The sequence below is a fragment of the Lepisosteus platostomus genome, chromosome 4, assembly GCF_059453375.1.
Source record: "Lepisosteus platostomus isolate fLepPlt1 chromosome 4, fLepPlt1.hap1, whole genome shotgun sequence".
NCBI lineage: Eukaryota > Metazoa > Chordata > Actinopteri > Semionotiformes > Lepisosteidae > Lepisosteus > Lepisosteus platostomus.
The window spans coordinates 61,429,395-61,573,573 of record NC_142614.1 but is presented as its reverse complement, the minus strand read 5'-3'; the positions used below and the strand labels follow the sequence as shown (position 1 = coordinate 61,573,573).

Sequence of the window (144,179 nt, the reverse complement as noted above, 5' to 3'; positions counted from 1 at the left end):
AACTATTCAAATTATTTGTGTGATAGAAGATTAGAGGTAAAATAGGAAGATTTGAGAATTCTTATTTTAATATTTTAGTTTGTCCACATTAATTAGTGAGAATGAATCTGTCTGCTTCTTCCTTTTTGCTCTGCGAAGCCAGCAACTTTCTTGCCTTGTCCCCTTGTTCTGCACATCGCTGCTTAGTTCAGAGTAATGCCAATTCAGCTGCTTGTGCATTAATAGAGTTATACTCTAATTTCATGGACTCTTAATTCCCAGAGTTTTTTTATGCTTATGCCTGCACAATGTTATTTTTCCGACTTTTTAATCTCCAGTTTCATCCTTTCTAATTGTTTAACAATATGATTATTTTTGGAAGAAAAGAATCCTATTTGATTTCCCCTAAGAAATGCATCTAGAGAATTCAAAACAATAGCAGGACACACTTCCTTATCTTGGTCTTTGCTTCCAGGAAAATGTGTAATTGGTAATTGAAAAATATTCTAAAATCTTTATCTCATAACATTAATGTGTTAAATATCCATTTCCTTGAAGATTAGCTAGAGGGGTCTTAAGTTCTAACAAAAAAACAATGGGGTGTAACCTGATACTATTTTAGGCAAATATTCACATTAAAGACATCATGCCAAAATACCGTATGACTTAAATATGAATTATGATATTGTGAGTAAACTCTAACCACTGGGTGAGTGATTCTCCAGAGTGTTTGTCAGATATGAGATTTATAAGAGTGGGATACAAGGAATTGTATTTATTGATCCTACTTTTTCTTATTTTTCTCTTAACAAAATTGTACATTATCCAATGTTCTTTTACCTAAAACAATTACCAAAAAATACAAATTTCTCCCCCATCCCTTATACTGAGCCATTTCAGAAATCTTTACTAAAACCAATTCTTTCATTCTCGGAAACTATTGAATAGATTGTCACAAAAATTCACCAATAGATACAAAAAAGTACAAAACGAATACAAAAGTACAAACATGTACACTATATCTTGCACTATTCGGAAACCACTGAGTTATCATGCCCTTAAAATGTAGTTGGAAGAAAAATCCAGAACTGGGTAACTGTAATAGTGAGTAGGGCAAACAATGAGGCACTACGACTAGTATTATACTTTGGTGTCCCACAGTAATTTTACATAGGCTTTCAAAAAAATGTTGACAATAGATATTTTTGTAAATAATGTTTTAAATTTAAAATGTATAGATTACACATATTATACACATATAAAGTAATTCCCCTTATGGGATTAATAAAGTATCTATCATATAAATTCTAGCACTCTGCATTCCATTACAGTGTGATTAACTACATGTACTCTATAAAACATAAATACTTGATTTTAATCTATACTAATTTAGTCATTGATAGCTTTTATGAATATAGTGTTTGACCCTAAGTATTAAGTAATATGTGATTATTAAAGATGTATTACATTATATTCATATTGATTAATGTATTATTTACATAGTGCATTCATAATCTTCAGGTGTAATAGACTTTACTGTTTAGGGACATCATAATTATGCCATGCATGTTCTCTTCTAGCACTAGAAATGCTTATTAATCAAAACTAATTAAAGATGAAGACTTACATTTGTATATTTTTTGGATTCTGTATTTAAATCTGAAGAAACTTCAGTGACTAACAGGATATGACTTCTTAATTGTCCTTGTCAGGTTTACTAGCTGACAGTCATGACACTTGCTGAGCAGAGCTGACATACCAAAAGCTGGATTATTTAAATAAGTATTGAATGTGCTCTGCAAACCATTTCTTCATGGGGTGTAAATCTTCTCATAATTAATCCTAAAGCTAGAAAGTCAGGCTGGAGACATTGTTTATTCTGGCATGTTGTCTGTATTTTTATTTATTGGGTTTTACTTTAGCAACAATCCTGGGTTAATGATATCCAAGTAGGTCACAATCTTAATACGTTTTGGAGTGTAACAGAAGCAAAAAATGTATGAACTTATATATTACAGTGATGTGAATATTACATACACTTAATGCTTGTACATCATGAGCTTTTATCATCAATACATTTTGAAGATGCTGACCTACTGTATTAAAATGTAAATTGAATACAATGTCAGCAAGTAAGAGACATTGTATGTGTTGTATGTGTTTAGATATATACACATATAGATATACAATTAAGCACTGCCACTCAGATTCTGAAATGGTTAATCAATAATTTATTAAAATGAGTTTCTAATTATAATGACACTCATCCCAACAATTTGATTTTAAGATGGTTTAGTGAAGTAAAACTTCACTAGGTATTGTCCAATTCTTGTCCTGGAGAGCTGTGCAGGTGTAGTTTTTATTCCAGCCGAGCTCATAATGAGATAAACCAGCTGGTTACTGGCATAAATGGACTAATTTAACAACTTCTCCAGGCTTTTCAGGCACTGCAGTTTTAAAGAGACCCTCCAGGGCCAAGATTGGGCACACTGCTTTAGTTTGGAATGCTTAAGCCTACACCTTTATAAACATACAGTATGTCAAGTGGTGTAGGGTTAGAATAATACATAATACATAATAGGACACTATACAGTACGTAAAGAATTCAATTTTATAGATCAAATATAAATATACCTTTTTCGTGTAAAATTCACTGCATATCCACATTTTAATAAGATAATCATATTTAATAAATATAGATGGTATATGTTGTATTTAGATTTACTCTCTCACACAGATGAAAAAATGGATTTTAGCTGGTACTGAAGCTGTTTTTTTGTAATGCAAAAATAAAGCAGCCTTCAAAGCACTCTATTTTTGAAGATATCCTACTGATTCCTCTGCCAAACAAAAAGGATAAAGTGATTTTTAGGTGGCATTGCAGGTGGGGCTTCCAACTTTAATGAGCCTCTGATTTGTGATGCACTTGCAATCAAAATATGGTGGAAGAAATAAAAAAATATTGAGGAGTTGCAGAAATGTTATGAATTCCCTCATGGATCAGTGAAGGACTAAAGTCTCAGTACGATGGGATTTGGTTCAGCAAATTGTGGAACAAACTCTCAAGAGATAAACTTGGTTTATGCTATTCTTTACATTGTTTTTCCCAAGAAATACATTGCAAGACATATGCATCTTGTTATTATCATGAACTTTGGCCATAATCCAAAATAATGTATATAAACATAAATCAAAACAATCATCATCAAATTAATATGCATTAATAATAATCAAGCTTTGTTAAATTTATGAGGATCTGCATAACCTGATTTCACATAAGAAAAGTAATGCATTCATAATACTCATGTCCAGCAGCATGTTATTATTTAAATGTATTATTATGATGTCACATCCAGCAACACAAAATGGTGCTCGTTCAGTTGCAGTTCTGCAACTTTCATGTTACAGCATGCTCCATGAAACATGCCTGATAACTATGTGAATAATATTCAAAGAACAGAGGAAGCTATCATTTTTCCACCTCACTGCAGACATTTATGATGAGTTTCAAGGAAGGAGGAAGTCATTCAGCCTATCTAGCTGACAAGAAAAACATTCAGTCCGTCTAGCTTGTTTGGTAGTTATTAGCTGATCAAGAATCTCATCCAGCCATTTCTTAAAAGAATCCAGGATATTTGTTTTGACAACACAGCTGGGTTCCATAAACCCACAAACCTTTGCGTTAAGAATAGTTCCACATAATTTCCAATTGTCTCCCTTAGTTTGTGATTTACTTTGAATCCTGAAGAAGCCCACAGAGGTGACTTGAAGTACCTTCAAGGATTTTGAATACTTCCCTCACAGTTTTCTGCTTTGAACACTAAAGGAGCTTGTAAATCTGCCATATGCTTCAAGAATATTTTTTACAATTTTGGTACTATTCCCTGCTGATTCCACACCTATTCTATCCCATTTTACTTCTCATAAGTTCTGTCACATTCCATTATAGTTGTCTTAAAATAATAAACCTACATCCCATCCAGAGTGCATCCTGCCTTGCACCTGTTGCTTGCTGGGATAGGTTTCATCTTGCCCACAACCTTCATTGGATAAAGCAGATCAGAAAAAAGGATGGATATTTTGTACATCTGCAGTTTCGAAATATACTTCAAAGTATATCATGTTATTATTATAATTCCTTAAAGGCTCTCTGACCTGTGCTTTCCTTAATCTATCTTCATTGAAAAGATTAGATCATTCCAGACTCCCTCTCTAGTTGGTGTGATAAGCTGAGTAAGGAAGCAATTGTTAGCAATTGTTAATTTGTCTACCAATTCAGTTTCAGCTGTTGCCATCCAGTTCATGACAGGAAAATTAAAATCACCTATTATATAAGACTGCATTATAGTGTATATGGATTGGGCAGTCTGTAGCTTACTATATATATTTCTGTAGGTACAGTACGTTGTATTGATTCCAGTTCCATCATGATCACATACTAATTAAGTAGCTTGTAGGCACAAGCATTTATTTACCTGATCCTCTTATATTTTTTCCCTTGAGTTGTCTTTTTGGATCTATTCCCTGTGTATCTGATCAGCACATTTTATTCAGACCATCCAATCTTCCATTACAGTTGAACTGTTTCTGATTTTTTTATATAATAGTTCCTAACCCCAAACCTAGGCATCTGGGGTATGACTGGTATCCATCTCATTTAGATGTAATTTATTGTGTCTGTACAGATGTGTCATTAGATTGGTTTTCTGAAGTAGAGCAAGTTGAATTCCTCTTCAGCACACCATGTCCTCGGCTATGTGTTGCATTTTAGAGTCCCTGTTTTGAAGAACTGTACAGGTAGGATTCTGGAGAAAAACAGTTTTAATCATGGTCTTTAGTTTGTTACCTTTCCTGTTTCCTTTTGTAAATTAAATATGATTCTCTTGGAAAAAGGTGCTGTTTATACCAACATCATTTTTCCTAACAAGAACAGCATATTCAAGGTTCTCACATGCATTTGCTAGGAAACTGTCTACTGTTTTAATTAGCTTCAGGGGAACAAGATCAGGGAAGCAGCTTAGTGATAATGACCCAAGGTAATTTATATGTAGTCTTCCTGAAAATAAAGTCTCCAATAACCACTACATCTCCTTTTTAGTTTTTGGTTACACTGTCAATATTTAAAGCGGATCTGACCGGTGTGTGAGTTTCAAAATTGTTTTGTTGGTCTCCTAGAAGGTGCTACTTTGATTTCCAAAATATCCTGTATGAAAGTGTCCCATTTGTGCCTTGCTTACATTTTTCCCAGTGCAGTTCTTTTTAAAAAAGACTTATTTGTACTCTTAGTAATGCAAAGCCTGTTTTCAGAAAATGTTTAGATACACATATGAAAACTACATATCATTTGCAATAAAACAAAATTGTATTATGATTTAGTAATATATCAATAAAGGGATTGCAATAAAACAACAATACTTATGCAGACAAACCCAGTTGATTGAATTTTACATATCCTACGTGTGGCAAGACATGAGTTTTCTACAATACTAGATGCAGAAGCCAGCTATGATTTATAGCATATATCTCCCGCTAAGCATTATTTAGCATTATATAATGTTATTTATTGGTCAAGTGAGCATATATGCTCTATTTATGAAGCATAGCTCAATCAAATCAGTATACTGTAAGTTTTTATATGACATTGAAGAACAATGTGACCGTTTGAGCCCAAGAAAGGGTAAAAGTTGGAATTTTTAGAGTTTGTAAAGATTTTACATTACTTCATGAAAATTAAAACTAAAGCTTCCTACTAGCATTGGATCCCAAGAAAAAGTGCTTCATTTTTTCATCCTAAAGTCCCTGGACTAGGCTGCTACTGTAAATGACTGACTACCCAATCATGCAAATTGGATTTTCCAGACTCGTGTCTGCAGGTTGGGTAATTGTGACAATTTTGGAGCTTTGGTAGATGTTCAATGAAAACTCCATTCAATTGATGTGTATGCCTGTATCACATATGGAAAATGATTCTTTCTGAAGAATGGACAATGGCTAAAGTGTATTTTTCTTAAAAAATATTCTGTAAAGACGAAACCTAATTTTACTCTTTCCTTTGCTTCAGAATCAATTAAAGTGAAGAGGTGAGCATCCCCCAATGTATGTCAAGTAGGGCTTCTTGGGCACTAATCCATAGCACACAAGTACCTTATGTTTTTTCCAGCTAAGATCTCAATTTCATAATTGGTAGAGTAATTATTACAGTAATTATCTAATTTCTGCTGTTAAATATTTAAGATTTGATGATGTTAATGGCTTGTAACGTATAGTTAAACTGAATTCTTAATTTGAAACCAATTAAAAAGATCTAATTAATCAAATGATTATTCGATTAAGGTAGCAATGAGTTCATTGAGAGTTCAATTAAAACTGATTTGGGAGAGACTTAAATGTGCGATCTCCAACCATAGTCTGGGAGATCCTCAATCTTTCAGGTTTTATAAGCATGTTAACCAGTTAGTCATTTCACTCGGCCAGTAACTGGTTTAGTTAAATAGCTGGAATAAAAGCCAGGGGACCTTTCACCTCCGCTCCAGGGTTCTTTAAATGCATTGTTGTAGAATGCAAAACATAGAACATAGCCAGCCTTCATTTTCCATCTTAATTACAGTTATTTGATTGACACATAATCGTCCCTTCAGCAGGGCCAATTAAGTAGTTGAAAGTTAATTAAGCAATTAAATCAATAGAATTGGAATCAGATCCTCTACCGGTATTGTCTTTAATGAAGGTTACCTATCACCTTACGACAATAAGCATCCTTGCCTACTGCCATGTGAGAAAACTGTATCATTTTTTATTTCAAGGTCAGGTACTCTGTAATTTTAAAAATTCATGGCATTTGAGCTATGAAACATTTTGTTGATCATGTTGTGTTAAATAGCAGATATACTGTGATATTATTGTAATTGAATCAAACTATAGTCTTAGTTTTAAAGGCATCTTGCATTGTATAAGCAATTTAAAAACTACTTGTACTTTTAAAAGTCTACACTGGAGATAAACTCATCCATTTGAATTAAAATGTCAGTTCCATTGAATCACAACTAATGCTGAGTAGTTAGCATCCTGCATAATAAGCCCAGAATCTATGATTGCAGAATTATTTCATTGTGCTGTATGCCTGTGATGTATTCCTTTTTTTTTAAACAGAACTAATTGTGATCTTCTCAAGACTGAAAAATGAAAATCTATCCATTTTCTACCTACTTTATCCAACAGAGGGTTGCAGGGGAGCCAGATCCAGTCCCTCGTGGGGCATAGACAGACATGAACAAGAACACTCACACCAGCGACCACTTAACCCACCCGTATGGCTTTGGACTGTGGAAAGAAACCAGAGCACCCAGAGGAAACCCTCTTGAACATGGGGAGAACATACGAACTCCACACAGATAGCAATCCAGGTCCTAATTAAACCTCAGCGTTGTTAGAGAGCAATGCTAACCACTGTACCACCATGCCTCCCTATAGTATTTTTTATATTATTATTAGAAATTTGGAACCCAATTTGGAATTAGTTTTGTATTTACAGTATATCTTAGCTTATAGTGATGACCCTTATACTCTCACAGGGAGAATGAGGAAGCACAGACAAGCTCCTCAAGTCATGCATATTCTAACCATGGTACGGGCTCTGGGCAGTACAGCTTAGGGTCAGCTGGAAGAGAGTCGCATTCCTCCTAATGTCACCACCAACCTACCAGTACCTAGGGAAATGGATGAATCACTCATGTTGCTGGAAACTGAGAGCCCTGACCAATTAATCTCAACCTTATCTCTGGCAGTGCTGGACCAATTGGGCACAAATGCTTGGAGAATCCGGTCACAGATGTCCATTGGCGTGACCCAGATTTGAACTTGAGGTCAAATCAGGATCACAGATCTCAGCCTGCGCTTAAAGCAAGTGCTGTTACAAGCCAATTGAGCCACTTGGGAGCCCATCAAAATTATTATTATTTAAATACTCCAAATGTTCTTTAAGTGGAAGTCCTATTGATTTTGTGGTACTGATAAAACAGCCGTAAATCATTTTCCTTTCAGCACTTTTGATCTGTTACTGAAAGATATTGCTCACAACAAGAGAGTGAAATAATAAGAGACAATAATGTGAAGAGGGAGGATGGTGCAAGCGGAGTATGTGTGTGAGTGTGTGCATTGATCGTGGTTTGTGTGAATCATCAATGTATGAGAACATTCCAGAAAAAAAAGGAATTTCCTGAGGTAACTGTCCTTGACCCGGCTCTTTAATCGAGTGAAATTTCATCACTTTATCTAATATCATGCTTCATGCTTCAGGCTCCCAGCAATTCTATTTTAGTGTGGTCTAATGGGCAGCTGACACATCCAATCAGCACCAGACTGTATAATATGTGCTGACATGCTGTGTGGTGAGCACCCCATTGAGAGCTGTGTATTTGTGCCTGACAAGGGAAAAAAATTTCTACCACTGGAGTCTCTAAAAAATTTTTCCAATCTCAGTTTTCAGGCCCTTTGCGGGCCACACATTCCAAAAGGCATCAGTATAATCACACGGGATCCAGTTACTTTTTCTGAGAGGCTAATGTGCAGTCCTGGTCTTAAGGTGTAAGGCTGTGAAGGCAATAGATATGACTGTTTGAAACATAATGCCTCATGAGTGCATTATCGAACATGTCATACAGACTACATCAGAGCATGTTTAGAGTTCAGCCGTAAATTTTGTTTCAGTGTTATGAGGCACCATATTTGCTGAAAGGTAAAAATAGTAGCCCTCCAGTTGTAAATTATATACTGTAGAACACTATCAGGCCATTTTGTTCTTCAATGTATATTAATTTTTATGACAGTCATTTGTTTTATGTGTTGCAGCACACGTTTACTGAATGATCTTAACTTGTCATGATATGAATTTATCCAGGTGCACGGTCATTTACAAACAGTAAAATGTAACAGAATGCCAATGGCTTATTTCAAGCTGGAGCACATAAAGGTCAACGGTCACCAGTCTGTTAATGAAGTCAAGAGGAAATATAAGAATAGTGGTTAGAGGAAACCTATTAGAAGGATGTATTTAAACTTTGCTGACACACTGTGCCATTCCGTCATGTAGGAGATAAATCATGCCTAAACACATTTTTTTGGTCTACAGTAATATTATTCATATAACATGTTTCCTATTCTCCTAAAGATTTGCTCCACCTGACAAAGTGGAAACACTCATAATGATGTGCACACTGTACCATATATATATATGTATGTATGAATTACATTCTATAATAAATCTGGTTAAATTATAGAATTGCCAGCACTTCCATTAATGTACAAAAATATTCCTTCATTAAATATAGATTAGTCAACCTGTCTCTTAGTCCAGAAAATTACCAAAGAAATGAAGCAATCTTTAGAATTTACCAGTACATGGCAGCTAGCATTAATGGAGGTGAAACGTGAAGGTGAATTTAATGTGTGGTGAGTGAGTAAAGGTTCGATAGATATATACATTTACTGTTTCACAGGTTAGCATTGGTCAAAGACAGTTTTAGTGCAGTGGTGTTAACACATGAGCCTAACAGAAAGAAAATAAAAGAGAAGGTATCAAAACAGATCATCAACATTGTAGTGTTCTGCTTCTGAATGTGTTACTTCTCATACGCAAGTTAACCCTAACTCTCTTAGTCTCTATTTCTTATTTGATAATTACATTTTATATTTTTACAGCAAAAATACAGGAGACATCACATAGTGGTTCAAAGAACAACAGCCTGACCATAAATGCTAAGATTGTAGATGGAGCTAATTCAGAGATTAGTAATATGAGCATTTTACTTACTACTAGAATACTTACAGTATGTACTACAGAAAACTATAGTATGTGTAAATTTAAAGCTAAAAATTAGCCCCATCTTTAACACCAGCTATGCTGTTAAATAGGATACCCTGCCTGATCTGAAGAAACTATGGGATGAGATCAATTACTGTAGCTAATAACTACCAGCTAACAAATGGCACAGAACCCTTCCAAACATCTGTGAAAAATCAAATGTTCTTATTATTTGATTATCTGAATTTTATTGTTATTCTTTTTCTTTCAACACTAATAAATGTGATAGTTAAGGGTGAGTAATTCAGAACAACAGTTTGAAGTTTATGTTTCTTTTACATTGTCTGCATAAGACCTAGAAAGAAATCATGCTTTATTAGTGTAAAGAGGTGTAAGTTGTCCTTATCAGCCAAAGCTTTTAAAAAGTATTTCTGTAATTGTTCAGTGGGTAGACTTTGTTGAGAATAGGTGTTATGGACACCGCTACACAGTAAATTTGGTAACTGTGATTAGCAGATGGCTAAGCCATTGCCTTTCTCAGATTACCAAGAACTGCTAAAGAGACTCAAAGCTCACATCACCCTCTAGCCAACTGACAGTGGAAACACTACCCTGTTTGCTAAAGCCTAGGTTCTCCTGTAACACCTGGCAGGGTTAAGACAGTTTGACCTATATAAAGCTTACACAGATGTTGGTTTTTCTTTCTAATACTGTTTATGAACATTTCATTGCCTAATTTGTTTTAACTTTTACTACTTTACCCATATACACATACAGTAGCTATCGTGCTACATTATACTGCTTAGGTGTTTGGACATGCAATTCATTTAAAAAAAGTTTGTGAGAATCTCAATGTCCTTGAATACTGTCAGAAAAAAAGTTTGTTTCAGTTCATAATTTAGACCTCAAAGTCAGAAAAAGCTAAATTACGTAGATCTACTAATGGGATGATTTCCTGTCGCTTTCATCTTGATTCTAGTGAGAGATTTGAAAGAGGCATTAGTAGAAAAAAGATTATGCGGTTTTTATTAACCCCTACTGTAGCAGAGATTCTGCATTCATAAATTAATGAAAAATATAGATGATTTGTATTTCCTACAGTTATGCATTCAAAATCCTGAGGAAAGTGGTATACATTATGGAAAAAACTCACACAAGATATCATTGAAATTCAGGCTCATTAAACTGCAATAATAAGAAAGAAATCCTGTCTGGAACATGTTGGATAAACCTCTGCTTTATACAGTATAAACTAAGAGGTATTAAGAGAGCACAAAATTAGAGTCGGAACAAATAGCATTTCTCACATTTTGTAATGCCTTTCAGTATAGTTTAGAAAACATAATTTCTTACAAAATGCCAAATTTTATTTCACAGCATCACAATGTGATCAATAAACCATGCATATCAGAAAGCTTTAAAGTATAACAAGTGCAAACTAGACCAGGGTCAGGTCGTGGAACCTATTTTAAAGAAAAAGACGTGTGTTCTAGAAAAACTAAATCAATGGCTTCTAAAAACAAAAGAAAAGAAAGAATTCATATAACATATTAAGGGTTCTACAATTGTATTGTATAAAACTAAAGGGAATTCTGTAAATTAGAAATTTAGTATTACATAATTGCTTTAGATTTCTTAGTGCACAGGCGTAGACCATACGCTACATAGTACTTGATGGATTTATTCATAGTACAAAGTTAATGTGTTGCAATGTTGAAACAATACTGCATTTATTTCCTTGGAGGGTGGATCTTAAATGTATGTTTTTGCACTGCATTTCTGTTTAATAGGACCTTTTTGGGAGATATGTATAAAGACAGCTGACTAGTAGCAGTTATATTTTATGCTTTTGAAGCAGACATACTGTATTCCCTTACAGCAAAATGATTCAGGAATACACTCAATTAATAAAACAGGTTTATTAAAACACTTGCATTTAGTTAATTCAGTTCTGGTTCTATTCCAAAAGGAGAAATAATTACCTCTTAATGTTGTTGGTGTATATATTCTATATAATATACAAGAACACGGACTAATTCTAGCATTATGATCTTTAAGGAAATCTATATGATATGTATTTGATTTAGTTGCAGTTACAATTTTGTTATATATTATTGTTGTTCTCTGTAGTATCTCAACAGATGCATGTTTTCTTCTAAAAATTTAAGCAGCTCTATTAGTCTCTTCACCACAACACTAACATAAACCTGCCTCCTATTTATGAAGTAAAATTAGTCACTCTTATGTTCAGCCTTTAAAAGGGGGAAAATACAGGCACACAAGCATAATAAAGAGCTCAAATTTATAGCCATGTATCAACTGGATAACTTATAACAGCCAATAGTTTTCCAAAGCTGAAAGTGTTTGAATGGGTTGACACAGAGGCTCATGGTAAATACACCAGGTCCAGCAGAAACAAACCCTGTGCAAACAAATCAAGCAGTGTAGAAATCCTTTGCTGAAGATGATAGGCCAAGTCCTTCACACTGACACCGAGCGTGAGCCAAGTTTTCATGTACTTTGATGGCTGACCTCCAGCTTCTGACATATTCATTATATTCCAGTGTGCTGAGCGCAGATTGCATTGAAGTGATGACAGCTACAAGACAGCCAACGAGGAATAAGGACATTCTGGCAACAGGTGGCCTTTCACTTGTACTGCAAAAGTTAATCTAGTTTATCATCAAAGTATATTACATTCAAGGGAATGTCATGATTCGAGAGTTCAGGCGACAGATCACATAGAGGAAGCATTCTCCCGTGGAATGTGACATTTTTTGACCAAAGCTTTCAAGCTGCTGCCATTGTTTATGTTTGATATTTTAACAGCATACAGTTCCTTTGTTTTTGAAGGGAAGGACTGAAATGTCACTTTCACTTGTCGCATGCTAAAACGTAACAAAATGGTGAAACTAAGGTGCAGAAAACTAACAATTTAAGAATGCAATATCATCAAATTGTCTTAGGAAATTAATAAAAAAATTGGATACTTTCAATCATATTATGAATAAATTTGTATGTTATGCCATTTTTCATCTAAAGCAAAGCAAAAGCACAACAAATGAAAGAGTTTTAGTTTGCATTTCTGTTACTTTTTCCATTTTTAAGCTTTTATTTGCAATAATTTGATGTAGCAAGCCTAAAATAAAAATTCCAAATGGTTCCTTTTTGGCATGGCATGGCAGTGCAAATAGAAATTATATAATATTTTTACATGCCAGAGGCCTTACATTTCCAGCATGCCTGGTTGTTTCTTTTCTTTTTGTCTGTGTTTAAAAAATAACACCTGTAGGATATTGTTAATATAGGCTATTAAAAAATAGAACATTCTCAGATCTCAAATGACTCCCTTGTGAGTCAGACTAATCTACTTTTTTGCACCAATGGCAATTTTCAGTTTTGTTTTAATTAAGATTAATATGTAAGCATTATTGACAGCCAAGAGGTATAATAAGAAAATGTTATGCTGTAATTGGTTTTACAATTGATTGCATGTAAACTGAAAAAAATCTTTATTAGGTGGGTTTGATGAGCTGGAAGGGACTTTGGAAGTACTCATTGAAGAGAAGCATTCATTGTCTGCCTACAGTATGTACTGTATGTACAAAGTATAATGCATGACTGCTCGATCATTGTTTATGCTAAATATACTGTATAAGAAAAAAACTTGGAAGTGAAAATGTAGAGTATTTGCTTTCTTGGTTATGAACATCAAAAGTTACTGTATTCGCAATACTACTATAACTACTTCTACAACTACATCTAGTTCTGCTACTACTCACCTCTTCATCTGACCTGCTACAGTATGTGCTGGCATCCCTTCCAGACTGTATGCCTCAGGCCTGTTGCTTGCAGGGGTAGGCTTCACTTCCCCCCAAACTGTGTATTGGATAAAGCAATTAGAGAATGGATGGATCAATTTATTGTGTTGTCTTACTTTTTAATAATCATATCCACAGACACTATGGGAGTCTACTGGGAATAAATTTAGATGCAATATTTCTTTCTTTAGTAGGGAGTGTATCAGCTGAGTATTGCGAGAACCATTTTGCTGTGGCATTTCGCAGCATTGGTAATGATATTTCTAGGCAGTCAACTGAATACTAGGCATAAATTGTGCCAAGTCAGTCTGTAATCTGACACGTGAAGATGACCTTTCCAGACCTCATTTGAAATGTTGTATCTGTTGGTACCGACTGAGGTGGTTTGTCCCTCACTGTCAATGTCCCCTCCCTTAAACTGTACCAACTTAAGACACAGCACACGGGGAAACAAACATGCAAAAGGCCTCAAGTATGAAAAATGTGGTGCAAAAACTAACTTTGCTACTTTGGTCTGTTGAATCGTTTACATTACTTCATGAAGCAGAAGCATGTGAGTGAAACCTTTATAGGTTCTAGTGCAAAATGGGTGTTGCGCTTATTATAATTGTGACAAGTGTTGTTTATTGCCACATGTGTTTCTTAATTCAGTAAATGCTGCTAGTTGCAGCAAAACCAAAAAGTAATTAAAATGTATTGAAAAAGGTTTGCTCAAATGAGAGGTTATCTACTCATGTCACTCCTGTTTGATGTCTGAGTCACACATACTTTATGCAAGAGATAAAAAGTGAAAAGAAAATAATATGACCTTACATTTAATCTTGGAGGATAGTGGATCCAGTATTACTGAGATCAGGCCATGTTTCTTGAATTGTAATATCAAGGATTTTGACATTTAATATTAGCCGAAAAAACCTGAGGTTATATTAGAATTATATATTTTTTATTTTTAATAAAGAAAGTTGATAATGTAAAACAGCAAAAGATTTATTTTACAGATACTTCGTGTGACAGAATTAGGTTATGCCTGTACACTAATATATGAAAAGGCAGCAGAAATTTAACTGTTGGAATAAGAATAGTATTGAATTTGAAGAACTCTCAGAGGCAACATAATTTTGTTGAGATTAAATTAAATTCATTTTAAAATTAATATTATATATTAGTACCTTTAATGAACAGGATTTATTTTTGCAAAATCATGAAACGAACATACTGTAATGTTATTTCCAAGGGACCTGACAAAAATGTAATGCACCCCTATGAGATTCAGAAGCTATTTCTATTTTTATGAATTGTAAAGGGGCAACATGGTATTATTGCTGCCTAACAGCTCTGGGTTCAGGGTTCAATTCCTGGAGTGCTATTTGCATGGAGTTTATTCTTCTCCCTGTAATATCTTTAAATATTCACATGGATTTTCTCCAGGTCCTCCAGTGGAAATGACCAGCATCTGTGTATTTGCCCTGTGATGGACTTACTAAACCTATGAAAAACCTGAATCAGAAAAAGTGGTTAGAAAATGGTTGGATGAAGATGAAAGTGTATTTCACACATCTTAAAAAGAACAGAAAATCTAGATTTTAAAATGTAAGATATTTTGAAAGTACATTTAAAGATTCCTGGAAAACATTTAAGAAATCTGAAAATATTTAAGGATATTTACAAAAAAAAATAAAGATGTTTTTGATAAAATATATCAAAATGTTTAAACCTCTTTATACTGTAGATGTATTAAAATATACTAAGATCTCACTTGATTTTTTACAAGTGCTTTGCTTTTTCATTTTTGTTTTATGAAACAAAAATTGTTGAGATATTGGCTTAAATTATTTTGCTCTTCAATTATTGTGTTTTTTTTATTAAATGTAAGGTTATCTTGTTTTCTTTATTTTGTAAAGACTTGTGTTCAGTTCATTCAAATCAATGTCAAAACATAACCTTGCTTTTGTATACGCAAAATGTACAATGTAGAATGTAGAAAGACATTGACTATTCTTTTATTTAAATCCCTCTTGACCCCTGTTTGCTAGATGCATTGTGAAAGTATTTCTAGACATATTTACTTTATTCCTCCTAAGCCTCCTGCACCATTTTGATCAAAGTACGATATTTGAATCTGGTGGTACTGCTGTTGCTTATGAAAATAATCAAAGCAATGGTTCAGACAGGCAACTCACTTTGACCCATTAGATTCAAGATAATGTAATTCAAGATACACTTCAAAGCATAAACATGAAATACATTCAGGTTTACCTTAATGCCTATGAAAGGAATCATTCAAGTTTGATAAACTAGCTAATTCTTTGATACTCAACATTCAATAACAAGAAAAAATATTTAAATTTTAGCTCAGTCTAACAACATTTTTACAAACTTTCTTGAGTTTCCCAGTCTCACCTTAAGAGAAATGAAATGTAAACTTGAGAACATTCATGCTGTTTCTATGAATAATTTAAAAAATCTCCTTTTACTATATCCAGATGATGCCTTATCATCTTGGTGCACTACAGAAACATTCTTAATTTATTTAGTCTTATTGTATTATAAACCACATGCTTTGTTGGCCACGTTATTACCCCAGTACAATGAAATTACACATATCTTACAATGACTTTACTAACCATGCTGTATGTGATATATATACTGTAAATAATCCCTTATTTCTTAGTTATATGGAACATATGGGAAAGCAATATAATTTATAATATACTGAACTAACAGGGAAGAGATCATTTCCCAATGTGAGATGGACACATTTAAAAAAATACAGTTTTTACATTCAACAGTAAGGTAGAACAAGAATTTCTCAGTTTCTCTCTCTCTGCACATTAACAAACAAGAAGCCATATCGAAGGCATAAAAAGCAACATCCCATAGTGGCAATAAATGTGAAAGAAATCTCTGCAACCACTCAAAGGAAATGTCTTCCAACAGCAGCCATAATTTTTCAGGTTAAGTGAAGTTCACGACTCCGACTGGGAAAATAAACCAGTGAACAAGAAAGCTGCCAGCGTCTAAAAGGAAACCTTCTTAATGCCACTGCATCACCCAGTTCCAGTAAATTACATATGTACACTTATCACTGAGGCAACGTTATACAAGTGCTCAAATGCATATAAATCAACTTTACTATACAGGTGTCGTGGGGCCTCAAAGCCTGCTGGGGGATTATGGCAGCATTACACACTTACAAATGTTCATGTGTCAATAGCAATGAATTATTAAAACCTTTTTGGCTTTTCTGGTCCAAGACATAAAGTAAATTATAAAGGACTGGAACTGTGCTGTAATTAGTGATCAATTAGAACTGACAACAGTTTGAAAAAACAATTTCGGGAAAGCTTGCAAAGGCAGTCACGTCACCTCAAATTTATCACATCTACTGTATACAGTATGTACTGTATGCTATGATGTTGTTTCGGCGGAATGTGAATTTCTGTGTACCAAGATATAATCTAAAACCGGGACTGAGCCAAGAAGCATCATCTTCTTTAACCATACTGTGATTATGATTATGTGTATGTGTACGATGATTAAAAATGACATATCTGTTTAGCTAGTGAAATTAGAAGGGAATTTAATTTCTGCATATGGCAATGCAGGTTTATTGCAGCATGATGTTTCATGGGTCATTTGAAAACTTATGCATTTGAAAAGCTTTATGCTGAAAAAAATAATTTCTTGTTTGTCTTCCCCAGTAACACATGAGTCTTACTAAAATTGAGAGTGGGAGCACCAGGGGTCTCCAAGTAAATCCACACACAAATCATTAGCTGGAAACAAGGCATCCTCCAGGATTCAAGGAGAGTCCTGATAAGGGAGAAATGGGTCAAGTACTTTGATGTCAAAACGAAGTACAGAAGAAGACGTGATAGAGACCTTGTACGTGTAGATACAACATTTTAAGTACTGTTTTAAATTAACCTATTGTGCCACCTTCAAAGTTTCTTCTTGAAAAAGTCACTTTTTTTTGTCTTTTCTTTTCCCATATGACACCAAAAGTGATCTGGAGTTTTACATGAATAAACAGACGGAGGTATAGAAAATAAATTTCTGCACTTAAGCAACTGTCTCGATTTATTATGCACAGAGGATGCAATTCTGTCAACTGTACTTACATTGTAAAAGTTAATAGAATGACACAGATTGTACATCCTTCTGTTGCCTGTGACAAATGAGTAGTAAAACAAGCATTGCAATTGTTCAATATAGAAAAGCATGCGAATCTGTCAGAGAGAATGAGCCACAACAAAGTCTGCAGAGAATAGTGGGAATACAGGAAAATAGGACATGTGGAAAATGTGGAAATGCCAAAGAGACACATTCTCAAATCCGAGCGGATTCACTAGGCTTCTGAAATCCCTAAAACAATCTGTGAAAAATAATTTTACAGGATCCAATGGTTTATACATGTACATATACTGAGGGACATTAAAACACAATTAATGGGTATAGGAATCAATAAGATTTGTATATTAACCTTTCAATACATATACATAGCTGATGAGTATACTATACAGAAGCTTCATATTAATTTGTGTATTTATGCAGAAATGTTGCTGTGAAAAGTTTTTCATATTTTAGATATTTTGAAATGAAATATTTATTTCATTTCATGTATTTATTTATAGGTGAACAAGTATTTTATTTAACAACATTTCTTAGCCTTTAAGGTTGTCAAGATAGACAATCAAAAAACTGAGGAACTGGATTAGAATATGTCGTTTTACTCCAGATAACCAAGTCCTAGAAAAAGGAACACAAAGAGGACAGGGGCTGTGGTCTATGTTTATTGACTGCCTGTAAAGTACTGTAACATTAAAACATGTATGGGTCACCGATGGCAAGGAACGGCTGTACCTTGATATTTCCTGGCCATGGTGATTTTACCATGGAAAGTCTGACCAACCTACATGTCTCTCATAATCTTTTGGGGGAGCTGTCTAGTGTTGCTGCAAATAATAACCGTATATTTTGTGGTTGAGGATCATGCTGTTGAATATAACCTACAAGAGCTTAGCTTAGACCATGTTGGGTCATCAAGAAAATATTTTTTCAATGTCTAAACCCAATATTCATGAAGGATATAACTATATAACTCTGATTGTGTGAGGGTGAACATAGCTGCACTGGGAAATTATTTTTAGCTGTACAGTATGTTTCTGCCAGATTAGAAGGAGGACTAGTCTCAAGATGTTGTCCACTTACTGTATAACTGGTTAAGTGAGACAGCCGCTTAAAATACGTTCTGCAAAAAGTATGAATTATTATTCTTCCTCCACCAAATGATCTAATTTTACAATTTAATTGTATACAAATACCACTACCTGGTTTCAATAGATACAGGAAAAAAGGCATCAACAACTAGCAATAGCAATAGCTTTGGATGATTGAAAGTGATTGCAAAGGTGTTAGAGACGAACATTCCATTCTAATACAATGAAACATATGGGAAATAGCTACTGGGTGGACACTAAGATTGTGTGCAATGGTCAAGGCACTGAATTAAGGCAGATTATTGCTTGTGCTTCATAGCGACCTGGAAAGATTCAAAATGAAATAATATGGCATTAACAGAAGCACATGCACAGTCTCAGACCTCACACATCTTCCAACATCACATGTTTACACCATGATTCTTCTTCCCATATTTGCACTGCATTAACTGCAACAGAAAGAAAAAGATAATCCTCTACTGTCACTACCTCAACCATACTGTACATCTCCAATTTGGTCTTGACACTAGGGAATATTGCAAAGTGAATCACACTTCATCAAAGAGACATTTCATACTGAACAGTAAATTTACTGTAACACAGACCTGAAAAAAAATTTGCACTAGTTTGCCTGTACAGAAAGAGTCAAATACTGTATAAAAGGCAGAATCATCCAAAGACACTGAGTACTTGTTTACTTATTGTAAAGTGCTTTGACCCAAGTTCACCATAAAACATACTTAAAATAAAAAGTGATTGACTGATTACACACATCTGTTTATTTTGTAAATAGCTCTACTGCTTGGGCAAAAAAGCCTGTGGTTTGTAAACTGGAGTGGATTATTGGCAAACTGCCATATTATATACATGACTAATTTTCAATTAAGAGCGCGGCTCATGAAATGAGTTAGTTGGAAGTTAAGTTATATGAGCAGCTCAGACTTTTAAATAAATAAGATGTGTAATGGCAGATTAAGCCTAATGGAGTAGGCACTTTGGAGCTGGCTAATTAGACTGTGGTTTACATATTAAAATGGAGCAAACAATGCTAATTGGAGCATCATGCTGTTAATGGAATGGAAAGGTATAATTTGGAATAGTAATCTTGATAATTTCATCAAGCTGTCAATGAGCAAAAAAAGTGGAAATATCTGCATTTTAAGAAAGGAACCGCAATTCACTTGGGATTATCTTTGAGAAGTCTTATTTTTTGATTCAACTAAATTTACTCGTAAGCTTTAAATTAACTTGCTATGCATTATTTTGATGAGAGAATTATTTTGATGTACAGTATATTCACAGACTCCCCAATATAAATAACATTTTTGCAAGTATGTTATGGATTAAAAGATTTGATCATTTTAAACGTCCTGTTTTTTTATTTTTGGTGTTATGGATCTGGAGTTGCTCATTTTAAAAAGCAGACTATCAAGGTAAAATGTAAAAGAAGAATGTACTAATGTGTATGAATGAATGGGTTTACTTTGGTTTTGTTATCATAAGGTGCCACATGTCTGGCTGAAACACACTCAGTATAATGAAATTAATAATAACCTTAAATACATCTCAAGGTACTCTGCAATAAAACAGTCAAACAAAAGAGAGAGGTGTACACAAATTGAAATGCAGATCAGAATCTATAGTGTAAAAATGAGTTTTAAAGCATAATTTGAAATTGCCAGTTTACTTGCAAATTTTGATGTGGAGATAATTCCAGAGCAGTTAAGCAACAGAACAACCATCACAGTCTCCAAGTGTTCAGAGCATTGCACTGGGATCTTAAAGGCCAGAGGATGAAAAATGCAAACAATGTCTTGATGTACAGAAGGTTAACAGTTCACTGATGTGGTCAGGAGCCAAACAGTTCAAGGTCTTACAACATGAGCAGCAGCATTTTGAGTCTTATTCTGGAAGCCACAGGACGTCAGTGCAAGGAAGCTAAGACTGATTCATGTACGCTCATGAGTGTTACTAAGGGTTCACATCTCAACAAATGAGTTCTCAACATGCTGCAACTTAAGAGGTTTGAAAATACCAGCAAACATTGTATTAAAATAATCTAACATACAGTACAGTATATGCAATGTTAGAGAATAAAAAAACATTCACACTGAATATGAACATTAAACACAAGGTCAAATGTAAAAAGTTAGTTGCATCCATTTTTAATATCCTTATAAGCATTGTGACAAAGAGGATAGTTCTCGATTAACATCAAGTGTCATCAGCATAGATATGGCATAGCTAAGCAGAATCTGACCCAAAGGCAACATATAAATGCTTAAAAGAAAAGGACAAAGAGAACCGAACCGAACCTTGCAGGACACCAGATGTGACCAGCTTTGTTGGGACAGAACAACAACTAATTTGAAGAAATTCATTTCTGTCAGAATATTTAAATGCTAAAAAGCAGTTCCAGTAATAGCATAACCCTCCATAACCTATACAGAAAGATTATATAAACAACTGTGCTAAAGGATTTGTCAGATAGTGTCCAAGGCCCAGAAGGACAAGATTGGATAAAAACCAGATTCAGGAGTCATCAGAAGACCATTACCAGCCCTAACAAGCTGCTTTTGTATTATCCATTGATCTGAACCCAGACTAAAAAGGCTCATACAGTTTATCTGCAGATATGTGAGCTTGTAACTAAAGTGCAACATCTTGTTCCAGAACCTTTTCCAAAGCAGTTTTCTCTTTGTTGTTTTAAGTAAAGAGAAATGTTTAAATGAGATTAGCAGGGTCTGTAACAATAAAAAAGTTTAAAAATTAATATCATCCATTTGATTTCAAGGCTTTGACAGAGACTTTTCTTATTCCTTTAAACAAAAGTAGAGAGCTAAATGGCCAACAGTAGCTTTTAAATACTGCTCTTCTCTGAAATATTTTTCATTTTACTGTACGTCTACATACAGTATTTTCTCACATTGAGTAAACTGGTAGCTGATACGTTAAAAAATCCTTTGTTTTCCAGTGCATGCAGCCCACAGCAAGGTAGCAAGTTTCTGTTAAAGATTTTTTTTTACAGTTTCTGACAGATGAAAGCCACCATTAGGTTTAAGAGCCTACAAAAGAACTGTTAACAGCTACAATTATTTGCTGAACTTGAATTTTAATGGAGCTGAAAAAAATGCCATCTTTTATGAGTAATAAAACTGTGGCTAATGCAGAAACTGGTCTTGAATAATAAGACATAATTTGAGCTTTGCATAATTCATTTTTATATAGTTTAATCTATGCTTATCATTAGGCTCTGCATACATGCTGATTCCATATTAAATCGCAAGCTAGACAGCTCTTTCAAAGCACTTCTGTGCAATCATAATGGATTGCACATACTTAATAGAGATTCCTGACCATTCACAACTCCAGCCTTTACCTTCATAGTTATGTATACACTCATACTCAACAAGTTACAGAAGAAGTCTACAGACTTAATAAATGTGATGTCATTTTCACCTGGTCGCATATTTAAATCTGTAACTAAGATCATGTTTAAATTCTTCTAAAGAGGTCAACATTAAGTATTCAGACAACTGTCAATAACAGGTTTTCACACATTAAAGGGTGATGTATTCTGTAATGCTATATTGTTATTTCTTGTGATTATGATGCTTTACTATAAATTGTGATTATTTTATTTGGGTCATCTGGGCAAAAAATGTCTCTGCTGAATAAACACAATAATGATTGCAGGTATAACTTTATATATATATTTTAGAGTCATCTTTCATTTGCTAAGATATATAAAACATTGATATGATATTGATATGCATTCACATTTTGTAATTTCATATTTTTCATCTCACTCTGGAACTTGAAAGTATAATAAGCTTTTTTTAAATTAACAAGTGTTTCTATGAATTTCTTTTTTAAATGAATACATACAAAACTAGGAATTCTTTCAGCTTTCAAAATTTGGGGTAGAAACACAGTGAATGATAAAAGTACAAATTCTTTACTCTGTTACTGTGCCATCTTAAAGTGATCCAAATCAAATGATAGTTACAAATATGATACTCCCTAGTCTGAGGATAGAGACAAAGTCATTTTTGCATAGGACTTTCCTTCTTTAAAAGTCCATATTTAGTATAAAAATATTATAGCCTTACATTGGTGCTCCTTTATGCCACAATAGATTTATTGTTTTGTTGTAATCTGACTAACCAACAACCTCTAAAAACCTATAATACAGTTTTCTTGTAACTCAGACAGAAAATCATTTACTGGAGCTTGAACTCATGATTGCTTTTGACATTTTTTAGCTGAGTTTGAAATGCACTTCAAACACCAGAAGGTAAAAAAGAATCCCATGGGTCATGTTCCATTCCTCCTGGTTCGAGAAATAGACATGCAGGTGTATTATTTAAGAGGTTGTCAACATAGGCTGCTGAAGATCATTCCTCCCAGCTTAATCTAATATTTACAATGTATAGTTCTTATCAACACTGCTAGACTGCTTTTAACCCCCTCCCATCTTTGATGTTGTAAACAAACTTTCAGATACAGTACCCTACACATACTGTATACTGAGACTGCTACTATTGAGAAAACTACTATTTTTATTTGACAGTCTAAGTTTGTATTTGGGATTAACATAAATAAGTACAATCTTTTTTATTTTTGGGTCATTCCATGCATGCATTTGATCATATTATAACAAACATTATTTATGTTAAACCCAGTGACAATAAGTATTGGGATATATTTAGTGGAAAAGCCAGTATTTGGTTGCTTAACCCTTTGAGGCACTAACTGAAGTCCCATTGAGCTCACTAAATTCTTTTTTGCTGCAGTGCCTATGCTTTAGGTGTTCTGACAGCACTTTTTTCTTTTCTTCAGCATGTAAAATGCATGCTCATTGAATTAAAATCTTTGGATTGATTTGGCCAGTTGAAGATTTTCTACTTTTTTTTCCTCCCCTTGGGTGTAACTGCCATATATATTTGGGCCATGTTGCCTTGTCTTTTACAGCCAAATAAGTATAAAAGTATTTTTTTCTGCATAAGCAGACATAATGTTTAAGGAAAAAAACAGAAATAGTTTTGTTGCTGCCATCTTTAGTTACATTATCATCAACAAATTACAAATTAGGGGCGTGGTGGCCTTGTGCCTGTGGCTGGAAGGTTGCCAGTTCGTATCCCATAGCTGGCAGAGGAATCTTATTCTGTTGGGCCCCTGAGCAAGGTCCTTAACCCCAACTACTCCAGGGGCACTGTATCAATGGCCGACCCTGCGCTCTGACCCCAAGCTTCTCTCCCTGTCTGTGTGACTCATGGAGAGCAAGTTGGGGTATGTGAAAAGACAAATTCCTAATGCAAGAAATTGTATATGGCCAATATAATGATCTTATCTTACGTGAGCCAGTTCCATTAGACAAGATTCACAAGCTTAACAGATGAGGTATTCTTAGGAGAATCTGCATTCATTATCTCTACCTTTGCATAACTTTGGTAAAGGTTTATCTCAGCCTCATCTACTCACAAACTTTTGTTCCAAAATTCTTTGGGCTTAAATTTATAACTCTTAAGCAAATTTGAATCCTTTCTGATCTTGGTGCTGATGAGAGGATTACATTTTATGGTGTTACGTTTGTAACTCTGCTGATCCAGGCTGAATTTAATTTAAATGTGGTGATTTAATTGACATTTGACAGCAGTCAGAATTTCACAGTCACCTGTACAATCTTACTCAAGAAAAGAAAAACCACCATGAACTCTTCATACAAACACCTATGCATCAGAGGAAAATGGCATTCAGGACATCCTGCCACAACACTCATTTTCTATCAGTGTATGTCAGTGTTAGCTCATAATCATGCTTTCAATGTTCTTCAAGTTAGAGCATCAATGTTGCACTAAATGTTGATGCTGTTAAATGTTACCATACAGTAGCTTCAGGAAAGATAATGGAACAGTAAAGGCCAGGAATTAGAAAAGCAACAAAAGACTATTGAAAGAGACAGCATTTAATGTATCTCTCTTTATATATACTATACTGTATACTGTATATAGACGGATGTTACCTCTGCAAAAACCAATGGAACAGGAGTTTTTCTAAAGGGGGACAACAGAAGCAGCACACACTCTGAGATGGGAGGAGATGGTCCAGCACTCTAACACCTACACCCCTGAATCAAACTTGAGAGAATCAAAGACAGATAAGTTCAGCATGACACTGGTCAAATATTTTACTTTGAAGGAGAATTATGGATTCATGACTTGCCCATTATTTATGTGCAGATTCGTCAGTGATTACTGATAAATGATTCCCTTTAAGAACGTACTGTAACAAACTGGATTAACATCAGTTTTCCCAAGGCAAATGGTCTGATCTTTCACTTCTTATGCATCAGTCTGGTGCTCAAACTGGCATCATTTGATTCTGGAGCACATAAAGAAAAATGCAGTCTCACATTCCGAATGTGTTTTTAGATGTATTTTTTTTTATTCAGCAGTGCCCATAGCTGTACTGTAGTAATGCACACCTAATCAAATGGAAGACCAATAATTTTAAAAAATGTGAACAAACTAATACTCTGGTGGATCAGAACATGCAGTTCTGTTGTTAGCAATACTGCACATTATACCTTTGTTTGCTAAACCAGGCAGCAGAGAAAACTGCCAAAGGGTGTCATAAGTTTGAGTCTTTCTTTGCTATAATTTGAATCGGCAGCTGGAATCCCTAGAATTTTTTGTCCTTCTGAATAGTGAGTGATGGCCATTAATGATGGTGAAAGTGTTAAAAGTATTTTTAGGAAAAACTGCTAGAAGAAGCACTTTTAAGACTTTTTATAACTCATATGTATGTTTTTTAAGAATAATAAAGATCCTGAAGTACGATTTCATGAACTATAAAATGTAGGGTCAAAGGGCCAGTTCTTTAGATGTGCTGTTCTTACGATGGGTGTGAGAATACTGTATTCAAAGGTCATAAATCAGAGAATTTTAAACATCTTGAAAAGCAGACCCCTCATAATAATGTGATTTTGATACACAAATGTTTGGTACTTATCTAGTCCATAACAGAGCCTATGTTATACTATACTATGGAACAAGTAATAGGTTTATTCCATTATGAAAAAAAGAAAGAAAACACAACGTTTTGGCCGTGGAGCCCTCACAGCTGAAGAAGGCTCCACGGCCAAAAAGTTGTGTTTTCTTTCTTCTTTTTTGCAGCATGGATAAAACCCATTACTTGTTCCGTTGCAGCCTACGCATGTTGATGCAGCTACTGTACCTACCTGAACTATAATGTACTACTATTATAGATTATGAATTAGGTATTGCTTTTGAAGCGAATGTCATTTTTTCATACAATGTACTGTAGATGGTTGTAGGAGCCTAATATTATTTAGTTTGTTATTCTGCAAAAAAACATGATGCTTTTTATATAAATATATATAATATATAAAATATATAAAAACATGACGCTTCTGGTGATTAGAGAAATATTACTCAGCTTACAGTGCTTATGGGAATATTTGTACTGTCTGTAAACTGCATTTTGGTCTTATTTTGGATGAATTTAGAGTCATCCAGAAAAAGAAAACATTAGTTGGATTTTAGTATTTTTTAATCTATTTATAATATAAAAATACCATGTCATTAAAAAGACGTCCAGCAAACTTTTAACCAAACTACAGTTATATATATATATATCTTGCCACTTTCTTTCTCATAATATTTTGATAACTCTTATTTAAATTAAATAAGAAAATCCATCTGCAAAAGATGGGTGAGATTCTTACTATTGCACAAAAGTTAATTTAGTAATGTCTGAAATGAAATATCTTCTGACTCATACAGTACACAAGTTTTTAATTCAATCAGCCTAGTTCAATCACTAAGGATGTTTCTTTGCTGAGTGAAACAAAGTAAAAACAGAATATCATAAAATAAAAAAGGTAAAGGAAAGTACCTGAACTCAAAACACCCATGGTAACTCCACAGAGATTTTTAATAAATTGAGACACAGACTAGAAAAAACAGACAAAATGCATGTTGTATTAAAGAAACAATCTAACACCTAGCAACAGGTAGTTTCTCTTATTTTGTAAGCTTACAAGTTTCATTTCTTCGTTTATAAAATATTATTCTGACCAACTATTCAATACCAAAGCAGAATCAGGAGAACCTACTGAATAATTGTTTAATCATTACATACAGTAGAAAACCATTAATGAACAGAAAAAATGATGTGTAAAAAGGTCTTCAGGTAACAGTGAAATTGGTTAAAGTAGTTTTTTGAAGAGGATGATCATACATTGACAGGCATATGCAGAATCTTTAGCAAGACATATGTATTTGTTTTTTTTCTGCTGAGGTTACATCTTTGACTTAAATATGTAAAATGTAACAAAAGTTCCTCTGTACAGTTGCTAAATCCAGTATATATGCACATCTGATGACCTTTAGTTGGGTATTTTTTTAGTGCATTAGGTAGTTAATAAATATAATATTTAAAATGAATGCTGTTTTTCTTTTGCCCTACAAATGCAAAACCCTTTTTAGTTTTAGACTCTAATCTCACAAAATATTCCCTGACTCTAAAATGGCATTAGGAAGAATGATGTTCATGATATTCCATATTGTTTCAAGGAGGAATGTTATTTAAGAAAGATGGGAGGGAAAGAATAAGGCAAGATTATAAAGAAAATGCAAATGTATTTCCTACAGTATATTGGCTGGACCAAATCACAGAGCTTCACCAATACATTACATTTTGCAGCCCAAGCTTGAATGGCACTAATACTTACGTTTCACTTTCAACAAATTTAACCATCGTTTAAAGCCATTAATGCTGAGCAATTATTTCATTGTTTGATAACAGAAATGCTTGAATCATCAAGCATTAATTTCAAACTAAATGGCTTAATCTGTTGTGTTGAAGAAAAAAAATCAATTCAAAATCAAATATTTTCTGCCAGGGATCTGACAATCCATATGTGTGAAAATCCTACTGTCCTTCTAATTAATGGGACACCTTCTTATAAGTTTAATAATATTAGATCTTTTTTTTTATTTTATACCTGCCTAATTTGGAAAGTTGATTTATTCTTTATGTCTCAATTCACTCAGCACAGCTACGCAGCAGGGGACAGTGAGGATGGGCAGACATGCTCCTCTGACCCACCCAACCATCAGGAACATTCATCTTCTGACTTACTGCAAGCTCCACAGCGGAGACGTGGCACATCTTGCACTGAGGTCACTGCAAGCCTGCAGGCATCTGGCAGGCTGCAAGAGCTGCCATTTCAACAAGAGCCAAGAGAGTCCTGGCCAGCTAATCCTACCCCTGCACCAGGTCCCACTCCCAACTAGCTATTTGAGGAGTGTTGGTCACAGTCTGTTAAGGCTCAGATTCTCGACATATGGACTATGGAACTCATACAGGGAAGGCCCCAGCTCTCAGTTCAGGATATACAATAGCACTCGGGTTTCCCCCAGAATAAAACCAAAAATATTAAATCATGCTTTAATAAATAAACAGAAAATGGAACATCTCAAGTACTGAACTTTTAGGAATTCACTTCTTTTTGACATAAGGCATCTAACAAACTGACAAAATAGCAACATAAAACAATAATTGCTCAGCAATTATTGGCACTGTGTGGCCAATACAGCTACATTATGCCACTCATCCAACAGAAAGAGTTCTTCTGATAGGTTCTTCAGTAAGCTATTTAAATAAGATGTTTGTATGCATCTTTAATAACTTCTATTTGAATCATTTTTATATATTTTAAGTGCATCTTTCTCATCCATTTGCTTTCCCTCAAGTATTCTGTCCCAATTTGCAATCCCATTTTATTCTCCACAATATAAATGGTAAATGTGTTGTTAGCACCTTCCTAAGACTTAACTCCCTTACCTTGTATTGGCACTCAAAGTCTGAGACACAATAGGTTGGTATGATTTTCACTTCTTAGCTGAAAGCTGTTTTGATTTCTTGTATATAGGCATATTTGCCCTAGTGGGATGAAAACCATTGCACATATCATAAAACAAAGTATTCACCATATGAGCTAGAGTCATAAATTATAAATGTTTTTTATTCACATAAGGACCAACAAAGAACTTGCAAAATTTTCATTCATGTATAGAGCTGAATGCTAAATACTGCAATATGTTAAGTATTTACTATTATCATTAAACCATACAACAGCGTCGATCACTGCACCGGCTGGTGCTGTAATATTATTTACCTGTTTCTGCCGATTTAAAAAGTGAAGCTAGAGTCACAAACCAAAAATATTTAATCCATACAACCTCCGAAAATGAACTGCAGTGCTGTTTGTGTCACTGCACATTACTGAAGAAAAACTAAACAAAAAGAACAGTTGATGTTGCATCAGAACTATATACATTGCAACTTTTAGTATCAAAATCCTTCAAATTTGCAGTATTCTCTCAAACTTTTCAGACACAAAACACTAAGAACTTGGAATAAATTTGTCTACCACTTCTGGAACTCAAGTAGACAAGTCTATTGTAAACTGGATATTGTGGCTCTATATTCTAATATCAAATGGAGTACACCTAAACCAATACAATATATTACCTATATTAATGGTTTGATCTATAGCAGCAAAGGCACTGTACATCAGCAGATCCACAGACTTGGTTCTTTTAAGCATTCAATGCACGTAGTGTCCAGAAAAAAATATTTACAAATAAAATGGCAAAGAATATTCTGTTTTTTTGGAAAGGATTCCAAAGCAAGGTTCGTAGCACATTAGCCAACAATCCATGACTGCAGGGCGCTAATGATGATTTTGTTAGTATTCACTGGCTTCTGTAATTTGTGGTCGGAGATCAATTCTGGGTGTGGGAAGGCTGTCTGGGTTCCACGGGCATGAGTGTAATTCACAAAGCAAATCGATCGGCATTCCCTTCCTTCTGCTTACACTGTATTGTCCATGGTCTTTAATAACTGGAATGTAATCCAAATGGGCATTGCTGTGTAAATATTTGGCTTCTGCAAGAGAACAGCATTTCCTGCCAATGTCTGGAGATAATACCATCCTTCTGCAAAACTGAAAAGACAGGAATAAAGAGAGGTTAACAGCCAGTTATGCATTTTAATCCAAAAAAGGTGTAAGTAAAAGAAGCATTCCGTTAAGCATCTTATTGAGCTAGTATTTACTTAAACCTTGTATTGTCTAAACTGTACAGCCCATCATTTATTTCTTACATTAACTGAAATATTTCTAAAACAAACATGTTGCATTTCTGCTTCATGTTGTGGATGAATCATATCTCTCAAAATGACAGGGTGGCGAGCTTATAAAATACCCTTCCAATACAAGATAACTGATCTCTATTTCTTAACAAAATGACTGCTGTCACTGTAATGGTTTAACCTTCATTTGTTGATTAAATGTACTACATTCTAAAGAGAAATATAATACATTCACATATCTTGACCTGTTATATAGAATCATTAATTTAATTGAATGCAAACATTCAGAAAGACAGACACACAATGACTTTATATAAGAAAATGTTGACATTAACACTTTGTAAAGACTGTCATATATATGCAGAAATAAAATGTGATAATAAACAACATTAAACACCTCACACTGTTGAGGAGTTTTACTGAACTACATTATATCATTTCCGAAATGAAGTATTGTAAAATGTGTACAATTTGGTAATCACACCTACAAAACAAACAAATTAACTACTATATTTCATTGCAGTGATTCTCAATCTATGGTCTGCTTGTTGTCCAATCAGCACACAACTGAGGCCCATCTGACACCATGTTAAAATAATTCAAAAGACTGCTGCATGGTTTGTTGAGTAATGCATTTGAGCACTTGAGTATAGTTGTCATGTTGCATCAATGTCCTGTCAGCAGCTGGGCAGGGCAGATGAGAGAAAATGGATCGCTTTGTTGTTTGTGGGGAGAAATAACATTCAGGACCCCTCAGAAGCCAATGAAAGAAAAAAGGAATCATAGAGGATATAAGCACCACACCCTGGCAGTAGAAAGGAGGAATGAACAAGATGACTGGAGAAAAATGTGTGCAAATTTAGAAAGAAACAGGAGGCCATTTTGGCAATAAACCAAATCATTCATAAGTTCTTGCATGGAACAAGATACCCCTCATGCTGCTGAAACTGATACACTGGCTTCTTCCAAGAAGTGGCTAGATGAGAATCTTGGATCAATTAGCTACTAAAAAACTAAATTAGTTAGGTGGGCCAAATGGTCTGCTCTTGTTTGTAAAGGATCTTATGTTTGTTTTGCTTATTATGTTATACAGCTCAGACCAAAAAACTGAGTCCAAAACACACAATGCAAAAAGACATCTAAAGTCAAAACAAATAACCATTTTTAACTGAAATCCAAGAAAAATCTGAAATCCCTGAATACAGAAAGTTTAAAATTAGTCTGCTTGAGAGACAACTAAGAATGAGCAGAAAGTGAGACCTTACAGAATTTCCCAGATGATTCCCAAATTTACAACCCCCCATGGCAACTACTATCTCTTTAGTGATTTGAGAAACAAAAACAAAATCATAAAATCATTTTTTAAAATATTCAGTTAAGCAGTAATATTTTATGTCTGTGAATACTTTCAGCATTTGTCGAATCAACAGACATAGAAGACATAGTACATGGATTCATGGATTATAATCGATAATACATGGATTCAAAGCAATGATACTATTGCTGTTTGCCAAACGTGATGAAATGAGGGTTCTGCTAAATTTAGTTGTTTCTTTTACAATTGTTGGAGGTCTGAGTATGACTGCTAAACATCAAGGACTAGTTGTCCAAATGATAGATCAGACAAATTTGTTAGTATATCATTACAACGTGCCTAAAAGGCTCCGCACAATTTGTTAGAAGATGGCAGCATGAACTAAATAATGGACAAAGTTATTGAATTACTGTAACTAAAGAAACTTATTTGAAGGCTGACCTTAACTTCCATCATCTTATATTGTACATGTGAAAGTACAATTATGCTCAGGTAAGGGTCTTCAACAATTTGTCACATTACCTCCAGAAATTGTAGAAAGTTCTCTTTCTACAACTAAAGATTAATATCTTGTACAACAAGACAAAAGTTTCAAGATCTGACATTAATAGGGACTTTTTAACAGTAAGTGTTTTGTTTTGTCAACTTAAAATGTTCTTGTTAAACATTTGCCAGTATCCACATGGAAGGTACTGTATCAATTTGATCACAATGCTGTCAGATAACAATTAACCTTATTTTTTCCTGCCTACAGGTTAATAGCTACATTTGTTACATTTATGGTACACATAGAACAGGGAGTATTACACACAACCCAGAGAGGTAAAGAGTATATTGTGTTCTAATTGTATGTCATCTGGAAAGATGTGTGGATAGATAGCCAAGATGAGATAGAAAGACACAGTAAGAGTGAGAAAGACATGTTCCCTTTCCAGGTAACTGGAAGAGCTTCTCACATCTTCCAAGGAAAAAATATGGTTAATGAATTTTGTTTTCTTCACAGTCAGACTCTGAAAATGTAGCAGAATCCAAACTTCCAACCATATCTAAGCATTAATAATAATAAACAGTAATAGCAATATTAAATTAGGAACATACCTTTTAGTTGGTACCTTAATCAGCTGTATCCAATTCCATTAAACACTGGTTAGAAAATCTCCTTAAAAATAAATAACTGAATCTACTGTACAGAATGAATGTGTGTTCAGGTCGTGGAGAATAAGCCTGGTTGGCATAATCAGTCCATTCCACTTTGAAGATTTGGTATCACAAGTGTGTGCTGTACATCCGCAGTATCGTAGTAAAGTAAGTCAGGGCTCATGTAGTGGATTCTTTTTTATACAAATTTTTGCTTCAGAAAGTCCAGTCTTAAAGAACAAATATAACAAAGTGCTTCAGCAGGAGTCCTCTTTGTATTCACATCCTCTGTTTAATAAATAACTTCATAAACTGTGGCCTTCTTGTCCCCAGAGCCTGTGACAATATATTTATCATCCACAGAGATGTCACAGCTAAGTACTGAGGAGGACTCCTTAGACTAAAAAAAAAAGGAGAAAAATATTAGAAACAAGGCATATTGTAAAATGAAAGAAAACACAGTGCAAAAAAAATAATTAATGTCTTTCATATGCGAGTGATTCATCTTTTCTTTCTTCAAAGGGAATAAGCAGAAACAGATGTTTTCAAACAGTAACTCTATCCCCCAATAGCAAACTTGTTTGTAGACTGCCAGAAATAAATGATTTAATAGATTATTTTCTCAGTGGTTGCTGGCAATTGCTCCCCTTAAAAAGTTAGTATGTTCAAAATATTATCTGTAATTCTTGGCAGGTCTAAAAGCCTTAAGTGGTTTCAAATGCATGAGAAATCATAAAAGTCTTTATTTTTCTTGGAACGGCACATCTACCCAGGCCAGCTCTGTGGAATCAGGGCGCTAACAAATTCACAACGTTTACAGCTTCACTACACGTGGTTAACATTACTACATTTTTATTATTATATTTATTACATATCCATACAGAGATGCTGTATTTGGATTATCAAAGTTTGCTTTGTAGATATTAAAAGTCCTAGCTACTAAACAGGCAAAGTAATGAAAAATAAGGCAATTCCACAGACAGTATTTATTTTTTGCCAGTGACAGTAGATATGACCTCAATTTTAACACTAGAAATGTATCAACAAATGTGCTGTAACTGAGCATAAGCCCCTTTGCAGGACTCCTAAAACTTCTTGGAGATTCTATTTAATTTTGGCAAAAAAAAATGTCCTTTGCTCAGGTTAGTGTCTTTTACTAAATCTACTTTGTTAATCATTTCTATTGGTGGGTCTTTATCCCTTTTTTTGCCAGGGGACAGCTTTTTAAGAACCTTTTTTTTAAAATAAGGACCCACAGTTCAAATAAAAAATCCTGTGGTCTGGAATTATTCGAAATGATGCTACAATTAGAAACAGCTGAACTCAAGTGTAACAGGTGAACTGCTTATCCCTGACGAAAATGGGGAGCACAAATGCACGTTATCACTTTGTAGATAAAAAAAAATTACAAATCATTAAGTATCGCTTCTTTCACAAATATGATGTTCCTTAATTTTAAAACATTGAGAATTGGTAAAGAAAATACAAAACAATTAACAAAACACTGCACATCATTAAACATTGATTAGAAATTATGCATAATATAAAAATACAATGTTCATTTTTTTAAGAAGTCATCAGACTATCACTGGAAGCTTATTTTCACATTTGTAGCCCACTGTTGTCCTGCACACGTGTGCATAATTCTAAGCCTTGGTCCAAATTTATTTCAACATAAAAATGTTATTATTCATAAGGGAGCTGTTTGACTAATTATGAATAGCCTAAATTGAATTTCATCAGGTCTCAGAAAGCATGCTGAATTTAGTTGAACCTGCAAAGTAGTCCTAATTGATGATAAAATATAACCAGATAAGTAATTTAATCTGTATGAAATTCTTCATCACATTGCTCTGTAAAAATACAAGAAAGTATCTGGCTTTTAAAACTCATAAATTGCAATGCACTTCCAACACCACTCATTAAACGTGTGTTTCTGTTTTAAAAAAAACATTAAGCTCAATAAGATAATATGGTTTGCTTATTGCAAGTAATAAAGACAACATTACCACAGGGAAAGAACTGGAAGAATTATTTGTGTGCATCAAAGTCTTCCCTTTGTTGCTTTTCATGACACCAAGTAAACATCACACCATATTCAAAGTCAGCATGATAGTTTTCTTTTTCTTTCAAAGATTTATGATGTCATCTCTGCCACACCATGTTTCACCAAATGCAATCTACAATCTGTGTGGCCTTAGTAACCTCAATGTGTTTCAACTCACTGACAGCTCACTGCAGTTGATAAAGCTATGCCAAACCTACACCTGTTGTTTCTACATGAGACTAGACATTTTGCCATTTAAAAAAAAGGCAATAATAATCATTTTAGATCTTCACAACAACATAATTGAAACTGCCTTTTGTTTCTATTACAAAGTCATCAACACTGTGTGTTGATGTTATTTTTACCCATATTAATTTTGTATCGCCAAGGTTTCCTTTGACCCTTCCAAAAACATAAACGTTGGTGCCAAGACATTACCTGCCCAAGACGCCTGTATTAGTACCTTGTTATTTCACAGTCCACAGTGACACTGACTCAAAGCCATGCAGCAATTTGACAAGATGTGCTCCAAAGCAGCTTTCCTGACTCACAGTGCCCAACTGTCATTATCGCTTCACCCCCACTGCTGCAAATTAGCTGGTGCCAGCAAGAGATCATAAACAGAATGCAGACGAAATTGCTTTCTCTGCAGCCCTATTTTCCAGACATCTTGCCAGAGAAGGTGTCACCATAAGCCCTGCCCACTAGCTGAAAATCAAAATTATGGAAATAACAGCAATGCTAACATTCACGTAACATTCACAAATCACACTATAGTCTCATTAATTTCTTATCTGTGCTTCAGGTGTACTTACTTGGAATATACTTGCTCCATATGGTGTCCGCCAGGCATTCAAAAGGTTGTCTTTACCAGTGCTCACAAACCACTTGCCTAAAAAGCAGTGGGATAAGAAAAGAATTAAACTCTTGCTCACACAGAATGTGCGTAGGAATTACGCATCGAAAGACTAAAAAATACAAGAAAGTCAAGCAGAAATGTTTCTGTTCTTAACCAATAATAATGTCTCTAAAGCTATACGAAAAGATTAATTTGAAAAATATGCATTAATATGAGGGTTCAATAAAGGGGGTACCAATGCAAAGCAAAATTTGAAACTGAGTGGAACTTAAATGATCATGAACATGAGAATCTGTTACCTTTATAGAGGCAAAGGTTTTAAGGTATTATTCAGTTGACTAATAAAACATGAAGGTCAAACCTGGGCAGCCTATAGTATATTAGTCACAAGCAATCCAACTGGAATGCATTTAAATACTCTAATATAAGACTCCACTGGACTATAACTACGTCTGACATTAGCCATTTAACACTGTGCTGCGATTCGTCTCAGGACAGAATACCCATGGATATTAAAGCAAAAAGCCCCAGACACAACCACCTCAGAAAAAAAAAAACAGAAAAAATGTTAACATATGCTCTAGAACACTCTTGCTGTAGACCTTCTAAAAATTTAAACCAGCTCTAAGATTATTGAAAACCTTATCTCTTTTGGAAAAGTGGAGAGAATAAGCTGTAACTTGCTGAAGCCCATTCTTAGTTCAGCAGCTGTCCTTCAAGAACTTGGCTGCCTTTGATCAAGGGAAATCAGCAATGCTTACATTCTCCTGGTAAATCCCAGAATGGCATTTATCCTCAAACAGTAAAGAGAAAACAGAAACCTCCACATCCTCACCACACTAATTTACTGATGATAAAGTAATCCAATCAGCTGCACAACACTGAAGCGCTGTCAGAGGTTCATTAACACCTAAACTTTCATTATCTCAAAGCCTTGCTTTGTAATTCTGGACTCTCCTCCTACCCAACTCTCCTTCTTTATACGCTATTTAATTTAGTGAGGATGCAGTTGCTTAAACAGTTCATTGATGAAGCTACAGTTAAAAGGCCTAAACAAAGAATAGTATATAATGATATGCTGAATAATAACTGTCAGTTATTTTCTCTACATACAATATGATCCTGATACATACAGTATACTGTTGCACAAAAAAACAAACTATTAGGTCTAATGGATTTAATTAAACTTGACATGATGGCGTTTCCAGCATGAAACATAACATACTGTTAAACTAAAAACATTGCAAATCTTGGATCAGCTATCACCCAGACTGTGATAGACTCTGGACAGACTGCTGTAGAAAGTTCCACCGCTCTGGAACTACTGGAACCAGGTGTAAGAGGTTGGCAGGTGGCAGTTGTTTCTTGTTGCCGATACTGAAGTGCTGGTCCCACAGATGATCTACTGGACAGGTCAGCAAAAAAAGCTGGCCACAGCAAGACCTCAACAGTTTTCATGAAGTTGTGCCATTGTAATCCAAGCACTCTGTGCTCTTGCAGTGTTCTACTGTAATCGACACTTCCAGATTGACTTTCAGGAATGGCTGCTGACTCTTAAGATTCGACCAATGTATCGCCGAGCAGTAAGCTTGCGCCCTCACTTTATCTGCCATACAGGCATTGTTGTGATAAAGGAGATGCACCAATTCCACTGTCCCACCGGTTAGCTTGAGCTATGTAAGAGTCACCATAATCAGTACGAAACCTCCAGCCACGTTTCATCTTCTGTCAGGGCTTTCAAGGGCAAAACAGCATTCAATAGTGAATAACTGTTGGCTCACAGGAGGCAGCAATTTCATCTCTCAGCTGTCAACATGTTACCCCTGAATGGCCTCTGAGCATGAAGTTCATTTTGATGCAGATGGTGCTGATACATGGGTTATTTCTCCCCGAAATATTTCACATTGGAGCTACTGCAGTCTCAAAATGATAACAGATGAATCAGATGGACCAGGGCCAAAGTGGCTGCTCTGTCTTGCTGGATACGGTCTGTCCCTTACAGAGCTCAATTTCTAGTTCATTTGGAATAGATGTCAATGGTTGAAGAAGAACATATCATTCTCCGGGCAACTTTGCTCACACATTGCCTTCAATCATGCCAATAACCAAGTGTTCTTCCTTACCCAAGCTGGGCATGTTTGCATGTTTTGCCATTTTATGAATTCAATAAAACCATGTCTTTCAGAATGGCTTTAAATGCAGATTTTAATCAATTTTATACTATTCTTAATATTTGGCAATTTTCTTGTCACCTTCTACTACTAAGCACCTGGAAGTGTTCATGACTTGAGCTCCGTATATTATGGTTCCTTGGAATAACTACCTCATCAGTGAACCTTTCTACTCAAATTTGAACATACAAATTATATTCCTATTAGGCGGCTGATATTAAATTTAATTCTGCTGTGTTTTCACTGCGCAGCAGTATAAATAAAAAATATATAAACCTTTAATATTCCACAGAAAAAATATTAAACTTAATTAAAAATGCACATAAGCAGCTAAAAATAGATCCTGCCAGATACACACTTGTATTACAAACTATCTGCAAACCGTTCGAAATGTGAAGTATGTGTAATTACCACAGTGAGCAAATTTGAGTGACAGAACGCAGCTCTCGTGGAGATGCAGCTGGTACTTGTCTGGCTTGGTGACATGCAACACCTCAACATTGCTGTTCTCCATTCCCACAGCAAGCCACTCGCCAGTGGGGCAGTACCCCAAAGAGAAGATCTGCAAAACAGAAAATAATAATGGGACTCTCCAGAGGACCTTCATGTTTCAGTGCACATCTAATAAAGCCAGTTATAGGAAATGTATTGTTAAACAAGTAGATTGCTGTGTCAGCATGCGTAGGCTGCAAAGGAACAAGTAAAGGTTTATTCCATGCTGAAAAGAGGAGAAAGGAAACACAATGCTTCGTCTGTGGAGCCTTCTTTGGGTGTGAAGAAGGTGTCACACTCGGAGAAGGCTCTACAGCCGAAACGTTGTGTTTCTTTTCTGCTCTTTTCAGCATGGAATAAACCTTAATTTGTTTATTGTTAAACAAGTAAGAGTTGTACCATAAAAAGAAGAGGCACACAACTCTTGTGTATACTATGTGCAATCAGTAGTTCACACTATAGCAGATATCCATTTATGAAATATTTAAGATGCCATTAATTATTTACACAGCTCAAAGGGACAAGATTAAACAATTTATATTAAACTATTTTATCAAATTGTGTCACAAATAATGCTACCAAGTATTTTCTTCTGAATTTCTGATCTCCTTTAAAAATTTGTGGAATATACCGGTTTTCTACATTAATGCTGAACATGAAAGTGATAAATGTTGAAACAGATTACACTGCAACCAAGAAATGGAAATAGATTCAATTTAGTGAAAATCTCATTTTGGTTTTTTTTAAATCACCCAAATCTTATCTTTGCATTTACAATACCTTAGCTGATTTATCCTCATCACAGTTAATAAGAAGCAAGTGTAACAATGCATCCAGTGTTAAAACGTCATTATATTTCTATTAGTCACCTCTGAAAACATTGTACTCATCTGTGCATCAAATGTGGATGAAAAATTAACATGTTGCCAGTTTTAAATGACAGCTGAACTGTACTATAGAAAAAAAGAGCTACATAACACCATTCCACACTAAGACATTTTTCAGCTGTTAGCAGAATACTCCAACATCTTGAACAGATATCAACTAAATTCCTAAAGGAGAGAAGAAAATTCAAGGGAATCTAAAGCCTAAGGAAAAATTAAAGTTTTCCATCTAATATACTATAAGGCATTACAAATCCAACAAATAAACACTGGAACAAACAGCATTTATTATGTTTTGTAATGTGTCTCAGTAAATATAGACATGGATGAGTGAAAAACTGAAATGGTCTATATGCTGTTATACCATGTCTGTCAGGATTGATTTACTCTCCTGTTTAGTTGTGTTTTTCCCTTCATACATAACAGTTCATAACAGATAACTCTAAATTCCTGTCAATAAGTGATTTGAAATTGAAACACAAAAGGATACATTTGTAAAATAACATCTTCTTCCAATGCCTGTAATATATCATGGTTCAGTTACACTCATTCCCAACCTAGGATTTGCATCCGGAAGTGTACCTGTGAAGTGAAATCATGCTGCTGTAGCTGTCTGCCCTCTCTCAGGTCCCAGGACCTTACTGTGTTGTCCAGGCCTCCCGTCCACAGCTTGGTGCCGTCATTGGAAATATCAATACAGCTGGCTCCATCCGTATGGCCCTGGAATTGCCTGATAATTCCAACACAAAAACAAAAATACAGAAAAACACCTTGTCTTTCTACACAGAAAGTAAATGTGCATTTCCTAATGGTAGAATTGGACTTTGCAGAGTAAACAGGGAAAAGATTTAACAAATAAAATATCTTTGTGGTTTATGATTCTTTTGAATCCCTTTTATTAGGGGGGCATTATCTTCCAGCTTACCTATTACCCACTGCCCCTCCCCGAGAGCCTCATCTCTCAGCCACCCAACCACAGGCGGGCCCAGAAATCCCCATCAGCACTACTAAAGTGCAAGATCAACAAGACTGTGATGGCATCCAGCACACCAGTATCAGACAGCCCTTGGTGTAAGAAGTACAATATTTTTATCTTGAAAAATTGATTCAGATACAGAAGAGCTGTGGAATCACAATGATATAAAGACACCAGTATACTTAAGGTCCTCAGAAATTCCTTCCCACAGGAAGCTATGTAAAATCAGAACATGTACAATCCCCAGACTACTCAAAATATTCTTTTGATGGATAGTTGAACAATGCACCATCACAATTAGAGACCACTCCCGTCTTTCAAACTCAACAGAATCCAGAACATAAAAGAAATGAACTGCAAAACTATCTATCCTCTTCTTTGTCGTCCACTGTCCATCCACTACATGGATCTGGGTAATGTCCCATACTAGTACTCCAGCTCTCCCTTTTGCCCCCATCACAAAAAGAATGAGAAGAAAATATTAAATAATTATGTAATTATTAACGATATACCCACTTACAACTGCAAAACAATATTGAAAGAAAGCTAATGAGTCCAAGCAAATCAAAATCAGATTGCTCTTTATTGGGAACCAGATCAGTGTAACTCCCACCCCCCCACTGTAAATCAGGAAATTCTCCAGAATCTGTTGGGAAAAGAAACTAAGACAATGCAAATTCACTTCTATTTATGACCACCACTTACAAATGGCTGTTCTGTATTGTGGGGCAGCTTGAAAATCAGCTAGTGGGATTTTAAAAGATCTCTAGGTAGAACCTCCATAAATGTAATGAGGTCTGTCAGCCTCAACAGGAGACTGCAGGGACAAAGGACAGACCAGCTTGGGAGCTTCTTCTGGATGTCCTGGTAAGTACTGTATTATCTCCCTCCAAGCCTTAGGCAGACTGACCACTTAAATGTTGCAGCGACAAGATCTGTCCTCAAAGTGATTTATTTTGTTCTGAAAGACATGTTTTTTACCCTGTCAAACGTCTACTTTTAACCTATCACAGCAGTAAGCTTTTCCGATCACTTTAAACTGGACAGTGAAGGAGTGCCTAAGAGAATGGAGGACTATGCTGCTCTCAAGCACTGGCTCATTGATTGGCTTATATCACATAGTGTAGTATCGCTTTGGGCAAAAAGAGCTCACTTGATCCAGAACCACCAGCTCCAAAATGGATTTGTTTTACACACTGGATATCTAATGTAGTATGAAGCCACCCCTTTCCTGCTAGTTGTCATTCAGAGGTAAATAAAGGGAGAGGATTCTACAGGAGATTCAGACAAAACTGAGCTATGGTTCAATTGGTGAAATATGTAACAGATGGAAAAAATAGGAAACGCTGAATTGTCAACACCACTTTGGGCATTCATGTGCAATCAAGGTCACTGGCTACTGCTGCCAACCCTGTCATGATGGCTAAGTCAACAGAGCCGGGAGAAGAGGTCAGCCAACTGCAGATATGGCCAGTCTTCAGATGAGCAGGCTAACAGTGTGGCTTCCAAAAAATTGTGCACTGTCGCATCAGCAGAATTTCTCACAGAAACTTGATGCAGTTAAGCATATTGAATTCTGCAGACCTCCACCATACAACAGGAGGAAAGCAAATGCAAATTAAGCTTACAATGGAAAGTATGCTTAGAGCAGAAAAGAAAACAACTAAAAAGGGCAACTTGCATAGTTTAATGATAGGGGGACCTTGTTCATCCAACAAAGAATTACTTTGCCTTCAAAATTCTCTGAAGCTGCAGTGTGTTGGAGGAATAGAAAATTAGTTTGTTTATATGGCAAAATCATTGAGACATTCCAAGAAAAAAGCATATGATTACAAAAGGGTTTCTCTGCAAACAGAAAAAAAATGAAAAGGCTATGATCAACAAATTCAGCTCTAAATGTAATAAGATCAAGCATGCTGCTGAGTTGGTGATCAAGAAAAGAAACTGCCTAGTCCCGTGGTTTTGTGTTTCGCACATGCAGTCACCAGAGGAAAAGACTGATGAACTGATGAACTGTGTACAGGCAGGTAAGGATGGCATCTGATCCACATACTGGTATCAGCATTTTTCGATTAATGCTAAATTAGCCAATGCAGAGCAGCCTCTAAGACGGAAGATAAACCATCCCTGGATATTCCATGTAAAGAAAAAAATAAAATAAAATACCGACACTGTCCATTCACTCCCCTCACGTCCAGCAAACCCCATCTCCAATATGGTCAACTTTCAGTTTAAGGCAGGAGGCCTCACCTGACCAGAGTCTGGTTGTGCAGGTCCCACACTGCGATGTTGCCATCACTGCAGCAGGAGAAGCAGACCTTCGAGTCGGGACTGATGGCCAGTGCGTAGCAGGCGGGAGCCGAGGACGTCAGCTCGGCCTTAATGCGCGGGGTAGGAGCTGCCAGATCCCAGATGGATAATGTACTGGCCTCCCCACCAACAATCAGGGTGCGTCCATCAGGGAGTAATCTGCAGGAACGGATGTAGTTATCTCTGTTCTGTGGAGACAGGACCCATCAACAGATTACTCACGAGGAAAGAAAAACAATATTAACATGAGTGCAGGAATCCATAAAAGTACTGTTTTCCCTCCTTGTCTTAATGAGGCATTTACATTTATGACAATGATAGAGTGGATTAATGCCAGCAAGGAAAAAAAAAGACACTCACACAACATAAGGGAAATGTTTAAACATTATCTACTTACTCAGCACAGTAAGACATTCAATCTTAATTATCATCACAAAGCATAGACCCAAACAAAATTCTAATACAGTCACAGTGGATATAAACATTCTATTTTTTATTCACAAAAGCATTTGATTGAATGTAAAAATGTACAAGATATGATTTTAAAACTGAATTTAGTGGCAATAAAAGAAATAGGGTTTTCTCATAATCATAATCTGATGCTTTTGTTGTGTTCCCAGACAACTGTGAAAAGCAATCCCTTAAGAGTTATTCTAGTTACAGTCAAATTTTACTCGACAGCATATGAAAGGAGCCTCCCGTTTTTTCGTTATTGTTTTCATGTTGGCTTTGTCTAACAAATCTTTCCTGCGGCCTGAGGTGTGCATGCTATTACAAATTAAGGTGCCAGACGAGACATTTTATTGATTTTATTAAGAGCGGGTTCTATCCATCTCTCCATCTGGCAATGGGGATGGATGGGCTAGCAGAGCTGACCCCAGGACACCATATTGACTTACTGCCAAGACATCTGCCACTAGGCTGCAACTCCATGCCAAAAACAACGCTGAACCTAGACCCTGGCTCAAGTTGGTAATTCACACCATGCTGAGAGTTTTAATTTTACTGGAGATCTGAAAACATGTCATCAGAAGTCCTTAATAACAGTAAGAACCATGCTGCTGCAGGTAGCATTGGTGCAACAGTAGGTGGCGGTCTTCGCTTTGGACCAGACAATTTCAACAAGGTCCTGTCTACTTGGTCATTAAAGATCTCGTGGTACTCAAATACAAAACAATAGGGGATGTTAACCTTGGTGTCCAGGCTATATTCCACTCAAGCCTTGCACAGTCTGGTCTACCTAAAACTCCCCTTTAATTCAACTTGAGACGCAGTTTCCTGTATCTTCCTTTATCCGACGTGTCCCAAAGTGAAATCACTGAAATGGTGCTGCTCTTTCCTAGGAAAGTAAATGGGTTCTCCTCTACATGTAAAGCGGTGCTTAATTTGGAAATCCTGAGGAAGTCTCAGTCTTCAATGGGAATGGTAGAGAGCAGATATATGAGGGGCAACAGAAATACTGGCAATGGTAACGGATGTACATAATTATTAATAACAATGTTACTCATTTTAAGTACATTTTCAAGCCATTACTGTCAATAACTAACTAGGTTAACCTTAAAAAAACTTTTAAATTAGTCATTTCAAATGTCATAATCATTTGCTAGAAGACCTGCTCTTATTTTTTAAAACATTTCTCTGTCAAGTCTGTAGGATTTCAAAACCCGACTGCGTGACCTCCCACTAGCATATACTATATACAGCCCATGGGTAATCATGTTTGCAAAAGTATATCTGGGATAAAATTCTATTCCTTCTTTATGTTCATAAAACCATGATATAAACACATTTTTGTTTAAAAAAAGGCATGAGCAGGTGTGACACAATCAAGGCAGTTTTTTTTTTACATTCAAATGTGTAGTCTCATGTAGTACTAGCCAGATGTTAGCAACACACTACTTTTCCGAAATAATTTTCTCATTTCTGAGGCGATGTAGTGTTGAATGTTTGAGTGTGCACTACTGGAATGCAAAATCCATCCCGTATGAATTCCCACTTAATTCCTGACAATCTATGCTGGCGGGTTGTGCAGTAAAACATGAGGCTCCATGTCCTGTTCTGCTGTGTTGTTTTATTTGCTTAATTTCAAGTCTTTTATTGAGGTATTCAGACACACTGCGCAGTGCACAAATATATATTTTTTGCAGAAACGTAATGGTCAAGTCAAAGAGTGACTGTCTTTATAATTATTTTAAAATTGTAAACATTGTCATTTCTTTCATGTCACAAGACCAAGTTCTGTAGTGGTGCTGTCCTGAATCCTCAAAACTCTCAAGCTGAGAGGCCTGGGGCTGAGCTCCAACACAAAATTAAGCACAGAGTTAAACAATCTGTGATTCTTTGGGATGAAAAGAGCTATATAAAGTCAATTAATTATTTATATTACACAATAAAATTACATATGGCCCTTACTGTACAAATAGTAGTGTTAAGAATCTAATACTTTTTTAAATGCATTTAATAATCAGTCAGATTCAGGGTTTATAATAGGTAGCTGAAACATAATCACATCCCTATTAAAAGTCTATTAGCCATTCTAATTCATAGTTGACCCAGCCAAAAACATAACTTTTAGTAACTTACCCATGACATTAACTATTAGTTTAGCTTATCCTAACACAGCAATCAAGAAGAAAGCCTTTTCCTTTAAATTATATTACTTTTAATTGGATGTTTTTCAGCTGAAATGCAGTTACAGATTTAAAATTGACAGTGCTAAAAGGTGAGATCAAAACACACAGTCTTATGCAAGGATATAAAATCATATTTAACCTAAATACTAAAAAACACCATATACTGTTGTATTTAACAACTAAACTCATTGATTACCTAGTAATGTTATGTACAAACAGTTGGTAGGGTAAACTAACACTTCTGTATGTTTCAAATAGGAGTTAGAACCTTCAGAGTTACTTATGATTCTAAATTTATATTAAGTGAGACAGGACGTGGCATCTTATTCTTATGGAAATAAACATGTAAACATGTAACAAGAAACCTGCATAAACACATCCTCTATGTCCTAAACATACTTTAAGACAGCGTGTGATAAATGCAGATATATAATGTATCATGTGTAAGAAATACCACAGGACTGCATGCTATTTTTTTTACAAAAGAGACCTTCGGAATATATAGCAGTTAAGTGTAACCACACCTATGTATTATGGGCACAAGGAAAGACACTGTCTGAAATTTAAATGGTGTCTAGCTATGTAATTCACAGTTTGTTTTTGTTCTGGGTTCTCCTAACAGCCTACCAGGGAATTCAGACTTTTGCTCCCCATGAAGTTAAGGTTGGCCACACCTTATTCCTTTTTGGGGTGTGGTTTTGTTCTTAAGAGTGCCTAAATTAAAGTTTAGGATTAAAAGGCTGGAGCCATGAGTGGGAGTTTTGGGTGGGAGCATGCTGATTTTATCCTCCTTATTAGCTGCAGCTTTCCAGCTAGCTTGTGTGGGACCACCATTATGCCAGTGTCTCCCTTGATAATCCTGTGTTCTAGATTTAGCTACCTCCATGTGCCAGTTCAGTGGTTGCAATAAAGATAGTTACTAAACACCAGCTGAGATGTTACTCTTTCATTGCAAAGGAATGAAGCAATATGGTTAAAAAGCTAGAAATGTATTGGTGTTGTCCATTAGGGTTGCAGAACAAGAAAACAATTTTGGTTATTGCTCTCTCTATTTAATTCAGCTTCAATTAATTAAAAGCATTGTCATTTGTTGTCACGACTAATGTATTAAAACAGACCATTCCATGGCTCCAGTTTCAGTACTACAGTAATACATTCTTTTAACAAATATTAATTATTTACTTTATAATACTTCTTTTTTTTAGAAAAAGAAAATCCAAAATGACTGTCTCGTCTGCAATCCAAACTGCAGATCTGTCTGTTAAAACACCAAGGGATAAAGATGGATTTTTAAGAACTCTTATTAAAAGAATTCTTGTATAAAAAATAGTTACATTCAAATAAGTCAGCAAAATGATGTTCAAGTATGTATATACAGAAATGTATTGTACAGTTTTATTTTTAAAATCATCACAAAACATCCTCTACTCTAACTAGATCTTACAACTGTTACAAATTTACAATATCTGAGACCCCCTTACATTTCAAACACGTTCAAGTTTGCAAGAAGTCTTAATTATGTTCTATTAACTAAGCAAATCCACAAAAGTGACTGAATTTCTCTTAAATTAACACATTTTCATCCCCATCATTTATGCTAAAGCAATAATCTGTTTTATTATAATTTATAATTCTTAATGTTATGATGATACACTGGTATGAAAAATTAACACACACAACGCATCCTGCATTTCTTATTAAAAAGCACTTCTTGAACCATCCTTTCCTTTTACACTGCTGAAAAGGAAGAAATCATCCCACTTTCTGCCGCTTCATCCCTGTGCTTTCAGGTTCTGCTCCCTCTCAACCACTGTTCACATCTGTTAGCCTCGACTGTGCTTTGTGGTTCTGGCTTTCCGCTTTTCATCTTGCATCAGCTGACTGCCTGTGACCTGCCTGCTGCATATTCCTTTCACAACGTAGGCAGGGCTTTTGAAGCAAGTGAGACAGCGTGCACGACAAAAGAGGAAGGGCCTGGTCTAATTTAAGCTGGCATCTCGCCACGTCACTGTAGCACTCAGCAAGTACTCACCAGGCAGTCCAGCTGAGACACTGGGCTCTTGTTGCCAGGGTGACTGATGTCCCAGACCTTCACACAGCCCTTGCCGCCGGTGTACACGTGTCTGGTGGGGTTGCTGATGGTAACGGCGCACACCACCTCTCCGTGACTCAGGGTGTTGATCTGTCGGGCATGCCGCGGGATCCCTGGGCCAATCAGAGCGTCGGGAGGGAAGGGGACGGGCTGCATCTGGCCATCGGCACTCACATGAAATGAATAAGCTCTGTGGGTAGTGGAGAGTGGAGATTAAATCACAGGGCATGCAAAGGCAAACCTGCAGCAAAAGCAACTTTCCATTCATTTTATTGGAAGGATCCCGTCATTCTCCAACTTCAAAATGAATCAGTTCACAAATACTGGCAGATCCTTTCTGAAGAATAATGTGTTAAAATAAACTATATCAAATGGAGAAATGTCAAGGACTATTGAAACCAAAAATACAAAGATATTAAAGATGGTCTTTTCAGAAGTGACCACATATGGAGAAATAATCTAAAAGATATAATTAATAAATGGATGTATGAGATTTTTAAAATAAATTCAATTGGTAATAAGGTAATTGTATTCACCACCTTGCTTTAACTATCAAAGACAAAGAACGATGAAATACAAAAATGTAACAAGCTGACAATGCATTAACACTTCACAATAGTTTTTTTACAAACAATTACACAGTTTACTACAGTAGATACACTTGCCCCTGGAATCTGAATTTATCAGAATTCAAAAAGGACGACCGTAAAAACTCAATTGCAGACAGATACACTGAATGTACTTCATATAGGTATTTCATTTTTGGAGATCTGTGATTTTTCACTTCCTTAGGCAAGTATTTTTATTATTCCCAAATGCAGACTAAAAGAATTAAAGATCCAGTAAATGCTTCTTAACTCCTGCAAGCTTGCACTGAGCGCTGGTGGTAACAGAGTGAAAAACAATTCTGGTGTGCCTCAAATGCTCAACATTTAATGGCTTCTGGCTTTAGTAAAGAAAAGAATGCCTTTGCATATTCTGGACATGGAATACGAGCTGACAGCACTTGAACTTATCACATAAAGCATGTGTTTCTCCATCAGCTTGTCAGTCACTGTTGTGATTATTCTCACTGGACCAGGCTCAAGCCAAGACTACATTTTTATGAAACCAGTGCAATGATTTTGGTTACATCAATTCACTTCTAAGCAGGCTTTTATTCACATTACAGATCAGCCACAAATTATAGTACAATATTCAGTTTGTTGTAAACTAGTATTTTACTGATCCTTCCCCTTCCAAGATTTTTCACACTGTTTAAAGTTTCCCTTAGCAAAATGGAAAGGGAAATTCTATTGGAATGTATGTCAATTGCTGTAAAGAAACATCTTAGAACATGAGAGTCATAGCAGAGGGCCTTACAACTTTCTGCACTGTAGCATAAGTCTTACACAAAGATTGACTTGAGATAATCCAAATTAAAAATGTTGAGAAAGGCTTTTATTTATATATATCCTACTACATAACTGAAGAGAATGTGCAGAAAATCAATTTTGCTCAGTACCATAGCCGTCTACATCAGTCTCTATTCACACATGGAAACCCTTCAACTGACACTTAGATTTTCAAAATGAATAAACTATAAAACAAGATACTTACGGCTTTCCTCCAGGGATTCCTGACAAATTTGGAGGGATCCCAGGAACACGCATGTGATGATGTGGATCAAAGCCAACCTGCAGTGAGTAGAACCAATGTCCAATTTCTGGTTTCAAAAATACTATCTTAAGTTAAAGCACACTGGAAAAAGTGCACTCTCATGATCGAAACTTCACATTCCTTTGTATTTTACATATAATTTAATGAAGATAAAAGCAGCTTTAATAAATAACAGAAAAAATAAATTAAAAAAAGAACTGTTTTATATCGAACAATGGCTAATGGATTGTTACATTTCGGCACAATCATTTCTGAAACAAACTTTTGAGTTGGAAACTGCCATCATATTAGTTTATGACAGAGAAATAAGCAGGTTACTTTTGACAGGAATGGAGATTACACTCAACATATAAAGAAATCTGTTTATAGTGGCTATTTTGATTACTGGCAACATCTTGCATTTATTATTTATTATGTAATGTATGTCCACACTTGTTTATAAGTGTACAGTAAATTGGTGACCAAAAGAGCACACAAAGCCAATTTCACATTATATGACTTATCCCAAATTATTTTAACTTTGGTTGTTTGTTCTGGATATAAAACTACAAATGCGGTCATGGTGAAATCTTTAAATATATGTATTTTCTACAAGTATTAGGGAATGTACAGAAAGATAATTGCTGCTTATTATTTTCAGATTATTTGTTGTTAAGTGTTTCTTTGCTATCTAAAGGATTAATGTTGCTTATAAAAACTGAAGTATCAAGAGAAATATTAATCAGTTGTAAGCACAGGGATGGGCAGTCCAGGCCCTGTAGGCTGCTGTGTCTGCAGGTTTTCATTCCAACTCAGCTTTTAACAGCCTAAAAAGGATTCTTAAGCTTAACACTGTTCAGTTTAAAGGGACCCAGGTAACAATTTCTCCCAGCTCTTCAGGTGCTGCTGCTTTGAAAAGAAAACCTGAAGCTTTTGGCCCTCCAAAACCAGCGATGTCTATCCCTGGTAGCAGCACAAAAAAGCCTGTACCAATCAGTTGTAGATACAGATACAGTTCATTTCTAATTAAAGAATTCGACTGTGTTTTGCATTCTACTTGGATTTAAAGCACTATAGCCATTAGAAACACACAAAACAACCAGTATGTTTTCTGTACGGTTTATGAATACCCCTCCATTTTCTAACTTTTTCATCCAATTCAGGGTTGTGGGGGAGCTGAAGCCTATCCCAGCAAGCATAGGGCACAAGGCAGGATAAATCTTGTAGGAGACACCAGTCCATCACTGGGGACACACACAGGCTCAAACACACTCACACCAGGGCCAGTTTTCCCAGATGTCAATTAACCTACCAGTACACCTTAGAACTGTGGTAAGAAAGCAGAGTATCTGGCACAAACCTGTGGAAAACATACAAACTCCACACAGATAGCACTCAAGGATTTGAGCCTAGGGCTGTATTCCAAGAAACCCAGTTTAGTATGAATGAAATTCTCCATTATCTATTACTGAAAAATGAAAAAAAAGAGTAACATGCATTATACATATGGCCAAAATGAGCAACGCAATCTAATTCTCCCACATTTTTCAACTCGATTTGTCAGCTTTCCTCCAGCTCCCATAGATCTGGGTTCCTGGACACTTACCACCTGTGACCGGCCGTAGGCGGCTGCTGCAGCTGCAGCAGCTGCAGCTGCGCTCATCTGAGGAGAAATGTTGTGTAGGCCAGCATAGGCAGTCCCTGGGCTGGTCAGCTCCCCGTTCATGCCAGCATGGGGCACAATGCCAAAGGGAGCAGGGTAAGGGCAGGGCACTGCCATGGGTGCCCTGAGACCAGGAGCTGGAAAGGGAATGTGGGGAAAAAAAATAAGAACTAGAACATTTACTCTCCCCCTCCACACACACCCAAACAGCATAGTTCACTGTGTTTCAGATGTTTTAGCACATACATTAAGCAATGGACTGTCAGTTTCCATGTGCTCTCCTAAATGCTTTCCTAGGGTAGAGGTTTTGGATTTTAGAAGTTGCCACATCACTGGAAACTGTAGCTATAGTGTGGTCAAGGCAGAAGGTTTTCCTAAAAAAAAGAACAGATAAACGATTCTCCTGGATGATACAAAAATAGCCCTCATCTTTCAAAGCCCAACCTTTTCCACATTAGTTTCACAGGTATGCAGAACAGGCTGATGTTGCAAAAGTCAAGACAAAACTTAACTTCTGAGTTTAAAAAACTGTCTACAAAACACCTGAACCTTCTCAAGACCTTAAGCTCTTGAATGTCTAACTTATGAACTCTTCTTTTGCCAAATATAACTCCATGCTGCTTTCTAGAATAAGGTTCTGAACACAGAAATATATTGCTAGGATACAAGAAAGGTTATTTAATAAGAACAAAAAGACCAAAAGATTTCTCTTCTTTCATAATGAATTTAAACTTCAGAAATGTAAGGTAAGTGAACTGATGTTCTATTTCATTTTAGTTCTGCAATGTTTTAAGCTTCTTATTTTTTTAATATATTTTCTGCAGCCAAGTTTTAAAATATGTATTTCCTTCAAATCATAGTAATAACTAACTGCATGTTAAGTAAGATCTTATCATCTTGTATATTCTTTTTTTACATAAAACATTCCTTCTTTTTTACATTAGGTCAGTCAAAATGTCAGTTAATCAAAAGTGAATGAAGCGCTAGAATGTAAAAAGAAACCCAGAACAATTTTAGAAAGCTAAGATGAAGATCCTTAAAAATTTAAGTCTCCTGCTCTTATGATACTTGGTCCCAGATGAATTACAGCTGAATCAATGCTTTGTTGGAATGTATTACCCTGTATTAAAGAAAGGCTGAAAGGCCAAGTAATTTACATACATTTAAAGATGCAAACTACAAAGTTTTCTAATCAAAGACAGACTAATCAAAGAATGGTTCATTTTTACATGAAGTGGAGGTAAACAGTACTCAGGCATTAGTATTGTGTGTAGTGGAAGGCAATACTGATCTTCTTTTGTGTACATTAAAGCAGTAAGAAGGATTCTCAAAATCATTACAGGAGTTGAAGTAATGATCTGGGACACAACTGAAATTAACTATTCTGCCATCCTGGATGGGAAATCTGCCATCATTGGCACATAAAATGTATTATCACAGGATTGATCATTGGGGGATACAGACCAACAGCTACTTGGGAAAGAGACAACTCTTTTGATCATCTTAAAGCTTGACTATGTGCAAATAGTGAGAAAGTATGGATGGTTAAATTCAAGAAAATGGAGGAATTGTGTTCATCACAACTACTGCCTTCAAAACTATTTATTGAGAAGAGGCTTTCTACTTCAGATGACAGTTTTCTAATGCCTTGTGGAAATGCAGCAGACATTCTCTACTGCCAACAGGCAGTTAATTTGCACAGCTAAGCTGCTCCATTATTCAAGCTTGCAAAGCAAGAGAGCAGCCATACAATACCCGACGCTTTCTTGTTTTAATTAAATAGCACTGAATTCATCTAAGTACAACTTTAGCAAGCTGAGCTTTCTGTAATGCTAGACAGGTTTGCCAGGAAAGCTGGTACGCGTAACACCCCAGACAGTGGGAGAATGCTGCCAGTAGCTTTGTAACCCTCTGCAGCTTAGCAAACACTGAGCTGCTTTTTTTTACCTAATGGGTCAACTCCTGGTGGTTTGCCAGGTACAGCCCTCAATCCTGGGGTGGAATTGCTGCCTGGAGTTGGAGCATCTGAGCGTGGAGTTGGTGTGCTTGACTTCGATACTGGAGTGGTAGATTTCTCATTCTAAAAAGGCAAAATAACCATATAAAATCCCAATATAACAGCCTTGATTTGGACATTTGATAAAGTGGAATTTTTCTATGTTAATCTAAACTCACATTAATAGCACTGTGATCACTGATGTGTTTTTTGCATTTTGTGTATAGGTACAGTGTACATTTCTATTAATTTATTTCTGTTATATGCTCTTCTCACGCTATTAACTACAGCTATAATGATGCCTCCCCCCAGCCAGCACTTTGATTTGTACTTAATCACCTCTTGTTCTTAAATCGGTTTCCTAACAGGACATCCTTTAAGATTTTCTGGATATAAATGAGTGTATTATGAGCTTATCTAGAAATAATGCTATCCACTTCACAATACGTCTTGATGAGTCAAAAGCTGTACAATAGCAGTACATTACTTTAAAACAACAGCAATGTAAAAAAACAATTAACTTAAAGTACCTCTGAAAAAAAGTGACTTAACAGAGAACATTTAAAGACAGCAGATATGTAACAAACCAGCTGGAATAAGTCATAAGGGTGTACCACATAATACTTAGTCTAATGTTGCTGAACTTACAAGATTAAGCTCTTTGGATTTTGAAGAGGGTGTACTACTGGATGAAGCAATAGAGGCTGGGCTGATGGGCGCATCTTTCTTGATCAGCCGGGTCTTATCCAGTCCGTTCTCCCTAGGCGAATGTGCTGGGCTTCCTCTTGGAGAAGCAGGATCCTGAATCAAACAAGAAAGGGCATATTGCACAGAAGGGAAACACCATTTTCTGTGCTCATGAAAAAAACTCTTCCTGCTGCATTTCTAATTTCTATAGAGGATTTCATTAGATATTCACCATTTAATGCTGTGTTCATTCTCAAAACCTCACAGATTTTCACAGATTATAATGCAATGTACAAACAGTAGTTTGACCTTTTTTCTGCTCTGTACTTTAAAAAAGGAATGGGTCTTAAAAGTAATAATTATTAGCATACCTCATTGGAAACATCAACAACCAAATTGTCATCACTCTTTTCTCCATCACTGTCCTAAAGTCAAGAAGAGAAAAAAAACAACATTCAGTCCAGCACTGCTCAGACCATATATGCAATGTCTTTTTCCCTCCCTCATGTCATTTTGCTACACATCCAAACAAGGAAGTGAAAACATGACATACTGATCTAAGACTCCTGTCTGGTTTCCATTCCCCCTTCAGAAATCAAAATTCATCTACCGTGACACTCACATATCGGGTTGCCAAGTCTTTGTCATCTGTTTTCTGTTTCTTGCTATCCGAGGAGTAATCTGTCGAGTTCCTGTGTTTCTCTGTGGCTCTGAAACTGGCTGAAGGTGACACTGAAGAGCTCTGAAAATGAAAATAACTGTAATTTAACTTTAACCCACATACACACCATGACAAACGTACTGTACAATGGTGAACAAAACCCTCAATTCTTGTTGGTTTAATAATTTCAGAGTGCAGTGGAGATCATCTGACAAAAAACATGGAAAATCAAACAAGTACATTTTGAACTTTCAGAATTCAGACATGGAAGAATAATTTGACTACAACTAACAAAAGAACATGAGGCTGAAATGTCACTCCTCATTAACAATTGATCATGCAGGTCGTAATGGTAGGAGTATTTTCATTACCAGCTATGGATTAAAAAAAGTACAAAAAAGTAAAAAAAAAGAAGTGGATTGCTGCCATTACAAGCAACAATACCAAGATAGTTATAATCTCTTCAGACAACTGTTTTCTTTTTATTATAATTAATTTATTGCTCCCTTTAAAAAATGGCTTTGTTGTAAACACTTGATTTTCATGTACTGTATGTTACTGTTTACAGTGTTTTTTTCATCCTCACATAACTAGCTGCCAATCTTATAAGCACAAAACAAGTGGAAAACAAAAAAATATGATTCTTCTACAATGACAAGTTGCAAGAATCTGTGGCAAAGCAGACAAAAGGAAGATTTCTTGAGCACAGGCCTATGGTTGTAGACACTCCGGTCTGGTTGACCCCATGCAGTCTTCTCTGATGAGTTCAAGTGACAGTGAGTGGCTTGGCCTCAGCACCCAGCGATGCTGTGATTTAGCTCCCTAATAAAGCTACACTCCTCACTTTCCTGTGAGCCAGATAAAGAAGTTAATTACTGTGGAAGCTGACAGTGTTTAATTGGGCCATGTGCCAACAGACACTGCCTCCAGCCGAGCAGCATTTCAGGTAGGGGGCCATCAGAGTATCTCTATGAATCGAAAAATGCTTTGAAATCCTTACAGGAAAACACAGCTAGGAAGCCAGTTATGATTAATGACAACACAATAGTTATTTTAATTATTTAGGTTTTGTTTTAATACATGGCCAAGTGTACACATACTCCATGCACATTTAGGAACATAAATGCTCTCTGGTACAGTTCCAAGGTTGCACAAAGCTACTGAATGCTACCTTACTAGACATCCAGACCTATTGGCAATTCAACAGCAAGTCTGCCTTGAAGGATAACAATCAGGGTTACATTCCCTGTGAGTGACCAACCCCTTTTTCACTCTGGTGCAAATATTTTTCACCCAAAGAAATATAATAGAAATGCATTTGATGTGTTTTCTGCAAGCAAGGAATTGTCAAAGTCCACATATATTTGAAACGTAACCATATTTCATGTAGTTAAAAAGCCTCACATGTGTCTCTTTGAGGCATATTCAGAATAATCTGCTATTTGCAATATGTGCTTTTCATCCATAAAATAAAACTTTTTTGCATCATATCTCAACAAATGGTGAAGCAATGATTTGGGGTATATTAGAATAATATGCTAATTCAGCACTTCCATACTCAGGAGGTTCTGAAGTAAATTGCTGAGTGTGAGTGATGGTTTTATTCAATTTACTTTAATAAAAATAATTATATTTGTACTTTTTAGTGTTTATTAGTCCAAGCTAGCTATGGTAAGTATAAAAACAGATCTAGCACTGGTTAGTAACGTACATATCAAATAAAAATTAAAAATACTAATATTACGTCATTAAGATGTATATCATAGTAAAATAATAGCTTATTATTTAAAAAAAAAACTAGATATTTTAATCTTTTTTTATAGCTCTTTCATGTAATATAGACACTATGCACAGTTTGCAACCTATTTTGGCTAAGCCAAAGTTACCAGGGTCTAACCGAGAAATCTTTATGAAAAAGGACTGGCATATCCCATAACATGCTGTAAAAACACAGAAAATAAGTCTCTCTTGTTAAGCTGATAGTTAACATAAGGGGAAAAGTGGATGAGGGGAAAAAAATCCAAAAGGAAAACAGCAAGGGATGAAAAATTACAGTTCCTTAGAAAGAAGTGCACGGGAAAATACTGCAAGCATTTTTTTTACTAACAGCTGAAATGCTGCCAAGCAAAACCAAAAATCAGGACATTCAAATCACTCACAATATATGTACCCATTAACCTTCAACAAAGTAATAAGCCCATAAATTAAACCCTCATGTAAGTCTTTCATTAACATGAATCTAAATTAATTTAATTACATAATGACAGACTCAGGTGCTGCTTGACTACTGTTTTTCTGGAGCTCTGCCAGAAACAAAGAATATAATACTGCATATACTACCCATATTTCCTTCCCTGTTTACAGCTTTTTTAAGATAAGTGAAGAACTAGGTTCTACATAAAGGATCCAGTGTGATGGGCCTCTTGACCATGTCACTGAAAGGCCTAGAAATTGCACTGGGAATAGAAATACTAAATGGTAAGATGAAAGACAACCTTGAGGAAGTCATGACAAAAGAGAACCCAAGTTGCAAACAGTCTTCAGTTATAAATAGTATTTTCCAGCAATGAAAAAGGTTCATGGCTTAACGGCTCATAGAAATATCATACAATATGAATAGCAGATGACGTGGGCATGAAAATACACAGACATATTGCAACATTAAAATATGCAATATTCCAATATACAGAAACACTCAAACATTTAGAAGAAATTCTTTAATATTAAGAAGACATCCACTTTAAAGCATCAAAAAGTATCATTTGTACAAAAACTTGCACCATACACCATACAGTTGTCTGATTTTTTTCTGCCATAAAGTAACTGTGCAGGTATATCAGGGTTAAATACAATCTTCTTTGGACAAACCAGAAGTACTTTTTCTTCAATTAGAAAAGCAAAACCCTGCTTTTACCTGCAAGCTCAGTGCACCAACACATATGTATGCATAAGGTATCGACAGCAGCAACCTCAATTTTAAGAAATTTATAACTCATGAATAATAAATCATTTGAGCTGCATTTGCAAAAATGCCTATAGCTTTTGTATAAATAAATGTCATCTATCACAAAGAACTCAGTGCTGAGAAACTATAGTAAATTCTAACCACAAATCCTAGGAAGGAGGTTCATTTGAAGGAATATCACTCCTGTTCTATGGGCTGAATTATTGTAGTTAGGATCCCTAGATGCAAGAAGAGTAAGGAAAGGAGTAGTTACAAAGACTTTTAAAATTCCAAGAATTTAACATTTTTTGTAAAAATATATACAGGAATTTCATAAATTGTAGGTCATCTGAGGAAAGAAAACATTGGAAATCTCTGGAAAACACCAGTCCTAATTTTCAGTCTGGAGCTTAGATTATTAGGCCTGGCTATTATCCATCTGGAATTAGAATTTTTTAAAAACAAGCTAAGAATATAAAATTGTTTTAAATAAAAAAAGGTTTGTGTTAATTGTCCCACTCCTACTTTTCATTATAAAGGGCACTTCACAAAGTATTTCCAGTTTAAATATAACAAAACTGTTTTAGATAAATATTTTGGTGGTTTAAATAAAATCTTTGCCTGCATTCTTGTGAATTACTGCAATAAGTCTGGGCTACACTAAAGACAGTGGACACTCAAAAAATGAGCTAATGAATCATTAATGCTCCTGCTTCACTAAAAACCATAACTCTTAAAAAGCATCATTACTGGGACAACCTACAAAACAAGAGCACTAAATCCAGTTTAACTCAATCCGATGTAACATATATATATATGTAATGAAACGGTAGGCATATCTTTATGAAGTGCATTTAACATCTTCAATTAGGTTATATCACATCCAAAATTAATACTTATTCTGGTGAAGGTACAGGCCCTTCTGCCACAGGCATTCTTATATCACTGTAAAGGACAGAACGACTAAGTATTTAAAAAAACAACTAAACTTTGGCTCAGGGATCTGGAAAAGCTTTTGAGATTCAATCAGAAACCTTTATTTCTAGGTGTTTAATAGTGCTTTTCCTGCCATGGTTAAAATGCAGCCACTGTAATTCAAGAGTAGTGGCAAAGACCTCCAATCAGAAAGCGTGCTAGACTTCCAGAAATCAAACTGCTGCAGCAGCAGCTGTGGTAATACTTCAGTAGCTACAGGCTGCAAAATGGTTAGCTCTGGGAGACAGCTGATCCCAAGGGAAATGGCTCCTTAGATAATAATGCCACACAGAACAAAACGGTCCACACATCGAGCTCCTATCACGTAGGCGCCATTTTTTCCCTCCAAATGTAGGTCGCAAACACCATGGGAACATTTTTCTTGTGCTATCTGCGACCTGCCTCTTTCTTGCAGACAGCGATTGAAAGCAATTACTGGGTTTCGCTCAGCCTGAGCACCCCCAGAGAAGGGCCCGAATCTGATTTATTCTTAATAGCCATGGACCATTGTTGTATAAGTGTGGTATCGACTACATTCAGCATCAAGTGGCTAGCTTCAGCGCCATGCTTACATCTACCTTATCCACTGTTGTTCACAAACACTAAGGTATAGATTGAATTGAATTCCTAAATCATGAATTGGGATTATTGGAATTTTCTGGTAAAGGAAATGTGAGCTGCAATACATCATAAATTGACAAAAACTCAAAGGAAACAGAGTTAGAGCTACATAGGTTATAAAATTCCCTTTTTATTATCTGCTGAGATATATATACTTTAGGACTATCTGCAAGCTTTCAGATAACACTACAACCATCTATCTAAGTTAATTCATAAAGTGAGTGTTCTGTGATGGAGGGGATGTGGGTGTCAAAAATGGGTCACCTTTGATAAGCTGTATCTCATGAATGGGATCTCACCCAGACCTAACATTTACACTGTAACCATTTCCCCCACAGGCAAACATACATAGAAATGTTTATCAAAATAAATGGAGGTGAGGTAAAACTGATTGATTTCACATGGAACGACCTTAGGCTATAACTTGACAAATTTCCTCACAGATACAACTGTAATGAGAAGCTTGAATTCCTTTACTGTGGAATTTTGTTTTTGAGGTGGTTGTGCTGTACTCTAGAGACAGTTAGGAAGTTTAGTTCTAAATTAAATCACACCAGTTACTGTATAGAAGTACAGTAACCCTCAACAAGACAGTCTGCTTGTCCTTCAATATCCCAAAATGCTATTTCAATTTTTTTATACAGTCAACTAAATTACATACAACAAATCCATCAATATAGCACTGCATGACAAAGGACTTCAATGTTAGAAAGTCTTTGTAGGCTGCACTTAATATAAAGCTACCAATTATATTTCTTGATTTTTAGAGTGTTTATGTTTACTGGACATAACCTCACATTTGTGTCTCATTTTACAGAGCTGCCATATTATAAAGGAGTTATTTATAATATTATCTTATTAATTTAAGACATATTAAGTGCTTTAAACCCTCATTGAAGGTACTTAACATTATCATCATTCAACAGCAGAACCTGTAATAACATACTCAAGGCATACAACAGTGTCCTCCTTAATTAACAGCCTAATTAATGGCCCATAGGTCACCATTCACATCTAACACTTAAGGTAGTTGTTTTAACGTGTATATGAATGCTCCAATAAATGAAAGAAGGCCCTAAGTCAACGTTGGTAGTCCACTGCACTAGAGGATTTATATTTGTTATACTTCACAGATGTTTCACTATTAACAGATCTTTGAAAATTTGTCAGTACAAGGTGACTTTGCAAATCAGAAATAAATTCAATCACAAAGTTGTAAAAGATGAATATCCATTTGATTTTATAGGAAGCTTTATGTTCTTCCCAATGACACACAGTTCTCTTTGTTAGGCGGTCTATTATTAAAAACAGCAGGCAATCGCTGTTTAAGCGAATGCCATGCAACTGTGATGCCATTCAAGCATCACGAAAAGTCAAGCATTCTAAAATGTCAGGTTTTTAAAAGATTCTCCATCACTAGGTACCCCAAGAATACAGAGCAAAATAAAAGTGATATTCTGAAGAGTTAATGCCCCCTATATGTACAACTGAGCAATCCCAACCTTGAGATGAAAGACAGTTTTGTTTTCTCTTCTGTTTTTGAATAATGTGGATGAAACAATGCCTTAAGAGAAATGTGGTGTTTTGATTGTTCCTCATGTTGTCTTTACTCACTGGGCACAGCACACCCTTACATTCTTGTAAAGAACAGAAATTATGTAAATCTATGATTCTTGTTTTTAGCACATTCTTACCGAAAACAAGTATGGTATGCCATACATTCTGTAGAATAAATGACCGCAATTGTGGAACTGAAGATTAGAAAGTGAACAAAATTTAGCATCGTGTGTGCCTGAGTAAAAAAAAAAGCACTTAAATCTTCTGACAAAGCTGATATATTCCTTCAGCAGTATAAACAACAATCTGGGAAGAATTGCTCAATTCTCAGGCATTTGCCGTCTTTGTGCTGTTGCTCAGCTCCCTTCTCTCTCTAACACAAGCCACTTACTCACAATGGCAATTCAATCAAATCAATACATTGCATTGGATAAGTGCGCATTATTACATTACCAGTAGCTCTGTATGATCTCTTATGCTAAGCAGGTGGCAACCACCTTTTAAAAAAACACTATTACTACTAACCATTAATCACTTTTAACAAAACAGAATAAATCCATCTATTTAAAGTGCTACAATAAGTGTGTATGTAGCCTTGAATATGTCTGAGTAATAAAAACAATGTCATACATGTTTAAAGCACTTTTCATCACAAAGGATCCCCAAGTGCTTTACACACAGAAGGGGACCCACTTCACTAAACACTGAAGTGCAGCACCCACCCATTACATGCCAGCAGTCCAACTACACAACAGATCAGGAGAGCGTGTGAGAAATTGATTTACCAATTGAATTAAGGGGGAACTTGAGGAGGGCCAGATTGTACAAGCACGGAGTGGAAATGAGCCAGGAATGACCATGCAGTCAGCACCTCAGGGCATCTCATCCACAGGACGGTATTCCTACATGGAAGTGTCCTTAGCCACCATACTGCCACGTTGGTTTGGAAGTCCTGGTACAGAGTGCCTCCAGCTGGTACATCAACATCATTTGTAGCAGAAACCTGGATTTCCTTGGAGGTCTCCTATCCCTGTACTCACCAGGCTCAGCCTTGTTTTACTTCTATCTCCACCAATGCCAGCTGAAACCAATAACTGTCAATGGTTTGAGGCTGATGAAGGGTTTGACCTCTGTTGTGTCTGTTCGTGATTCATGTCTTTACCTTCGATAGAAATGGTATAACTGACTTGTTACAATTTTAACTTTTCTACTAAATTGTATTTGCTTATAACTTTTATTTAAATTCTGCTTTAATTGAATTGCTTTAAATAATTAAATTAGTATGGATTTAAATTATGCTGAATTCTCTGGATTATTAATTTATTAATGAAAATATGAAGAAGTGCCTATTACAGAGTGTGCTATACATTGAAGGAACAGCTACTATTTCAACATTTGCTAATGTAAGAGCTACGATTTTTTTATAATTCTCCCAAGTTAAAATACTGCACATTTATAATTTTAAATTCTTTAAACATTATCTTCTAAATGCACTTCAAACAGCATCTCATTAAAAGATTCTAATTATTCAGAGAACGGTGTCAATAACATTTCATTTGAAACATACAGAAGTGAATAAAATCTACAGTCTGAAACAAGTCGTGTTTGAGAGCAAATCAATCACACAAAGGACTCTGAATACCCTCCTCCAGTTCACTTTTGCCACACTGATGGTGGCAAGATAATTGAGACACAAAGTGATTGGAGCAGCTGGGTCAGGACAGTAAGAACAAGAGAAAGGCATAGGCCATTGAGGACAGCATGCCATCTCTCTCAAAGGCTATGAAAGAAATGATGTAAAAGTTTATTTTAATTCTATATTAATCGCTTTGTGTTACCTCAAAGACTCATGGTTCTGTTATGGATACAATCTTTAATTCTGTCTTACCCTGAAAAGTTAACAAAATATTTCAATTTCCTGTGTATAAATACACTATGTCATTCTGAAGAAGATTTAACTCTGTTGGAAAAACAATAACTGAACAGGAAAGCAAATCAATCTTGGCAGATATAGTATAACAACATATAGACCAGTTCTCGCACTCACATCTATCTCAGCAAAGCACATTAAACCTAAACAAATGCCATTGGTCCCTATACTCATTTATTATGTTTGTACTGCATCATCAATATATATTTTATGTATATAACACACACAGAAATACCTTTTATACATTTATACAGTATACTAAAACCAAAATCCTGTCATTTGACAGCGCTACAAATCAGTGCAATGAAACTCCAGACTGTCAGAAGCACATAACAGCTGTTATTTTGTAACAAGTAAGCTGCCTGTTCTGAGCTGGTTAGAAGAGGAAGCAGGGCAGAATTTGAATGTTTTCATTTTTAAACCCAACCTGTGCTGTAAGTTTTAAAAGAATTAAAAACTGCCCCAGTGCAACAAAGATATTTTAACTATATGATCCAAGCCTTTTATTCTGGGATTTTGCATTTGAATGGTGCACAACGGTAAGAGCAGACAGTTTTAGTTTATAATAAAGAGAAACCTTGAAAATAACCATTATCCTCCAATAGCTGCATAATAATGAGAACTAGTAATTGTAAACTATAGTCAAGTTAGATATTCATCGGACAATGAATCTAGAAGGAAGCAAAAAAGTGTATATAAACATACCCTTCAACACCTTCCTTGCTCCTGGGTCCTGTTACGCTTCTAAAATTACCTATTTGTGAGTCCTCTTTCTCCCTCTATTGCAATCACTGTTATTGTCAAGCACTCCTGTTATCTCAGCCTTTTGTTTGTTCCCATTTGTATCTAATGCCTTTGTCAACAACCAGAGAAAAGGAAGAGCAAACAAGCAGCACAAACAGCAGGTCTAATGGCACCAAAGCTAAATCCTCACAATTATCCACCCAGCTGCTCAATCCATGTTCAGACTGTTTTCACTGACAGCACTGTCAACAAAGGCAGTGAAACCCAATAGCTGTGTGGGTCAATACTGTCACTGTAAACTCTCTGGAGCAGGAAATGCTATTGTTTCAGCAAATTCACAGGATAACTCAAGCACAGAGGGAGTGTGTGTGTGTTAGTTTTAGGGTCGACTGCCTGTGAACCATTCACCACTTCATGTTCTTCTTACAAGGTATTGTTGTGTGGTGGCTAGAGGTTAATGCAAGTCTATCGACAATTTGAAAGTGTGTGAAAAGGCACAGGATATGGAAAGACACAAATCCAAATGCTTCCACACATTGCCAGAGCAGAGGAATAAAGCAAATGAAAATGCTAAAGACACGACTACAAAATAGTCAGGAAGGTGATGGTACAGCCTGCATCAATTTTCATTCTGAATAAGTCGTCAGTTGATGTTAAGCTGGAATTGGTCAATACCCTTGCATAAGGTTAAGGAATAACATGCCATGAGCAGCAATTAAAAGAGGATTGGGTGCCATTGCTCAGCATTTCAGAATGTGCAGTAGTGATATAATGATAATAAATATTATGTTAGAGGTCACTATGTTTATACACTTGTAAACCACAGCAAACCACACTGGATTTGAAAGTGTGACTATAAGAACCTGACTTCTAACAACACTGTTACGTATAAGTACATATAATTTCATCTGTACCATCAAATCTGACTACATTACCTACATCACTTTCAAAATGCCTTTATTTCTTAGGAATCATGGGACATTAAGTATATTAAAATGAAAAAAATAGTTTTCTTAAAGAAAAAAACAAAGACACAACCAAGGATAATAGAAATACCTAAATTTCAAGAACTTAGGAGCAGAAAATGGACAACAATGGTGAGAATACCAGCAGGTTCAAATCTCTAAGAGTTTTTTAAATAATTTCTTTTGATTATTTTATATTTAGGTCATGCTTCAAGATATTTGTCAACCTCATAAGAAACTAACAATATAGTGTTCCAGGAATTTATATTTATATCACATGGAATATCACATTTATATTCTATGGAATGCTCTGAAAATACCAAATTTTCTGTAGAAATTAGCAGGAATGACTACCCAAAAAGCAGTTGGACTTGATGTATATTACATCATGACAGAAAATCAGTTGAATTTTCAGATTAAGCTAAATTGATCTAAACTGCTGATATACCTACTGTGCCCTGTGATGGACTGATGTCTTGTCTAGGGTGTGTGCCCTGTGATGGACTGGTATCCTCTCCAAGGTGTAGTCTCTTGCATCCTATGGTTCCAGAAGGTTTTAAAAGGCTCTGTAAGACTTAATGTTGCAAGACCCTTGCAGGAATAAGAAGCTTCTCTGTTAATTAATCTGATGGATTGGATGGATGAAAAAACAAAATGTTTTTTCCAAAACTTTACAACATTCAATTCTTGAAACGCCCTACACTATGACTACATCCACTGTTTATTCATTTTCTTTTTAACAAAGAAAAGGAGCAGCAACATGTTGTCACTTGATTGACACCAGCATCAACTGAAGTATTCAAATATATTCCACTGCTAGAGGCACAGTAACATAAGTTACGTTCTTCCTAATCTGCTATTCTGTAAGAGAAGAAAGTAAGTCAAATTTAAAATCCTTTAAAACCCTATAAAAGCTTTAAAACACATTTTACATATTTGTACATAGTTATTCCATTCTCATAGTTTAAACATTTTTCCTGGAGTACAGTACATCACAGGCAGCGCATTAAAATAGGTATTTAAAATGAATCATAAAAAACAGGCGTGCAAAATCCTAAACTTTTATCCTACATATAAATCCTTCATATTTTATTTCGAATATAAATTGAAAACAAATGTATAAAATGACATTAACATGTCTCTGAAAATAAAGTTTAATGAAAATATCATAAAGTTAAATTCATATAGATTATATTTTAGATGTTTTGACAAAAACCTAAGTATGGTTATGAAAAGGATGAGAAATACACTCCATATGCAATCTCATAAAGATGACTAAGGCTTGATTTTAATGTTTGATGCTTGATTTTTTGTGAAACCTTGGTTCATCTTCTATTGCTATTTATTCATCTTTTCCTTTAATGTATCCCAATATGCCCTGCTCTGTCTGGTCTGTTCCCATGGACCACTGTGCCCAACAACTTCATTCATCATTGTCCTCCTGCCAGAGCTACTGTAGCTGAGCATAGAGATGCTTCTGTGTTTAATGGCTAAAAAAAAAAATCTGTAACACCCCATTACTGTATGCTCACAAAGACTGGAATACATAAAGAGGACATGCAGGCAGTATGAATTTCTAAAGAGGATGCTATAAATTTCAACAGCAGGTTTTCATTTATTATTTAATTAAATCCTCCTTCCAAAAACTCCCACAACAGATGTTTACAGCTGCAGAACTGAAAACATCTGTCAGTAGCCATCTTTGGGGACTGCCACAGAGAGCATGCTGGAGTTTTAATGGCAATGAAGACTCTTTAATTCACACTTTACTGCACAGAAGAATGGAAGGTCATTCAGGAGAGGAGAAGAAAGGGGTTAAAATATTTCACTAGGGTGGTCCACTGACAGGGCCACCGTTCGTTTACAATCACAGCCCTGGAGGTAGAACACCTGAGAGTGGAAATACCAACAAAATGTGAAGGGGAAAAGGAAAAACACAAACATCAGCTTCTAACAAAGACAAGTCTTTCAAATGTAGCTTGAGCAGCTGGATGTTAGCAGTGGGGAGGGACAGAGTTTTTAAAAATTCCAATAAAAAACAAAAGCGATTATTTATAAATTTATCCTGCCTTTTTTTTTGCCAGACAGACCAATAAAACCTCCACTAATGCCTAGATTTACTAGAAAATTTTCTATTCATTTCCCCGCTGTAGCAGAAAGTAAGCTAATAACATCCCACCGAGAGTGCTGTCAGGCTAAATCCCTCAACCTCTGAAAGCGCTGCCTGGATAAATCTCACTTCACTTTTCCATTCCGCCAACCACTTAGGGCAGGGCCCTGGGGAACTCTCAAGCTTATCCCTCCTCACGCAATGTCACAGACACAAGCCAGAGTGGCCCAATCAGTGCAGAGAAAAAAGAATAAACTAAAGAGATTAATTCACAGATGTTCATGCATTTCACATACGCCGTGCCCTGTGGTCCGTTGCTAGGGCAACGGTAGACCACCAGTGTGCGTTTTATTGGCTTTATGAAGTGCATCTCAGGGACTATAGTCCGAGAAATGCTGCTTGATAATAGTGAGGCTTTCAGAAACCTTGTTCTGCGTTTATCCACATTTAACCCGCAGAGCTTTATTAAAGAGCATTGCTATGCAATTCCTCAGGACAACAATAGGCAGAACAGAGATGACAACAAAAAATATGAGGTGCAGAGGGGGAGGATATGGTAATTGCTATTGTGCAGGTTTTTATTCACTTGACATTGTTTAATATAATTCATTTTAAATTCTAAATCAAAGCCCCTTACTTTAATCTGAACCTGCAGGTTAGAGGGTTAAGGGTAATGGGGGATCTGCTTGCCTTTTAAACTACTGGGTCTTAAGAAAAGGGAGAGGGGTGTTTAGGAATCAAATGGATATAGCAAAATCATCCTTCGGCAATTAAATGCTTCAGTGACTTGAACTGGTTGCTATATAGATACGGTGCTAAACCAAGTCTTAGAGAGAATTAGCTCTATGTAGCAGAGGCAGGCTTACCATATGCAATACATTAATTCAAAAGTAAAATCTTATAGCTGTGCAAGACTAGAGGCAAAAAGCTTACGTTTGATTATTTTGTTATTAGGAAGGATAAAAACTGACAAGCAGTAGAATAACAACACATTTGAAAAATCTCCTTATGTGTTTCAAACCCTAGGAAAACGTTGGTTTTGCCCTAGTAGAATTATTGCTTTCTTTCAACCTTATTAAAGAAGGATCCGGACATGCACAGCACCTGGAAATGCTAAAGATTGTTCAAATTCACGCATTATCCACAACATGTGGCAAGGCTTAGATATAATTTATTATTGAGTCATAAAAGCACAAAGAGGAAGCATACCAAATATGTTCTGATTGTCTACTCAACAACAGCAAGAAATTTCAGGAGGAGGAGGTCTACCCAAGAGGCACAAAACTGAAGATGCAATAAAACAAAGCAAAAATGTCTATATTAGCCCTCTGATATATGAAACAGATGTGACAATTCATGCATACATAAACATACACAAAAGCATATGGTATTCAATTCCTGATGTATCTGTTAGTGATCATTTTAATTTGACTACATTTTTTCCATGTTAATTTAATGAAAGGCATTTATCATGTTGTCCGTATAGCAAATATTAAATATAATATTGTTTAGTCAACAAAAAAAACCCTAAGGAAGCATTTACAAATAATTTTAAGGATGTTGCACAGCACAGGCAGGTACATTAGTCCGCTGACACAATACAATGGGTCACTGACTTTGAGAGGGCAATGTTGGGAGACTGTAATACCTCAGCCTACAACATCCCTCTTTCCTTCAGCACAAGCCATCACAAACAGGTTTGAACAAGCCTGGTCTGGTGGTCGTAAGGTCGTGTGGGGATGGGGAGAGGGGCACCTCCCAGAAGCCGAGTGTGAATTATCCGTGGACTTATTGAAGGCGAGCAAGATGGATCGCTAAGGGAGGGAGGTGAAGAAGCAAAGCCTAAATGCAAATCACAATGAAAATCTCACAGGAGGAAGGGATACAGAGAGAGACAGTTATTTCATGGGAAAAAAAGAAAAAGGCAGCTAAACCCTAAGCAGGAATAAACTCTTATTCAGAAGGCCTCCTCTTTTCTTTTGTGACATGAGGCTCTCTGACTGACAGGAAGCCAAGGCCTTGTAATAGGATTTCCATATTATTTCCAACACCTGCCTAGAAGTTATTTGTTTATGTTAAAGGGGTCAGAAACAGCTCCTCAATTCAGACATCTGCTTCTAGGGCACTTCTTAGGAGACCATGGAGAAAGCGGCTTTGTTACCATGGAGATCTGCTTTTTCCCACTCTTTCACATTATTGGATAGTGTACTGTTTCTGATTTTATTTTGCCTTTCAAAAGGCCAAGTGTCTGTCAACTGAGCAAATCAACTTTTAAGCCCACTACATTAAAAATCTTATTTGATCCCTTTCCCAGAGCTGTCAATTAAACAGATTTTTTTCCACTGTTAAGCTGTATGCAATTAATTGAAATGCATACACTGAATACCCAAGAGTTTAGAAGGGAAAAAAATACTAATTGCACAAAATGAGTACATTATAATTGAGTGACACTTTTTTCCAAGTCAGAGGTGATATGGTATGGAAATTCAGGACCTTTTGTTTACTTTCAATTTATTTCGATGATACAATTTGATTTTTGTTAGTGAACCATGACATTCTGTGGGAATTATATAACATGTCATTTTTAATGCTGCAGGGGAAAGGTGTACGCGCTGTCCTGAAAACTACATCACAGGCTTGAAAGAGCCGGCATCCAAATCGCCCACCCTTTTCCTGTTGTCTCATTTGTCTAACCAATTCAACACACGACTGTATGCTCAGAGCAATTCCAAAAGAAAAAAAAAAACACCTAAGTGCAGCACCTTCAAATGGTTCCCATTCTTTATACAGCTACAGTTCGATATTTTGAATCAAAGCTTCCAAGCTGGGCTGGGTAATAATATGTAAGTAATACAGTCCAGGCTATAGTGTTCACAGCAAACCAGACTTTATGAGTTCACATACAATGTTATCTGTAAATGACAATTCCTTGCAAAAACCACAAGAATAAATCCACCATGTGGGACCACCTCATGCAGCGTTCTGCAACACCCAAGTCAGAGACGCTCGTTTTCATTTGGAGGATGTTTATCCGTGTGTGTCTGCTTTGAATTATACACTAAGTAGAAAATTGCTTAATATTTTATGTACATTATGTACAATTGCTGTAATGAATAATTTATCTTGTGGCAGTGTACAAAACAGCTGAATCGTATTATACTCCAAACACCGCAAAGTGTTCCTTTTTATAAGCAGATATATAACATATATTCTGTGCACCTTAATACCATATTATATATAATATGAAATGCCATACTATAATCCATAATACCCAACTCTTTTACAAAATTGTAGGACCAACTGATATAATGCAAAATGTTATTACCACAACTTTCAACAATGCTGTCAGTTTTTTCCCCTCCTGTGGCATAAATGCATGTGGGGCATGTATGGCTGCTTTGCTCATGAAAAAGATTCATTGTCATCTTTAATATATCAGCTGGCTGGAGCTAATCATATCAAATGTGATTTACACCCAAATACACAATTGAGAATTAGCTGAATAGCCACTGCCACAAGAGCCCTAGTGAAAAGCTCTGACCATGGCTTCTTTGCTAATTCAGTATTCATTACTGTTTGAATGCATCAGTCCTGCTGAAATGAGGCTTGCTTGAAAAATAGCCTCTCAACTTGCAGCTTGCTTTCATTTCCAAGGAACAGAATTTGCATCAAAGCATGTAGACTATGCGGTGTGGGTGTAAATCTCAACTTTAATCAATAAAACGTAGCACTCTATGTAGTTTAAGTAGTTGAAGCTACATTCAGATATGAATGGAGTAGCATCATCTTAAAAAGTACACCTTCAGCAAGGTTCACATCCCTTATTTCCAAATTGCACATCCTGAGCATTGTAATTTATTGAACAACTTTGGCTTAAGGTGATACAGCAATCAAAAAACATCATACACCATGCTAAAAATTAGAGATTTTGTATATACCTACCACACTTTAGAAATTTACCACACAGTAAATGTGTTAAAAGTCAGTTAATTTAAGGAGTAACTACAGTGTGCACTTACTATAAAAAAGGAATTATAATCTCCTCATAATCCATTAATGACAAAATGTGAGAGCTGAACAAATGTTTTCTGCTTGGGGGACTAATTAAGCATGGCACAGTACTGACTCAGATTTTACAGCCACACATTCGGTTGTTTCCAAGATACACATGTAAGTTTTGCATTTCCTTGCTCCAAACTGCCTCTTTAAAAAACTCAAACATCAAGCACAAGCTGCTGAGGCATCCATGCTACAAACAGAAACAGGTTAAACTTGGTTAGCACCTTTAAGACGAAATCCAGAAACGTTATACTAATTTGCGCGTGTGAAATAAAGATAAAGAACAGTGTGGAAAAAACACAAAAAACCTAAGAACAATCTTGTTGCACACACACATATATAAGGTATCAATGAATTTATCAAGAACAACTGTAAATTTCAAAAGTCCTCCTTTATTGATCATACATGATCATAACTGTTGGAGGAAAGGGGATTATGGATTTAAGTCCCTATTTTGCAATTGGGAAAAATGTGGCAATGAAAACTTAGTCCATCCCTGTGTTCCCTCTAGATTTTAGTCTACTGCTATCAAATTCTGGTTCCCCACAACAGCAAGATAAATTGAAGCATGTTTCATACTCTTTAAATCACATTAGTCAGTCCTACATCATTTTTTACCATAAAGCACCACAAAACACCCTTTTTCCAATGATAAAAGCCTTGTACTTATGATTCTGATATTTTGACAGTCTGGATAGTTTTTAAAGTTTGGCGGATTTCATAAAAAGACATTTCCATTCCGAATTTAAATGACCTTTAAGCCTTAACAATGTATCGATGTATTAAGCTTAAACAAGAGCTAATGAGTCAAAATGCAGAGGTGTACAGGACTTAATTATGCAAAATATGCTTCCAAGATTGGAAAACCAAACCATTCACATTGAACCCAGTATCTACTGCCTGAGGTTTAATTATGCGCTCTTAAAATGCGCTGAGGCTTATACATCCCATCGGTATTAGCAAACCACGCCAAGCAATCCTGCAGGAGCTGTCATGGGGATACGCTATAAGCTTCTCAGGCACAGCAGTAGTAGCCATAGTAATGGGTTAATTGCCATTGGAAAATGCCCCCCCACACACACACTTCTGTCACTCAGTTATTACTATGAGGGCAGAAAAATACTGAATTCATAACAATCCCAACAATAATAAATAAATAACAGTGGTGTGTGCACTTTTGCCAAATACACCGTTGTTAAATGGGTCACAGTTTTTTTAAAGTATTGAAGTAGCACATTTCAAGGGCTCCATATTTAAAAGGGACGAATAATGGTAAGAATGTAAGACATTTATTCAATAGCCTTTAAAGTGAAGAGCTAGAAGAAAAAATAGCTTACAACACAATGGTAGACTAGAAAGACTACACAACTAGAAGTGATAGGCTCATACAGCACACGGTGCCTTGCTAATTATTATTAGTTCTGCTTCACCGGACAGTTTCGTGATTAGATTGTAACAAATAAGAATGTCATACCCAATCATATCACTAATCTGTTCATATTCACCACCTGAGGACTGCCTATGTCCCCAAGATATTTATTCATATGTTCCACAAACAAACAATTAGAACACATTTTCTAGAATTAAGGTACCTGTTAGGATCCCTGAATTCATTTGGCCAGAGGCGAAGATCAATTAATATATAAAGAATTGCTGTAGTGCATCTACTGGAACAGAGACCTTTAATGAAACAATGTTTATTTTCGTCAGCAACCTGTGATAATTTACCATGCTTATCGTGGCCTCCTCTATTTTTAACATCTACAAATGTATCCTACCTGTTAAATATAAATAATGACCTGCACGCTCACAGATACTGTTAATTTATCATTTGATAATTATGTGCTAGCAACTTTTTCTCCCTCTGGTTTAGATTTTTCAACCATTTCATGAGTAACACATGCCCACTTGATAAATGTTGAAGGTATAAATCTTTCACTTCAGAAATGTCACAGGTCAAAATTTTGCCCTTTAAGCCTATCATTGGGCTGCAATGCATTTTGAAAAATACAGCTGTATTGCAATAGTTTTGGCCCACAAATTCTAAACACCAATGCTAAGGCTCATTCGTCAGTCTTCTGTTTCTTGAAATTTGGATCTTTGTGTGTCTGAATGCATCTTTAATTGATTCCATTATGAATTCTGAAATACACATTTCACATTTGCCAAGGTACATTTTTTTTAAGTCCCTTTCCAGCAATCAGAAGAATTTTCTCATGCAGTAAGACAAAGGAATCATGCCCGGCACCCAGGCTGAGGAACAGATCAAATCTGCTAGGCTGCCATTTTTACACCAAGTATTCATTACGTACATCTACTCCACAGGACAAAAGTAGAAGCCTTATGAAACAGATTGGAGTAACTGGTTCTACCGCAATCATAACTCTCCCAGGAATTGTAGTGCTGTACAGTGGCCTCCCCAAGGTGAAATTATTAATACAGGTGTCTTTCTGTAGGGTTTTCCTTGAAGGTAGGAATATATTAGAAGGGAGTATCTGTCTGTCTTCAAATCCTGGCACTGTAGACTGCATTGGAGAAAAGGGTTTCTACTGCCTCAGTACAGATCATTACAAAACATTATGCCAGATTTTCTCATACTCCACAGTATGTTTGACCCTAATGATTTGTTACAATTTTTCAAGGGTTTGACACTGACATCTCCATACCTGCAGAGTTTTTTTAAGCTTTCTTTACTTCTGTCTACACTATCACATAATTCCTTCCAACATTCTTAGAATTACAAGGACAATCATGAATTAAATGGTTTATGTGATGGTCTAGTTCATGCTAAAACCTTTGATACGTTAACTTGTTAATCCAGCAGAAATATATATATATATCCAGATATTCAGAGAGTTAAGAGAGAATAACAATGTTCCAAGAGTTGAGCTAAAGATTTGTCAGTGGACAATGTGCACATCAGAAGAATAAAAAAACTACAGGCCTTTTTTATTTCTTGGCAATCTGCTTAAAAGATTTCTGTTGTGGAAATAGAATCAAAAGTGATATAATACCATTAGACAATAAAAAAAGGTTACAAAGGGGAGGGAAAGGGTTTTAGGATTATGTAAAAGCCATATTGTTGAAGCTGATACCCAGGTTTCTTTCAAGAAACAGATGAATGACATCCTAAGATCAATAAACTACAAAAACTAAATGGGTTAGAAAGACTGACTCTTCTTGTTTGTTGATCACTGGATCTCATCTAGCAATTTTGTAAAAGAAGCCAGAGTATGAGTATACACAAGATGGCTGTGTAGCTTCTTCCAGACTTCCAAACTTCTCAGTTTTGAATGCACCTTCCTCTTTTGTCTTTTGGTTCACGTTTAGTTGCTAAGTTTGAAAAACTCTTGTCAATGCTTTTGAGGATTTTGAACACTCCAATATTCACCATTATATTCTTCAAAAAGGGGTCCTTACTGTATATCATTGTACCCCTTATAGTCTTATCCATCCATTTCCTTACCACGTCATCCAACTCAGGGCCAAAGGGAAGCCGGAGCCTATCCCAGCAAGCAACAGGCACAAGGCAGGATACACTCTGGAAGGGATGTCAGGGTGCACACTCTCACACCAGGGAAAGTTTTCCCAGAAGCCATTTCACCTACCAGGATGTCTTAACTCTGGGAGGAAACCAGAAAACTGACCAACTTGGAAAGAAAAAACAAACTCTATCCAGATAGTATCCCATGTTCAAAACTGAACCTAGGAAGCCAGTGCTGCAAGGCAGCAATACTAATCACTGCACCACTGTGCTGCCCTATGGACTTATTTTCTAAAATAAAAAGACTCATTTGCTTTTGCAATGTCAGTGTACGACTGTTTTAAGACTAGAAATGTATCTAGTAACCCTTCTTCATACTGATTTCAAAGCAGAAATATGTTTTGTAACGCTATTACAAAACTTCACACAGTATTCTAAATGAGATCATACTAATGCACTGTGCAATGTTATCATAACATCCCCTCATTTAAATTATACAATATTTCCAAACACTGTCAAGAGGAGGAACATGATGAATTAACTCAAGCCTTTTTCATTATCAGCTTCTTCAAGCTCAGCGTTTCCAGTCTTATATTTATAGATTATATTTTTGTATATTTTTATATTATTATTATAATGTGTTGCCTGCATGTAGATCATAATATTAGAACATAATATTGTTAATGCAGGGAATTACCAAGTCTTCAGTTTTATCTACATCATCTGGAATTTCATTGCTGCTTCTACAAAGTTTGATTGTCCTCCTTTTCTGATGTAATCTGTGAATTTAACTAATTTACCAACTTCACCAGAATCTAGCTGAGGGGTTCCAGCCATGGCCCTGTGTGTGATACACACACTTTCTGGTCAAAACCATTACTTTCATAAGCATGTTAAGGGTAGACGTTTAACATTTGTGATTTATATGTAATATAATAATAATAATAATAATTGCTTACACTTATATAGCGCTTTTCTGGACACTCCACTCAAAGCGCTTTACAGGTAATGGGGTCTCCCCTCCACCACCACCAATGTGCAGCATCCACCTGGATGATGCGACGGCAGCCATAGTCACATCACATCAGCTATTAGTGGGGAGGAGAGCAGAGAGTAATGAAGCCAATTCATAGAGGGGGATTATTAGGAGGCCATGATTGGTTAAGGCCAATGGGAAATTTGGCCAGGACGCCGGGGTTACACCCCTACTCTTTTCGAGAAACGCCCTGGGATTTTAACGACCACAGAGAGTCAGGACCTCGGTTTTACGTCTCATCCGAAGGACGGCACCTGTTTACAGTATAGTGTCCCCATCACTATACTGGGGCATTAGGACCCACGTGGACCACAGGGTGAGCGCCCCCTGCTGGCCCCACTAACACCTCTTCCAGCAGCAACCTTAGTTTTTCCCAGGAGGTCTCCCATCCAGGTACTGACCAGGCTCACACCTGCTTAGCTTCAGTGGGTTGCCAGTTCTGAGTTGCAGGGTGAATATATAACCTCTAACTGAGCAGATCAGCTGAAATTAAAACCAGCTAGTGTATACCACCACTACCAGGTTTAGGAACCTCTGATTTATATGGATACAAACTGAGAAGAGCTTTGATCCTATAACAGATCTATGAGGTACTCCACTAATTACACTGTTCCAATTTGAGCATTCACATGACCATTATTCGTGTATTCTTTGACTACCAAGTTGAATATTTCATTACAATTAACAAAGACAACAAAGAAGACATCAAGTAAAACATGGAACAAAATTACATCACAGAACAGATATAAACTGCTGTGAAGAACCCTGGAACTACAGAAGTGGATGTCCTGCACCTGCATTTAATGATAAATAAACTTTGATTGATTTTTTAAAATACTGTAAAATTGTTTACATCAATGTACTTCAGAAAAACATGCTTTTGATTTTGACATTTAGGAGATAAAACATTTGTAACATTGTATAGAATAAGTTCTTCATCAGTTTGTTTACTTCAAAGAAGATAAAAAGTTACATGCATAAGACTTTAAATGACACCGAAGAAATCAAATAAAATCTTTTAATAAAAAATAAAATAAAAAAAGTTTTATTCACTCCTTTTATATCTTAATAATTGTATTCCATCTCCAATAATAGAAAAACCTCAATCACAAACTTACTCCATTTTGCAGCACACTAAATTGTTGGCTCCCTCACATTTCCCTACCCTCTAACTGCAGCACAGACAGACCTACAGACTTACTGGTACATAAAGACCAGACATATGTCACCATTACACACCCTATTCTGTCTCATGACTCACATGAAGAGAGATCTTCAAACCCACTACAGTATTTACTACAATTAAACAACAGGAGACTTGGGAAATCTCTTCTGTCAATAAAATGTTACCTACAATGCAGGATAAACGCAAAAACAATTAGCCAGAGAGGTTTTGGATGTTTCCCCAGATATTTTCCCCAGAAGCTTTTAGAGGGTGAAAAAGGAAACAATAAATACATTCAGGAAAGAAGTCACGTAAATTTTCCTTAGTGGAGGATCAAAAACCAGCTCTTTATTTCACATAAGCACTACTTGTTGGCATATAGACAAGGCAAGGGAGGAGGAGAAAATTAAATACAAGTAAGAATTTTGTGTCATAATCATTACCTGCTAAATGGTAAGGAGCATTAACCTGCAGGAATAAATCACTTCAAACTCAATGCCGACAGTGGCTGCAAGCAAGTGGCACTCTCTAGCTGTTAAGCATCACTGCAAGCTTTATAGCAGACAATCATAAAGAGCCTCTCTTCGCGCACAGGGACTAAAGGGGCAACCGATCAATAGTACAAGCGACAAACTGCTGCTCTGGGCAGCAAGGAGAACATTTAAAGAAATTAGCAAACTATTTTACCTTGATAGCCTGGCAGTGTTCCCTTAGTGCTAAAATAAATTACTCTGATGTTTTAAAAAGTCAGCACAGCAAGGAAATGTCACGGTTTACAGGAATTGTCTTAAATGATATAACAAAGCAGAACTAATAAGCCTGCCTTATCACTAATTCAGCTCATCCAGAGGGTAAATCTGAACAGCAAAATTTCACCAGAGACAAGTGGTGTTGAATTCCAAGCACCAGTGATTCCCTGGAACGCATTTAAATACAGTTAATACTCAAAATGCACAATTCAACACCTAGGGGCTTATGTAGTCAATCATTAATTTTACCAAGGAAATTTCAATCTCTGAACACATGCAACAGGTTGAAGTAAATATCATTGGGGAATATATTTCTGAACCGCCTTACGCAGCTAAACACTTCAACACAGCACAGTCTCGCCATTCACAATCATAGTTTGGACACCTGTGTTACGGAATTGTACATGGTTTCCTATCACATATGTATTTAGAACACTATATAGTACTGTACACTTTCGGATTAAAGTACAATAGTATTTTGTGTCGACTCTCCAAAGATGGAAACAAAAAACGATTTTAGCAAAGAAATCTATTACCCCTGCTTAATTTACTCTTTGTAATTTGAGTCTTTTGTATACAGTTTTAAAGGCCATGCCAACTTAAATTGCTAGTGTAATAGCCAGCCATTTGAATTTAATCACTTTGCTCCTCTGCCAAATCAGTGATGGAGAAAGACCATTTTAACACCATGCGGTATTGAAATGACAAAGTTCTATCACTGCTAGTGAAATAGCCTGGCAGCTACTTGCAATTCAATGTTAGAAACAATTAACTGTGAAAATGTGCTCTATTTTTCAACATGCGAAAATTCTCAAAAATCCATGTAAAGCAAAAAAATCCACACTTTTTTCACGTTAGTATTTTTTTTCCACTTTTAAACCTCTAACAGATCAGTCTGATGCAAAAAGCTAGGCTAATAACCATGTTAAGTGTATCTCTACATACATAAAAACCTGTAAGGAGGATGAAACTGAACTCCACTGCACTCAGATCCTAATTGCTACTTCAAGAACCCTGCATTGACACAACTTTGTTTAATTCTAAACAAGTTACAACATCATAATTCTCAATAATTTAATTGTTAAAGTAATGTTTGTTATTACTGAATCAATATGAACTGAATGAAAACAAATGACTAAAATCTAATATTTCTGAAAAAAATTAACATCTCTAATGATGACTTTAGAAGTTAACCTGCATAAATATGGGGTCTCTTGGTTCTTTTATACAACAATCTTTATTTTTAACCAAATAAACACATTAATCCAATAATTCATCAAACATTTAAAAACACAAGAAATCTACACTTACCTTCACTGAATCTCTATCTGTTTTTGTGGTATTAAATGCAGCAGGTTTTGAAAGAAAAAACAAACATTAGATTTTAAGCTGGGGGAAAAAATACAAAGCAAATACGTTTTTTCACATATTCTCACAATTTCAATGCAATAATTTTCACCTACTTCATGTGTGTCATTACGATGCTATATGATTTACAAAAACATAAATGGAAAATAAATTTACAGTGATAGCGACTGTTTTGACATAAAATTCCCTACAAAATATGTTTGTATTGTGTAAAATTCTCACAAAATGTATCAAATAAATCAATTAAAAATGCTTATAATTAGAACATTTACATAGTATTGTGTGAGGAATTAAACCAGTTTAAAGTAGCAGCAAACATTATCTGGACTTTTTGGTTAGATCATACTGTACTGTATGCAACATGCCTGATTTTCAGTTGTGTTTTCTCAATTATTTTCTATGGCCATTAACTATTCAGCCCAATAAAACACCATTTTGAAAAGAATTCACAGCTTTTTGCTTGGAAGATACACTGAGGAAGCAAATCAGAAACAAATTATTTCAGCCCATTGGTAAAGTGTTATATGAATAATTATGGACTTTGTCAAGTAAAGAATTCACATACCAACTATAAGTGAAATTAATAAATTATAATTCACAAGACCAAGAAAAGCATTAAGCTAGAAGTGCTAAAAAATACTGTAGATTTTCCATTTCTAAACAGAAACAGTAAAGTACAACAATGAAAAGACTATCCTACTCTTTAAGGCTGCTAGACACAAAGAACACTTAGCTATTTGTTAATTTCTTTGCAGGGTTTTTCTGAATTAAAATTTAAAACTTACATTTTCCTCTTTATTTCTTACTTAATTTTTTTTATTACCAATGGCTGATTTTACTCAATTTTATCTAATTTCTCAGTAACAAAACCAGATGAAAGCAGCATTCAAACATAATTATATAAACTGCTGAAAGAAATAAATCACAAGTAATAAAACTAGGGTGGAAAAGGGTATCTGTTCCTGCTGAGTATTTGCCAAGCGTAATTTGACGATGGTGATTTTTTCTGTACTATGGATGACTTAATTGAAAGTGGTGGTCTTTTGTGTGTGAACTACTTGCTGTTAGTGTTCAATTTTCAAATAAGAACACAGGAATAAAACTGTAAACATTATATAATTAAGTTTATTCTACTAGTTATAACTGCGTGGTTTGCCCTTCATGGTACCGCACTCCCAGGTTTCCAACAAAGGGACAAGTAATTAGCAATCACAACAAAGCATGTTAATTCTATCACAATTCAATTTAATGTGCACTAACAACCTTCTTTCACAATAAATGGCAGTCATTCTGGATAACTGGAAATGACAATACATATAAAGTGCTGAAACCCATCTAATATTTCCACTGTACACTTCCTGGCTAAAATGCTAAATACTGCAAAACAAGAGCTATGAAAATCTGAAAAACACAAATTTTAATCAGAATATTTTGGTTTCTGTTTTCACTCCCATTCACAGTGATTAAGCCAGGTCTTCAGAGACTGAGGATTATGTATCCTTGCATAACGCAATGGTACTAGTGACAATGTTTCTTGTTGTAGTTCAGGTGGGTAGCTGCGTCAGCATGCGTAGGCTGCAAAGGAACAAGTAACAGGTTTATTCCATGCTGAAAAAAAGAAGCAAGAAACACAACATTTCGGTCGTGGAGTCTTCTTCAGGTGTGAGGTAAAGAAGGCTCCACGGCCGAAACATTGTGTTTTCTTGCTTCTTTTTTTCAGCATGGAATAAACCTATTACATGTTTTTTGTTGTTCTGGCAGCACTGTAAACCACTAGGACATACTGGAGGACTTCCTTACCTCTTTGGTGATCGTTGTCATGGTGTTTCTTCTCATCCTTGATTGGCAACTGTGGGTGGCCACCCAGAGCACTGGACAGGGCCAGGAGGCCGGCGCTGCTGCCAACAGGAGGAATGGTGGGGGGCTGCAGGCCTGTGGGATGAGGCGTCAGAGGCACTGGAAGTCCGTGTCCATGTGACAGATGCTGAGCCTGAAGCTGCTGCTGCTGTGAAAAAAAGGGCCCAGATATTCAACCCATTCAGCAAGAGCTCACACATCCAAACAGCATACAAGCTGCAATTTCCTACACTGGGTCTCATGTACCAAGGCCTCTTCAGCACTATCATTAAAACCATAATTACTGATAGTTAACAGCATGCATGTATTGTGAGGGGAAAGCAAAAAGAAAAGTCAGAAACATTTCACATCCCCATGGGTAGAAGAAATAATTTGGTAACTGTTTTCTGCTTATCTACTTCATGTAATTAAACATGGTTGTGTGTAAAATCCCTGATACATCCTGGTGTATGATTTCAAAGAGAACAAAAGCCAGAAAAAAACTACCTCAAAAGGGCATAGACACAAAATGCCTTTTGTAAGCGGTTTTGGGCAAAAAAAATAGATAAACCTTCGAAAAAGTTAGTGGCGAAATATATTTTCAGCACCACAGCACAGCATACAGCGGGAGTTAATTTCACAGACAGAGAAAAAGAAAGTGAGTGAGAGAGAGAGAGAAGGGGAAAAAAAACTGAATTAATAACCCAGAAAGGAAGCTGGTTGCAGCCACCATTTTAAGCCCTTTAAGTGTCCTCAGCGGTACTTGAGCAAATTACTAAAGAAAATCTAATGTAGCGAGGCTTGGGTCCTCCTGTAGGCTTGCTCAATAATGCTGAAATAATTGGGCACTCTGCGCACGTTTAGTGCTGCTCGAATGAAAAGCTAGAGGCCTGCCCTTGTACTCTTCTCTAGCTGCCGAGTCTGTGTTGTGACAGGTTTATTTGAGTGGGGCTGTGATGCATGCACCAGTAACTGTGCTGACAAGAGTTTAAAGTCTGTTTTACCAGTACATTGGCAACACATAGAGAAAGCCCTTGAGAAGCTAGAAATGGAGTGCTTGACCTCAGCTGAGGCTGCATGAAGCTCAGCGCTGTACTAACCATTGCGGGGTAGATGGTTTGTTGTTGCTGTTGAGGGGGGGGAATGTAATGTGGGTTAGTTAACGTGCTTGGCACCACTGTTTTGAACATACGGTTCAAAGAACAGCATCATGCTTATCATGACATAGCTGGAAGGGTTAAAAGACCGTTTCCAGCAGTAATTCTAATCAAGCCTTAAGCCTGCTTAAATCTGCCTTGAAGTTGTCCTGGAGGGTCAGTCCTTTCTTAAAGGAGAGAAGTAGCGCAGCAGGTGTGCTCTCCCTTGTTTATACAGTCTTCTGAATGCTTATCAACCTGTGGCTTTAGGGCAAGACTGAACTTTTCCTACCTAAACAAGCTCGCTACAAACAATTTTCTATCAGTTACCCTGGGTAATGCTGTCTTCAATCAGGGTATAGTTAAGGTAGTACACAAACACACCTCCCAACTCAACATCACCACTTATATATTCTCAAATCCAAACTGAGACACTAATCTACCTTAATCACAAGAACATGGCTGGTATACTTATTTTGATATTTTAGATTTACCATATTTTAGATATATGTACACAATATATCACCATGTCTATTCATGTGGACAATCTAAACCAGAATGCTCTGAATGCCAAACAAAATGGTTTATGCATATTAAACCACTGATGAGAAAAAATGCCCTTCATGCTACTGCGCCTCTCAAAGAACCTCTTCCTAAGCCATTATTTCTCCAGGCAGATATGTCATGCTATTAAATTGCTAGTTATAAATAAACTACTTGTTCTGTACACTGTAATAGAGGAAGTCATGTTACAGCATGTTTGGATACGCCTTTCCCCAAGCGAAGACACAATCTCATACCCTCCCCATACAGACCTAACTGAAGGAGAAGTGACTCTTATCTTTTCTCCTGGGTACCAGTACAGTGCCCACATTGTAAAAGATCTGTTTATATACTGATGTTGTTGTTGTTGTTTTTTTTAATGGAGCTTAAGACACTTTATAAGTGCTGTATTCCTACTGTACATTCATCTAACACTGAATGGCTTTTATAGTTGTTTTACACTGCTGTGCAAAGAAATGATTTCTTAATGTACAGAAATCCAAGGCTACATCCTCAATTGCTAGAAATTGTTTAGAAAAACTCTGTAAGCTATACGTCAAGGACAGAATAAAACCTGACATTTTTTCATATACTACGCAAGAACTTGTACTACAGGTAAAATACACAACAGCTATTCACACTTTATGTACAAGCTTAAAAACCAACCTTGAAATGTAATGCTGTCAAATGCAATTTGATAATGATGGATGAAGGTGAAAGAATACTATTCTAGTCCTCCTAAAAAATGCAGCTTTTTTTTAGGCAAACGTTGTTTTCTGCATCCTCCTCTTAATTTTCTGATTCAGTTCGAAAGCCCGGTGACTGAGGTTAGGACTCTAACCTCATACCTAATTACTATGTGACACTGACAACTCTGTACACGATGTGTTATTGAACTTGGTATCTCTTGGTCTGTATCATAAAATTCCATTCCAACGCTGGCAGCACACTAATAATAAAATGTCACAAACATTACAAGTCTTCCATAATCACAATAGGGCCTTTATAATGGAAAGTCCAGCCAATGGCTGTGGAAGTATCATCCAGGGTGATTCTACAACAACAATCTGACTTCCTCAGGTGCCTGCTAGAGCTTGCTTTCATGTTACAATCTTCACCATACCTAATTCATCAGTTTTAGCAATTCAACTCGGATTTCACAGTCATGTACGGATTATACATAATATTGCTCATCACAAACTTTGAGGGATATATTCAATGCAATCTTATGGACTGCATGTTTTGCTGCCAGAATCTGGTGTATAATTGACCACTTGTCTTGTGCAATTTCTCACTGGCAGAAGGAGCTTATAAATGTTTTACTAACATAGTCAACACCATACCCCACCTTTGTTGTTTATCCCCATATTGTTGTTTATCCTCTGCTTACATTTTTACACTTCTCCATGTTTAAGAGAATACAAACAGTGCAAAGGTAACAGAACATTATTAAAAAGAAATTATAATAAGATTTACTCTTTGAAAATCCTAAACATCATATTATGAAACTTGCTTATCATATGCTTTGTTACTTTACATAGTGTAATAAAGCACTTCAGATTTTCAAGAGCTTTATCTTAAAGTGCAAGTTTCGACACTTTGCCGAACACTTTGAATAGGGAATCTGAAGTAACCGAACGATACCAATTCAGAAGTCAAACTCACATCTATACAATACAGGGTTCTCTTTTCAACTGCAGGTTTATCATCTGTAGAATTCACTCATACAGTTTCCATATTGGGTACCAGTCTTCCCAATCCTGTGAAACCTTTGCTCACGCACATTTCTGTCTGTGTAATCATTTAAAAAGCGTGCAACTTCTCCACCAGCTCATAACTCTGTACTGTTGTCTTGCCTCCCTCTACACCCAGCTAGCTGTTCTGTTGTGTATTTTTCATATAAGAGTGCTGTAGTTTCAGTGCTCTCAAGTATGTGCAATTCTTCTGCTCAAGACATTTTATTGTACTACTGAATTAACAATATTCTATTACCGTCATATATTGAAGGACAATTCACATTATTTGTCACATTTAAGAGAGAAATCTCCAATCTGCAGGATATGTTATCTGCAATTTGCAAGGAAAATGTACATTTTATACATACAGTGCATGAAGAAAGTATTGACCTCCCCTGGACCACTACCACATTTTGCTGTTACAACCTCAAAAAGAAACACATTTGAACAGGTTTTTTTTAAAACAAATAACAGAATAGGCTTAATATTTTCATTCACAATCATTTTTAACGTAAAAGAAACATTTAATGAAAAATAGAAGACTGAAAAATGCAGCATGGACAAGTATTCACCCCCATGAGGCCTTAAGAATTTAATCTTTAGTTGCTCCCCCTTTTGCAGCAATTACAGCCTCGGGTCTTTTGCAGTATGTTGTAAACAACATCTTGTGAGTTTAATTTTTACCCACTCTTCCAGGTAAAATCACTTCAGCTATTGCAGGTTGCTGGGGGAGTGGTGGTGTACAGCACTCTTAAATGCCTGCCACAGATTTACTATGGGACTTAAGTCTGGACTTTAATTGGGCCACTCAAGGGCTTCCACCTTCTTTTTAAGCCAGTCAAGGGTTGCTTTGGCTTTGTGTTCGCACTCATGGTCCTGTTGAAATATGAATCTTCATCCCAGTTTCAGATCTTTGCAGTGTTCCATGTTTTTCTACAGAAACTGCTAATAAAACAATTCCACAACATCATGCTGCCACCGCCATCAATGTGGAGATGGTGTTTTGTGAGTGATGATGAGCAGTGCTCTTCTTCCCCCAAACATTTGGCATTAAGGCCAAATATTTTTTTTCTCAGACTACAGAATTGTTTTCCACATTGTTTCAGAGGCTCCTACATGCCTTTTTGCTTTTTCAAGACAGGAGTTCATGTAAGGTTTTATCAAATATGGCTGCCTCCTTGCCACTCTACCTTACAGCCCAGATTTGTGGAGTACCTGAGCTATTGTTGACCCACTCAGGTTCTCCCATCTCAGATATGAAACATTGTAGGTGTCTGAGGGTTGTTTTCAGCCTCCTGGCTGCTTCTCTGACCAACGTCCTGCATGCCTGACTGCTGAGTTTCGGAGGAAGACATGGTTGTTGAAGATTCGGAGTAGTTTTGTGTCCTTCACTTTCTGATAATTGATTTAATAGTACTCCGTTGAATACTCTGTGCTTTTCAAATATTTTTATATCCCTCACCAGACTTATATCTGTCAACATCTCTTTTCCTTAGTTGTTGGAGAAGCTCCTTTGTCTTCATATAGCAATGTCCAGTAGTGGGAACTCACATTGACAGGTATATTCAACCTTACAAAGACAAAGCTGTTCAATCTGAATGGTTAACACTTTAATGAGACACAGGTGTAATTCATTTGCACATCATATTGTGCAAATACTAAAGGCAACTGGCTGAGGCAAAGTTTATTACAGAGTGTGAATGCTTAATACTTTTCCAATTAAGATTTTTAGGGGTTTTATTTTTACTATTTTTTTTTTAGCTCCAAACTTTTTAACACATTAATATTGCAGAGGTTGCTGTATGGACTGAAAGGGAAACAAAAAGGAACTTTTACTAAAATATCACTGCCAAAATGCCTCCTGATCACAGGTTGGACTATCTAACAATGAACTTGGTGACCTACACATTTTATAAGGTGGATGGCATAAAGAACAGTAAATATTGGATTTAAAGTAAAATAATTTCAGTAAAACCCACATAATCCTCCTAATTTAGGCAATGGGAAATGCTGTAAATTATGCTAAAGAGAAAAAAACATTGCTATTGTCCATTTATGTCATATAATCTTTATAATAAAAATAAAATGCTTTGTATCTTTTTACAATGTAAACTACTGGGAATAGGAAACATACAATACATTACAGCATCTCAACCACAGAAGGCTTCAATTTTTAAACTGGCTGCAGTTCTGTTAGTCTGCTTCCAAATAGAACGACATCAGTCAAAGTAGTAATGAAAACATTAAAAAGTAGCTTATTTAAAACCAAAAACTAGCTGTACTAGATATCGAGCAATTTGAACATGTGTGCCAATTCCTATAAACACCAATTTCTGCAAATGATATGGTGTATTACATTATTTCTGAAGAGATACAGGGCAAGTGTTAATGATCAGTTCTGGTTATTTTCCATCTCCAGAGCTCTGCACAAAACCTTAGTTTAGCAAAGTGGGATAACAAAGCCACAGATGAATTAACCTCTAATTGTCACTCCTCGTGCAGTATGTACACTCAAAAGCCCATTTCTCTGGAACAGCTCCAATTTTCTAGTGGAGTGTTTCCAGGGATTCTGTGTCACCATAATCCCCTGCTTTCTCATTACAACACTGAAAGCTCTCTGCCAGTATCCAAACAAGCCATACAACATCATCAAAACCCAACCAGGAGACACATCTAATCTTCACAAAGACAGCTTGATCTCTTAGAGCTATTGTGACAGAACAAATAAACAGTCAATCAACAACCAGATGGATTCATAAACGAAAATCATAATTTCCAGGGTCAAAAGACATGTACCATGAAAGATGATTCTATCAAAAAACACGAAAGCAATCCTGCCTGCACCCCATAACCTAACCAATTGTCTTGCCTTTTCTCAGACAATTCTTCTGAGAAAATATTTTTCTCAGCGAAAAATATGTAAAAAGACAAATGTTGTCTAATGTCTTTTCTTTAAAAAAAATGTGAGCTTGAATGGGATTAATACAGAAGGAAATTTGTTGTCACCTATGAATATTAGTGTACGGCAAACGTATAATTCTAAACACATATAGGATAATTCCAGTGTGTGCAACATTAAGGCTGTGCCATTAAATTGAAATATTTTTTATATATTAAATATATTTAATTACTCTTAATGAGATATAAGGTCACAGAAAAATTGTACTATAAAAATAAAAAGCAGCAAAAGCCTAGTTCTCACTACCTTGCACTTCTGGCCGGAAAAATATTTCTTAAAAATGCTCCTGATTTTCTATGAAACAAGCTCATTTTCACATCAACGGTTTTATTTCAATAGAATACAATGACAAGATAAAGGACTAGTCATAGCTGGATCATGAGAACAGTTTAGCAAAAGCGACCTTGGGAATTTTTTAAAGAAAATATTTACCAGTGAAGGCACTTTATATAGTGAGGGTACAAGAATTGTACAATTACCTTTTTTATCTAGCAACACACATACTAGATTGTCATTGAATGGACAACTTTTATAAAATAGATTCCTTTAACAACGTACTGCTAACCACAGCTAGCTATTAAGTAAATATCAAAGGCAACAGCAGTTATTATAAAGTTATTTTCTTTGCTTTCTTCTTTTGTTTGAAAAAGAATGCTAATATATAAATAATGTCATGCACCATACTTGAAGAACTGCAATATAGAATACATTAATATCACTGCACAGAAATATCTAAACATTTATATAAATGTAAACACTCAACACAATGCACACATACACTTTATATTCCTGTGATGTCTCTTTTGGATTCAAAGTTTAATGATCTTTCAGTTCATACATGCAGTGAACTCATCTACATGCAGTGAACTCATCTACATTCTAAAAAGACAAGCAAAAATCAGAATCAAGTTAGTTTGCTACATGTCTAAAGTTCAACTTGTATATATTAAAATATAGGACTTAACGTCCTGAAACGTTTTGAGGTGACCAAAAGACAATATAAGAGGAAGAAGAAATATTTTTCCTTTTCCCCACTCTGGAAATACAGGTAGACACGGGAGCTGATACTGGACTAGTAAAAAAAAAACCTTTGAACATTGTCCTCTTTGTTCAACAGAAAAAATGTAACTCTACTGAATAATTCACTAGCCTTTGGTTCTGCCGATATGATATAAGAATGTGAAATTCTACTTGAAACAAAACTTACAATTACTACACGTCACTACATTACAATCTTGTCAAGTAAAAAGCACTGAAAAATTATGCACAAATATTAAGCTATTTAAAAATCATTCATAAACAAATTCAAAATCTTGGTTTTAACTATGTTCCCTCTTATTTACTTTCTTAATATATTTAGAATGTTATATTCAACAAAATATATTTAGGAGTGCTTTTCACGAAACTCCAAGCTCTCTATCATTTCTATACAAAGAACAGAATTTTCTGTAATACAAATACTAAATAGGTGTGAGTACAGAGGAGCCTATAAGTCACAGCCCGGAACTTTCAGTGATAAACAGATCTAAACCGCATCCATAAGAAACAAAAATCTGGCATAAGAAAGGTCAAGTCATTTCTATAAAATAAAAGGCCGTAGTCAAGACAAAACTGCTCTCTCAACTGGTGATTAACCAAAATGAACCTTTTCCCTATAACAATTACATACATCATAACAAGAAAAAAAGGTTTATCTTGCAGATACCACAGACCACAATTATATAATATAAATATTTTCACAAATAAAAGGATATAGCCCATTTTCTCTTGAAGGTTGGTCTTTTCAGATCTCTTTACCTAGTATGTTTGTCGTTCAAGGACAGGGCCAAAGGTGCTGGAATCCTGTCCTGTTAAAGATGACACTCATTCACACAATGATATTGTTTAAGGTAGAGAGTGGGCAGATCATCCTATACTGTCCAATCACCTGTTAGCCTTTCAATTTCATTACTGTATCGTTCAATTCATACTTGCACTTTACACAAGGGGTGGTACAACCACAAACAAGGGTTTAGGTTTAATAAATGCAGTCTACTGTACTACTACTTCCACTTTTCATGTGCTTGCAAGACTAGAAACTGACCTGCAATTGAATGGAGTGGTAAACAGACAGTTCAGCGACTAAATACTTATTCATATAGGTATCCTTAACACCCCTGTGGTGCAAAACAATATTATGCATTTGGTAGCAAAATAATTGAAAGTGTTATTTTGTTCAGCAGAGGAAGGAAAAAAAGACCTAATGGCTAAACATTTTATTGATATTGGAGCAAAGGATTGTAGGACTACTGTGACTGCTCATAATAAATGCAAACTGAAAGGAGGATCGACATGTAACTGCCTTAAGCACATCCATATTGGCCCGCTGATGTTGTACACTGAACTATAGATGGACAGTCCCGTCTTCCCTCGCCAATATTCAAGTTCACTTAAGTACAGGGGGGAGGACAAACAAATGAATCAGGTTTATGGAATATAGAGTTGATACTCTGTTTTGTTTTAGGGTGTAATTCTAAAGAACATCAGAATCTTCAAACAACCAGTCGGAAATACATTAGAGTTTTTGTGATCCCCCCCCCCCCCCCACCACCACCACCACAAACTAGCTGAATTAATCAAATTTAAATCTAGAGACCGTCATAGTCCATACTCTATTCATAGTAGTGCTACTGTACACACAGTAAGAGCCTTGAGGCCAGACAGCTCCAGGATAAATGCTTGAAGGTTGGAAATGTCAAACCAACAGGAACTGATGAAGTCTAACATATGCCATGCTTATCCTTTGGGGAGCTGAGATGTAGAAGAAAACAAATACAATCATTAGTAACTAGGAAATCAGCTGGGGCAAAGCAGTTATGAGAATCCATATTTTATATTTAAATCATCAAGAAATAAAATGGCTATATACGATAGGTTGGGAGGTAGTAGCTCTGGAAGCTCAGATAGAAACCTAGGAGAGGGTTAGAGGATCTACCAACAGAGGCTGAGATACTTAAATGCTAAAAACCAAGCATTCAAAGAATATAACACCACACACTGATTTTTCAATGTAACCATATCCAGTGGGAATAACCTCATTCAATAACAAATAGGCATTCGGTGGGTGCTACGTTTCAGGGAGACAAAAGAAATCCACTTTCCAGTCAGTATACACTCATTCATAGGATGTCAGTTCAATGGCTTAATTATGATACGTGAACAATCATGGGAAATGTCAGTGTCATTCAGAAACTGAAATGAGAATATGTCTTTGACCTTATATCAACGAGGTTCAATGCAGACATCTGTTTAGTTGGCATGAATTGAGAAGTCACTGCTGAGAACTGCAGTCAATGACACAGTTCCAGATAATAACCTGTGGTACTAAGTAGCTTGACCCAGAAGTCTTTGGCAGTGTTGTCTATGCTGTTCTAATCACTCATTTTCTCTGAATATGTTGGACTGAAACCCATAAATGATTTATCCAGCTGCCTGTTTCGTCTAGTTCAAGCAGTGAATCTAACATTCAACTAGATTATTTAGACATTTCTCCAGCCCAGACCAAAAAATTTGTTAAAACCCATTAAAACCTAATGTTTTTTTTATTCTGGTCAAAGCTTCTTTTTACCTTCAAAAATACAATACGCACATATAGTACACAGCACATATAATCAAATTAAAACATATGTGTTTGTTTAGATTGAATGTTACTGTACAAATATGTAGAACCTTACATTTATGTATATTGATTACTAACTAAATAGCATTGTTAAAACCTAAATTAAGATATTCTCTAGCCAAAACAAGGTCTTCATCAAGACAGACCTTCACATGCAGAATTCACATTTTTCCTGGTTTGCTGGTTGGAATGCAGCAAATCTTATAATATTTGCTAATGATCAATTTGCCAAGAACAAATCAGAATTGTTCCTTACAGGTTATTGCGAATTCATACGGAACCTTACTCCCACTGTGCAACTAAATCAATGCTCACAACTCTAACTTACAATCCACTTATAAATAAAAAAAATCTTAGAGGTAAAACAGGAGAAATATGACCGACTAGGGTTATACTCAGGAATGCGCAGAAGCATATAGGATGTGCCAGTTGACTATATTAATGTGACACCACAGTTCTTTGTATTTATTTTGAAATAGTGCATCAACAGTATTTTAGATATTATTTTTCAGCCATTTATGTAACTGAAACAGTCAGGCATTTATTGCATTTCCACTGAGGAGTTCAAGGTTCAAATCTTGCACCTTTGGTATCAAACATAATGATGCTATAGTACATATATGATAGTGAAGAATAATTGTTCTACTGTTGCAGGAAAAGGCCAGGCTATGCACTTTTAAAAACATACAATTATCTTCAAACTGTTCTATTCAACAGGGGATCATGGCAGAGCCCATTCTTGCAAGCAATGGGCACAAAGCAAGATATACCCTGGACACCGGGCACACAGACACACCAGGGCCAATTTTCCCAGAACCCAAATAACGTCCTAGTACGGCTTTAAACTGAGGAAGGAAAACAGAGCACCTGGAGGAAACCCACAGGAACACAGGGATAGCATACAAACTCCATGCTGATAACAACCCAGGACTGGAATTGAACCCAGCCCCCAGTGCTGTGAGGTGACAATTTTAATCACAGCACCACCGTGCTGCCCAACTTAAATATATTTCTTATGAAAATCAAAGGTCTTTTCTGCAATTCCAAAACTTTTCAGGTCAAATTCTGTTTTTTGTTGCATCGTCTTACTTACACACAAAACCTGGAGTTATCTACACATTAAATTGCATTTCATAAGAAAGGATATGAAAGATATTGTGTTGCCAGCTGCACGATTATGGTTAAGATTCAGTCGATACTCTTCTATATTTATTATATTTTTTAGGATTCTGCAATACATATGGCCAAGATGCCTACAGGAGAACAAAGAAAGAATATGTGAATTATATCTTGTACTTCTTGGGATATTAATATAGATTAAGAAGACAGAGACATGGATTGTTTTCCACTCTCAATTTTGGTTAGTGTTTTTCTTTTGGTGATAATTCTTTATCTTTCAGTAAATTAATGTATGTTAGTCAAATTTCTCTAAGTTTTGAAGGCTTTATTTGTCGTGGACATTTTTGGGGGAATGGAATTAGTCCCATCAAGACAGTCCCCAGAATTTAGGTTGTGCTATTGATTGGTTTTGTCAGTATTTCCTATTGAGAACTCTATTAAAGAATGACTGCATAGCATGACAAAAGATATTGGTGGCAAATCTGTTCAGCCTTGTCACTTGTTTATAAAACAAAGTGAACTGCTCAAATTGTAAGCAATAAGCATTTAAGTACTTTCACTGTGATATGCTTAATAAAGTATCTAATATTATTCTAGAAGTTCACACAGAACACAAATGAAAAATTTGGAATACTAAAAGAAAGAACAATTTGAATTGCATTTGCTCACATAACATTCAACTAGATTATTTGGACATTTCTCCAGCCCAGACCAAAAAATTATGAGTTTAAACCCATTAAAACCTAATGTTTTTCTGAACTGAGAGGAGAGAGATTTAATCCATTGAATTTTAATACTTCATCTTGAGCTGCAGGAGGCAGAGAAAGCCCAAATGAATTGTTCCGTCAACCCCACTGAAGCATGAACATTTTAATCAGTTTTAGTTCCTCACTGTTCTCGAACATAGTTTATGCAATCATTTTGAAAGCCCTTAACATGGTAAGAGGCAAAAAGCCACCAAGCCTTGTTATTGCTTGGAAAATTGATGGTGAATAATTTTCTGAGACTTCCCACTATTTTAAATGCTATGCACTAGAATATGCAAGAGGCTCCTGAATTGATTACTATGTTATCTCTAAACAATTCAAAGGCACTTTAAAAAAAAAACTATTATCTGACAAAACATCACCCTTTGGTTTTCTATAAAAGAACTACCAGGTACAAAAAATATTTAGATTTGAGAATCTATCAGACTTCATAAATGTAAAACCGCATGGATCTCTGTTTAATATTGTAATGAATTATGTATTTTTACAGTATAGTTATGTATACTGTACTGAAGAACTTTCATGGCAGTTATCTATTAAAATAGCAGGATGTATTTGTTTTTAAGTACTGGTTTGAAAACCTGTTCACTTAACAGAACATGTTACAATTTGTTGCTCTTGAAACTCAACATGACCCACAGAAAAATTCATTATAACAATGTTTCATTCCATTAAACACAACTGTTTTATTGTCAAGAGAACAAGCAGTCTCCAGGTTCCAAGGCTGGCTTCAATATTTTGCATTTAAATTCCATGGATCACTGACTCACTTCATTTGCTGGATTCATTGGCATAATTTTAGGAAATAAAAAGGCACATTTCATCATATCCTATTCCAATGCACGGAAAAGTACTACTGTTTTACATCTATAGGTATGTACAAACAGGATGTTTGTTAGATATTGTTTCCTTGCAGTGAGGACTGGAATCAGAACACTAACAATGTCTTCAGAGCCCATCCTCTAAATTTATAAGAAGAAAATAATACAAATGCAACAAATTAAAATAATGGTAATGTATTGCTTTTGTATAGCATTTTTTGTTCCAAAGTGCTTTAGACACAAGAGGTGGCCCTTGTGCTATGGAAGCAGAATTTTCCATTTGTAGCCTGATTTTGGCAGATCAGAGAAACGAAGAGGGTAACATAGTGGTGCAGTGGTTAGCATTGCTGCGTCACAGCACCTGGGCCCTGGGTTCAATTCCTGGGGTGGTATCTGCTTTCCTTGTAGATTTCCTCCAGGTGCTCCTATTTCCTCCCAAAGTCCAAATATATACTTGTAGATTAACTGGCTTCTGGGAAAACCAGCCCTGATGTGAGTGAATGTGTCTGTTTGTGTGCCCCCCTCAATGGACTGGTGGATGATGGATCTTGCCAGGATAGGCTCTGGATCCCCTGCGACCCTGAATTGGATGAAGCTGACAGAAAATGGATTGATGGATGAGAAACTAAGCGGTGCTGTGTCTGATTAGTACTGGGACACTGCCGCTGAAAGTGGTGTAGATGGCATCTGAAGACTGGAAAAACCACAGTGGATAAGATGCTTCAGGGGTGGATGAGGCAGATCCACTTCTATATGTAAAGCTCCTTGAGATCCTCTGAGAAAATGGAATTTTGAATAACGTTATATAAAGGCAGGAATTATTCATTCATACAGTATGTCCACCACTTAAGTGCAGCACCCACCTGGATGATGAATAGCAGCCACCATGTGACTCAAATTCTTACAAATAATGAACATGAACACTGCCATGGGATCTTTAACAGCCAAGTAGACCTTAGTTGAACATCTCATTCAAAAGACATCTAATAAGGCTTAGGGACGCATCATACTGGGGCATCAGATTAGAAATTCTGCTAGCAGCAACCAGAGGTTAAACCATAGAGGTTTCCTAACCTGGTATTAACAGGACCAGCCTTACATAGTTCACATGTCTAATAAGATCAGGTTAAAAACCAGAAATTCTACTGTCAAGTTAGGTCAAGTTTAACTGATCTAAAATACAACTCGTTCACTCAATAGTAAATGCTCTACTTATGTATTGTCTGAGACAAAGCAAAAAAGCTTCGGTTTGATGATAATCACCTTCTCATGTGGCACATATCATTCACAATGAGCAATGATGAATGATACTGCTATAAAATTTTTAATGTTGTATGGGAAGACAACATAAAAAAAAACTTCAAGACATTCTAATTTGTTGTCAGAACACTGGGGTTAAAATAAGATAAAATAAATGTGTGCTTTGTTGTACACTCAAAAATTAACCTGGAAAAAAGACAGCCAGCTACAGGTGCATGTATATACAGTAATTCAAAACTCCTTAAAAAAATCTGGAGAGGCACTGCCTGAGGCTCTTTGGCAGAAATGTTTCTTTTTACATGGCTGTGGGACGTTTCTCTCGTTTTTGAGAAACTGATGTCTTTTAAAACTTCTTGTTTTTTTAGTTTTTAATATATACCTTATCTGTGTTTAGTTCAGACAATTTCAAAAGACTAAAAGAATATTGTGTGTGCTATTTTATATATAGATTTATTTCTAAATTTTCATTCTTTGTCCCATAAAACAAACTAATGATGAAGATAATTAGGCTCCATCTTGCTCCCAAAGGCTCACAATGAAGAATGATATTCTTGCTTTCTTATATGATAAATGCATATAATAATTAAATGGTCCTGTTTAAAAATAATTGTTACTTTTTGCCCTACTTCTTAATGTATCTCAACCATTGCCCTTCATAGAAAGCAATATGGTGCATCTTTTTTTTCTGTTCCAAAAACACATTTTATGCACAAGTAATGATGGCAGGATGCTGTGGCTTTAGATCTGCTCTCAACACCCCAAACCTCTGCTGCGTTTTTTTTTTAACGCAACAGAGACCTAATTGAAACACTATCCTCACTTTAGATTGATTATTCAGGGACCCTTATCCTCATCTTCACTCAGCAATTTGAATTTTAATCAAAGTAAATGGAATAATTAGCATTTCAAAGTGTTTTTGATACGATGAATAAAATAAAGTAAAAGACTTTCATGTGCAAGCCATAAATAATGTAAAGTGCAAAACAAACTGGACAAATACAACTTTTGGATCTTTATTATAAAGGAGGAAAAGCATCTAATGTAAAACACTTGCAAGCACCTGCTGGAGAGCTGTCCCTGTGATTAATACATCATTCAGATAAAACACCTTCGCACCTTAATTCAGCCACATTGTGTGAACAACCAGTTCTTTGATTCCTTCTTTTGTTCCTTGATTTGTGGTACAAAATAACTCCATGAAATGTAAAATATTGTTTTAAGACAGTGTTATCAAGGTACCAGAGCAATGATGGTGTCCTGCTCAGCATGGAAATTAAAAGAAATCATTGCTGAACCTGTTCAGCTTTAAAAAGATGCTCTTTTTATTTTTGTAACCGAACAATATTAGACTAACCACCTGTCCTTTACCTCTAAAATGTATAATCCTCTATTTATTATTCTCCTTCAATCTGCAATTTGGAGCAAAACTTTTTTTTTTTACACAAACAGTAAAATCACCAGATGTTATTGATTGACAAACGCAAACCAGATATCCTAAACACATTTTGCTAAATAGGCACGAATATTCAATGGATGAAAACATTTTAAATAGTAAAACCGATGAGTCCTTAGTTATGTTTTAACATATTTATATTTTGCAGTTACATTTGTTGGTAAAAAAAGGAAGCAATTGATGACATTCATGACTGGTCACTTTCCGCGCATGCTCCACACCATACTTTTTCAAAAACATTTCTAGTGTGTACAGGTACCTGAAATGTGTTATTTCGTCAATTAAAAAAAATAAAATCCAGCCGTATGACGTACACTTTCATGCATTTTTCTAGTCAGGGTGTTCTGCAACCACAGCATTCACAGCAAGGATGAAGTGAAGCATAAACGTATATCTGCAGTCTCACCTAATAACATTAATAGTGTTAATCCACTTTGCTGACAATTTCAACTCTGCGGCTTTGAAATGCCGCAGGAATCCACACTCCAGAGAACTGCTTTTAGGTTTTGAAATCCTACCCCCTCTGGCATCTCGCAAAGAAGGATAAAGAAAAGAATCATATTCCCATGGTAACACAAAGACAGGAAATGGTCACGTACCCCAATGATGGCGTTCAGCTCTGCCATGGTCACTTGTTTGGCTCGCTCCACTGCCTGCACCACTTGCTGCTGGTGCTGTTTACAAAAACAGATCAGAAAGGCCACGGGCTTTTTCTTCATTCATCAGATTACAGTTCTCAGAAGGTATAAACCATTCCATATTATGCTTTATGATCTAACCCCGCCGTGGTAACAACATCTGTATTAATCTAATTTCATTAGTTCAAATCTCCCAATAATCCAAAACAAATCTGTGCCAGATTCACATGAAATGTCACTCCTCCATAACCAGGGAAGATAAATACTCTTAGAAAGAACTGGAGGATAATCCACTATTTATGAAATATATACTCTATACACTTCTTTGTTTTCCTACATGCTATTTTTAAATATTAGGTGCAAAACGCATTATCTCCTATAAGGCTTGTGGATTTAAAGCAGAAACATTAGCGAGACCTTTTTTTTCCCCTTTTCTGTGGTATTTGTCATGTATTTCCAGAATCAAAAACAACAGTACCTGCACATCGGTTTTGAAAACCTAATGGATGTGTTCATTTCTAGTGCTTCATCTCAAGATACTCTTATCAGTTTCGGTTTGTTCTAGAATACACACTTAGGTCATCTACCTGATTCTCAATAAAACCACTTCAGTGAAGCCCACTTTCCCTTGTTGTATTTTAACAATAAAGGTTATTGGGGATTATTAATAAAACCTACCATCTGTTTTATTATTGTGGTAAAGGCTGTCACCATCTCCTTGTACCTTTATCCGGTTCATAAAAAAGGCTTTGCTGCCATAACATGACTGAAAGCTACACCGTCAAAAGGCCCTGTCTCAATTGCACATACATCCAAAACGAATGAAAAAAAATATGATACGGAAAATGGCATCATGTACTCAACTGCTGGTGGTAACATTGTATATTATACCATACCCAAATTTTATTTTCCATGATTAGTGAATTGTTAACTAATCATGATCTATGATTTTTTAATCAATGCTAATTTAATGTGTTGTAAAGTGTTATGATATGAAGTATTGTTGCAAAATCTGAGAGTAATTTTATTTTCTGATGGTAACATGGATACAAATCCACTTGACTGAGCTAGTTATCTAAGGTTAAGGTAGGTGAATGAGTACTGATCAAGTTGTTTGGTTTCATTTTACCAGCTTGTACCTTTAAATCTCAAAATAATTCTCCACGTTTTGATCATCATACAGGACAAAGGCTTCAGCTCCACAGGCAAAACAACTTCAAGTCTTTGTCAGCAACTGGACAGCTAAACAAAGACTAAAGACTGGCACAATTGTACATTTCCTGTGTTTTCAAAATGCCCTATATTTTTGCTAACTGGATCATTACAGAGATCTGTGGAATTTCATTCCAAGATAAGCTTGTTGCCACTGTTTATGTAAGATTTTATGTTCCCATTGCTTTCATAAAACAGTTTACCACTGCCGCCTATCCCTTTCATATTGATCTGGCAATCAGCTACATTTGCCCCTTTTCCATATTATTGATCAGTTTCATAATATTTTCCATAACAATACACTTCAAAGTGAATCTCAAGAGTTTTTAAACGCACATTACTCCTTGCCACCTCTAACTCATTTTGTGTGCCAATACCTACTGTGCTCCTCAGTCACAGAAGAGGGACCAATGGTTATGGGTGAGCCTTTCCCAGGCCCCCCACTCACCTCTGGGTGTGCCTCTAATATGTCATTGAAAGTAGTGAAGGTGAAAATGTAAAAAACTAAATATTTGCTTTTTTTCCATTTATGTTCTGGCCATGTTTTGGCACTTTTTTTACAAAAGAATGTGGGAGTTGGGAACAAGCCACCCATGCATGTTGCTGAAGGCCTCTTCCAGGAGACAGTTTGACAAGATCCTTGGTTAGCCGTCGTGTTTGCAAACTCTATATTCTTAGATTCTAACAAAAAACTAAATATTTGCAGACATTTTTCACAGAAAACAACATAAATTAGAATGGTTCAGAAACATGCCAATTTCTTTTTTTTGGCACAGTGACACATGTAAATAAAAACACCTGTTTCAATGCTATAAAACAATTATAAGGGTATATAACTGAATAACTATTTGTTCTGATAAGTATTTGCAAATCTTTTTACTCGTGTGCAGTATGTGTTAAACAAGAATGAAGACGGGAGAAATTTCCTGAATGTTTCTACAGCAAACAAGGATAATTATTAAACACTGACATTAATATCAATTTCACTCATTTTTTTAAAATTATGTCCATTAAGCCTGCGTAGGCCAAATATTCCACAAGCTCTTCCCTTAGGATAACGTTCTTGGGTGGAAAATTTCAGGTTCCTTTGCTTTTCCATCACTATTAACTTGAATTCCACACTTTCCACTGCGTACTTCTTTCTATGTCTTTTGACTTGGACAGTCATTAGCTGACTCTGGTTGCTTTGGCACATTGTAATTTGCAATCACATTCACATTATGACACAATAATGTGGTTGCATAAGTGAGATAAAAAGGTGGCAACAGTGCTTTCATTGGTGATAAGGCCATTACATGATTTTTTTTTTTATGAAAAGCCCTACATGTCCCAAAACCCAAAAATGTCTTTAAATCACACTTCTGGATTCTTCTGGCTTGTTCTCTTCTGCCCCAGTACTGCCGGATTAGATGGTGTATTTTGAAATACAAGACTATATACAATGGTGCTAGAGCTTATTCGCGATAACTACCCTAACTGAACATACACAAGAATAAAACCCAAGAGTGCAGTAAGAAACAGACTAGGCTTTTAACATCAAAGGCAATGCCTTCCTCCATTTTCATTTTTGTGTCACCTGACAAGGCATCTAAAAGTACATCCCTCTGAGGCCTTACCTCCTGCGATAAGAAGGGAATAACTTGGGCACAAATAGCATTCAGTCTTTTCACAATTTCCGCCTGCAAGAAAGAAATGAGGCCCATTAGTGTCAGAATAAAATGCCTTTAAATATGCTTTTCATATATTTATTAAGTTTTCCAGATAAAATGTCCACAGTCTCACAGCAGCAGCTTGTAATTAGATTTGGCACAGAACGGAACTTGACAACCCAGTTGTGTATTGCTCTCCTGCTGTAACTAATTTAATTTCTTTAATTTAAACCTAATATTTATTGCATAAACTGGCATCATCACCATGGTTTCAGTTTTGAAAAATGGGGATATAGTTTTCTGTGATACTATTTCATTTTCTAATGTTTATTTATTAATTTGCAAATTTTCCTTTAAAAAAATAATTTCAGGTTCTAAGGGTAGGTGTTTACTGAAGGGCAGTAAGAGCTTAAAAGGGCAAAACATTATAAGAAAATATTGTAATCATATTTTAAGTAAAATAGCAAGCGGTTTCCCCAGATATCATTCACAATTTGATCAGTAAACAAACAGTTCAGTTGAAATGAAATTTAAAATCTTAAACACAGCATGATGAGTGTACTCATAAAAGTATCTGCTGTAGACAATAATTCAGTGTCAGTCAGTGTCAAAGTTTCTAAGGAAATGTCATTAAAGTTTAATTTTGTTACTGTAATCTTTTATACTAGATTATGTTATATAACAACTAAAATGCTTCTTACTGGCTTTGTAACAAATACTGCAAGTAAAGATGTAATTGAGACTGCAGTGCACCTACAATGTTTAACATGAGTGGTTAATTGTTCAGGTGTGATTGAAACTTAGGACGCACACTACTACAACTTTCCTTCTATGGGAAAAAAAACAACCATTAATCATTAAACAACATCTAAATTAACAATGTCAGTAATAAATATCCAAACAATGACTGTTCTACACCCCCCTCTAATTTAGAAAAGGATATCCATAAATCATGACTCAAGCATACATAACAGATAAATATTTACTGAAGTAGGTTTAAAAGACATAGCATATTGAATTTACAAATGTTTCTTGTTTCTAGCAAATCTAAAACTGGATTCCTTAGGTATGAAAGAATCAGATTACAGAATCAATGAATTTTTCATGGTCACACTAATTAGGAGGGGACAAAGGATCCGTTATTTAATAAAATTAGGCTGACAATTCCTCTTTTTCAGAGCCTAGGTTGCCTCAGAAACACCACTTCGACTCAGGCCATCATCTAATTTTGACCCCCTTTTTTCACAGCTACTGAGACATCTTCAAAAAGATCAAGTTGTAAAAAAATAAAATACCGTTTTTTCACCTTAAATGAAGACTAAATATAATGGCTATGAGCCCAAACGTTTTTCTCTCTACATGGCCATTAAAGGATGTAGGTTATTGCTGTTGTCACCATTGATATTTGTCATTGTAATGTAATTAGGGGTCTAAAATGATGCATTACAGCCCTCGGCGCGGCTTTTATTAAAATCTTTTCTTCTGCTCAGTGAACCGCAACCTGAGATCTGATGAGAAGCAGACAGACAGCTTAAGGGTGAGGAGCAGATTCATCAAAGATGTATTTTTCAGCTTTGGAAAAAAAAAAGAGGAACAAACAGGGGGATAAAGAGAGAAAAGATGCCACACAGCGCATTTGAATTTCATTCAGCCACTTGAAATTCTGATGGCGTCTGATGAATCTAGCTTAGACAATAGATCTCAAACTTGTGAATCACGTGGTTCCAACAAGGCTTTCTAATCTGCCATCGGCTGGTTGAACCAGCAATGTTACCAACACTGATGCCTGGAGTAAAACACAGAGGCTAAAGGGGTTATGGAGACAGCCCCCATCCCCTTCTCTCATTTTTTTTAAATAAATATACACTGGGGTACTGGTACTGGTTGGAGGTAATCAGTATTTTTGGAGCAGTTAAAGTAGATTTGGAAGCTTCTTAAAAATTAATACCGTCAGCAGCTCCAACAACAGCCTAATAAAAAGGGTCATTTGTTCCAGCTGAAACGAAGAGGGCCAGAGTACTTTGCTCAGCCTCCTGTTCAGAAAACAACAGAAAATCCTGGCTCTGCTGTCATTTCATTTCCTGTACAAGGGTGTAAATAATACTAACACATAAGAGCTTTTTAAGGGAATAATTTTCCTCCAAACACCTATCAGAAGTGTCTGCGGTCATCCTGGGGCTATAAGCAACAGCACATTTATTTTCCGTCCCTTCAGCTTTCTTCCTGTCAAAGGATTGTCCGTTTCATTTTCTCCTGTGTCCCTTAAAACGGGTCACTCCTGCACAAAGATCAGCAGCCCTTATAAAATTTGCTGGAATACCACAAATGTACAGCAATAAACATTTATCTAAACATATAATACTGAAGGTAGATTTGGATTCCTTTCCAACCTAATGCTTTTGGTTATTTTCATCAGTAGAATTAACTGCATTAAGATCATAATACAATATTTTACTCCAGTCAGAGTAGTTTCATCAGAAAAAAACAAACAAAAAATCCAACTAAGTGAGTAATTTCAATTTAGGTTTGAAAGAATCCAGACTTTTGGATGCTGTAAGATAAAATACCAATTTGTCTACACAGTTTTGTTTGGATTGACAAATCCCAAACTAGGAAATCTGAAAAATATTGCTCATGGTGAATTAAAAATAAAGTGACTTATTTTATCTGTTACAAACTAATTGTAAGTTCTTGTGAAAGACAGTCACAGGTATTGTATTTCTCAGAGGTATATGCTAAATTTCTTTGTTGTTTTTATTTCCTTTGTTTTCTCTCAATCAATAAATAACAGACACCAAGATCCCTATAACATTATGTGCCTTCTTCAAATTTTCACTGCCCAGGTCATTTGTATCCATGCAACTTCATACATATTTTAAGTATGGGATAGTAGTATACAGTAAGTCAAAACTACTGCACTCTTATGTTTTAAATTACTCGTTACCGCTCATTAAATAATTTAGAGACATCCAGAGTGCAGTTAATATACAGACAAAGAATTTTGACGTTCTGAAATAATACCTTGATATTTGAATCATGGCCCTTATACCTTCTGAAAATATTTTGGTGTCCCAATACACTCATCGTGTATTTAGAAAGCAACACTATTAATACTTGATTGGCAATAAAACTTAGGAATGTTTCCCTCCTGTTGTAGCTGGGAGATTTAAACAATTGCAGTTTTTTAAATATCTGAGGAACATGCAAGAAAAGCCCACGTTCCATTTTTATCCTTAAACCACATCCACATTCCAACATAACTAAAATAAGCATAAATTGTGCATCAATAGGCCTAAGCTGCTTTTGCTTGAGAGAAGTGTCAACCAAGTTTATCAACAAAGCACTAACGAGCATCCTCTAATTAGGCCTGCGCATACTTAATAGCAATGCCAGAACAGGATCTCATTTTTTGTTTGTGAACTACATGCTACATTATGCATTGTTTTGTGAAGTGGCAATGCAATCTTCAAATTTAGAATTTCACAGAAGAGATTCAAATTAATGTTGCTCTATAACTCGGAGATAATGAGCTCCATATCTGACTACAGAAAATTGATTGGGATAGAGATGAAACCTCAGCAATAATTATTCCAACTTGCAACCCTTGTGCAGCCCAGATGTACAATGTTTTCTAAACACAATCACTTTTTTGTTGGAAGGAATAATTATAAGATGTGACAGTGCCAGAATACATTTAATTACTCTATGATGCTTATTAATTCTGTGGCAACACACATCAGTTAAATGGAAAACAGGACCCCAATACTCCCTCCCTACCAGTGCAGGATTTCTGAATGCCAAGGTATTAGCCAATTGTAAATTAGACTTGTCTCTCCAAAGTTATATAAACAGCACTTGGCAAAAAACCCTTTTGTGTGCACCAAACCTTATGTGTAAGATAACCTATTAACTCTCATTTGGAATCTTAAAATACAAGAGAATAGTTGTCCTTTATATTGTCTCATAACACATTTATACTAACACAGATTTGGAAAGTTTTATCAATAAAATATTTTTCACTTCCCCTTACGTTTCCAAAATGGGATGCATTAAAGCAGAGGACTTATAAACGCATGAGAAAAAATCAAATCAAAACAGGGTTAAATGTATTCTTTATATGAAAACACTCTACACCATCTATACTTTAAGGAAATTTATGTATAAATAGATTCATAAACACATTCTACATTTACTGTATATGGAGACTAAACATGAACTATAAGAAAGGAAGAAAGGATATTCACCTTTGTACAGAACTCCTTTCCGCAAACATTTAAATGAGCGACTTTGTCGTTTTACTTCTAAAATATTTAAATTTCCTCAATATCTTAGCAAAATGTCAATGTAAAGATACATTATTATTTCATCTTAAAACTGCTCATATGCAGCACCCTTCCTAACACCAAACTTAATATACATTTGCTCCCATTTCTGCATGTTCACATTCCTCTCAACATACGCCCTTACAATTGGTTATATACACAACAAATCCTCACTGTTTCTGCTTCCCTTGATTTCTATTCTCAACTGATCTCTGTATAAAGCAAAACTCTCATTACCCAGCAACATCAATCTTTGAATCGAGGCCCACGTGCAAAATTAGTGTAGTTACTTATTCAGCACAAGAGAGTACATACAGCAAGCACATCAGGAAGACTAATATCAGAGTCTGTGTAAGCAGTATATCAGGAAGGCTGGATTTTCAGAATCCAATTTACTAATATACTTAACAGCTTCTGTGTTGCTTCTACATCCAGATAAGTCTCAGTTCTGGGACAGAGCTTGCTGCCCTTGAGTGCCATATCACTCTTGTTATGAAGGCCTCTGACAGATCACATTGCAAGTAATCAAGGACAAACTATGATATAAGAGAGATGTTTTTCTCCATTACCCCATTTAATTTCAAATCTACAAGAATAAAGAAAAGGGTGTTTTTGTATTCACCCTAGTAGGAAACTGAGATTTTTACCAATTTCCTAATGACATTTTTTACATTAAGTCCTATATTATTACCTATTTTTTTAAATTTAAGCAATTACTCAATGCAAGTATATGCTGTCTTTCTTCTAATTTAACAGCACCCTTTGGAAACTTGGTGTAGAGCACTATAGGAAAAGCAACTTTTCAAAATCAAGTGAAATCTGATAAACAGATATAATACAAACGTACAATTAATCAAATATTAACAGAGGAATCTTTAATATATTAAAGAATAATAACAAGGGAATCTTAAGGAAGAATTTGGGCATTTTTGGAAAATAAATCCATATAAGGGGTGCAAAATTAATACATGTTAATTACAGGACCACTATACAGTACATCTACACTAACTACAATAATCACAGTAACTAAGATTATTTTCAAAGTGATTCAGTAACTGCTCTAATTCAGCAACTTTCTGAATTTCTGGATCTTTGAAGAGATGGCGTTTCACTGTTTAAATAATATTTTATTTAAAAGTTTGTCACCTTTCACAAACGGCATTTTAAAATGTAAATAGCACATCCAAAATCCTTATAATGTACAATGTTTAGGGGATAAGAGGTGAAATGCTAGACTGTTCTTTACAAATACATGTTGAATAAATGTGTAATATCGTTCCAGCTCTAGAATTTAACTGCAGCCCAGTATCCATATTCTTAAGGCCTTCAACCTGCAGAGGTAGAGCAGCAAGACAGAGGGACCACAAAGCCTGTGCTGTGAAATTGCAGTAAAACAGTAATTCACCAAGTCAGAAGATGTTAATTAGTTACTGGTTGCAAGTTGTCAAGGCACCCTGGAGTGTAAAACATTTGTTCAAAAGCCATTTGAACAGGACAAAACACAACTCTTGGTCCCCTGGTTATTTAAATAATTATCTTGAATAACCGATATATAAAATTTCAGCACCGGTTCAAAGAACACTGACAGCATCAAGCCTGGCTCTGTCTCAATGGCTCTGACTATGTAGTCAGATCTTCTCATCTTGTGCTTTTAAAAAAAAATAAATCTCATGAACAAAAGAACACTAAGCTGTTCTATACCAGGAAGACATAAAATACATCTGAAAAATAGTCAGAAAACACACAAAAATGGCAATGTATGAAATTGCCCATCTCACTGCAATAACTTCAGGAAAAGTACAGTATCTGAAAAAAATTCAAACCTAATTAGGGATTTAAAGCAGATTATTATTTTTTTAATTTTATAAAAGCATAACATCACTTTATGAAGGATTTAAATTTCTAAATACTTTGAGGATCTCGTTTGTCAGCGGGTTTAACAAATTCCCTCATTTTAAGCAACCATTCCACATTTGGCCAGTGTTTAAGTGGAGAAGCTTCATTTCAAACTATAACTGCATATTATAAAAGAAATTAAACTATTTAAAAAACTATTCAAAATGCGTTAAATACTCAGTTACCTATAATAACCAATGAGAGTTTGTGGATCTAGAAAAAAAAATATATTTAATAATAAAAATACTATAAAATCACCTCAAGTCCATTTCACAAAAGCACTAAGCCTCATCTCTTATTAAACATGCACAATGTTCGCAGTAAGTAAAACATTTTTGTCACACAGAAGGGAAAAAACTGTCACAAAATGGTAATGTACTGCATTAAACATTTTTTAAGATTGCTCTGCACTTGGGAAATTAAATGAAGTGAGAATGGCAGTTTTACAAGCATGACTTGAAAAACTGCTCTTGACCATTTATCTATTGGGACACTTCTCCCTAGTTGAATTGTGTGCAGAAGCTCAAAGTACATTGAGTAAACATGCCTAGGACATGAACACAAGTAAAATGTAAAACACAACAGGAAATTTCCTGCAAGTATATAACTGTTACCTGATGGATTTTCTTCCCTGGTGACTGAAACGCTAAAATGGCCACAAAATTCCTCTAGAAAGACGCCTTTGGATTAGTCATCTTGTGCTGCATCCTGTTCCTTCCCATTTCAAACATCAAATCTTTTTTTCACAAGCTAAAAAAACATAGAAGACTATACTTTTCGCATTTCTTCTGGGTGTCTGTGTGACAGACATCTAAACCACAGCTCTGCACAAGCTGTATTTTTGGAGCTGATGCTTAAAGCCACTAAACATTGTGATCAAGTATGTGGTTTACCAAAGCTATACAGAATGGGCTCTAAACGCTAGCTTCGTCCTTTGACCATTTTACTCACATTTTACTGTGGGTACTGCCCTGCGTGTTCAATGGGTCCTGTGGGTGGAGAGAGTGCTTCTAAAAGCTGAATAATAAATGATTAGCTATCATGAAGACTATGCCATAATCCCTTAAACAAATCTAATCCCAGAGCAAAACCATTGGAATGTGGCAGCTGTCTACATTTCTGCATGCTGCGTTATAAGTTTGCTGTTGTAAAAGCGATTATATTTTTCTGGTTGGTTTAAGCTATTTGCAATAACAGTTGGAATGTGCATACTTGTGTATTTATGTTTACATAAATAAATGTGACTGTGTGTATCATAAGAAGAGGTGATTGGATTTCATAAATCCAGATTAGGTTTAAGCACCTCTGTAACCCTGTAAAGTACTCAGTGCACTCTGAATGACAAATATACACTACAGTAGCAAACCTATTAGGAGAGAAGGACAAAGTAGCATACTAAGTATTTTATGAAGCTAAAACAAATCAAACATTTAAATATAACTCTGCAATGCAAAGATCAAGGTAACTAAAGATATAAGATTTATAACAGGACTAAAAAGTAAAAAACTGGGAAGAGTTTAAAATTAAAGTTTCTTTTCAATCAGCTGATGTTCCTTTGGGTCTTGCCTACCCTGTAATGTCCACTGATAAAATAGGGTGAGGCACTATATGTTCTGAAGCTACTACACCAAGATCTGAACTCCAGTAGATGTCTGCTAGCAATCCTACAATTAAAAAAAAAAGGCCAATCAGCACTTTAGACAGTGAAAACCACTAACCTGCCTTTTACATCTTACAAGAGTCACAAATACACTTTGTGGGCAGAGTCAAGCACATACAGTATATAAACTGGTAAAATACAACTTAGTGACTCAGTTATTTGAGGTTATTACTTCAAATTGTTCTTCTTCAGCCCCCTTCATGTCCCCTGAACAATTATTGTGAGGACGCACCTCATTCTTCTCTCGTCTGACCTTCCTACACATAAATGTTGCAAACTTCAATGTGCATTTACAAGAAATTTTTCGATACGGGAGTAATCCCCATCTGCCATTATTAAAACACATTACATGATGAACATCTTTTCATTGGCCATTAATCAATTGGGTAAAAGTCTTTCACCCTTGGAATACAAAATGCATAAATACACGCAAGCACGCACTATAATCAATCACTTCCATTTCGACTTGCTCGAGCTCTGAAGCACTTATTTTATTACCTCTCAGTACTTAATTATTCTAAGCTTCCTCAATACAAGGCAGCCTTGATTTCACTTATTTACACATTAACTCTGCCCTTCTTTTGGCAAATCCAGTCTATTCCCAGTACCACGTAGGGCCTTTTATCTGCCCTGGACAGCATTTTCTCAAATAGATGAAGTAGATGCCGATTGATTTGCTGTCGAGCGTGGTAAATTAATAGCAACAAATTGCTGAGGGCCTCCATCTCACTGCTCCACCATGCTTCGGCAGTTTTGCTTTATTTGCTCCATGATGGGCAGCAGTCAGGCCTCTTCAAGTCAATTTCTTCTTAACAACCTGCAATACGTTTCAATAGTGAAAATAGAGCCGTTCCTTGTAAGTCAAAAATCAATACTCCTATTGCCCTTAGAAAATGCTAAACAAGCAGTATTGGCAATCCACTTGGTACTAGAGGGTATCAGATATAATGCAAATCCATACTGCTTTCCTCCTCGTAGTTATTACAGTTTGCTAAAAGGGTTCCTAATGCCATTTATCATCATTTACGATCGACTGGTAGAGCTATGACTATGATATCCCATCAGCCAGCCGGGCCCTTTCATTTCTATTCAATTAATATTTCAGCAACTCTGCTGTTGCCCGAGTCTAGTACTGAAATTTACATTAGTCTGAATGGAGCATTTCACTGAGGCAGAGCAAAACAATTAAATTTAAGGTTATGTTGCCTGCTGCTACAAAAGTATGAGAGGCATGCAATATTTAAAGAAATAGTCTTGATTGTGACAATCCTACATAACCAAAACCATACACAGATATTCAAGAAAGGCTGCCCTTTTGCATTCTGTGCCAGAGTAAAAGATTTCATTTAATTTTGTGCCACTCTATAAAGATTCATTTTGACTGGTAATGCCTGTGTTGCCCTTGTCATTTTTGAATCATTTCCCTTAGCCCCGAAAAATCTATTTTCCGTTTTGTTTTTTCCAGAACACTCAGACACAATATATTGATGAATATATACAAATACTTAAATATAATATAACCACCAGCTGATAAATACAATATTAATTGGTTAGCTTGCCAAGTCACAGCCTTAACTCTACAGCAGAACCGATTTGTTTCAAGCAAAAACAAATGGTGGAAAAATACTCCAGCTCTGGGCAGAAAGGGGAAACAAGAGCTTTTACCAGAGAAACGTTCATTCAAGTTTTAAATTTCAGGGACACCAGTTACTACCAAACCTCTAAACATCAAAAGCAACCTCCCTGCACCACCCCCTTCCTCAGAGACACAAATCTAATAAGTGAATAAGCCTAACTTGATCTACACAACTAGACCCAATAGTGCCGCAGGGCAATCTCCCTGCATTAATGCCTGTTTCCCATTACAAGGGCAGCCAAACAGTATAGGAACTAAGGTTGCCTGCCTAAGAAAACAAATAAAGACAGATATGCCTCTGTGCTTAAAAGGATCTGAGTTTTAAAGTCTGTGTATGTGTGCGAAAGAGGGGCACTGCCAAAACTGACTGGAATTTCAGAATGTGATAAACCACCAAAGGGATTTTTGGAAATGACTTACACTTAAGCAATCTGAATGCTGGCCAACTTCAACTAAAAATTGTCAAAAGAACTCTAAGAAACATGTAATATCAAAATTCAAAGCAAACATATGCCAAGGCTGACAGGCTGTGGTCACCTTAACAAGGCATATTAACTGCAATAACATGTTACTCAAAATGACCCAATGGTCTTCATAATCAGTGAATAACTAATACACATCATTTGCCCGAAGTATTTATTTTAATGCACTCCTAAAAAGTGTCTTGGTTAAATAATGGCTGTTAGTTTATAAGTGGTGACATGCCTCTTTTAGGATTATCCCCTGCTTTTACTTTTAATGCTGTAACGTTTGTACATTTACATACAAGTTGCTGAAAAACCTCATTAGATTATATTTAGAAAAATACTGAGAGTGGTATGCTCATTAGAGCCACATAGATGTACGTAACTGACACCAACAAGTTTTTAGGTTTGTAACATTTCCAATTAATATATGGAAAAGTAGAGTATTGTGTAAAACAATATTCATTAAGTCCTGAAACTCCTTATATTCTTAGACAGAAAAATAAAGAACAAACTGATGAATGTTCAAACACTGATAATACTGTGGAGCTTAAAAACATATCAAAATCTATAACAAATGTCAACACAAAAGCAAATAAAAAAAGTCATCTTCAAACACTTGCACAATTCCTGGTTCACTGCACAGAAAGAGTTAAAAAGTTAAGAAATTAAAAACATGTTCACAAATATTTGTTCTGTGGATGACAAAGGTCAGCAGTTGTTTTTAAAGTTATGCCCCAGAGAATGTTAGATGGTCATGTGGAAAACCTCTTCATTTTCACATCGGGGAAAAGAGTCCTTTAGCTGCTTCACTACTGCTCATTACCATGAGATGATCCTGTGCTTGAACTAATGACCATTCAACTGTAATTAATCTGATCTTCATTACCTGCCTCTATGTCCTTTTTTGTGTTAAGTACAATTTCCCGATACAGCTGATGTAAGTAATGCCAACAGTTGTCACAAGTACACCAGCAAGCAGCTTGTGAAACACCACGAAAAACGCAGAATTTTCAAATCCCTGAAATGCTGTAAGAATTCACAATTGGCACCTACATACAGAATGACAGGGAGATGACAATCAGACAGGGAAAATGTTCTAGTGTACTGATGGAATGAATGCTATTAATTCTGGAGTTGATCACAACAAAATTAGCTCGCTGTACAAGGAGGATATCAAGTCTCCAAATCAGTGTTTTCAAGTGCAATTCCTATCTGCTAGAACACCTCATAACGCAAGCCATTTTGAACACTTCTTGAAGAAACGACAGTGGGCAGTCAAGCTATTTAGCCATATTCTGCTATGTTAAAATACATAAATCTTAACAAAAACATACCTGTTTGTGCATTTCTATGTTCAGTCCATATGACATCTCATAGTACTGCAAAAGAAATTAATGTTTAAGCAAAAAAAAGTAACTGGAATTTTTGATTCAATATAATAAATTCACTTTTGACAATCTCAACCGGCGGAAATACAAAATCCAACACATTAGGGAACAGCTAAGAGAGACAGGACAATCGTGTCCAATGAGATCTTCCCTTTTCACAACATACACCTGTCAAAACACTAATACTTGCTTCATAACCTCAAACAAGAACTCCAGCGTGCTCACACAAATTAACCACGTGAATAATTTGTGATGCTGTTTACTCACCATGACGTAATGTCGCTGCATTTCAGTTTTCTCACTGGCGAGCTTTTCGCACTCCAGTTTCAGACTATATGGAAAATTAAACAAAACATTAAAAAGATAAACTAAGTATATATGACATCTTATGAAGATAAACGTCCTAAGCCTTTACTTCACAAGTAATGGAAACCGTATTGTATTGCACGAGGATATTCGGTGCTTAGCTACTCGATAAGAGGATTTACTGTACCTCCCGCGTTCGTCCCACCCACCAACAAACAACCCCCCTCCTTCAAAACATTAATATGAAAAAGAACAAACATGTAATCATAGCGCTTTAAGTAAAGGGGAATGTAAAAAATAGAAGGTAAATCGATACATTTATGACAAGTTATTTGACGGTGAACATACAGTATGATTCGACATACTCTTGCGTCTGAAAAGAGTTCTCCGAGGACTCGAAGCTTTTGAGGACGGAGCAAAATATTGAACGACTCAAATGAGTATTGTGAAATAAACTTGTAACTTTCAATGACAGGTAAATAAGGAATACAATATAGCAGAGAAGGGGGAAGGCAGACTGTTTTAAAATGTTTTTTTTTTTAAAAAGTGTGTTACATGACTGATGAGAAACACTGGTTTATTCGGTTGGGATGTAATGGGCGATGCAGTAACAAGCAACAGACCACACAGTGTCAGCCTGCATTACAGAATGATCCCGGGTCAAACTGGTTTCAAAAGGGTTAGTTCTATTAAAAATTCATCAAGTGAAATCATTTAGAAAACAACAGACTGGACAAAATTAACAACAGAACGTTGAGAAATGCAGAGCACTATCGGGGTGAAATGAAAAGAGGATTAATCCTTACCTTTAAAAAAAGAAAGAAAGAAACGGACCATAAAATAAACGAAGTTTACCTGTGGTACTGAGCCTGTAAAAATTGAAACTCTTCTTTGATCCTGTCACAGGATTCCGATATGGTGAATTTAAAGGGCTGCGCAGGTTGGTGGGGAGCCTGGAATTAAAAGCGCAACAAGAGAGTAAATTAACAGATAAATACAACTAAAAATGTTAAAACCACGTAAAACCGAATACGACATTGTACAGTCCGCCATAACAAATGCTATTTATGCAAAACGTCGCTGAACACCGTGCAAAACAGCAGTGCTTCACATACACAGACCTTACGGCTGGTTTCCCTGTGTACACCACAAACCAGAAAGGTTACCAACAACTAAAGACGCCAATAAACACTCGTGTCTGAGAGTCCTTCTGGGCAAAATATGCTGTAGCTGGACTTTCTTGTCGTTTAGTTGTTTGGAGTTGATCATCCATGCGATTGCTGTTGCACAAATCAAAGCTGCTGTGGAAAATCACATTCAAATACATTTCTAATCGCTTTTCCGTAGTCAGCGCTGAGACTCAACAACGTAGCGATTGTCCTGTGCGGAAACTGATACAAACTGATTACGCGTGGATACCAACAGCAGGAGAGATGGGGTTTTTTTGCGCTCGGATTTTATATACTTACTGGGTGCCGTGCCTGAGGGTACATCTTGCTCAGATCTCGAATCATCAAAATGGTATTTAATCCTTCCACAATATTCGAAGATGGAAAGGCTACAACTTATGCCGTGTACATAAATTTGATGGCGCTCACTCTCACTCCGCTCTCTCCGTGCAAAGTGCCGTTTCCTCTACGCCTCATGCGATGCCACTTTGTATCCAACTGTATCCCTTCGCAAAGAGTGTTCCAACATTCCCATGTGTTTTCGCAGATTTTTAAAATATATAACAGGAAGTACACTCGCTTCCCATGTAAATTCGACAGGTTTCTGTCAATAATTCAGAACTCCCAAGCGCTTTCTTCTCGCGGCGAGTTTACGCTGGTTGCTCGGCGATTAAATTTTTTTTTTCAAAATTCCGACTGGAATCCAGTTTTTAATGTGTGGAAATTCACCTTCGCGTGACAAAAGAGCATTCCATTTATCTTCCAAAAGATTTTATTTCAGCTTTAGCAAATAAGATTTTTTTTTCCACCACTTCGAATAATTTTGCTTTTAATTTGCAGTCTGTTTTCTCGAAGGTATACTTCTTGTTTTAAAAAGAAACTGAATATTTTTATTATTATTGATCATTGATTGCCATTTTACACATTTATGAAAAGCATATAGATCCCAGAGACTTGAGAAGAAACGTCTGCAAAGTACTCCCGTTACAGCTCTAACAACAAGCCTTCTGTAGTGACTTCTTTGACCAAATTTAGAAGCAGCGAGTCATTAGAATTCTGATATATATTCACAACAAACAGCAATGGGACCAATTGACTTCTGGGTAACGTAGTCTCTGGGCAAGTTCCATCCTGAGATTTTCAAAGCAAGTCCATCTTTCTTTTAACTACATTTTCCTTATGGCTTCGCGAACAGTCCCAAGGCGAGGCAACGGGCTTCGAGGCGGAGCAACTATGGAAGACAGCCAATCATCGTAGAAGGGTAGTATTGGCCTTGCCCACCTAGAACGTCAGTCACTACCTTCACAACCAATCATGAGCCCGAGGTGGTCCTTCAGGCTGGACCCCACGTGGGGAAATGATGTGTGGAGAAAGAATATCCAATAGAAGCTTGACATCACGCTCCGCCCCGTGTAAAACGCCCCCTTTTCAGTGACGTTTCGCAAAGCGAACTGGGGAGCAAGGGTAACATTTGTTCAGCTGTCAATCAAAGTAACGTGGGATCATTTCGCTTGCTGGTAGTGAAAACGACAAGTGGAATCTCTCCCATTTTGTTTCGTCTGTCCTTTGCCGACTACTAACACCGATCGGAATTCTGGTTAATTAGGGTTGAATGTCCCCTTAAAGAGACAACACCTCCCCCCCCCCCCCTCCATTCTGCTGCCGCAGCGCTACCAGAGTAATATATAGACGGTCCCCTAGTAGAAAATTGCATTATAGCTAGCCTTCGCTTGGCATGCTTCAATTTTAACAATTATTAGATAAAAACAGGAAAGGGCGGAATTGTTAGAGGCCCATGCGACTTCAAACTGGTGGTTTAATCCAAGTCCTGTCTTGCATGAAGGTGATTTGTTCGGGCCTTGGGGACTTTAAAATATGTATACTGTTGTGATTTTGCAAGCCTGTTGTCAGTTGGTTGGCAGTGGAAGTATAATTGAAACCATTTTAATAGCATTGCACGTAAGGTTCAATAATTGTCAGTCAGATTAAATTTTTATTATTGCGACGACTGAAGACCCAACTACACAGATATTATTTTCACTGCGCATGTCGTAGCAAGGCAGTCAAGGGTTTAATAATCGGAGGGGTTAAGTGAATTAGATTGAAAACAATGGCTCTTTAATGGGACTTTCGATATTCATTTCACTATCACTGAAGCTAAAAAAAAGTTATAAATGGGTCAATTCTAAGCCATCTGGTGGGGTCTGGGTCATAAATACACATTTAGACAATGAAGCATTTTCTTTGACTTTTTTTTTCTTTCGCAGCCCATCTTTAGCAGTTTGGCGTTGCGGATTTGCAATACAACCAGGGTTTTGTTCCTTTCGGGAGAAAAACAACTGGGATGAAATCCGGATTTGTACCCACCCACCACCAATCATCCGCCGCCGCGACCCATTCAATCGGCAATAATTTGTTGGTTTTACACCCCTCCCTCTTTCAGCGCCTGGTTCACAACTGAGTGATTTTTACCTCCCACCCGGGGGTTACAGTCACTTCGTGGTCGGACTATGATGAGCAAAGGAAGTAATTGAAAAAAAAAACAACGACTTTTCGTTCTTTAGTTGGGATTTCAACTCGGAAAAGGGGACCCGCCCCTCGTATTTAAATATGTTATTCACACCAATTTAAACAATTATACATATGTTTATATCATTGCCTAAATTCCTACCAACCTCTCTTGGCAAGGGAAAGATAGTAATTCAGATCCATTAAACCTCAATATGTAATCTACTACCGTTAAAAGGCCAAACCTTTTTTATATTTCAAATCTATTGACTCTAGTCTAATATTTATTTAAATTTATACCTAAATGATTAAAACATTATATATATATACATTGTGGGGAGGTTTTTTTTTAATTAGTTATCAGTGTTTTGTTTTGTAAACATAGGAAAAACAGGCCTACATCACGTCTTTAATTCAGATTTGTATTACATTGTGAGAAATATAACATGAAAGACCATACGATTGATACACCAAACATAAGATCAACCCCTTTAGAAACTATTTTCTCTCCTGTTTGAGGTCTGTAATATGTCTGTGGTCTGTAATTAAAATGTTTAAATATTAGAGCATTTACTAAATAAGCAATAATATTGATAAATGTAAAGTTCTGAAGATGGATTCATCCAAATGGAATATACTGGTAATTAAGAGTGTTTCCAGTACTACTAGTACACACAGACATGTAAAAAATCCTTACAAACATTTAATTAAATTGGTCTATTTTAATACAAACCAATTTTAAGCTGAGCTGAGCTAGACATTTCATTATCAAATGGATGAAAATGTAAATATGATAGGCTCTAATTTGTGGCATATATATTTTTACATTCATATTATTAAGCAAAGTATATCAGATCATCTAGATTCTGGTACTGTTAGGATTTAGTCAGTTTCACAGAAATACCTTAACAGGAAGGCTAGCAAACACTGCAGAAACTGAAGAGAAATTCAAAAAGATTTAGATCTGGGCTCCCCTAAACAGGTCGTAGAGAGAGAGTCCAAATCAGCTAGTTGTATAGGTCAAATTCAAATTCAGCATGTCTTCCAGGTTAAGAGAAATATACTACACTGACAGACAGAAAAATGTAATATTTTTCATAGTCCTGGATGGAGCGGACTATGAGGAGTCTGGAACAAGCTGTCTAACCAGTTTATTGTTCAACTAACAGAATCCCCTGTCCTTAAGAGCTGAAGGGTACTCAGATTTTGGTCCCGGGTGATCTCTAAATTATGTAATTTAACAAATCACCTGCTTAATTACTCACAATCCAATTGATCTAAAGCTTAAGAGGTTAAACTTAAACCAATTCTAAGGCTCAGCAAACACCTGGCAGATGACATTAAGTGTAGTGTTACACACAGGTAGCAAAAACATGAACTATGAGTGAAAAAAGACTTCCAAAAGAGTTCCCAAAGAATTTTGGGATATAGTTAAAAGCATAAATTTAAATACTTGCTGTTTAGCTCCATAATTGGGGGAGAAAATGTGTTGAGTGATATCAATATAAAGTATATTTTCTAATCAGTAATGAATATATAAATCTTTGATCAGCACTAACTCAACAAACACAAGGAAAACTACTGTACGCACACATTTCCTGTGGCAAATTCAGTTCCAATTGCCAAATACACAGTCAAACTTAAATCTAAATTGGTTTCCAAAGTTTTCTCAATTATACAATTAATTGAGTTTTCAAAGTGTGTTTATGTTGCCTTATGTGTAATGTTAGTCATACGAGCAAGAGCATAATAAGAAAAGTATCAAAATAAGCTATAACATTATTAACACTTCTCAGCTCTTCATTGGGGACTACAATGACTACAATACATTTGCTGATTTGCTGTAGTTAACTCAAAATATTGTTACTGGTGCAGGCACAGAAAAATGCTATTGGGAAACACAGTAGCCCCCAGGTAAAAAATAATCCAAGATGTTTTACTGTATATATCCAAATTGCTGTGCTATCGCTCTTGCATTTGCAGGTTTATAACATTACAATTGACATTTTATGATGTTTGCAGCTGATTTACTGTGTGATAAGCAGACATTTACTTCAATATTATTCGTTAAGGACTCCATTATAAGATGCCCCCTTTTTCTTATAGTTAATTCATAAGTGCAGCATGCTTTGTAAGATAGACAAGATTATTGAGCAAGTTTATGAATAATTACTTCAATATTTTGGGGAGAAATTCATCATTCATTTATACAACAAAATCTTTCCACTAAATCTGTGATTAAAGGAGATGATTTCTGAAAAGCTCCATGAAAAATATTGTTTGAATGTGAGAAGTGTCTACAGTGTGGATGAGAACCTTTAAGATAAATACTTTTAGTAAAGATGAAACATGTCTTGAAAAGGAGAAAGGTGTTGAGTCATTCCATATTAAATCAATCGCCTGGTGGCCACCTCCCCTTTGATTTTGATGAAAAGTGTTTGTCCCCTGGGGGAAATTGTTAGACTGTGATTTCTGGACCTGAATGACTAACCATTCAAGAGAAAGAGATTCATTTTGCACCCCACCCACCCTACCATAAGACATCCATATCCTCAACACTGATAAACAGGGGAAGATAATTTGGATATTCTTTTAAAGTTGGATAGTCAAACTATTTTACATATTCTGTGAAAAAAAATGAAAATGGTAAATCGTTTTCACATATATTGTAGCTTAGACCCTTGTTTACATCTTGTAAAATTTAGTGCTTGTCCCTCAATTGGTTTCAAATTAAGCCTTGTTTAGAAAAGGAACTAGTGCATAATTAACACATCTGGAAATGTTGGTGAATATTATGATAACAAAACTTTGTTTTTATCATTACATAAGCTGTTTACTGGGATTGCAGATTTGTTCTGCAAGGATAACCTTCAATCATACTTGTATTGTATGTGACAATCCCATAGCACATGACAACAAATTAAGTCATTTTAAATATCAAAGAAAATCTGTAATGTTTTAATTAAGGACTTGACAAGAGAAGGGGTGAGGATTACTAACGTCCATGGACAAGGAGTCTCACAATGGAGAAGTAGGAAGATATTCTGTGTTGGTCTGATTATTTCCTGGAAAGGTCAATAAACCAGCATAAAATAACTTTATGGCACTTGTTGGTATGTAGAGGCAGCAAATCATGCATTTTTTTGGTTGGTTGTATTTAGCCTTCTACCCTAATAGGAATATTTGAAAGATATACAATAAACAGTTTCACTGGTAGCCAGTTCATGGATGAGGATTGATGTACAGTAACATGTTCAATGCAAACTATACTAATAATCCCTGAAAATGTATTGAATATAATTTAAGACTTTACATTTTTTTAAATTGTGCTTTCTTGGTGTGTTGCATGGCTTTGTTTCTGTCATTACAAAAAGAAAAGAGCATACAACGGATCTAACATGATTGTAAATAAAATTAGCTGTAAGCAAAATAACAAATAATCTTTCATTCAGAACCCTGAATATCAATGACTCACGCAATCTTCGCCTTTGCTAGAGCATTTTCCTTTTACATATGCCGTCATCTGACCCCTGGAACCCATGTCTTGCTTTTTCTTGGGTTAAATATAGTGTAAAAGACAGCTGAATTTCTAGAAACATGGATTCTATCATATGAAAGGTAATGGTTCACTAAGCAGCATGTACACTTCTCTGCTAGAGAGACATCTTTAAATCTTGCAGTGTAAGATGGCATTTGTGACTGCTTTGTTATTTGTTATCTCTCTGCCTTTGTTGTATTGAAGAGACTTAACTGCCCCATGGCCTGGACATAATGCTTGAAAGCCTTCTATTCAGCTTTGCATTTCCAGTACTGCCTTCTGATTTTAACAACTTCAAAATAAGGATAATTACACTTTTTAATTTACAAAACTCAGAGTAGGAAGAAGTGAAAACATTAGCTTATATCTTTATACTTTATGAAACTAGTGCAGATCTTTGGTACTACCAGAAAATATTATACATATATATGCGTTTTTGCCAATGTGTGGATGTGTGGTCCTGCTTAAATGTAAGGTTTAAAAAAGAGTGGACTATTGAATTCATCGTCAACCATTTGTCTGTTAGCTGTAAGAACGTTACTATGCATCATCTCTATGACAGAGTGCCAGGAATACGGATTGTGCAGTAAATAAAATTTCATACAGCTTCAAGCAACTAAAAATACTGCCTGACATATCAAAATGCCAATCAGAGAGGCTAACGATAACATCGTCTGTGAAACTGTATCCTTTAACAACAGCCAGTGACTTCCTGCAATCAGAACGGGTGTTAGCATGGGGCTTGTTCAAATAAAAGTCACTGGACTGAGGCCAAACAAGGAAAAAGGCAATTGATAATGTGGTTTCCAGAACCCTCCCATCCATCAAATATGTCACTCCATAATATTTTATTTCCCTTTGGAAGAAAGATCTTTAGAATTCATTGTGTGCTCTTAGGAACAAAGTGTCCTTGTGCTCTTAGATAGAGCTTCTTTTTTCACTCTATTGTTTATTTACCCAGCACAGATCATGGCTTATTGTAATACATGCTTAACAACCTTCAACCTGTCATGGTGACTATTTTTTTGCTACTTTAGTTTCATGGATAAGTCATATTCGATTACTCAAAAACATAATAAACAAATTAGAAAAAGGCAAATGCTTTAGCTATCGACCAAAAAGGCACTATTAATATTTCATAAAGAAAAAAATGTATAAATATATATTTTCAATCATAAACAATGAAGATCATTAATTAAAATCATATCCCAAATATACAAAAAATGTACCTACAGTATCCATAATAATATCATTAACCCTCTTTAGGGGATCTCATCTTTTAAAACTAAAATACACTTCCCTGAATTAAAGGCTCATAACCTTTCCAACAGTATATTGGTAATTTTATTAGTCCATTAGCAGCATCATTAATAGATGTTATAATTAAAACAAGTAATTCATACTGAATGAACTATTTTGGAATATAAAAAATCAGTGCAGATCATTATAATATTACGCAGATCTGAACATGACAGCTGGATGCACACATGCTGCAATATCCTGACCTCAAGCAACTAGAGGCACAGAGTTTTCAACCTTACGTCTCTGGCAAAGATAAAGCAGAGTCTTAAACTCTAAGATTGCGTCAGTGGGCTTCAAGTCTTGCTGAGGGGGTGTTTTCACTAGGCACTGAGGAAAGCATTGAGCCCTGCAGAAAAAAACAGCAGCACTGAAAACTGCATACTGGGGCTCTTTCATTCATTTCTGGGCAAAAGAGATGCCTTTGGCCTTCCAGGCCTGCCTCTACCAATCAGGGCCAATTTTATGTACAGGTCATCTCAAGGCTTAACAAATACAAAATAGATTGTGCTTGTCATGAAGGATAAACTCTGCTCATGACCACAACTCTTCCTGTGGAATGTAAACAGCATTTCTGGTTCACCACTTGTCACAAACATGATCTTCAGTTCCTAGAGAACGTTCATTTTCCTCATCATGTCTAGACGCTGTATTGCAACCTCCTAATTATACCCTGTACTTGCAAATGCCTTTAATAGCTCCCTCTGCTGGCCACTGGAAGAACTGTAACCCTACCTAGCTTAATTAAATGTTGCAGATGATGAAGCTCTAATTACCTTCTCTATTTGAATCATTCTGTAAGCAAGTGGACATACTAATAGTACAAATAGCAGACATTCATCAAAAAGTAATCATACAATAATACTCCTGTAAATAATCACTTGATGTGATGATTTATTGATGCTCTCTATTCTGTTCTATCATTTACAATCCCACTGCAGTGCATCAGGACTCTGCACTCAGCACTGGGATATCATGGGCCTAATCCTGGGTAGGGCACAGCTGATGGACCTTTGACCAAAATATCAGTCATTTAGTGTTACACCTACTTCACTGTTCTAGGCCAAATACTTTTCTAACTGAAATGCTTAAACGTTTGAGAATTCGTTTTTGTTGCTCAAAAACAAGACAAAACAGTTCTTCGGGACATCAAATCAATGCTTCATGTAATAACTACTGTATGTGATACAGGCAATGCACTATTGTAGTTTTGTGATGTTGTGTAATACAGTATGGTTCTTTTTGGATGGCCAGCAGTTCGAAAAACTCAGGTGTTGCGTTGTATTAAAACTATCCATCCATTTTCTAAGCGCTTTATCCAACGCAGGGTCAGGGGGGAGCAGGGGCCTATCCCGGCAAGCAACAAGTGCAAGGCGGGATACATCTGGGATGGCCACACACACGCACACCAAGACCAGCTTTCCCAGAAGCCCGTTAACCTATTAGTATACTGTATGTTTGCACTGTGGGAGGAAACCTGTCTTGTTCTTTACAAGGTGCGACATAGGTAAATTACCTTTGAATTAGGTGATTTAATACTTACAGTATGCAGCAAAGTCACTGAAAAGTATCAGGGTCAGTCAGGAATGATCAATTAATGAAAATAATCCCAAAACGTTTAATCAATAGAAAATCTGTATACTGTACTTTTTTTTAAATTCAACACCATACTTTCTAAATAGAGTGCTAAGTATCTCTAATTGCTTAGAATATCATAATACATTCATAAAGAAATAGATTTCTTGAAGCCTTTTGTTTCTGAAAACATTACCAGCCAGCAGCCATATCACCCTGCAACTCACAACTGTCAACCCACTGAAGCTAAGCAGGTGTGAGCCTGGTCAGTACCTGGATGGGAGACCTCCTGGGAAAAACTAAGGTTGCTGCTGGAAGAGGTGTTAGTGGGGCCAGTGGGGGGTGCTCACCCTGCGGTCCATGTGGGTCCTAATGCCCAAGTATAGTGACGGGGACACTATACTGTAAACAGGAACCGTTCTTCGGATGAGATGTAAAACCGAGGTCCTGACTCTCTGTGGTCATTAAAAAAATCCCAGGGCGCTTCTCGAAAAGAGCAGGGGTGTAAATTTCCTATTGGCCCTTATTAATCATGGCCTCCTAATAATCCCCCTCTATGAATTGGCTACATTACTCTGCTCTCCTCCCCACTGATAGCTGGTGTGTGGTGAGTGTTCTGGCGCACTATGGCTGCCGTCGCATCATCCAGGTGGATGCTGCACATTGGTGGTGGTGGAGGGGAGTCCCCATTACCTGTAAAAGCGCTTTGAGTGGAGTGTCCAGAAAAGCGCTATATAAGTGTAAGCAATTATTATTATTATTATTACAAACATAACTGTAGTATTTTTTTTCTGAGATAAGATGGTAGCATGGCTTTGATTTTTAGCATTGTCATTCCCTGGTAAATACATCCATTAAAAAAAATGCATTATATTAATTTATTTTGTTTCATAACTGGGATTTTCAAACATAATCACAGTTACTTTTTTATATACTGTACATAGACTGCTGAATATTGTTAAGCATTTTACTTTCACAACGGCTCATAACCTATTCACTAGTGTTGAAATAAATACAGTAAAAAGAATCCCTGAGCAGGTGTATCACCATGTGCTAAACACAGAATTAAACCAGGTAATGAATCTCTTTGACAAAGATTCTCCTCATTAGCATCCTGTGACCACAAAGCAATTCTATATTCTTGTGGTTGTTCGAGTAACTGTTTCCTTTCTATTCATGCAAGACAAGCATAAGTGACCTACATATCTCACATCAGCATCATTTGGGGAATATCAGTAATATAAGATTTATACTACAGTTGTTCAAGCCACAGGCAGCGAGCATCATCATTGGTGGGTGTCTCTTGCCTGATTCAGCAGTGAGCTTAAGGAACCATCACATAAAGCACAAATAATAGCTAGTTAACAGTAAATATTGGATAATAGTTTCATACAGTCACCTAAACATTTCCTGTGTAAGGAGGTCATCGAAATAAAAAAATAAAGTGCATCGGTTTCAATATTTTATGAAGGAGTTATTTCTGAAGCTTTTTTTAAAGAGATAAAAACATTAGTTCATTTTGGTGTGGTCGATATTCTAATAAATCATACTAAAAGCAATGGAGAACATTACACATTCCATTGACTGGCAACCCTAATATTTAGCTTTCACATCTACAGTATATATTTCATACAATCAACAAAGTCAGCTTTTCCAAAGTGTGCTTTCCACATTCAGCACACGTTTTGCTATGTATTAGTGCAATGCCAAAAGCAATTAATATAGGTGTTGACTAATTTCCTCACACCTGAATAAGACATTGTTTTTCTGTCTTCATATCAGTGAGGAAATAGCAACCATTTGTTTCTTTTAAAGAAACTGACACAGCTCTCTACCCAAACCTGTGTCCGTATACTGTACACATTAACACTGAGATTTGATTTGATTCTTTCTGATATAGAATTCAAGCTTTTCTATAAAAAAGTCTTCCCAAAGCTTTTTTCGCTTTGGAGAAAACGAGGTGCTAATTTGCAGGACATAATTCTAAAATAATCCGAAAATAAATCTGAAAAACACCATGGGCGGCATGGTGGTGCAGTGATTAGCAGTGCTGTAACCCTCTGGGGTCCTATCTGTGAAGAGTTTGAATGATCTCCCTGTGTTCACATTGGTTTCCTCCAGGTGCTCTGGTTTCCTCCCACAGTCTAAAGACATACTGGTAGGTTAATTGTCTTCTGGGAAAATTGTCCCTGGTCTGAGTGTGTGCATGTTTGAGTGTCTGTTCCCTGCGATTGATAGGCTTCACATCCAGGGTGTATCCTTCCTTGTGCCCAATGCCTGCTAACACCCTCTCCAGGATTTGGAAAGCCCAAATACAATAAATACATTATTACCTTAAAAATACTTAAAAGATTTTAAATGGGCTTTATTCTGAGAAAGAAAAGGAAGTTCAAATATTTGCACTTTAGCAAATGACAATGATGTTTAGAAAGAAAATTGAAAAGGTTACACCTGGAAATGGAGATTATATGTACAGTATATTTCTTCATTAAGAAAAAACTAAGAGAAAAAATGTGAATTGTACCAAAAGGCTTCTGACCATACTACTCTAAATTAAAAAAAATTCCAATCATCCCTTTTCACAATAAGCAAACCATAGGGAAGTACTTTTAGTTCGATGATGTATGATTTAGTTTTCAAAATGTGTTACTTAATCCTTCATATAGTAGAGATGTTAGTATCATAATTCACATATTAATGTAAAATCTTTTAAACTCAGCTTTATACTGACACACAACCAAGATAATATTCAAGTCTAGCACTAGTGAATTTGACTTTGGATGTAGTTTTTTCTGAATTTTGTTCACGGGAAGATAATAATCTATTATAAAGTAAACCTGATTCAAGTGGCCCAATTGTTAATACAGTCCAATTCAAAATCATGTGTGGTGTTTAAAACTGGCAGCTTTGTGACAAAGATGCAAGAAGAATTTTGTTGGCGTCAAGGTTTTTTTTGCCATCCAATTCCCAATCTGGTTATACTCACCATATCTGTAATATACAATTGTGCTTTTCACATCTCACATCAAAGTCACATGTGAGTTTCACACAGGACAAAATGAGGAGGTGTAGGCAGACTCTGTGGACTCACCTTTGAGTCACCCACCTTGCCTTTAAATATGAAACGGGCATACAGACTTGTACTGGAGGTTCAGCATCATTTGATGTAAGTGAATGCACTGCAAGGAGACCACAGGGGTCACTGTTGCTGAGAGCCAAGAGAGACCAAGTGTTACGTTGCACATCCCTCCTTTAGAGAGCGCTCTTACCCCTTTCAGTTATGATTAGTTTCTATTATTACCTGGTGAGTCTCGTTTGCTTTTTGGTTAAAAGCCTAGCGTCTGTGCAGTTCCTGGCTCAGTATTGGAAGATGGATGCCACAAGGTCTGCCTATTTTCCGGTTTGTCCGAAGCCAGGCCTTTTCCCCGGCATCCTGACCGCCTCGGTCCGGGATTCAGAGCTCCTGGTCTCGTTATGTTTTTAGTACCTGTTCCTGTGCCGGTTCCGACCTAGTTCCTGTTTTTAACCGTTTGTCTTGGATGGATCTCCCGGCTCTTGGATTACAGACTGCGCCCTGATTTCCCTTTTGGATTTCCTTGGACTTGGTTGCTTCCGCATTTCCCTCATGCACCTGCTCACTACAGTCACCGATGTCTTGTCCACCCATTCTAACCCGTTGTACCTTCCTCCATCGTCCTTTACGGATTATACCGTCCACATAGGCTCCACTGGAGTCAGAACCGGCTCCCGTGACACCTAGCCGACTACTAATCCCATTGCAGCCATACAATTGGCTGAATACCTCTGCTTGGGAAAACTCAGTCACAGTCAGCTAGTGACCCTGCACTCATCCAGGTCAACACGCACCCGGGCAGGCAGCTCACTGGTTGAATCACTCCAGAGTCCCTCAGAAAAAGACCTTTTAATAGAACAATAAAGCATTGCACACAATTCCAAATGAATCATTCAGATTATGATTTTGTCAGATGTCAATTTTGCCTCCATAGAAAGACTCAACTTGCAGTCCTTTCAATCAGGTACATTGTCACAGTCAGGTCCTTAAGTGTTGAGCTCATAATTAGAAATATCAATATAGTCATAAAAGAGTTGGCTACAACAAAGTACACCAACGTTGCAGATTGTAGGGGATGCAAGTTGAGTAGCTCCATTCTACATCTTCCCTTATGTTGTTCATACTTTGAGAAATATTAAAAATATACTTTAAATGAGAAATGTTTACTACGTTTATAAAAATAAAAAATGAGGCTATGAATTTGTTAAATAAAAGGTGCGTTCATTAAACAAATTAGTAGCGAATTCATAATGGTGCTTTAAAATAAAGCCTTCCTTTTGGGTTTGTATAAACATATTTATTTTCTACTTTATTTTTCCCCGCAACATTTCTCTGTACCACACCTTATAAAGCCCAAATGTCAAGTGAGGGCTGCTTTATATCATGTTCTGTCAATCAGAGCAGGACAGCTTTAATGCATCTGTTGCTGGCTTATTGGCTTTTTCATGAAGAGTGTCTTTGGGAAGAGTCGCGAATAAATAAAGATCCTTTTGGCAAGTTTCTCATTTGTGGCTGAGGATTCACGGCAGTTTTTGAAACTTCATTTTCAGGCTGATACTGTGAAGATTGCAGCTTGATAATTCTGTGTGGAGCAGCTTATCTTGGAGGATTAGGTAAAACACGGACTCACTATTAACACAGGTTTCATTCTATTCATCTGGGCCAGCTCAGTCACTCACTATCTGTGCCCTTACATATGTCACTTAATCTTATCTAGATCTTTTCAGCTCCTTCTGGTGAAGCTGTGCTATCCAAGCTTGAGCTTTCTACAATTCGCTATTCTCAATGATATTGCTGACTTCACTCCCCTCTGCTTGACTTACGGGCATTTCTGCACTGCACCGCTTAATAATAATACCAGCCAACACATGGGGTTTTCAGATTTAATGAAAGGTGTATGAGCTGTCATAATAGAAAGTGAAATTCTGTACCCTTAGCAGGCCGATATGCGTTACAAAGAAAATGTGGCATTTTTTTAACAAGACCTCTTTGAAATTACTATTTAAAATAGTATCAAATGCAATTTTAATTTCTATTTCATGTATCCCTTTTGTCTACACTTTAAACATTGTATATAGGATTTAGCTTAATTTGGTTTGTATGGTAATATCTAAATTTAAAGGCAAAATTTATTTGAATATTTAAAGCCATTATAAATGATTGAAGGACATGAACATATTCCAGCATGAATGGAGAAAATGGTACTAAAAGTACTCTACACTAGCAAGCAACAGTCTTTATCATATTCCTGCAGCTTTCCCAAAGTTCATTCTGGTATACAGATACAAAGACAGAATGCAAGTAAAAAAAAACAGTTTGAACTTTAAGTCCTACCAAAAAACTAAATTAACTTTTATTCCTGTACCAATATTCTTTGTTGCTATACTATGGTTTGATGGTTTGATACATTTTGATTAATCCCTCTGCCTTGTTGATATCATTATACACCACAAGACCAGCATGCCTGTGTGTGCACATATTCTTCAAGGGTATGAATAAATTTCTGTTTTTTTTTTTACAATAGTAAATCACATATACCTCAGTAGGCTGAATAATGCCTTCAGGCATAAACTTTACTGATGACTTTCCTTAGTCTTATTTATAACACTTGCATAATTCCCAGAATGGAGAGTATACATTTTCCTATAATTGGAATATACTAAAGCTTCTATATTAAAATGTTGATTTAGGGATGCGTTTAATTAGCACTCTCCCATGGAACAGCGAAGCAGAAGATGGCTATTACTAAATAGTATTAAGATGGAGCACTTTCAGGAAATTGAGTTTAAAAAAATACACAAGCCTGTTTATGAAGGACTGTCCAGAGACTAAGGTGCAATCACTGATGCTTATTGTGGCAGCACATAATTCAGGATGGCCATATGCTTTAATGGTTATGAAAACCAGATTATATCATTAATTCCCTACACTTATATAGCACTTTTCTGGACACTCCACTCAAAGCGCTTTACAGGTAATGAGGACTCCCCTCCATCACTACCAATGTCCACCTGGGTGATGCGACAGCAGTACGCTCACCACACAACAGCTATTATAGGGGAGGAGAAGATAGTGATGAAGCCACAATTCATAGATAGGGATTATGAGGAGGCCATGATTGGTAAGGGCCAATGGGAAATTTGGCCTGCATGCCGGGGTGACACCCCTACACTTTTCGAGTAACGCCCTGGGATTTTTAATGACCATAGAGAGTCAGGAGCGCAGTATCACATCTCTTCCGAAGGATTGCACCTTTTTACAGTATAGTGTCCCTGTCACTATCCTGGGGCATTAGGACTCACATAGACCACAGGGTGAGCGCCCCCCTGCTGGCCTCACTAAGCACCTCTTCCGGCAGCAACCTTAGTTTTTCCCAGGAGGTCACTCATCCAGGTACTGACCAGGCTCACACCTGCTTAGTTTCAGTGGGTTGCCAGTTGTAAATTGCAGTATGATATAAAGGCTGGAGTTAAATATATAGACTCAGTAGACCTACTGTATTACCTGTCTATTTTTAAAGACACACCTAAAAAGACAGTTCTGTCAGCTAACAAGATGATCATAAATAATATTATGTAATATATTGTTTATTTGCACACTTACCTGTACTAACTATTCAGGCTTTGAAAAAGAGCATTTGATTGAAAATGGATGAAATATGAAAATGGACAAGAATAAATTAAACATTATACCCAAATACATCTCTAAATCATGAGCATGGTTATAGAGCCAAATTATATAAACAAAACAGAAATTTAGTGAGCTATAATTGCATCCTGATTTATCTCCAGGTGAGCCCTTTAACATTTATATTAAATGTGTTGACCCCCAATTTAAATAATTATTGTGGTGGTTTTGTCATAAGCATCTTACTGTTAAACATTTCATCAGCGTTAACACAACCATTCTTCTTGTGAAAGATTTCAATCATATAGAATTGCCAACTTGACATGGTTATCCAGTCCTAATTTCTGCTAATCCTTGAAAAGAAAAGTGCTCACTGCTCTAAGTGCCGAATCTGGCTTGAGTGATATCTGCTACCAGCTGTGAGTGACACTTGATACCAAACATAAACGATATCTGATATCAAGCAGCACCAATGGATGACACCTGATGACAAAATTGAGTGCAGAACAGAACTAATTGAGGGGATATCTACCAAGTGATTCCAGTAGGTTTGAGGGTGGCATAAAATGGGCCCTGTAATTGACACTCTGGAACTTGGTAATTGCAACAGGATTGTCAAACATGACCTCAAATGCTACTGTGAAAGATGTCTAAAGAAAAAACAGTGAAATGCACAGATGACTCACAATGCAGTCTTTCTTTTGAGTTCAGTTGAGATAGATGTAGTAAACGCGGTGCTGTGTAGAAACACTGATGCTTTCTTTTTGCTTCACAGATCGGTACTGTGTTCTCTCCATCTCCCGACTCCCTTCTCACTCTCACACTTCCTAAATGATTTTCACTAATTATACAGGCATTTTGTGCCAAGAGATTACCACATTCTGAAACACATGTTTTAGGGTGAAAAAAAAATGCAAAGCTTAACACCGAGGATGTGCTTAAAGGCTAAAGCCTACCAGCCTCGTTGCAGTCTTGCATTCAGAATTATTAGGAGGCTGACTTTTAAAGAGTCATAAATCCTTTCTCATTACTAATGCACTTTAACTAATCCAATCCAGTCTGTTGCATTTTTCCACAGGTGTTCCCTGGAGCGCTCAGATTGTGTATGCGATAAGCAGGTTTCAAACAATGGGCAGCAAAATGTCAAATCTGTAGAATACTAAGAGTTAATTTCTAACTGTTCTTCTTCCATACTAGCATATTTTGTAAGACATTTTAAATGAACAACCTGAATTGTCACCCATTTTGATATGAAATAATATGGAAACATACAGTACAGTATTTACTTGCTCATAATTAATGATGAGTATAACCAATTACTTTATCACGTTTTTATAATATATATGCATCTGCTGAAGATGCAGATTAACTATTTTAAATGCCTAATGTATTTGCTGAAATCGTGTCTGTGTAAGTACTGTAATCGAGATGATGGACACCTTTTTGCATATTTCTGACATCAAATATAGGAGAAGAACTGACCAATGTAGTTGCACTACGCAGAATGTTTCTCATTGTGGTCAACTTATGACAATTTTTTTCAACAAATATTCTTCCAGTAGTTTTGTGGATCATCCAGCTGTACTCTGGCAAATGTGAGACTTTTCCACAGCACTGCATCGTATTAACATATTGCCAAACACTGCCTACTAAGAGAAGAACACAATCCCGATCAGCAAGCATGATGCGAGTAGTATCAAGGTATAGGGCAACTTTACTGCCTCAGGACCCAGAAAGATTACTGTCATTGACAGAACCAAGAATTTGCCATTGTATTGACAAATTCTGGATGAGAGTGTCATCTATTTGTCAGCCAAAACTGAGCCAAAAGTGGGTCATATAGCAAGACAATAATCCTAAACATACAAACAGTTCTACAACAGAGTCGTTGAAGTAGAGGAACTTTTGCATTTTGATTTGGCCACGTCAAAGTCTAAACTTCATTGAAATGTTATGATAGGGCCAGTAGCGAGCTATTCATGTAAGAAAACCTTCAAATGTCCATGACTTGAGGAATTTAAGGAAGAATCATCCTAATTTCACAAAAGCTTCAAACCCTTGCTTGCCATAGAATCAGGAATTACACCAGAATTACCACCAATAGTGCTAACCCAGTTGATCAATTAGTTACAATGACAACATGCTATGGGTGAAAATCAGTGCCACCTGTTAGACTGTAACTTCCTCTGCTATTTTAGTCCCACCTCTGGAATTGCAGGTCCTTATTCGATTTCTGGTATTTGTGTTCTCTATTCACTTACCTCCTGTGTCTGGGCCATGTTTGTATTGTCTTTGATTTTCTGGACTTTCCCTAAACTGAGCCTTAGTGTTTGTTTCCGGCTCTGACCCTGGCTTACTTTTGTCAATTTTGATTCTGTATTTTCCTGTGGTATTTTACTGCTGTGTTTTCATGGATGTGACCTTGGCCTGTTCTTGGTTTACGACATTGGAGTGCATTTCTGCATGTCTTACCGCTACACCTGCACTTGATTCCAGTCTTTAGCCCCGGATTGCTCCTCCTTTTTAACAGTGAGTACAGTGGTATTACAAAGCTGATGCAAGAGGTCAGGCGGAGCTCAGATGGTGTTTAGCAGCCTAGGCTGCTGCCTGGAGGGTCTGCAATCCTGCGGCTGCTGTAGGACTCTGGTCTGTCCAGACGCCCTGTTCCCGTTCAGAGTGTGGGGTCTGGAACCATGGGCCTGGGAAGGAGAGACCCTTTTCGGCAGGGCGTGGGGCTGGTTCAGGGCCTCCTGGGGTGATCGGGCACTGTTTCTGGGGGTCGTGGGATCCCCTAGTTCTTGGCATGTGCGCAGTTGGGTGTACTAGCGTGTGTGATGTACCGAGGTACAGCAAGGTCGGTGGAACTAGACAGGAAATCTAGCGGAAGTCATTAGTGCTCAAGGAGATGGCACCAGTTAAGGAATCTAAAGGCTTACATACAGTACTGAACCTATTCACCTGAGGATAATTATTTTGGATTATTGGATTATTTTGTAAATTAAATAATCCCAGCACGTTTTATGTCTTTGTGCTCTACTTTTAGTCTTCTATCAAACTTTCAAGAAGATATAATTACATTTTTGGTCTTAAATATACAAGAATACAGACCAATTTAGGGGTATTTGCAAATTTTATTTCTGAGCGCTGTAGTTGAAATATAGGATTTAAATAACAAGATGTTATCTTAAAATTATTAAAACACCCTAATAAGACCTCATTTAGGTTACTGTGTACAATTTTGGCTTCCATGTTACAAAATATATATTGCTGCTCTGCAATTAATCCAGAAGAGTGACTGATTACATTCCAAGACTCTCAGGAATGTCTTACTCTGACAAGATGAAAGAACTAAATCTAAGTCTCAAAGACAGATTGATTAGGAGGGGATCTACAGTGCATGATTATCCATATGGAGACTAGCATGCCCAGAGAAAATGATTCAAAAACACTTGAATTCCTCTCTTAAATTTTCACATATCTACCATGTTGCACTTGGTCTCCTTTATGTGCCCTGATAACATCCATTCATAGGGTTTGAAATAATTTAAGTGATATAGTAATGGGTTTCATAATATTGGTGTGGTGATTTGGATGTTAGACAGAGTGATAACACAATACACAAAGGTTCCTGTTCCAGACTCCTGTTCTTACACTTCTTCAGTACAACAATGTTATTTAAAGAAACACTAGATAAGTCAGCCCATTCTTTTCTTTACTGATATGATATTTATAATTATATACAATACAGAAATGGTTAATGTATTTTGTCAGTAATCAAATGTCTGATGGCTTCCAAAATCTGCTTTTCACATTCAGTCTTCAAAAAACAAACAGAAATGTAGAATATGGTTACTTTGTTGCAATACTCAACACAGGACCTATCAAATTGCAATAGCAATGCTTTTTTTGTTTGTTTCCCTTTTGACTTAGAACCTTTCACATTCCACTTCTGTATATGTATCAAGGTTATTGATTTTTTAAAAATAAATCAAAGGAAAATGATTGTGTGCGTGCACGTCCAGTGTATCTTTATGTATGCCATTCACGATAAAGAAATATAACCTTCAGAATGATGACTTTTTGCTGGAGTTAAAATTTGCTCCGTTTAAATTGGTAACTATAAGTCAGTTAGCAATATTGTATGGAGACGTAGATGTGAATTCTTTATTGTGTTACATAAAATAAATTTTGATGTCAGTACAGATTTTGTTACATTTCAAGAAGACACAGCACTGTGTCTATTGTGCATAAATTATTTGGAATAAAAGTCTCAGATGGAATCATTGATTCAAGGCAAACGGCCTGATCTGATTAACTGCTCTGATGTAATGAAATCCAGCAGTGTAATCACAGAAACATTAAGCTCCTCATGTAAATCTTATTGCACTCTGAAATGTTTGCTTAGAGACACGTTATGCTATCAGGGCAACCTGTGTAATACAGCAGTATTTCACATTGTGATAACCACAGTATTTGGGACGGTTGTTAGCATCAAAGTAATGAAAGCCTTTGGTTTTTCAGAAATTAAGAACGTACAATGCAAGATAGCAGTACATTAGCATATTCCTTATATTTAAATGCTAACCTAATCCATAACAGTAGGATAATTTAATTTGTACTATGTAAAATGGGCCATTGTTGTGGCTCTGTGGCTAAGGACCTGCGCCTGTGGCTGGAAAGTAGCCGGTTTGTATCCCGTGGCCGGCAGAGGAATCCTACTCTGTTGGGCCCCTGAGCAAGGCTCTTAACCCCTACTGCTCCAGGGGCACAGTGTAAATGGCTGACCCTGCGCTCTGACTCCAAGCATCTCTCCCTGTCTGTGTGTCTCATGGAGAGCATGTTGGGGTATGCAAGAAGACAAATTTCTAATACAAGAAATTATATAAATTATTATATATGGCCAAGAAGGTGTTCTTATGAAGAACAGGTCTGCCTTTAAATATCATGATTCATTTAATTCTAGACTACCACAGTTAAAATATTTATTGAGAATTCCTAAATTCCTAAAATGTGTTTCCAATGAGACTAATTCAATTCCAATACTTCCAATGTCAAATGTTTTGATCTTAGTTTTAAAGATATGACAGAAGAAGTAGATTTAGTCAAATCAAAAGAAGGACAAAACTAGAAAAGCAGTGCACAATTGCCATGATGTTGTAGGGGGTTTCTTTTAAATAGTTGGGTCTCAGGAAATGGACACTTAGTCACATAGTAAAACATTGTACTTCTTTCTTTGTAGTGTAGTTAAACTTTCAAAACATAAACAGAACTTTTGTCCTTTGCAAGCTCTAACGATACTCTTCTCATAAATAAACATTCTATAAATGACCAAAGCTGTACATCTTCAATACCTAGTACACAATATAATGCCCATATCAGTCATTTGGGCAGGTGCTTCTTTTCTTTCTTTGTTTTAAGCAGGAAACAGGAGGGTGCGTAGTACAGTCTGGTGTCCTTCTGCTTCCAGGATCATATACCTATCACATTTCCTGAACCCACCTGTTCTATAATGGGACACTGGAGGACACTGGAGGCAGTCCCCAGGACACTGTGGACAATGGTAGTGCCAGCCATTACTCTGCTTGTGGCTTTGATGGCGATCCTCCTTCTGGTCACATGGCAGGAGCCCCACCAGGGCCAGTTATGTCCATAACTCTAGCAGCTGAGACACCAGGTTCCTCTCCCCACCAGTAGGCCAGCGGTGAGTGGGATCTCTGCATCATTCACCCCACCACCTGAAGCCCAGCAGCTGCGGCCCAATCAATGGCCTGGGAATCTCTTTGATCTTCCACCTACTGTACATCAGAAATGGTTCAGAGCAAAGCACCTTATACCTATCCATTAGCCCAACCTATTCCAAGAGCTCTGCAGATGTTTGATCTTTCCCCTGCTCCTCTCTTCCTCCTCCACATGCTCTAGGCTGGAGAGTATATTGGCTTGAACGGTTTATTATGAAGAAGCACTAGTAGCACTTGATGTTGGTATCCCTTCCAACATTTGCTTTAATTTCTGTTACAGCAAAGGCATTGCCTGGACAATGCTTTAGTATCAGGGCTTGAATCGCTGCCCTCTGTTTCATTTCCTCCTTTATTTGTTTCACATAAAGTCTTTAAAATATACCAATCAGCCACTAAATTCCCAAACCTGCAACCAAGTGTCCTCTGTCTCCATCATATTTGACACCAATGGGTGCAGTGCAGCAGCTAGGCTCTTTTAAACGAACAGGTCTCAGGGGACATGTACAAACACAGCAGCTGGGTAAAAAAGATGTTCTGTATTTACACATAGTCAGGTTAAATTTCCAAAACAAAAACAAATCTTTAGCTCTTCTCAATTTGAAACAGTATTCTTCTCACAAATTACCACTTAAGAAATAATTGGGTAGGTAAGCTGCTTGCTGGCATTAAAACAAAAAAGTAACTTTTTTTCTGAAATCAACAGCTCACAAAATAATGCTCATAGACCATTTAGTCTTTCACTTCCTTCCTTCTTTGGTCCCTCTTGTGTGGTGCAGAGGTTCTCTGCAGAGAAGCCTTCATAGGAAGCCTTCAGTTTCTAACTGTCACACAACCCGATGTCTTTCCAGTCAGCCAATTTGTCAGAACCTGCTGCCCTCTTACCACAGTCGCTAGATCAGTGACATTATTTGAAGGTGGCTGACTTTGACTCATATATACACTCATCTAATCCCAAAGCTTCTCCATTCAGTAGCACAGCAGTAGTTGATTTACAGTAGTTGGTGCAATCGCACAGGGGTCAATGCAGGGGGCAGCTATACTTAAACAGTAGCTTTAAAACTGTTTTTAAACAGTTGTTTGAACATGAAAGAGCTGTGAAGGTGACTCCCACAAAAAGCGTTACAGCTCCCCACCTCCTCCCACTACAATGAGATGTAAAACACTAGACACTGGCACCAAGGTCCATAAATAAATGTCAATGTACTGTAGTTTATACAGTATACTGTGTATATATTTAGTTTATAAAGAAGGCACATATAGCCATTTTATTGAAAGAAGCCAGGGTACTGACTTTAACAACATGGCTGAGAAGCTTGTTCCATACTCTTAATAACCTTCTGTGTACAAGTAGTGCCTCCTGTTCTTGGCTTTTACAGTACACTTATAGATAGCTTCTACCAAATAAAGAGGTTTTTTTGGGAGTGCGTTTGCTGAGAGTCCAAAACTAATATGTCCAAACTGTATACAACAATATATTATATAGGGCGGCATAGTAGCACAGTAAGTAGTAATGTTGCTTAATAGTACCTGGTTTTGAATCTGGCTCTGTGTTGAATTTACAACAGGTTTCTCCAGAAAATAGTTTTTTCTCACAGTCCAAGGCATACTGTACGTGTTTATTGACATGTGATGCCTCAGGATCACCACATCCCTGCAGAACAAAGTAGCTACCAAAAATCTATTAGTGGAAATTTATTTAGCATGGATTAATGCTTCCATAGAATACTTAACGTTGTCCATTAAATCTGGGAACTTCAAAAAAAATATTTTTCCCTTTCCCTTTGATATGACAGTAGTTTTGCGGTATTCAAATTATGCACCTTTATTACATTTGCTGATTATTTGATCCTTTTGTCTTTTTTTAATCTTAAAATAAAAATCAGAATTTATATAGAATTTCTGTCTCAGAATCTGTCAACAAGTGTGTGCCTCATCCCCCAACAAAAAAAAATGGATGATATTTTTGAAACAACTGAAAAATGAATCAGGCGTATGAAAAAATGAACAATATTTATTGTAACTCCATATTTACTACTGTCCATATTTACTCTAGAACTAATTAGATAAGGGAAGATATGCTTTGCTTGTTAACATTAGTTGGGTTGTGCTACACCTTTAAATTTGCCTCCATTTGTTACACTTAAGGCCATTTTTCTATTGCAGCTCACTCTGTCAGAAATTGTTGCCAGGTACCAGAGTCAGATATGCCACCTCAGTTTAAAATATGACAGATTGCAATGTAGCTTGTTCAATGCACCAGTAATTTTACTGCCCCGTTTCACAGTCTGAGAGACACACCTCAAAACTAGAAACATGGAAAGGGATGTTCAGAGGCCCCAGCAAAAGGCATTGCAATTGTCATTAGAAAACACTAAATTATTAAAAATACTTACATCCAAAGGACTACTGTATCGTCTTTAATTTTTAAAACACTGCCTGTTCTCCATTTGTGTTTCATTTTTTGCCGTTTGTTATGTAATTAAAAGGAGTAGAAAATGAAGAAACTTTTTTTTTCCTTTTTGGAATAATGGCCCCAGCTGATTTATTTTAAACTTGTTCAAAACTCCTTTCTCAAGCAGTTATTGAGAAATTCACAAGGGAATCCCTTGAGACAATAGACAGAGAAGCAAAGTGTATTTCTTGCGGGAAGGATCTGGTTTTATACTATCACAAAAAAAATAATTATGTGAACATTCATGCATGCATTCACCTGCATTTCATGACTTCCATTTTTAAGTCATTAACTTTTTCAAACCTAAACTTTTAACCATACATTCTGAAAAATTAGCTGTCAGTAGATGTGCATACCATTATTATAACACACAGAAAAATGCTGATACAATTCCTAATCTTCACTGTGTAGGCTTGACAAGATATTTGTCTAAAATAACTGTACTTTAGAGTTCACTTTTTAAATATATATTACAGTGCCTTATTTTCATTGATTTCTATTTCATTCCATATAACTAGTAATCAGAATCCTTGTCTTTTTTTCAATGGATATTGGAAACAATATTGAAGGAAACGCTGATAACCTTTCTTTTCATATGAATAAGGTAAAAAGTGAAAAACATGCTTTTCAGAAGCAAGAATCAAACCCACTCCAGGATACCGGTCTGCAATCAGAGCACAATGTCTCAGACTACTTGTCCATCCCAGCTTCAGTGAATTTAGAATACGTACATAATGTGCTGGTACATTTATCGTGTTCAGGTTCAAATGGGTGCAATGTGGTGGTATGGTGAAAAGCACTGCTGCCTCACAGCTCCAGCACTGGGGGCTGATTCTGGACTAAAATGCTTTCTGTGTGGAGTTAGCGTGGCTTTCTGTGTGGAGTGGAGTCTGTGTGGATGATTTTCCTGGGTTTGTGTGGTTTTCTCCACTCTTTGCCCACTGTCCAAAGACATGATTAATTTCCATCTTGGAATTGCCACCCTAATGTGTGTTTGTGTGCCATTTGATGGACTAATGCCCTGTCTAAGGTGTAGCCACTAGCATCTCATGTCTGTCAGGCTAGGCCCTAGCTTACCACAAACCCCTAATGGTAAAGCATGGAAAATAGATGAATGGAAGATTCAAATGGAAGGAGTTTCAAATTAATTACAACTCAAATGTAATGAAGTTTTCCTCAGTTATCTGATCTTAACAACAGCACCAACCTGATTTGTTTTAAAATAATTACTTAAAATGTTTTAATAACATTTCAAATGTGACTTTAACTGTCATAAATGGATTATGATTCTACCGTGTTTTACTTCATGTTTAGATCTCGTGTATGTTAGCTCATTTTTTGTAAGACTGGTGTCTGATGCTTTAACTCAATGTCTGATCCCAGTAAGGTTTGTTAAAACAGTTCTCATTACATAGATGTCAATGAACAGCCACCACTAATGAAAATAAAGAATGTTAATGAGCAAAGTACTTCTGGACAAGACGAGTGATACTCTTTTATACGGCAAATGAGAATAAAAAACAGAAAAAAGGCAGAATAAAGTGATTGATTTTGTTCAAGGCTATGGAAGTCAGGGAACAGGTCATATATAATGGAGCAGACAAGAACAAAGGGAGGCTCAGAGGATGTTGGCACAGATGTTATTCTGTTGCTGCACTGCAATTGTTTTGAGGAGGAAAAAGCCAATATTTCTGCAGACAAAAAAAAAGGTAATTCAGATTTTGATTAATAAATTAAGATGCCAAGGCCAGGATGCTTTTAACCTTTCCAAAGGAGACGTTAATTGAACACAAATCAATAAAATAATTAGTTCACATTTGCTAGGCCACACCGTAGGAATACACAGCACAGTACTGTTGTTATAAGGGTTTAAAGGTGTGGCTCTTATTCTCTCAACTAAATCACGACTATACTGTAGTTACTGCGTAGCATAAAAACTCCTTCACTACAAACATTGTAACAAGTCTGAATAAGAAATACCCTTTTTTAAATATTTTAATATTAGGAATCCTACAGAGGAGACAGAGGTCTTCTATATATACTGCAGTTTAAAATTTCAGTCTCTTTTGTTCTATCCAAAGAATTCCAATGTCCAGCAGAAAAGTATAAATCATATCACAGCAACTATCTAATTCAGGTAGTCTGGGATCCCTCAAAACAATTTTCAAAAAATCTTACATACACTGTAATTATGCTCCTGGAGAACAACAAAAAAGTGCACATTTATTTTTAAGTTGTGGAAGAAAAATTGAAGATAAAACTGAGCAGTAATAGAATCAGCACCAATAAACTTTTACTATCCAACTCGTCATTTTAAGTGAATAATAGAGCAACCACTTGTACATTGAAAGAATTAAAGCAAGCCATGGGATGAATATATTGAAGTTGAAAACAGTTAACCTGTGGTCCTCTTGCACAATGAGGTAAAAGGATGCCTTTTATGCAGACTAAGAGCTGCCTTCCTTTGCATTTTTTTACAAAAGTACAAATAGGAAAATATGCCACTTTCTTGCTTCATTTTTTTCTATGTATATTTCAGAAAAATTATTTTAGGGGTTACTAGCTGAGACTTAGTATGCAGAGTACAGACCTACTGGAGGTCTGATGAAGTAAAATTGATGATCACAATATCCATTGGTAGACCAAATAAAACCCAAGGCAAAAGTCAAATAGCATTTAAGTATATTTTTAATAGACTTTACAATCCGTTTTTAAAACATTCTCAGCTGTATTTGGATTATGCATTATTGTTCAGGAAAGTGATGTTTCTATCACATAAAAGGAAAAAAGGCCAAAATACCATTTTTGCACAACAAAGTAAAAGCAGTCTTTTATACAGTATGTGGCAGCCTGTCATCTTTAATGTTTTGTGAATAAAATAGAAAGAATAAAGAGCAATTATCACTATTATTGCAGGTGAACATCAATTAATCTTTCTTACTAAAGCATGGGAAATTGCTGATGGAGTAAATAAGAACACATGTAATGGCTGAAAAATAACTGATCCTTACAATAACATACAAATACAGCAAGAAGAAGCAAGAAAAACGGTTCTTTTTTTAAAAAATGAAAACATCAGAATTCTGAGTTAAATAACCATATAAAAATAGGTCTGTGATGTTTTCATATATGAACACTGCATTATAATACTGTTTATAAGTCCAGCATTTCATATCAAGTGTATGTCACCCCGTAATCCCCATGCTGTTTGAGTAATGACACTTATTAACACACATTAAAAAAAGATAAACTTTACAATTGCTCTGTCTTGCAAGGTCATTTTATGGTTAAACATAATCCTCTGTTTTTCTGCAAAACTTCTGCTAAATTTTCCAAACTACTGTATGCTTACTTGCTAATAACATTTTGGTAACTCCTTCATGTACAGTATCTACACATTCATAAATGAGTGGTTCTCATCCATTGCTGTACTTAGACCTTAGGAACAACACCATCTCAGAAGGACAGCAGGTAATCACAATCTGTTTAGCATTCCAGTCCCATCACAGGCAAGGGAAATAAATCAGCTACACAGCAAGAAGCATTGCAACTAATTTTGCTGTAGAAAAAAAATGTGGGAGCAGAAGTGATTGCCTTTTTAACATGGCATTGGAAGGAAAAACATAGTCCTGTGTTACTAATAAATTAATTATTTAGAAAGGAAATGGGAGTTCTCCTCTAGTAAATATCATCAGAAAAGTGGTCACAGTGCGAAGGACGTGCTGCTGATTTTCCCATTTACATAGACTCAGTGGGACGTTAATGAACACTGCTGGGCCACCTTTCAACATGCAGATAAACCACAGTGTATTTAGAGACAGGGAATGGGCTTGTTATTCATCTACAATCTGAAGGTTTCTTTTTCTTCTTTCTGCTGCCTGCATCAGATAAACTGTCACCCAAATTGCAAACTAATTAGTGATTCCAACATTTTCAAGCTGATTGATGACAGAATAATTTACACTTGTTTCCCAGCTTCCAGCTGGCACAGGCTGCTGACTGAAGCCCTAATTATCGCTAGTGCATCAGTCATGTTCTGTCAAGGCACTACATACAATTAAAAGGCGGTTTAAATGGAATATCACATTAAGAGGGCTGGTAAATGCAAATGCAAGGAAATAACACTTTAGGAAGAGATGACAAAGCCTGCAGACACAAACTGGAATTTAATTTTTAATTACTATGCGTTGGATGTGGAGCAAAGTGGCCCATCACTGCCCTGATCAAGGCAATTGTTCCCTCTGCTGTGTAGTAATGCCAGCTGGCTTTGTGTGAAGGGGGCCAATTCTTCAATAACCATGGGATTTACTGAAGAAATTTTGATTAACAAGAAGTCGTAAGCTCCAAAGTGCAAATCTTGGGAGAACTGTGGGTATTTAGCACTTTTCTGTGAAAGTATAGTTGTTATAAATAAATATAGTCTTTTTGGTTGAATGTCTAAAAGCATGCAAAATGAAGTGCAGCTGGGTTACTTTTCCTAGTGCAAACATCGAGGCAACATGGGCGGATTCTTCTGTGTTTCTTAGGAGTTTTTTAATTAACTTTCTCCCTCCCTTTCTTTAAGGTCTCAAATTAAAAGTGTCCATTCCTCATAGAGTTTTGTGTTAAAAAACGATAATTCCAAGCTGAAAAGTACGGAGAAAAAACACATTTAAGTTGTGGATCCTTCTTCAGGTGTGCCTTCAGGTGTACAGCTACAAAAAAAACGTATGAAAAACCAGAAAGTGGTTTCGTGAATGATATAAGTATTAAAATGGCCACATGTCTTAATTCTTCTACACAGTCTCTTCATATGACAGGAGACATATTAACAGGCTTTCCTTGTAATCCACCCTGAAAGTCTTTTCAGCATCTATACTTATCTTTATTTGTTTCCAAACAGGAAGAGCAAAAGAAATTCATATCACACTACTTTTTATGTGGGACACGCTGTCTGCAGTTTTTGTCTTTTATTATGAGTTATGTTGACATTTTGATTTTGCAATTATTCCATTATTTAAGAAAACGCATCTCCAGACAAATATGCATAAAGCATCATCATTTCTCTGGAACATGTTGGAAAAAGGCAGTCCCACCTTGAAGACTAAACAGTCCGCTTTCTGTTGTAAATTTTCGGTATTGTTTACACATTGGTGTTATTGGTTTAGTCCAACAATCTGTTGTTCTAACAAATAAACAGCTGCCCTCTGCTATCACAGCTGTGTAGAATGACAGAAAAATTTATGTACTGGAAAATTGCTATAGTTTTTGATAACTTGATATAATCCATTCAACATCATGCAGTTAAAATGCAATGTTTTATATTTATTGTTTTCTACCTGATATAATGCAAACATGCCTGTGATATGCTGGTATTTTTAGGCCTTATACAAACAATGATTATTTCAATTCACTTTTACAATAACATTCCTCATGAAACTGAAATAAACCCATTATATTTCCCCACTTAAGGAAAACTTCAGACTATGAACTAAAATAATTAAACCTTTAGATAGAAATACAATTAAAACCAAGTATCTGGATATTTACTGAATCATATCTGTCTACTTTTTAACTTAAAAGGACAACCTTGCCATTAAGTAAAGAACAGACACTCTAAAAAATTCAGAAATACAATACAATACATTTAGATCAATTAAGTAATCTGTGATATCTGAAATTACTGTATGCCAATGGTTTACAAGATTTTTAAACTATTTAACACTACACAATATGTAACATGATTTTTAAATTATGTTAAAGATAATTATTTGTCTCATGGCTTTTACTGGAGAATACATATTTATATAGAGACTTATCAAAATATATTTGTAGAGAATACATGTGTATACTTCCAATTAAAACAGAGGGTAATCTACAAGTGTCTCCTTACTAATGACAATGTTCATATCAATTTCTCTCTATTTCTGTTCACTGTATGTTACAACCTGTTCCCCCTCAAGTCTTTCTTCTCATTTTATCCACTCTTCTCAAGGGATTTCATGCATAGACCAATTATCTTCAACAAATATCAGGAATACTCCAAGCCACCAGAAAAATTGGTACATGGACTGGTGGACCTATCTTGAAAGCATGGAAGTTGTGATTGGGAGAAAATGTTCAGCTGGAAGATTATTACACAGTTGAACAGTTTGTGGAAATATTTTTATTCTTAAAATTTAGCACGTCAGTCAAACCATTTTAACTTGCTCATTGAAATCTACTCCATGTAACTGGGAACTGTTCCTGACCTTTTCTGTCGGAGATGAACTCAGGGTATGACATTTGATCGTTGTATACACTTTGGGAATGCACTGCAAAATTACAGTTACAGTTACATAACATTTAGGGTTGCTGCAAATGGTATTCTATCGGATCAAACTAGCGTGGCCATATCAACAAGCTCCAGACTTCTCAGTGACAATTTGAAATTGCTGTCAATTCACATGTGCAACATCTTTTGCTGCGATTTCTTATTACATCCAAAAATCTATTTAATAGTCTTGTTAAACAGCAATTTGGTAGGAACCCAAAATCGAATCTCCCATGTCAGCTATATTTGTTCTTTTATCACAGATTTGGTAAAAAGAGTAATACATCAGGCACACTGGGTTAAACAAATATTGTATTTATGAATAATTGCAACATAAACAAGAATGTAAAACACAAAATACAACATACATGTTGGAGGACTATGTTCTGACCAAACAGAAACGTTCTACCAAGCTTTCAAATTCAATATAATATCTACACAGACCAAAAACATAGATAAACTTGCCTTCTTAACCAAACAGAAGGTAAACCAGAGTTAAATCTTTTAATAGACTGTAAATATAAATGTGGATGTTACTAAATGAAAGGGAACCCTGTCTCCGTATTCTAAAAATGCATCCACAACCCAGGAGAGATCATTTGTGACCTAGGGAATTCTTTATCAAAGAAATCAGTTTTCTAAAACAACAGAATAACAAGCTCTTTTAACAAGGTTCATGGTTCATATGTATTTCAAATCCGGTCTTAAAGACTGACTTGAAACAAGGACATCCTACCTGTCTCTTCTCTGTCCTTGGGTCTGTCCATCCCCTCTCATCTTCCTCTTTTCTCCCTATCCTGTGTTCCTCGACTGTTGATGACTCAATCATTTACCCAGAACGTAATTAACCAACGTGAAACAGACGATTACTTTGATCACTATTCCTCAGATCCCTTACAACTCAGCAAATACCTCAGTTCCTTTTTTTGTTTTGATTGCAAATGTTGATTAGCCAGGTTAATGTTTTTGCTGCCGTTATGTAATATTCTGCACTTATTAATATTCTGCACATAATTTACTACATTTTTTCTAAGTCTTGAATTCTGTTTAGTTCTTTTTTGAATTTCTTTTGCTGCTTTACAGTGTTTGCCAATTCTACTATGTGGTATCATATGTGAACATAACTAGTTTACTAACTAATCCAGAATCTTGATTATTGATATGAATCGGGTAGTCCTTAAACTAGTATCTGTGGTACTCCACTAATTACTTTATCCACTTTTGAGCTTTTACCCTTCATCTATACTCTTTGGTTTCTACCCATCAAACAATTCTTTATCTAAACACATACATTACCAACAGCCTGACGTTTTTGAACATTCATCTTTTCTGAAGAACATTATAAAAAGCCTTCTGTACTTTTCTGTACTTTGTTGTAGCACAGACAGAAATAAATGATTGAAAGAGGTCATTGTGTAGTCTTGTGTAGTCTTCATTTGCAATGTTCTCAATTGTAAATAAAATTTAATTATTTTTTTTCCTGGAATTTGGTTCTGGTCACCCTTATGGGACAGAAGCAATTTTTTTTAACCCAGCATTATTTTTATTTTTTTTTGTATTTCGTTTTTCTCCTTAGAAGGAACATTATTTACAGTACATAAAGCAGGTAGGCAGCTAGAAGTAATGACATTTTTAATGTGGCAGAAATTTATATAAACCCAACATTTTAACTACCACTTACACGTAAAATCTGGCTTAGGTACATTTTTATCTTTCATTTGCAGCTATTATGTCTCATTTGTAAATGAAAGGAAATGTAATTTTCCTCCTTTCATATTTTCCATGACCTATATTACATAGGCCGCAGCCACGGTCACAAGGAAGAGCTTGCACACTGTACCTTAGCCTGGAAGAAAATAGGAGAATTGGCAGGCCTCCAGCGCAGGAGCCCACTCCATCTGCTAAAAGGGAGATAGTGATAATGGGGGAGTCAAATATTAGAGGCAATAAATAGTATTGCACAAGTGATATGAAGTGATAGGACAGGTTTCATTTGAACCTGAGAGGCACCCATGAATTGGGGAACATACTGTAAGCATAGAGAATTTGAATTGTACTTAAACTAGGACAACTGTGGGTAGTTGTGAAGGAAAAAATACAGCAGAGTTATGCTTGTATTTTACAATGCACTAGTAAGATCTTAGAATAATTGGTTACATTAGAGCTACTTTACAATTGCTGTTATTAAGGCGTGAGTACACATCTTCAAAGCCATTTTTCTAGGTTTTCATTTGTACTTACTTTTCAGAATATTTGAGCATTTGTTTTTCACTTGGAGGTGAATTCTGGATCTGTTTTAGTTCAACATGACCTGGCCTGACTCTCATGCCGAAGAATTTCAAGGATAGCAGTGATACCTTATTACCACAGTTGAGCGTGTCCTACAAAGTAATCTGCAGACCTCAGTTAGTACATAATATAATTACCTAGCTGCAATTCTCACTGGGATCACACATCAGTCAATAATGCAAGTCTCTGAGGAACTTTGACTTTTAAAATAGGGAAAGAAGAGAGATGTATCTACGGTTTCCATGACTTCCAAAATCTGTTTTTTAAGGAAAAGGGATGCCAGCTCCTCAAGAGATTATTCTTTTCCAAAGAATAATTTAATTTAAAAGTATAAAATATACTGTGTATCTTGTATTTGTAAAATGTTTTATAAAATTCATGTACTTGATTTTACCATGGCATCTGTCATTGGATATTCTCAACCTCTGTATTCTCAGCAAAGTCAAAATAAAAAAAAACGTAACATAATGCTGAAAGAAAAGATGAGTAGTGAAGAGGAAAGTTACACAATTTCAAGTGTCATCTTGTATTTTATTGAACATTCATGTTTATCCCTTAAGCTTGAAACTCTGGCAAAATGAATCCTATATTGATTTAACTTTTTTTGCAATATGAGCTATAATTGCTGTAATGGTGCAAACATTCTCCTGTCCATTAAGGTCCTGTTCTCTGGATCATAAAAGGTTTCATCTGTCTTTGGAAAGCAGTATGAAAAATCAACTAGTTTCACTTTTTATTATACAGGTAAATAATAAACCCCACATACGGAAATCAATGTCTGTCTTATTGACCCAGATCCTATCCACCAGACAACCCAAAATGTGGATTTACACAATCAGAATATGTTCTAAACCTCCCTAATAGCATTCTCCTCTTAGAGCAACTTC

General features: G+C 36.1%; 1 protein-coding gene across 5 annotated transcripts; it reads right to left on the bottom strand.

Moving 5' to 3' along the window:
- Positions 1–26,752: 26,752 nt before the first annotated feature.
- On the bottom strand, positions 26,753–112,104 carry LOC148673559 (transducin-like enhancer protein 4). 5 transcript variants are annotated; one of them, XM_088630166.1, is made up of 21 exons: positions 111,202–112,103; positions 110,588–110,685; positions 109,694–109,757; positions 109,373–109,417; positions 98,025–98,087; positions 95,158–95,232; positions 79,071–79,275; positions 77,214–77,230; positions 53,525–53,644; positions 53,274–53,327; positions 52,864–53,016; positions 52,167–52,299; positions 50,163–50,356; positions 48,518–48,594; positions 46,859–47,108; positions 42,134–42,381; positions 39,490–39,637; positions 37,943–38,093; positions 35,317–35,393; positions 32,416–32,854; positions 26,753–29,856 (listed from the first exon to the last, which is right to left on the bottom strand). In XM_088630166.1, exons 1-20 carry the CDS (start codon positions 111,244–111,246, stop codon positions 32,747–32,749), a joined length of 2,325 nt encoding a protein of 774 aa, XP_088486292.1. In that variant the 5' UTR covers positions 111,247–112,103; the 3' UTR covers positions 26,753–29,856; positions 32,416–32,746. The 5 variants fall into 5 exon arrangements, with proteins under 5 accessions (XP_088486292.1, XP_088486293.1, XP_088486297.1 ...); XM_088630167.1 differs by having other exon boundaries at positions 79,071–79,272; XM_088630171.1 differs by lacking the exon at positions 111,202–112,103 and adding an exon at positions 110,854–111,087.
- Between the last annotated feature and the right edge of the window lie 32,075 nt (positions 112,105–144,179).

Coding starts and splice junctions, on each gene's coding strand:
- LOC148673559 (XM_088630166.1), bottom strand. CDS start 111,246: ATGATTCGAGATCTGAGCAAGATGTACCCTCAGGCACGGCACCCA. Junction 110,686..111,201: donor ACCCTCAGGCACGGCACCCA/GTAAGTATATAA, acceptor TTTTAATTCCAG/GCTCCCCACCAACCTGCGCA. Junction 53,017..53,273: donor TTGTTGATGTTTCCAATGAG/GTATGCTAATAA, acceptor TGTTTGATTCAG/GATCCTGCTTCTCCAAGAGG.